At 34.7% G+C, this 144,179-nt stretch overlaps 3 protein-coding genes across 4 annotated transcripts; all 3 read left to right on the top strand.

Moving 5' to 3' along the window:
• The first annotated feature begins 585 nt into the window (after positions 1-585).
• On the top strand, positions 586-26,128 carry LOC149087796 (E3 ubiquitin-protein ligase CCNB1IP1-like). 2 transcript variants are annotated; one of them, XM_089231712.1, is made up of 12 exons: positions 586-872; positions 3,714-3,788; positions 8,451-8,564; positions 9,944-9,959; positions 10,734-10,793; positions 11,790-11,860; positions 13,862-13,936; positions 16,491-16,605; positions 18,498-18,518; positions 19,943-20,152; positions 20,519-20,572; positions 25,948-26,128. In XM_089231712.1, exons 3-12 carry the CDS (start codon positions 8,502-8,504, stop codon positions 26,046-26,048), a joined length of 786 nt encoding a protein of 261 aa, XP_089087838.1. In that variant the 5' UTR covers positions 586-872; positions 3,714-3,788; positions 8,451-8,501; the 3' UTR covers positions 26,049-26,128. The 2 variants fall into 2 exon arrangements, with proteins under 2 accessions (XP_089087838.1, XP_089087839.1); XM_089231713.1 differs by lacking the exon at positions 3,714-3,788.
• A 2,756-nt stretch (positions 26,129-28,884) lies between these two features.
• Positions 28,885-109,552, top strand: LOC149087797 (formin-binding protein 1 homolog). The gene is made up of 15 exons (XM_089231714.1): positions 28,885-29,469; positions 67,152-67,267; positions 67,997-68,047; positions 71,783-71,930; positions 83,382-83,444; positions 83,634-83,738; positions 88,219-88,347; positions 88,811-88,957; positions 89,336-89,551; positions 91,277-91,392; positions 91,887-92,019; positions 94,588-94,736; positions 96,963-97,102; positions 98,067-98,261; positions 100,631-109,552. The coding sequence occupies exons 1-14, from the start codon at positions 29,446-29,448 to the stop codon at positions 98,222-98,224; spliced, it is 1,695 nt and encodes a 564-aa protein (XP_089087840.1). The 5' UTR covers positions 28,885-29,445; the 3' UTR covers positions 98,225-98,261; positions 100,631-109,552.
• Positions 109,553-121,637: 12,085 nt separating this feature from the next.
• LOC149087798 (uncharacterized) lies at positions 121,638-138,539 on the top strand. The gene is made up of 8 exons (XM_089231715.1): positions 121,638-121,886; positions 123,849-124,022; positions 127,639-127,728; positions 128,790-128,853; positions 132,922-133,039; positions 134,897-135,239; positions 136,972-137,114; positions 137,742-138,539. Exons 1-8 carry the CDS (start codon positions 121,793-121,795, stop codon positions 137,901-137,903), a joined length of 1,188 nt encoding a protein of 395 aa, XP_089087841.1. The 5' UTR covers positions 121,638-121,792; the 3' UTR covers positions 137,904-138,539.
• The last annotated feature ends 5,640 nt before the right edge of the window (positions 138,540-144,179 follow it).

Below are 144,179 nucleotides of genomic sequence, written 5' to 3' on the forward strand. Positions count from 1 at the left end.
ATTTCAACCAAATCTCATTTTTGTGACGCCCCTTTTTCCTTGAGGTGCCCGGGTGGGTTCATGCGTTAAGACGGCACTGGATCCCGGGAGAGAAATCCTTCATCAATTTCCGGGAAATATTACGTGATCCAAAAAGACGCGAAAGTATAACAGTTGCCGGATTGGACAGTTTTCGGTAAGTTTTGAGATTCTGAAAATTTTTTTTTGCGTGAGAACAGAAAATTTTTTCACCCCAATCAGTCCTAACCGGGAAACGAAGCATTACTTCAAATTGCAGTGGATTAAAAAGGGAATTATACGAAATAAAACGTTCAACAATACAAATGTGGGAGATTAATGTTCTTACTACAGTTTTAATTATAATATAACTCATATGAGTTTAAAAATAATTTCAATCTTTGGCTTCAATAAAGAATAAAAATCCAAATAGGCGTCATGTAAAAACCGGGATGGTCAGAAAAAGGGAGAAAACCGGGATGTATGGTCATTTTAGCTAAAAGTAAACCTTATATCTCAGTGATTTTTTTTAGGATGTAGTTTTGAAGGAAAATGTTTTAGGGATCTGGCAACTCTGATTCGAAAACCCATTGGTTACAGCCGTCCACCTTTCGATCCGCGGCAGGCATTGAGCAATGAATATGTAGTTTTAACCTCCTTTGCGGCAGACGATTATTGTCGGGAAGTTAGAAGATCAATCCTGAAAACTCACGGCAGGCACAGCCAGCCGACATCAATCTATATCAGCTAGAAGTCGTCTTCGAAGACGTGCAAAAGCCTCTGGAAACATATGAAGAGATGATTTCCATGTTTTGACGTCATGATGGCGACTCCATCTGAAGTTTTTCCCATCTCGTTTCATAACATTCTTTATTGTAAATATTTATGTTGCATTTATTTATATTACTGAACCTCATTGTGCGTGTGTGTGAGAGGAAGTTTAATACGTAAAATGTTAAAATAATTCATTTCTTTAACTGACATATTGAATACAGTCGAATCCGGTTATAACGAACGCCGAGACCGGAAGAATCACTTCGTTATAACGAAATTCCGTTATAAAGGAGTTCCAGGTTACCTAGCATTGTTCCTATGTAAACTTATTTGGTGGATTAGAAATGTGTTCGTTAAAACGAGATTTCCGCTATAACGGTATTCGTTAAAACGAGATTTTCGCTAAAACGGGATTCGACTGTAGTAGTTGTTTTTAGTATCATTTCCCCTTCACCTTTGTTTCCTCATATATATTGAAACTATAGCGTGCCCCCCCCCCCTCCACCAGTAGGCTAAGGCTAACAGGGCTCCAGCCCAAGAGCCTGAGATGTTTCTTGTCATTTTTCTCACTATAAATTCACTATTCTGGGGACCCGTGAAAGATCCCAGCCCAGGACCCTGCTGCAAGATGTGGAGGGCATGAACTACGAGGTAATTATACAAAGTGATTATGAGCTGTTGCTGAGTTGGGAGGCTGGCTATTGTGCAATCCTGTTCAGCTCAAGGAACATATTCTATGGTTAGAAAATGGCTGTGTCGCTGTGCTATTTTGAGAGCCCATTACTTTTGTATTCAAATTAAATGTTAATTAGAATTGAATGATGATGCGTCGTAATGATATTCAAATTAAAGTTACTGCCAGACATATTACATAGATTCCTTAAGAAACTTCGACTTTATTCACATCTAAATAATCATGTTACACAACAATCGTACTAAATCAAATAACATTCCACTAATAACTAAACATTGTTAATTAATATTTGAAGATACTGACACTCACACAAACTTTATATTCAACTAATCACTCACCCAACTTGTTCCATCGAAGCTTGGCCCTTTCCCATCCCGAGAGATAGTTCAAAACTCGTCTACCCCATGATAAAACTTTGCCCTCTCTGCCGAAAGTGTTGTGTGTTTTTACACAAAGTTTATGAAAACTTTTGCCATTGGATGAAAGCAATTGCCCGATTTCTCTAAGGGGTTTTTATTGGTGCAGAGGCACAATATTCTTCTGTTGTAACTGTATTGTGTCAACACAATCAGAGTTGTGATTGTGTTGTGTAATAAGTACTTATTCGGTACTCAAGTGCATCGTGGAAATCCAGGAGAGGGAAAAGAATGCACGAGTTGCTTCCGATGTATGTATTGATGTGTGGTTCGTGGTTTCTCTATGGGAAGGATAGAGAGGGGGAGATTGAGTGTTGGTGCACTCGTGACATCCATCCTCTGTAGCTTTATGGAAGACTACTCGCCTGGACAGTGATAGGTTGGTGGTTCGATTCCCCACAGAGGAATGTGACTTTAGTTTCCGAAATCATCTTCACTTTGTACCTCAGTCATCTGTACGTTGTATAATTAATGGAGAGGTTCATTGTTTCGTTTAGTGAGTCTGATTCCTACAGAATTGGCCCAATCTGCTAATAATTCTTTAGTTGATGTATGTAACATCTAAACATTAGGACGTATCAATTTGTGGAGTCAAATGGATGGTAAAAACATGACAGCAGTTACTGGTGGTCGAATGATCGTAGCGATGAACTCTCATTGCATACGAGTACCTGGGTTTGAACCCCACCAGTGTCACAGTGGGGGGTTAGCTGAAGTTTGTTTTCTGTGCAGGCCCGGCGGGGGGCAAGGATCCTAACTTTCAGGCATGAATCCAGGTCGATTTCCCTGTTGAAAAGTCTTGCCGCAGAGAACAATAAGCCTAAAATAGTACAGATATTCAGTCACTCGTAACACGTCACAATTTAAAATGTAGATAGCAGCAGCACTGAAAATTCAGACACAAACATTGCATACACACTTACTGTTAGGCATTCACTCTTCCAGCACAACTTGGTAGTGAATTGTCTATAGTAATAAGACTGGAGTTGGGCTTGGTTTCAAAGAAAGAAAGCATATACCAGTGTTAAGTTTGAAGATGTGTAATGCTGCATATTCCCATAGTTCCATCTTTCAGGAAGTGCCGTCTTATTGCATGGGCCATCACCTTGGTATGGCCCATTTGTCTCATAGTAATCAGATGCATATTAATTTTTTGTGGATAATTTATGTAAATTGGGGTGAAGATGGATTTAATTACTCTTATAAGCACCAAGTTGACGGGTTGCAATCCTATTGCAACTCGAGATATAACATAGGAAAATAACGGTTTTTTTTCACTGCGCTCGCCTGTTTTTCTTTTCTTTATCATCCTTCCACAGCACAGCAATAATCCAGGAAATCAGAATAGATAGAGAAAACTCCTTATGGCACACACGTGCTTTAATACACACATGTAATAATCCATAATTCACATTATAAATCGGAATAATCCAGACAGAATTTGATGGATACTGCCGAATTTAAAAAAATCACAAAATTGCTAAATTTAAATTCACAAAAAGATAGACTCTGCTGTGTTTGAATTTGCTACGTCTCAGCTCAACAGAAGCAGTTTGACACCGTCAATAATGGAAAAAAAATCTCTGTTGAAATATGACTGTGAGCGGAATATCGACAACCAATAGTGCAAGTTTAAAAATGCAATAGTACAGAAAACGTTTTGTCTAATTGCTAGCGCGCACATATGTGCATGCGAATATGCAAATGAGACACAGTAAAATTGCTACAGCTGTAACCATAAACCTGAACCACATTTGGTTGAATCAGAAAGGAAATGTAATTTTTTTATAATGCCCCTGTTATTAATATTATTTCACTACATACGTTTAAAGCTCTAGCAGACAAAGAAGGCAGTATAATCCAGTTGGAGCAAGCAAGCATAGAAAAAATAAATGAATGTTTCCAAGGTGAGCACATTTGGCGACTTTCTGAAGGATATCTAAAATCCATGCCACCTACGTGTAATGATTGAATGCTTGTACCATTGTGGTCTTTATGTGTTCTAACTATAGCAAGACTTTTTAACAAGATATCGGCTCACATTCATGCCTTGAAGTTGGGAATTGCAGAAAACCAACTTCAGCCGACCACAAACTGCTGCTGGTGTGGTCCTTCTTTCAAGATATATTAACACACAAAGTTCCAGGATTTGTGTTTCTGAGAACCCACATCGTCCCCTTTCACGCCAGAAGCATGAATGTGAAAATTTTTAGATCCATTCAATTAGATCCCTTATTTTGTTATTTAAGTTTTGCCAGAAACACGTGAATGGTTGACCCCTATTGAAAAGCATTTTAGGGAAATGGCTCTCATAGGTAACATGGGTAGAGTAAGCATTCCAAACCCCCATGGTCTTGAAATTTGCACATTCATGGTTCTGGCATGAAGGAGACAACATAAGATTATCAAATCACCTCTACATCCGGAAAAAGTGGACTGGGGAATCTGGTTTCCAGTGAATTATTGGATCAATCATTTTTAACAAAACTTGATACCACTGCATACTGTCATATTTTTAAAGCATTTGTGGTGTAGTTCAATGTTGTGGAACAGGTTTATTTTCAGTAGGATTCAACGACGATCCACATATCTATAGTGTCTATGAAACAAATTGAGAGCTTCCCCCCACAGCATCATATCCAATGGGTTGTGGCCCCAAGGTCTCCAGACCTCAGCAGCCATGATTTCTTTCCCCGGGATTAGCTAAAGGACAAAGTGTATATATTGAAGGACCTGAAGCAACCCCACTTCACATCTCAGAGATATCCAAAAGTATGAGTGTATGCCAGAGTGTAGTAAGCAAACATCACACTCACACATTGCAGGATTTGAAAAACAAAATTTTTGCTGCGATCAGGACAATCATAGAAGGAACACCACTTCATGTCATGGACAATATGAAACATCAAGAGACTGCATATTTTCGTGAAAATGGTACCCATTTTCAATACCTACTGTAATCACAATTAATTACACTTGAACATACACAGCACAATCCAAGGTTAGTTATATACAGGGCTGCCTTAAGAACATCACTGGGCTCTGGGCAAAGTGATTTTTCTGAGACTCCCATACCTGGCTAGAAACACTTGCCTATCAATTCACATGCTTATTCTCGCGAATTTTAACCATAACTAATTTTTATGAGGCCCCCATGCGTTAAGACAGCACTGGTTATATATTAAGTATACAATTACAGTGAAACCTGTATAAAATAGAAGGTCAAAAGACTGTAATTATTTTCCATTTTAGATAGGTTTCCGTTTTATAGAGGTGCACATAAAAATATATGCAGTGATTTATTTCTATCGTTTACGAAACTTGAGTTTTGAGAACATCACCCTAACTGCCTAACTTCCATAAACCATTGAATGTTAAACAGACATGTATATTATTATTTTGAATTTTTTCATGTTTGCTGTTTCAAATAACTACGTATTTGAAATTTCATATTTAATGCGCTAATATTTAAACTTCAATATAAAATGTTCTCCTGCATAGCAATAGAATGAACACTTACTTTTGTCAAAAATTAAAATTTTTTAATACAGTGAAACTCTCTTCGATATAATGATATTCTACAGACCAAGAAAATATTGCTGTAGAGGGCTTATTGTTACATTGAGAAACAAAATTGGGTGGGATGCAGTTTAGACCCCCCCCCCTACAAACTCCATTTTTGTGTTCAAATTTAATACACGTTTCTTGTTGCTGGTGGCCATCTCTACACTGAATGAAAATCTCTGCAGTAGCCAAAACACTGTATCGCTAAATTGTGAACAATAATTCAGTCTTTCTCGTGTACTGTCTCGAAATTATCAAACTTTTTCCAAGAAATAAGAGTGTTTTCTAATAAAAGTCACCATTTCCATCATAAATGAAATGCTAAACAAGCTTTTACTAAATTTTTGATAGTAAATCTGCTTCCTCTCTCAGGCCCGACTCCCAGAACCAGTTCAGATAGATAATAAGCGCATGCATCATTTTTCCAAGAAGTGAAAGAGTTCACCTAACAAAAAAAAGGGGATCAGAATGACTTAACTTTCCTCCTATCCAAAGGACAAAATCATGCACTTGGCCAAAAATTCCTTCAATTTTAGCAGGTTTTGTATCTACGAATAGACTAAATATGCCATCCTTTCCGCGTTAGACAGTGTACGTCTTAAAGAGGTTTCCTAATGAAAATGCATTAATTATTCACTAGACTATATATTTGTTCCGTTTAAGACAGGTTTCCGTCTCTTATACAGTGTTCGTCTTAGACAGGTTTCACTTTATAGTATCTTTCATAATATCCTACATTTCATTTATAATAATGCTGGTTCTACATGAATCACCCTGTAGTATCCAACACGAAGTCGAGGAAAAACACTTTGCCTACCTGATCTAGATGGAATTAAAATTGTAATTAGCAATATGACTGGCACATTTTTATGTGTATTATTTTGGAATACATATCTCGAGGCCTCTCCTCCCACCACATTAAAAAAAGTGAGGGCCTCCCCTTCCTGGGTGGAATCTTTTACAGGCTTCTTTATAGTAAATTTATGCGTGATGAGAAATTTATGATTTATAAAAAACCAAATAAACCTCTATCCTGGTCTAAAGTGTTGTCAGTGTTTCCCATACGGAAGGGGGTGGAGGGCATAATATGTATGTATTATTAATTTAATATGCTCAGCATGTGTCAAAAACCATATTTCAATAATATACAGTCAGGCCCGTAGATGAAGTCCCACGGGAACATGAAAAATACCTGCAATATCCGATATTTGTTATAACTGATACACAATGAAAACTTGAGTGTACTGAATCCACTTGAAGTAGCGTTTCTCAGCCTATGTGGTCCACAGACGAGGCCTATAGTAGAATTTCGTTGGAATATGAACTTTGCCATCATTCAGTTGGCCAGCTCGAGATCATGCTGACAGCACATCCATAGACTATCTTGGAATATTCAGTAGTAATTCATATGCAGACTTTGTTTCTGAAAGAAAATAAATTATATTCTTGTCAAAAAAAGTGTATCCAATATTCATAATTATATCATAAGCCAGGACTTGACAAATCAAAAACATGTTTAGATGCCAGCCCAAGGTTTCCTTACATCCCGGAAGGGACAGAGCCTGGGTCGCCTCTGGTCTGACAGCCCAATGTTTCGTGGGAGCCAAGCATAGTATTTTGCTCAAGAAAAAATGATTTGTCCTCACACTCTAATTTAGAAATTTGCCCCAATTTAGCAACAGTTAGAAAATTTTAGGTGCTAGTACTGATTTTCCAATTGCAATAGTGACCTGACGCCTGGAATTTGTCTGGCCCTGTTGCAAGCAATTTTTTTTTTACATTATTTTGTATTGCAGGTTTGTAGAGATAAACTTAGCTAAACTTAGTTATAACTGATACTTCATAGTATCAGAATTCATTATGAGTGGGCTCAACTTAAATTTGCAGCATTAAATTTAAAAATCAATATATGACACTGGAATTTATTTTCATACCATACTTCCTCATGTAGTTCGCATGTGGAATATTTTGTCACTTTTATTAGAGAACTGAAGTCATAGGTGTACACATCAGGATTTTCTGGGGGGGGGGGGGGGGGGACATTAACACAGTTTTTCCTCTTAAAGAAAAGGGGCAAAGAGTACATTTAAAATATTACTATAATCTTGGCTCAAGGGGGAGCAGGATTAGAACCCCCACTGTCCCCACTTGCTAATGATTGCAATTAATAATTTAACATTAGAACCTGGAAGGGCAGCTCGAGCTTACCTGCTACCCGAGTACAAAGGCTTACTTGCTGCCTCTACAAAAGACTGATGGGAGGCTGACAGGGCTTTAGACTGGGGGACCCTAGAATTAACCTATTTTTTTTAGGACAAAGCCGCACAAAATTGTTTCTCTCTCCCCCCCCCCCCCCCCCCGAGATAAATGTTCATGACCATATGTCCCTTTTTTGAAGAAATTGTCACGTTTTTCAAAGAAAGAGGAAAGAGGTTCTGCTTTTTGGTCCAAAAGTATTTTACCACTCTTGCTTGTACCAGACAGCTCAATCCACAAAATGGCACTGATTGGTTAGCCAAATAATACTTACATTTATTCTGTTAAGATTATGTATAAAGATTTGATTTTTATTAACAAATTCATTTCAAGGGTGTTTCTGGTGCTCCAGAATTATTTTACTTTTATTTCACTGTTCCGGAAAAAATATTTAAGGGTACCAAAATGCACATTTACCCTTTGTGATGAAGAAACATTGTTTCTGGTATTACGATCCTAGGCCTTGTCTATTACCTCAAGTTTTCTGAATAAGTTAGTCTTCAGACGATGGTTCAGAAGCGTGATGTTGATAATTTTTATTATTGGAAATTTTTTTAAAAATTTGTGTCGGACTAAAGCTCAAGCTGTCGTCCCTTCCAAACTGCGGTTTGGGTGCACCCTTGCTGTAGCCGCCTCTGAGTTCGAGCATTACATATTAGATTATAAACTTTTTAATTCTTTTAAAACAGTAGTCAATTATTTTTTAGCATTTTTTCTAAGATGAAATTTATTATATGTCTTATTTTCAGATTCCTGTTATCCTACTGGATTTTTTCTAGTCTTATAATTTATCAGAGGAAATGGAGAATGAGCTTTTGTGCAATTTCAAAAAATGCAGGAGACCTCTGACATCACAAGCTTGGGTATACTATGTTTGATTGATGTAAAGTATCTGGTGCATGCCAAATCTGGCATTTCTATTTGGCTTTTTGGTAATCCTGAACATTATTTTTGGGTTAACTTTAATATAATATAAACTATTAACCTTTTAAGTGTTTTTTTTTTAATTTTCCTGATTCTCATTGTAACTGCAACACTGAAAATAAAATCATGCTAAAAACCCAAGATATTTCAGGGTGACTGAAATAAAGCAGATCAAGTTTGATGAGATATTTCTGGATTGTTGCTGTAAGGATTAATTAAATGACTTTCATGAAATGAAAGCTTTTCAATTTTTTCAATGATTCAAATGTATAAGGGTTATTAAATAAATAACCCTATAATTAAGTATCATATGGTAATATTTTTAGGGTAACCAAAGCTCCAAATGATTGCCAAATAAAATTGCAAAATTTGGCATCAACCCAATATTCTTGTTTTCAATGTTAATTGTATTTTGTTTGCACTTCTTTAAGTGATCTCATTGCAGGGCTTTTACCAGCTCTAATTCTCCAATGGCCCTGGCATCTGGAATTTATCAATCCCTGCATCAGTGATTAATGATAATTTTTCAGTGTTGTGCCTAGTCATTTTGAGTGTTAAATTCTTCAGAGGAATATTTACGTGGTACATGTATGCAGAGGTTTGTCCAACTGAAATCTGGGTCTATTTTCTGGACCCTTCACAAAATTTCAAATCTGAAAAATGTACCCTCTTTATGAAAAACAAATTAATTAAAATATAAACTTGGCATTTCATTTCTTTTAAATTAACTAGATTGTTTTGCTTCCCACAATATCTCTAATTTTTCACAAAATTATGAACTAACATTTTTTGTATTGTTATATTATATACTATATCTCTTTCAGACCCTGTGTGCACAAACATGCAAGTTGATTTTCTAGAGATTCTTTTTTTTAACCTCAGGGAGTTTATCCTTGATTTCAAGGTGTGTGTGAGAAAGAAAGAGAGATCAATTGAAATTGGAGTGAACTCCTTGAGGTTAAAAAAAGAATATCTCTACTTTGAGGAAAAAACAATCCCAGTGTTTGTAAGTACTGGGTCTGAAAGGGGAGGGGTATGTAACATATATGCATTGTGTTTGATGAATGGTATATTCAACCTATTAAAGGAAAAATTAAATCGGAATTTGTATGCAGAACTGAATCATGATTAAAGGAAAATGATTTTACAATTCCCATTTTCTTTCTAATGAGGTTTGACTGTAATATGAAAACAAATTTTCACGTCTATCAAGACAGGAAATACATACCATTGAAATTATAAATTACCTTAAAATCTTTCAAAAAAAGTTATCCTCTTATCAACAGATTGACTTAATTTTTTCCCCTCTTTCGTTTAGATTACATCATGTTCTCATATCCTTTTGCTGTTGTGAGTGGTGGATAAAAATAAATTTAACTTATAAATATTGTTGGTATATTCATTTATTTTCTGTCACACGTTATAAAATCATTGGATTTCTTTCATGTGGAAATGCAAGGAAACGAAAAGGTTTAAAGTGCACTCTATGTTGTTTTTATAAATATACAGTTTAACACTGTTATGCCAAACCAGGTTTCCAGCAAAACTTTAGTAGATATAATGAACATAGTTTTTAGTTCAGCTATATATGCAATGTTCTATAAGGCTCTAGCAGACCTTAAAATATTATGAATGCAATACGATCCATATTTTCTCACTATATTGAATATAGAAAACCTCCGGATATAGCAAAGCAAATGTTCAGTTTTTCATATTTGTTGTAGCAGGTTTGAATGTATTCAATGAGGTTTTCTTATGATGATTGTCCTATAACACATTTTTTTCAGTTGAAAGCCATGAATAAAGATAGTCACATGGAAAATAAATGTCAATAACTGATGCGTAGATTCACTTGAAATCGCTTTTTCTGAACTATTTTTTTTTGTTTTCTTTTCAATTTATCTGATCCAGATCTGTGGAATTGTTTATAAGGAAAACATTTGTTGGAAGCATTCTGGAATGCTCGTTCAGCATTCCTGAAAATATTATTTTAATCAAAATGGAAAAATTTTAAAGTGGTTGCTTGAGTTTACTTTTGTTGCCATTCCCTTCATCCCTGTTTCTTCAAACACAAAAAATTTGACATTATACCTTAATTAATTTTCTAAATATTTTTTGTAATGATGATGGAGCTAGAGAGTTTGAAAAAGCATCTGCTTGTCCAGCATGTAAGTATAATATTTGATGTATTTTTATATCTATTATTCCCAGAGTGTCTAAAAAGAAGAAAAGTGTTTAGAATAGAATCAGCAATGCACAATACTTGAAAAATGCTGTATTTCTCAGAAAATCTCTAAGATGGAAAAAAAAAAACTTTTAAAAATTATATTTATACTCAATAAATACAAATGTGCTGCATTGATATAAATATTGGAAACTTGAATTATGTTTCAAAATGGAAAGAAAAGTATGATATTACAAATTATGTACTTTATCTTGCATCTATTAATAAATTTTTAATGACCATTCTAAAATGAAAGGCACAAAATGTACAAATGCAGTTTATAACAAAGTGTTTTGTAATGAGAGGTTACTGCACAATATCTTTATACATTCAAATTTTAAGTATTCTGTTGCCAGAATAATAGTTTTGTGTGCCATGTGTGATAGCCTATATTGTAAATATCATTTACACAAAATATACAGTATATTGTGTGTTGAATAGTATGGTACACTCAAGCTTAAATATTTTGAAGTGCTTCCAGAAATTAATATCACTTTGAATCATGTAAAGTTCCAGATTACAAAAGATTGAAATTATTTTGAGGTGAAGAAATCCAAGTTGTAGAAGTTTGACTGTAATCATAAACATTTAATAGATATATTAGTAATTTTTTTGCTGTAGAATCTGTTGTTTTGACATGTTACTGAAATATGTGTTTGTATTTTTTAAAATATGAGAATATTAGTGGGTTCTCCTTTAAAATTAATTCATCGCTAATGATAGTGCTTAGAATATTGAAATTTACATTGATCTAAAGTTTGTGTACAATTTTACTCACAAATTTGATTTTTAATGTAATAAAACTTTATTTCAAAATGAAAAATCTTTTCAAATGTTTGTCGTTTTCAGTATTATTTTTATAATATACATTTTTATATTAAATATTTTAAAACTTTTGGTTCTGTAATTTTTTTAAAGTAAAATAAATAATTTGCTTTAGGTGATACTCCTCTTCCTGCTAAATATGATGTTGTTCGAGTTGATCTAAACCCATCAGAACAGTATAAGTCTGTAAGTATGTGTTAGGTATCTAGCTGTTGATTATAGATCTGACATAAAACCAGCATAATCAGGTCCACCTGTGACAAAGTCACACTGTGGATCATGAATATTGGAATCCAGTGTGTATGATAACTGATATGTGATCAAAGTACAACTTCAGTAAAAATTGATTAATTTTTGTGTTTTATAAAGCAGACTTTTCATAAAGTAAAGTATAAAATGTTATTTTTCTTAAATTTTTGAGCCATACATTTGTTGGTTATGATGGACTGAGAAAATTTTTTTTTTTTTTTCTAGCAACAAAATAGTTCAGGAAAATACATGGTGATTCTGTAATTTCCTCGCCACCTTTTACTGGTGAACGGTTGATCCTAGAAACATACTTCCAATTAGGAAAAGAATCCAAATAACTTGTAGACCTCAGATACGTCATTCTTGTTGCGAGGGGTTGTGTAGTTGATAAAATAAAAAAGTTAACTTTTTATACAGGTACTCTGTCCAAAAATACACAATTAGAAAATTGTTGTCTGGTCTCTTCTGAAGCCAACAAAAAAGAAATTCCATTTTTCTTAGTGCATTATTTGTTAAGATATTTGAATTAAAAAATCGGAGAAAAGTTTGGAAAGAACAGCATAAATTAATGGCCACTGTGGTGGTCGAGTGGTCATAGTGACGAACTCGCATCGTGGGGACCCGGGTTCGAGCCCCACCGTCGCCATAGTGGTCGGCTGAAGTTGGTTTTCTGCGGTTCCCAATTTCGAGACGCAAATGCGAGCCGATCTCCCCGTTAAAGTCTCGCCACAGAGAGAAAAAGGACAAATATTCAGTCACTACACATCACTCACTTCACTTCTGAGATATAGATGGCAGCACTAAAAAATCACACACAACACTAAATACGCACTCAGACTGTTAGGTACACACACTTACACTTCCGGCACGACTCACTAGGTAGTAAATTGCCTATGGTGATAGACCTGGGTTGTGCTCGGTTTGAAAAAAAAAAAGCATAAATTAATGGACAATACTTATTTCCCTCATTTATGTCATTCTTTCTGGACTTTCCTTGAATTTTTGATATATTATATCTTAATGATTATTGCACTTAAAAATGTGGATTTTTTTTTTGTTGGCCTCAGGGGAGACAGGGCAACAACTTTCTAATAGGCTTTTTAGGACGGGCTGTCTGTACAAAAAGTTACAAAGTTACCTTTTTATTTTAATAACTATTCAACCCCTTGCAACATAAATGACGTATCTTAGGTCTCCACTTCATTTGGATAATTGTTTTAATTAGAAGTGTGCCTCTAGAATCAATGACGGTTTGTCAGTAAAAGGCGGCAAGGGGAATTATGGAATCGCCATGTACATCCATATTTTTGAAAATGTTTTCGAATATACAGGGATTGTTCAATTAAAACATGGAACTGGCATCGCAATGCAAATAGATGAAAGGGTATCCAAGAAGTAACAAGATATTGCATTGTTTGTATTTTATTTATTTTAGTGAGAAAACAATGTGGTCAGTCTAAGACACATCCATTGAGTAGATGATAACGTATGAGCAACAGTGGGATGTAATAGCTGTATCCAAAGTCACCTGCATTTGTTGCATGTGTGGAAAAGTCATGTTGATTATGCATTTCTCTGCCAATTAATCTCTGTGATTGGAGTGGCTTCGAGTCAATGTCTCGATCAATGCCGAATATTGCTGACACACCTTACAGAAAATAAAAGCCATAAAAAAAATAGAGGGTCGGGAAAACTGTCAAAGGGTGTGTATATGCCCCATGATATTGAATCTTTATGTAACAATGGACACTCTTGACTCATTGTAAGTGAAAAATAATACGTCCTCTGTGATACACACATGTATTATTTTCCTATAATCCTGTTCGAGAGTATAGTAACAATATTTCTCACTTATATGAATGTTAATTTTTTTTTTATACTTGCATGCTTCTATGTGTTTACAAAAATAATAATTTTTTTTTCTCTTTCAAATTCAAGATGGTACTTGCTGGTCAGAAACCTGAGGTGATATTAGATATATGCACACGTGCTATTACCTTTTGGACCTATCAGGTTAGAAATCTAGAATTCATCTGTTTTTATTGTGTTTACATTTGGTTTTTTTTGTATAGTTTCAATTAAATATGTGAACAATTTTGAGGGAGGAAAATGCCATGGAAACATATTGACATGGAAATTTGTTTTCTATCACAAGCAAATTTTTTAAAGTACTGAGGTAGAAGAAATCAGGAATAATGTTGAGTTTGATCATAACATAACACATACCCTAGGCATAACTTTCATATTCATACACATTAATTTAAATTAAATTCAGTAGTATAAACTTACAATTATTTACATATTTATTCGAATTAAATTTGATAGTATAAATTAATAATTATTTTCATGTATTTATGTTACGAGCTCAATCATAACAGTAAATTATATATTTTAACTATACTTATTATCCAGAACTTGATTAGCAGATTTGTTTCTGTTTGTTAATTTATGTTCTCTAATAAGATGAATAATTTTATAGTTTTGAGGTGAAGAATGCAAACTACCCCTCTCCCCATTCTTATTAAATTCAAAATATTAAGCAACTTAAGCTATTCATGTTCATTCAAGTTCATGCTTTTATGTGCTGTTTATCTAATGAAGAAATTGAAATTGAATTATCAAAGGTCTCTTGGTGTTTTCATATCTGAACCCTTTTTCATATTTTTTATTCAATTTGGTGATTGCTTTCCCTGCTGCTTCTAAAAAAATCATAGGTGAAGAAAAGAATTAAAAAATTGACACCAAGCATTCCCCCTCTCCAAAAGCAAGTTTTGAATGTTCTTCACTTCTGATGAAATTAATGAAATCGTAATTGTTAAGGGGTTATTCACCAAACAGTCTTGGTTTAATAACTGCAATTCTAAATCTGTCTTCCCTCAGAAGTAATCTTCCCAATAAAAGAACATTTGCGCTCCAACATTGCATTGAATAAAGAAGTCAATAACCACAGGCCTGTGTGAATGACGAGTACAAAGAGACAAAGATAAGGTAGTTAATTAATCTTTAATTATTAGCCTACTCTAAATAATGACAATATATACGATGTACATTAGAAGCTAGGATTGTGCATTACATAATTCAAAATATATGTCGAGTGATTATTTATCATTCGTTTGTAAAGGCAGAAGAGTGACTTACCCCAATTCCGGTGAAGTTCAATTTCTCTCCACTTATACTCCTTTTGCCCATCTTGGACCTTTCTTGCAGACCTATCTCGTAGTAGCTTCCGAACTCCAACTCTCTAACTCTCATTTTCTCTGTACTCTCTACTCCTTATATCTTTTTGTTCGGATATCCGCCTACCCTTCCTTATATTCAATAATCTTCATTTCATTCACTAATTCCGATTTTCTTTTTTCCTAAAGTTCTTTACCAAACGCCTCTTCACTTTTCATTATTGGATAAAATTTTCCTATGGACTTGCCTTTCATTGGCTACTGTTATCCTTTTGGTTCGGTTGATGTTCCTGTGGGAACTATTCCCGGAAGTATCCTTTCACGTATACCATCTGTTCTGACCCCGGATTTTCTCACGCTTTTACGTGTATACAAAATTCTGACCAGCTGCAAATATTTCTGAAATATAAGCGCGACCGCTGAATTATCGTAAACTTCATAATGCAGATTTTAAGGGCATTTCAAATTATGTTACATATTTAAAAAACATTATTTGTCAGTGTGTTTTAGTTATTTATTAAAATCTTTGAAATTTTTTAAAATAAACAAAAAAATTGCTTTAGTTCCTTTATGTTATTTAACTGAATTTTGCTGATCGAATGATTAAGTTTTTAATAGAGTGTTTAATATCTTTTGAGCAGTTAGAAAACTTCATAAATATTTTCCCTCATTGTTAATTTTTAATATTTTTTATATTTTAACTTGCTTTTTCCCTCATTTTCCAAAAAACATCTTTTTTTAATGAATTAATTAAAATTGTAAATAAATCTTCAATCTCATCAACAAATTGCATTACTGGCTAATTTGTAGTATTTGCAACCGAAGGGAAAGCAAGTCTTTTAATCCCTTACCTGTGCTACTGGAACTGGGTTTAGGCAGTTCAAAAGTTTAATTTTTGTGAGAAGAAAAATTAGCTTTTCTTTTCTGTGAAGGTCAAATTCAGTTTATCTTTTTTTATTGACACAATTCACAAAAAACAGGGAAAAAAGATTTCCACATTTGATGCATTTTTCCAAAATATATGCAGAATTTAAGGAGTTAAAAACAAGATTAGTCTTTATTATGCCACATTTATCAAGTAAAGCACTTCAGTTCCACCTGCTACTTAAATAATGTCTAAAGGCATTTTAAGTGGACTTTATAGACAACTTTCCAGTCTTTGAATCCTGGACTTATAAAATAAAATGAAAACTCACATTTAATGGTTAATTTAAAATTGACCATCAGTTTCTATGAACTGTTTTGAATAAAATAATTGAATTTTTTTCTGAGGTAAATTTAGTGGAATTATTGATTGTAGCTTATCAGCTACATGATGCATAAAAGAGTTAAGAATTTTTTTTGTGTGCTCACGGTTTGTGATAATGGGCTCTTTATCTATCATGTAAAAGGTTCATCAAGAGATTGTTTACCAAGAGTACATGTCAAACAAGTCAAAAGAAAAGCAATGCCAGCTTGAAAAATATTATGAAAATGTTCTACAAAAGCTGAAAAACGAACGTGATCGTATCCTTTGTTTATTATTTGAAGATTTTATCAGTAATTTTGTTGGTTGAAGCTGATAGTAAGATAAATTAGATAGTCATTGAAAAACTGAAGTTGTACACAAAAGGTATGTCTACATGTATAAAATTGATTTTCTGTCTGTCTGTCTGTGTGTGTATATGCATGTTCTCTATACAAATCTACAATTTTAGATCGATCGTCACCAAATTTTGCATATATACCAAATGGGACCCGACTTGAACGATAGGCTACTTTAAAATTTTGTCAGAGCAGGGCAAATGCCCCGAATGGGCAAAAAACGGTTGGGCAACAATGGTTTTTGGGCTCAACAATCACTTTCGGAACGTTTACTTTGGTTACCGTGGTTCCTTAGCAATGCGTTTCAGACGTGTATATGCCTTTACAACGGTTTGTCACTTCTTTAATCCTGTTACCATATGTATAATAGTTTATGCCTTTATAATGGTTTGCTACTTTTTCAATCCTCCCAGTAATGAGGCTTTTTGAATAGACGTCATAATCATCATCAGCATCAGTTTGAGGGTCAAGCAAAGGATGATTCCCATAGAAATCAGTGTTAAAATTGCCGATTTTACTGTAGAAATGTGGAAATTTGGTGGGGTTTTCCGCCCCATCAATAATTTTAAAAATTGTAATGAATTTTCGATTTTTGAAATATTCAGTTTGCTTAGAGATACGAAGCCTAGGATATTAAATATGAAGTAATTAGTCGGACCTACTTTTGAGTTTGATATCCATGTAATAACATTGATTTCAACTTTTTATTTATATCTTCTCAAGCATGAAAATTAATGTCTCCGTATTGTCTTTTGATATTTACTTGCATAAATTCATGTGGGTTAGGATATTTTAAAATTAGTTATGAGCCCGTAAAAAGTGGATCGAAAAAATTCCACAGCTTTAATTAAGTGCATTTTTTGAAAACTAAAACAGGCAGATGGGTAACTTGAAGTTCAGGGGGTGGAGGTTTATCGAAATTCCTAGCGCCCCTTAAAAAAGGAAAATATATATTCATTTCTACGTTTCTGTAAATCTAAATTTGTTTATTTCATGAATCGCTCAGGAAGTCGCCATATTGGTTAAGTTGGACATGGTTTATATGTCCCTCAAGAAAAAGAGAGGGAGATATCACGTGATCCAAAAAAGCCTCATTGAAGAAACCCGGACAGCTAGTACTTATATATATTTAGGTATTTCACTAATAAAATAGTTGTTTCCAATCTCTGATTCATTATTTGCCTATTCTGCACACATATTGATTTTTTTTTTGGATAAAAACTGATATTTCACTCTCAGAGGAATGAAAATCATTTCTTGAGCTTATTCAATGGATTGTCCTGATCTTGAATTGATAATGTTTGAATAACCAGACTATATGGACTGTTTGTGCAAAAAAAATTCAAGAAGTGAACCCTTCTCTAAGTCCTTTCAAATAAAAATAAGAAACCATTCAATTATATATTTTAAAATTTTGTAATCCACATTAAAATTAAATGAAATTATTCAAGAAATTTTCAATCTTGCAAAATACAATTATGGGCCCAGCAAGTAAGATTGAGTTTGGTGAATTTTTCCTGGCCTGCACTATTAACCCTCTCACTGGATGTGATAAATTTCTTTATTTCTGCTGAAAATTCACTATGACTACATGGTTGCAGTTCTTTCTTTTTCTACTATATTATAGATTGGTCGTCCACTGAAAGCTACCATGAGCGAAAACAAGTTGTGGAACAAGTCAAATGTATGTGCAAGACTACAGTAGTAGTCCTGCGTATATGCGCGATTTAATATTGCTTGTTGTACCTTCCAGTGGGTGACCAGCCTTAGTCTTGCTCTTTGCTACTTGTATTTTCTTTAAATTTTTTTTAAAGAAATTCAGCAGAAACTTATCAGTAAGTATTTTCTGGCATTGATTGTTCATTATTTTGTGAGTATACTAATCATCTATAAAAACTATTCCACATAAATGGTACACTTTATTATTAATGACATGTAAAATTGATTGTTTTTTATTTTATTGGGAAAAACAAAGAAAAAAAAACTGGATTGTTGACTCTATCTTCATTTAGTATAATGAAAAAAAATCAAATATTTATGAGTTCAGGATTTGTACATGAATTATCATCTGCAAATGCCCAGTGACTTGCTGCATATGTGCAATGATATACTGGTCTGTTAACAGATTTTACTATACCATGATAAAAATTAGTTGATTAAAATTTCAATACCTAGTTTAGGGTGGCACTAAATAATTTATGCATCTATTTCTGAGCTGCATGTTTCTTGATAATACCCTAACTTACTAAATATAATCCACAGGGTATCCAGAAAAAGTTTTTATGTTCTGCATAAGCAAAAATTTTAATAGAAATTTAATTAACTATTTGATTTTTAATTCATAACCTTACCAGAAATAGGTTTCAGAGCAATAGTTTTACTGATATTCTATTTTATTTTCGCTTATCTCCCCACACACACATACAAAATATTCCTCCAAAAAGAGTTTGAAAAATAAAAGACGTGTATATATACACACACACACACACCCTTGAAAATGTGCAGGCCATAACACAGTGTTGACTGTATACTAAGCATTTCAACTTTAGTGAGTGTTTTTCTCCTGTGTGTGTAGACAGTACACAGGAAATAATTTGATGTTAAAAAATAATACATTAGAGCATCAATTATCCAAAACAATTGGGGACTGGGGGTGTTCGGATAACTGATATTTTGTATAACCAATAATTGATCATTCACACGAAAAAAATTGTACCCAGTATCATAGGAGCAATATGAAACAAAGAAATTGTGATATTAAACACAAAACTATACATTTTGTGTCACACGTCTTACAAATAACACAGAGAACTGACTAGCCTAGTTTGACAAGTTAAAAATCTCCATTAAAGTAGGCCTACAGTTTAGGAAAAGAAGTCTAAAATTTTCTTTTGCTTCAGAGCTTAGACTCATTTTTTGTCGCTAAATATTGCAAAGGTTTTAAAGACAGCAATTGGAAACAGCATCACATTCTTCTTGTTGTTCTAACCACTTTGCAGTATCTCAAGGTAGTGAATTTGCAGATTAGAATGCTTTCGATTAACCATTGTTTTGGTTGATTGGTATTCAGATAATTTTTTGGCAGTCATCAAATATGTTAATGCAGCAAGAAACTCGGTTGTACCTCTGTTGACATGAGGCACCATGAAATTTTATGGATTGCCAGAAGAACTAAATCCTGCAAAACATATTATATTTTAGCAAAACAAGTTTCTTTTTATGTGCAAAATTTTAGCGATAATTTTTTTTTTCTTTTCAGATAAAGAAAAGGAGATAGAAACAGCACAAGCTCGGAATGCTGAACTTGCAGAGAAGTTGACAGATAGAAACAGGCAGTATCAGAAACTGCAATGTCTTTACGAAAATTTGAGAAGGAAGTTCATCTCCCCATCATTTTTCGAACGCCAGCTGACTGCAGAAAAAAAACGTGATCATAAGGGAAACGTTTTTGAAATCACTACAGCATGTGGTAAATGATTTTTGTGTAATGATTAAATGTAATTCAGTGGTATCTTGGCTTATGGGATTAATTCATTCCTCACAGTTAAGTCTTAAAAAAACTTTTTGTATCTGAAAGAAAACTTTCCTATCTAAAATAAAGGATATCTCATTATTTGTTCTGTATATATTCTGTGAATACTTGTGTAAGGAAATGTTTATCATAAATTTTTACATAGTGGTATTTTTGTAATTCTTTAATTTTTTAAATATTTTATAAATAATTTATCCAAACAATGTTGATTGGTTTCTGTAGTTATTAATTTTGAAGTTGCCAGTAGGATTTTTTTAAATGTACATTTTTTCCTAATTATATTTTCCTTTTTTATTTTTGTAGACATTCTTACAAAGCAAAAACCAAATAGAGCTGATGAAACTGATGTGAGGGAAAGTAAGTATTATTTATTATCGTGAGAAAATCGTCTTTCAAGGAAAAGGCTCTTGCAGTTAAGTCACCTTAGATATTTCTAGACATTTTTTTTGGCCATGGTTTTCACATTCAGTATAATCTGTAACTGAAGTCAAATTGGGATTTAAAAAGGTGAATTTTTTTTAGATTCACAGTATGGTACAAGTACAAAACTTGAACAGAAACAGAGTACTCTATTTAATTTCTTTTATATGCACAAGGGCATATGAAAAGGCTTTAATGATGATCTGTAACTTTAGCTTAGCAAGATAATCTCATGAATTTTCCAAGTACAGTAAAACCTCGATAAGTCATCACCTCAAGTTACGGAAAAATTATGATGGCTTAAGCGGAGTGCCGTTAGTTTCAATGTGCAATGTTGTGAAAATCGTGTAAATTTAAAGTAATATGAAATTTATTAAAGTATGAATCAAAATAAAAATATTAATAAAATTTACAGATCGCGAAAGAATAAATAATAGTAATTTTTTACCTTTTTATCTCTTATTACTTAAATTATTGTGGTAAAATTTACTGTACACTTTGATTTGTACTAGTAATTTTTAATTTAGACTAACAGAGCAACTGTTAGTCTAAAGCTATAAGTAGCTTTTCCTTCATAATAGAACTTTATATTGCACATTAATTTTACATAGACATCAAATTTAATTTTGGTGTTTTAATTCTTCATCAGTAGTTCATGGTACAACTAAAAAGTAATCTTGAACACTTTTGACTTGATGGAGGGGCCCTGGGCAGGGAAAAGTAAACAGAAGCCCTCAACTTGGAAAAGAATATCTAATTTTTTTCAACAAAGATATTTTGTTTAAATTTCAATCCCTATATTAGTAGAGCCCATGCTTTCTATGATTATTTATTATCCGTGCCAGTTGCACTTTGACTTGATTAATTTGATTCTTCGATTTACATAATTTTTGATTTCCTTGCACTATGTGGAATCTTTGACGTATCAATAAATTTTGGTTTTGCCAGAGATGCCCTGGGGGGGCGGGGGGGCAAAGTGCTTACGTAGCTTCTTGCGACAGAGCTTGGGTGTCTCGCGGTTTTTCCAGTTTCTCTAATGGAGCCCATGCAGAAATGAGATCTAGCTTGAACAGTCCCCAATGTTCCAAAAACCTTAGTCGGCAAATGAACTTCCCCAGTGTAACTTTCGTTACTTAAACTGTTCCGTTTGGGTATATAGGATTTTATGGTGACTTTTAAGCATGTGGCAATGCTGTTAACAAGCTCTTTTTTTAATGGGAGCCATAAAAATAGTCTGTTCCACTTTCTCAAATTTTTTCATAGTGACGAGTTAACCGAAATTAACGATGAGTAAACGAGGGTTTAATAATATTGTTGTCTAGCCGCTGTGGTGGTCGAGTGGTCATAATGACGGACTCGCATCGCGGGGACCCGGGTTCGAGCCCCACCGTCACCACAGTGGTGGTCGTCTGAAGTTGGTTTTCTGTGGTTCCCAACTTCAAGGCGCAAATGCAAGCCAATCTCCCCATTAAAAAGTCTTGCCACAGAGATCAACAGTCCTACAAACAGTACAAATATACAGTCATTACACTTCACTCACTTAACTTCTGAGATATAGATGGCAGCACTAAAAAATCATACACAACACATACGCACTCAGACTGTTAGGTACACATACTTACACTTCCGGCACAACTCACTAGGTAGTAAATTGCCCATGGCGATAGACCTGAGTTGTGCTCGGCTTCAAAAAAAAAAAATTGTTGTCTGAGAGGTGGAAGGGCCTGAAGAAAAATGACGACTTAACCGGAGTGACGACTCAACGAGGTTTTACTGTATAACTAAGTATATAGGTTTAACCTATTTACTGATTATTCAGTAAAATTTTTATGAGATAGAGTACTCTATTACTAAATTTACCAAACATTTATATTTACATTATATAAACATTTGTTTTTGGTTTTTTTGAATATATATTTTTGTGATTAAGTTGTCTGTGTACTTACAAGTATTGATGGTTCCAAGGTTTATACCCTCATGTTTTTGTTTACTATCTGTCATCAGCTCAGCAACCTTTCTAAATTGCATGGCACTATTTTGTAATTGATTTGAGATGCGAATTGCTCCAGAGTCCATGAAGTTTGCAAAAAGCACTCATTTTTGTCCTTCAAACATGGTTTTAATAATCTTGGATTCAGCTTTCAATTAGATGGATTTTCTGTGATTCCGTTCTTTTGGGTTAAGAAATTTTATTACTAAGTAGACGTTCAATTATTGGGGTATTCATTTCTGCACTCATAATTTTTCACTGTCACAGCAAGGTGAATAAAAAAACAATATACATTTCACTATTTCACATTAATATGCCTAAAAAACTATTACAGTGCCAAAAGACTTTACTAAAAGAATAAGTGACACGGGTATGTGGGACAGCGTTGAAAAATATGAAAGATATATTTGTGAACTTATACCATATCATCACATCAGCATGTGTCTCACCTTACTAAGTAAAATTTTACTCCCATGTAATCATGGTTCTTTTGTATTCTACAAACAGATATTGGTTAGAAAATTATTACTTTGTGCTTAAAATCCATTCGAATAGCTGAAATACAACTTAATTGACAACGTCTATGCATTGTGGGCTAGTACCAAGCGGATATAGGCTTTTTTGTACAAGGGGAGATTACAGAAGGTGTGTATAGTGAAGGGGAGGATTGTCTACCTCCTCCCTATGTTAATAATAAAAAAAAATTTCATCGAGTGGGGGGGGGGGAAGCAATCGCCTCCGTCACCCTATTTGGAACTTTTTGAACATTGCGCCTTGTTTTGAACTGTGTTGTTTGAAGTGTTTGGTTACAAGTTGAACTTTTTTCCCAATGAAACTCTCAAAATCGAAAGAATTTCATCTACAAATTTAAAAGCTTTTCCTTCCTATCTTTTCTTCTCAGTTTGTTTCTTACCATTTTGACTCAAGTTGTGCTAGGCAAAATCTAATGCTGTTACTTGCCCCTTTTTTGAAATTCCAATAATCATGGAAGCATACTTATTTGGTATAATGCAAAGCATTAGATTCCAAGAAGTAGTCTGCACAAATTTTTTTTTTTTTCCAGAAAATTTGTCAAGTTGTCTATGTTTTAAACTCCATTTTGTATCAATAGATTCATAGGTCTATGAGAAGGACAGCAGTTTAATCATTTGTTATGTTGTTGTATTAAAAATTTTCAGTACATTCTGGAATCCATCCTGTACTTTTCCGAGATTCTTTTTTCTTAGTCCTTATCTATTAGTCCTATATGTATAGTCTTTCTATTCAAAGAAATACCTCAATCACCTTGGTGTAATTGGACAGTGGCAGGCAGTTAATTCTATATTACTGGAAATTCACGAAACTAATATGTCGTTGAACGGCGTACTTTATTGGAGAAACTATAAACACTTATCTGTAAACGTGGTAAATCAATGCCACCCATAATCCAGCTAGCCAGCCGATGTAGCTTCGGGAATGACGAAAATCTCCTAATTGCCCAGGAGAATTAAGATGTAGGATACTTATGGAACAGGAATGTGAGCCTAGAATGGGCTAAAACACCAGGGTGTCCGAACATTGGCTGACTTGGACCAGGACTCCATGTGACATTGACTCGTCGTTGTACGGCATATGCGACTGTAACTTGTGACATCCAATGAACGCGGACAGACTGCCACCAACGGAACTTTGATTATCGAGTCCAGACGTGCCATGGACGCTATAATATCAATTTAGATTTCGATTCTTAGATCATGATTTATCATAATTATTCTGTTGATTTATACTCTTGTAATTGGACTTGTTATTCTGTTATACAAATTTATATAGATATATATATAGATATACATATTTAATAAAATTCCGGATGCACCCATCTTTCGGGGATGCTTCGATATCTCCTTGAGATGGGAAGCGGGGTGTGTCTGGTCCTTCAATGTTCAATGTTAATTCTATATGCCCTATTATCAGACTGGTTAGAGAACAAGTAACAAAATCTGTTTATATTTATTGCTGTGCTAAAGCCATGAAAAAGAAAAAGTAAATAGTTTTTCATTTCATTTTTTAAGCAGAAAAATAACTAGTTTTGAAGTAGACAGGCAAAGAAAAGCCCATTCTTAGTTTTCACACAATTATTAATCACATAGTGCGAATCAATATTTTTGTTTCTTTTCATGAGGAAAAAGTACGCTCTTTTCAAAGAGTGAAAAAGCCTGAGCTGAATTTTCCAAATGTTGTAAGCGGGAAATAGTCCCTAAGTAGATAATTTTCTAAGCGAGATCCACTATAAGTTATTTTCAAGAGGGCAGAATGGTTTTGAATCTGCTGAAAACAGGTTCATGAAAAGTGTTCACTCCTACAAAATTGGATGAAATTTGCACAAAATTGTTATGTATGTTACATTTCTAATACGTTTCACGAAATGCATTTATGTACTTTTTGTTATATTTGTGTGTTATAAAAGCCACATACTGTACGTCTGTGTGTGACCGGTCATTTTGTATCCCAAGAAATGAGCAACCTTTGTTATGCATGGCTTTTTTGTGTTTGTTTTAATGTTTTTCTATGCTACTAAAGAATGAACTTCATATAGTTTGAAAATGTGTGTAGCTGTTGTTCTGAAAGTATCACTCTTCCTGTTTTGAGTGTATTTGCATTGTTTCTATTTTTGTTTTTTTCCGTCAACTGGAAGGTAATTTCTTTCTACGCATACTGTATTTTCCTCAAAGAAACAGACTTTCTGAATTTTAAGATTGAGTCAAATTGTGGACAGAAAAGGGAAAGTTTTCAGTCTCCACTGGTAATCAAACCTTTGTACTCTTGCAATTTGGGCAAGACTTCTAACCACTACACCATACAGGCACAACTATGTATTTCTTTTGTATAAGCTGCACAGTGGAATAATATGTGTTGAGTAGAGACAGAGAGAGAGAGAGTAACCTCCATTAACTTGGTGATAGGCCCAGTTGATAACAGTAGAAAGTTATTTTCTAAGCTTACCTCACATCAATTCCTTTGTTTTGGCTGAGAAAATATATATATTTACCTCTCTCTCTCTATATATATATATATACACTGTATTTAGTTTATTTATGTAATTTATTGTTGTTGAATATAAATTTTAATATCATTACTTCACTTATCTTTCTGTACATAGTTATTATTGAACCGACTTAATGACGCGCAGACTTAGGACAATTACATTTGCTGTGATTGTGTTAATCATGTTCATATTAAATTACTTTGACTGTATTTTGAAAATATGTTTAAACAGTGAGATATATATATATATATATATATTTTTTTTTTATCTATTTATAACAAAGAATCATTCTTTTTTTAGCTGACTTTGTTCTAAGGCCTATTGCAACACCTACACCACAACCACATCCTTTTGATTTTCATCCTGTAGCCTCTCCCGTTCGAAGGACAAATTTTATGTGAAAAAAAATTGTGCATCCTATATCAGTGTTTTTGAAAGTATGTACTTCTGATGTAAATTAAAATGCATATGTATATTTGAATGTTCACTGTTGAAGAAATTGTTTTTTTGACTCTGAGGGAAAAACATCATGAGTCTTTATTGTTTTCCCATATATAACTAAGGATTACTTTATAGAACATCTGCAAAGTTGAACTACAAATAACAACAAAAAGGATCTGACAATAGTAACACTCATTTTGGTTTGAACAACCCACGTTTCTCTTATGAGTTGAATAGTATTTCTATTCTGGGTGCAACTAGGTTCAGAAAAAGCAAATAGAATGCTCTTTCATTTCTCAAAAAGGTCACCATTCTCTTAAAGCCATTCTTTTACTTTCTCAAAGGCTTAGTTTGTCCTGGACTAGAGTATGCCATAAGGTTTTTAGAGATCATACATATAGAGACACATAGAATTGGTTGACATGGGTGCAGAGAAGAGCTATGCGTGCTGTTGTTGGCACCCTGGCTTGAGCTATGTTTAAATTGGAGGAATGCAGTTGTCTGAGGGATATGATCGAAGTGTTTAAAATTTTCAGTGAGATGGATAGCATGGATCATGAGTGATTAACACACGGTCAATCAATTGTGGTGTCACTGAGTTTTTTCCCTAAAAGGGTTGATAGCAAATGGAATAGTTTACCTCTAGGGGTCGTGAATTCTAACATGATTGTTACATTTAAAAAGAAGCACAATAACCATAGTTGGATAAATCAGGAAGCTATTCATACTTATACAAGACAACCATAATCTTTTTTTCTATGGGCAGTGTACTATATAGCATTAATTCTTAGTTTTTCTTTCATGATATATGCTTTATATTGGTTTTTTTTGGCTGTATTTGACATATTTTTTATGGGCATCTTTTGTCAGCCACCTCATTGGACAGTTTACTTGTTATGGCCTTTGTGTTTAAAAATATTCTTAGATTTCTACGAGGCCATTATAATCTGTCTTTTTCCCAAAAATCCTTGATTTGATTCAGAAAACAGTATAGGTTGACTAAATAATGCTTTCAAAATTATTTTCAAACATTATATATATATATATATATATATGGTCAATTTTAAAACAAATTTAGAGATTCATAAGAAATTTTATTCATATATTTTAATTGTGAAGAACCTTTTTTTTTAGATTTTTAAAAACTCAAATTCTCTTTATAATAAAATACCCTGGAGATTTTTTTATTTAAATTTGTATATGGACCCCAATGCAAAAAATTCTAATTACACTGAGATTATTGACTTTATCTATTCACAGAGATATCTGTTCCTGCATATCAGTCGAGTGGTTAGGTAACCCTCCTCTGACTGTGCAGGTCTGGGTTCTAATCCTGGTTGGACCTGAATGTTTATTGATACTAACAAATTTTCTGGTGAGATCATACGAATCCCTAGGGAATACTTGAGAATCATGAGAAAAAAAATCTTGCTTTTTGTAAATTTTTTAAGGGTTAAAATAACTAAGTTTTAATATAGAGATAGTTATATGAAGTGGTGAAAATCAATTTGCCATTGATATCTCATTGATTTTCTATCCAAATTTTTACTGTGGAAATATCATTAGGGATAACAGAGAGAGGTGCAATTGTTGCCAATCAAATATTTTCATATTAGGGAGCTGTTTATGCAAACTGTCACATTTCTCTCTCTCTTCTCCAATTATCACAGGGTTCCTACAACTTTTCACTGAAAGATTTCCCTGACCATGAAATAGAAAATTTTTAAATCATCAGATTGATGCAGTATTATCCCTTAAAGTTGCATGTTACTCAATAATACTTATTTAAAAAAACAGCATAAGATTTACATTTGATTGTAACAGCAAGTCCCATCTCTTTTATCCAAAACAATGTTTAAATGATACAACACTGTGCAACACTGATTTTGTTCTCAAAGATATTTCAGTGATTTTAAGAGGATTTTGGGGGTGCTTATTTCAAATCTCATTGGTGTTATCAGATTGGCTCTAGTTTTTGAGATAAGGCCCCGGGCACAAAAGAAAATATTGGGCCTCTTATAAAATAGAAAATAATGTGACGTTTTTTTGAAGCCCTTTAGAAGTCAGGGCCCCGGGCGCCCCTGTAAATTCGCCTCTGACTGTATTTCCCGCATTAACCGGTGCCGTAAAACTAATAATGCCGAGAACAGTGAGGCCGAAATCACAATTTAGCCAATTCAATCGATTTTTTCTATAATCTGTGACTCGAATTTCCCGGCTTGCCGAAAAGCACGGAGGAATGCGGTATTTTTTCTCTCACTGATAACGAATTCAAGCAGCTTCTGAAATTATTTTATGCACAGCCCATATGACCCCACGTATGCTTCTGCCTCAAAGAACACTATAAAAAAGGGGTTCCCCCAAAAAAACATTTTCCCTGGGCTATCGAATTCGTTGTGCATAAATTTCATTCAATACAGTTATTTCTGTATAACACAGCTCATCTATAAGGAAAAACAATTTTTGTCATTATCATTATTTTCATTATTTAGAAAAGTGAAATGTTCGAGAAAAAGAAAGTTCAACTTCAGTATATTTAACAGGGTAAGGAATGTTAGAATTTGAGTTTTCCCGCGAAAAATAGTGTTGCCATCGCCATTGAAAAGATATTTAATTTTCCAGAGGGAAAGAGTTTCCAAAATAAAAACAAACATTTGTACGATAAATATCGTAACTAACAGAAATAATCGTGGAACTTGCGTTTATTTACATGATGATACAGTGAAATAGCGTATTCGAAACGAGCCGCACATGGGCAATGAACTTTGCAGTTTTAGCGCCATCTGGCGGTACGTTGTGTATGTGTGAGTGAAGTTGAAAGAGAGGAAGAAATCGATATTTATCCTACGGCAAACCAACACCACTAGAGAGGTGATGGGTCCGCCTGGCTCATCGTTCCGCTAGCGAGTTATTTCGCTTACTTCATTAATAAAAATCTGGATCCGTTCGATTGTGTTATCCGTCGTGTGCTTGTTTGCCGTACGTTGACATTATTTGCTCTTGCTCTTGATTAATTGCTCCGATCGTCATCTCGTGTAAATTTGTGCCTGTTTCCTTATACACGACGCCGACGATCACTCGGAGCGATTATTGTTGTTATTGTTGGTGCGATGAGAAAAATCTTGTGTCTCTTCAGACGATCTAGGAATAAAAACAAACTCTCAGACGACAACAACAGAAATTCTGCCATCATCGACGGCACGACGCCTGCTCCGTAATATACGACGTTCACTGGTAAATTCATGGTGTATCGGACCCACATGTGTGTGTTTATGTGACAAAAATCACGTCCATTCCAAGGATTTGCGTCCAGATAAATTGTCACGCCGATCGATTCGAAGTAAAACAAATGTGAAGATGAGTTGGGGCTTGGATTTGTGGGTAAGTGACTCAAACCTGAGCGTATTCAATATCTGTACTGTACAGTGTGTACATATCCATATATTACTCTAGCATTCCTAAATTACTATTGCTGTCCACTGGGCCACATATGGGCAGCTGATGAAGGTCACAGCTTCACTGGGCTATAAAGTTATATCTAAATACAATCGGTACCATCTTTTTGATTTAAACATCTAATTTGTGTGTCATCGAAATTGTTCGCCTCATTAATAAACACCTATTTACAGACTGTGGGGCCCCACATACTGTAGTAGTGCCCCCTAGAAAGGCTAGTGTTTCTCAACTTTATTTGGCCCATGCCCCCCACCCATCCTGGACCATATTTTCTTTTCATGGCTCTTCTGTTTTGTCCAGGGTCCTTACCCTTATGCAAGAGCAAGACCCTTTCTAGGAAAAATGTGTAAAATACGGGATGAGATCAAACAACCTGTGCACAAAGTTGCCATGTTGGCAGTGAGTTAGCTAATAAATTGAACCTTCTGACACCACCCAGGGATAGAGTTCAGTGACGTTTATTTTTTTTGTGGGAGGGGGGAAGGAGGCGGTTATGCATGGCTGTCTTAACATTATTGGTCCCTTTGTATAGTGATGTTCAGGGGGCCCCATACTTAGCACAGGAAGTAAGAGCCTGCATATTTACAAACTTACATTTGAAAATCATATCAGATCTTATTGTGTAGGTCCCCCTATGGATATGAGGCCTAAGGGACATGCCTACATCTGTCTGTGGGTTAAGATAGCCCTGGTTTTATGGACAGTGCTGCAGTATTCTGAACATACAGGTACATCTCTTCTCAACATATTATACAGCTCACCATTTCCCATCAGACCAGATGAGTTTTGCAGTATCTATACCTGGCTTGGACAGGACTCTAGCCTTTGGGTGCAGGCAGGGCTGCAACTACAAACAAAAACGTATTCTGTTGCCCTCTCTATCACAAACTATTTTTAATGGTAATATAATAAATCCACACCAGACCCACTTACTTTTCCCCCTTAGCTGGGACCTTACCTTGACTATGGAGTGGAGTGGACAAGGTTAATTGGCAAATATGCCCAGGGAGGCAAATTTTATTAATTGATGGGTCAGGAGAACATCAAATGAGAATAGGTCAGGAACTTTGAATAGCCCACGAATATGCCTCTGATTATGAAATGATCTTGCCAGATTTGTTAGTATTGAACTCTCCAGTTTGTTGTAACCAGTGTGATCTGATTGCATTTCACCAGAACTTGACAAATTGAAAATATATTTAAGCATGAGCCAAATCTTCGGAGCCAAGCATGAACAGCCCTAAATATTATGTTTTCCGATTTTTCTAGGACTCGATAACGCATGTTTTACTGAAATGAAGTCAGGAAATCTTGTGTTGTTGAATGTGTTAGATTTAATGTGTATGTCATATGCAGAGATAGACTTGAAAGTCTGGGGGGGGGGGGGAGAAGCACGATGATGATGTCAATTCATATATACACATATACATTATATCAGACGACTCCACCTTTAACGTTGGGGGGGGGGGGGGGTTAGGCAATGCTCCCTCCACCATGGGCCTGTATATATAAAAAAATTCATGCTTTGGCTTCCATACAGATACTTGGCAAATTCTTGCCCCTTCCTCCATGCCAATCAAAAAATTTATATTTGCACCTAAAATTTACCATGTGTGAAACTAGGGTCTGAGGACAATGCAATGTTTTTGGAGTTCATGTCAGTGTAACTACCAAGGGGACCCTGGAATAAACCCTGGAAATATAGAAAAATGATAGTTTTTCCTCATGAAAAATTTAAAATGCTTCGTTTGTAAAGAATTTGCAGAGCGCCCATTTGTCCTACTTTTTTGGGAAAATGTCTTACTTTTGTCTTTTTTTGCAAAATACTATCAACAAAGTTTGTGTAATTGATTTTAATTGAGGGTGGAGTCATTGATATATTGCGAAATATTACAAGTGTAGATTGCAATTAATGATTTTGCTTCAAAGCAGAAATTGCATCGTTTTCAAGGTTATTTGGGAGAGGGGTGTATGTGTACCATTTGGTTTATTTATTTTTCTTTTACTTAGTTTGAGGGTTCATCAAGCAGAGCAATCATAAAAACTTCTGTCTTGGATAGAAAAAATAATTTTATATTTACTACTTCATTTTCTCCGACAGTAAGTAAAATTCATCATTCAAAATCAAGGTACATATTTTGTGTATAGGTAAACAGTTGCATTACAAAGCAGTTGGATACATAGGTCTATTCTAGGTTTGTAGCATTCAATCGAAGGATCTGGGGAAAATCAGTCCAAAAAATTGCAATTAATATTTTTGTGGCTTCGTATAACTCAGTACCATCTCTTTCAACTATGTAAAACACCAGAGCTAAAAATGTTTTCAGTCCATTTTAATAAAGGAAGAAAAATGCGGCATAAGGGGGAAAGCAACGATTTTAGTCGCAGAACGTGCAGAGTCCAGCACATGCGCAGTAGAAACTGAAGATGGGACGAATATGCGGTATTCGTTCCTTTTGTTGAATATTTGGTTTTGCTGAATATCTATGTCAATAAGCGCAAACTAATTTTAAAAATAATACAATTGGAATTTTTTTGCATAAATTAACAATTTGCTGATTATATTTTATTGTGTTGTGTGTATTCCTTTTGGTGAAAGAGATTATGTTGCGGTGAATTTCTTGGACGAGTAAAACATGAAACTGAAAATAGAATCCTACTGCAATAATTTGGAAATTAGCATAAATTACACAACTTCACTAACGGCAGGTTGTACCTAGACGAGAAAGACATTGAGCTACTGAAAGGGGCAAAGAACATCTAGAGTGGAAAATAAGTTGTAAATTTTATGGCTTAATAATTGAGAGTAAATTTAAATTTTCTTAATTAGATGTAAAATTGTAACAAGTGTTGAAAAAAAAATTGATTCTGTAAGTACAGTGTTACCTTGGCTAATGAATGGCTTGGCTTAAAATTTTTTTTTAGCTAACGAATAAGGATTCAGCTAAGAAACATTACAGATGATATGAATGCATGCACTAACATAAAATAGCCACGTTGTGAGCTGAATTTTTTGCCAATCACCATCAGAATTACTGTCACCAGGGCCCGATTAACTCATGCCCACCTCAGAATATTTTTTCAGGTGTACCTACACTTCTCTTTCTGAAATTCTTTGAACCATTTTATGTAAAACTAAAAATTCAGCCAAAATAGAAAATGCATTAAAAAAAATGTGAGCCTACATTTTCAGAGTATGCGCTCTTTCATTGCAAGACTCTTAGCATCAAGCTTATCTTTTTAATCTGCATGTATCAGACACAAAAATGAGCTGACCAAATCATAGATAGATGGGGAACACTAACTCGATTGGGTTGTGTACATTGCTGGAAAATAAAAAGATCTTCAGCATTCCTCATCTTCCTGTAGATTCTCATTTATACAATTTTGAAAATACTCATTTTAGCCCTCTGTCAGTTTTTCATTTTCATAGTACTCTTCGGTGTTTTAAAAACTTATCTTCAAATTTTGGTAGAAGCTGGAACAAATCAAATGATTTTCCATATTTCGACTAATGAACGTGATTCTGGAAAGAATCATCTTTGTTATCCAAGGTATCACTGTAATATCAAATGCATTATATTATCATAATGCTTTTACAACAACTTGGCGTGGGATGGATGCGAGAGCGATGAGTAGCATGATGATGTATATGTGGAGTATATAAACAACAACGAGAGAGAGATGACCAAAGATAATAACTTTTTTTTTCACTGAATATTTTTCTGCACTAACTACCAATAATTTTTCACCTACTTTTAACTTAATTTATCGCTCCATGGTCAAATATCATAATTATTCAAATTTTATGCAGTGTGTGTTCGGTTTTAGAATCCTGCTCAAACTACATGTTGGTGGACAGTAAAGCGAAGAAAAAAAAATTTACATGCAACCATTTTTTAATTTAATTTTAAAGAATAGTTTGATTTGAGTTTTACGTAACATGTACCATGATATAAAATTAAAATAATGTTTCTAACATTGTAATTAAACCAGATTTGTAAAGAAGAACTTAGTTTTTCATCCGAATAATTTTGTTTTATGGACTGAAACCATTTTTTCCCCAACCCTTTAATTGTCTTTTGTATTTGTAGGGTATGCACAGGCATAAACAATACTTGCAATGCCCAGCAAAGAGCTAGAAATGAAAGTGCTTCCTTTGTCAAAAACGATTACATGGGCATTGAACAGTAAAATGTAAACAAATTCCTTTAAAAAGGATGGACAACGCAGTAAAATCATCTGGTTCACCTCAACTCATTTACTTTGGACCTTGTAATTTACACATTTTGCACTGTGCTTTTGGAAGTTGTCCCGAAAGGAGTGTCATTCTTAAAAAAACTTGCATGTCTTCATAATTAACTGTGCATCAAGGAAGAGAGTTGACAGAATGGACTGTGGAAGACTCCAGAAAGAATGTAATTTATAATGTAAAGAGAGACAGAAAAGAATTATCTGTGGTTGCCAGGGCTGCAACTAGGGGGAGCAGGCAGGTCTCGTGCTCTGGGTGCTAGACTTGGAGGGGGGGCGTAAATTTCATTCTGAAACACCTCCTTCAGCATTACAAGGAGGTGTCAGAATGCGCACTTACCCCGGGTGACCAAGCATCTAGTTGCGGCCCGGGTGGTTGCTAGTACACTGTTTCAGCCAAAAATTGGTTTTGTAACCAAGTCATTTCTGTTATTTTGCTTAGGATTGAGTCAATCTTATAGGATAGCTACTGAAATAGTGCTATAAAAAAAAAATGATAGTGATTTTTTAAAAATTTTTTATTGTTCCATGATTATGTTGTCTAAGGAGTACCCTCCCCCGTCCTACTTTTTGGTCCTGCTTTTCTCAATTTTTTGAGTAGGAGCCTCGAAGTTGGCTGAAGCCTAATTAGTTTGATTTCTCAAGTACTGGGCTACACTGTGTTCTCCAGTATTGGAAAAAATGATTCTGCATTTACCCTCATGTTAAATGCATGGTGATGCTCATTTTCACCTCTTCCAAAGTGTGTGTGTATTGTTTTGGTATACAAACTGTTTTAGAAAGTCTCCACAAAAGAAAAAAAAAATCCATACTTGTTTAGATTTGGAGATTTTGATGCCACAAGCCCGGGTGATGTCAGAGCCCCCGGGTCTTGCTTGGTTTGACGGTGGGGAGTTGCCACCCTCCAGCATCTCAGACCGACTCATCTAATATACACGCATATACATCTGACACAATCATCACTATTCGCCCCCCAGACTATCAAATAATTTCCGCCTATGAACATAATGGAATTTGTGGTATGACAGGCCACTCACTGTGCGGCTGTTTGCACATTTTTATGGACTCACATTGTGAAAAATTGGGTTTGAGATACTTCCTGTCAGCACTGCGAAGGCCTGCTGAAGTTGTTTTTCTGTGGTTCTCCTCCAATGTCATGTCACGAATGTGAGTTGGTCTCCCATACTAAAAGGCTTTCGTCAGAGAGTAATCAAGTCAACAACATTTATAAAATTCATGCTACTTAGAGCAGGGGTTCTTTAGCTTTTTCCACCCGCCGCGTTTCTTTCTTATCAACGCTTATCCGTGGCTCCCCAGAGCAGTTCAACAAAGGGTGTTTTCAAAATCTTTGTCAGGGCCGCCACTCTGCAGCGTCCCTGACAGTGGTGGGCGACGCACAGTTTGAGAACCCGGACTTACGAACAATAATCTGCCGATTTATTTTTTCTGAATTTAGAAGATATAGGCTGCACTTCTCAAACATGTAACATACGTTCACCAAACAATACTTTTTCCAATTCTTCTAAGGTTCTTATGGTGTGCATCAGGACTTGACACATCAAAAAAAAAAAAAAAAAAAATTAGGCGTCAGCCAAACTTTTTATAGCGACTAAGCACTTTTTTTCCTACTTTTCTGGAACTTGCTTACTCTTTTTTATAGTTAGTATTCATGCTGACAAAAATTTCATGTTCTCAAACTTTCATTTAATAATTACTCCCAGAAAATTTTTTCCACTAGTACCGATGTTTCAATTCCCATGGTGACCTGGTGCCTAGGATTTGTCAAGTCCTGGTTTAAATTGTTTGTCTAGAGTTTTGTTTTTGTAGTTCGATGTTTCGTTTATATGTCAAAAAAAATATCATTTTGTGGCGCCTAGTAAAATATATATCTAAGGTTTCAAAATTTATTCAGAAAAGGCTACAGTCTTGAACAGTTTTTTTTTTTGCAGTTTTCTAAAAAGTAGTTTTTGCGACTAATGCCCTTTTTGCATGAAGCGATTCAGATATATACTGTACTTCCATAATATTTATTAACAAAAATGAATGTGAATTTCTTCAACCGTGATCGTGGATTGTGCCAAAGCTTTTCATCGGCATATTTTGAAGTCTCTATTATCATAATATCGAAGATGAAAAATATTTATATTCTTACTGAACACAAAAATATGACCAGCATTCTTGGTTTGAAATCTTTAAACCAGGTCTTGACAAATCGAGAAAAGAGTCTAGGTTCCAACGAAATATTTTAGAAGCCAAGTGTATTTCTTTTGCCCGAGCTGATAATCACGCATAGAAAGTTTTAGACGGCAATATAAAGTTTTTAGTCACCATGGTGACCTAATTCATAGGATTTGTTAAGCCTTGCTTTAAGCACTGTGTAAATTGCAATTTAAGCGGATTATAAATTTTTCTATTAATTTTCTTGTCCGTGTGTTTGCACAAAACATGTAGGAAATGTGTTTTTAATTGAATGAAATTCGGTGCATACACGCCTAGCTAGCTTCTTACCACTCCCTCCACACCATAAAAATTATGAGAATTTTAATTTTTTTAGTATGAAGTGAAACAGAGTATGCTGTAGCTTGAGGTTTTCATCTAATTTGATGCGAGTTCAGCTGTCTAACTTGAACGGGTATCACTTTTTTATTGAGTATGTGAGAGTTTCTATTTTTCACGCGCATCAATTGATCACCGTGAAAGGAAGATATGAATGTGATTGTTATTAGAGAAAATATGGGAAATGGAAGAAATATTTTCTTTTATTCCGTATCGATTCGTGAAATGTTGCTGTTGTATCAATTTTAGGATGTTACCAACTTTTAGTACAGTACTATATACCGTCATGCAGGGGGAACAGTGTTCATTGAAACTGCGGACCAGGTGAAAATGGGAGAATGCATTTGCGGATCGTCAAAACATAAACAGGAGAAATAATTTGCGGACCTTCAAAAAAAATAATAATAAATTGGAGAAATATATAATTTTGGGATCGGCAAAAAATAGATAAGTAGAAAAAAATAATTATTGGACCGGCAAAAAATAAATGGAAGCTTTAATCTGCGGACCCCCGAAAAATAAATACGAGAAATAATTTTCAAATTGGCAAAAACCAAAAAAATAAGCGAAATTTACGGCACAGTAATAAATAAATAAAAAGGAGAAATAATTCGAAGATCGGTTACGGGGTAGAAATAAAAACTAATATAAAAAGATGTAAATAATATTTAAAGAAATCTAAAATTAATTGTGTAGTGGCTGTATGAATCAGGTGAAATGTTCCGTGGGCCGACGGGAAATTCTCACGGACCGGCACCCGGTCCGCGGATCAGCGGTTGAAGAACATTGCCCTAATTCATTTTGTTATATGTATAAGTTTTTATCGTATATGATTTTCATTGAGAACGAATGATCATAAAAATTGGAAAAGCTTCTGACTTCGTTCGAAGAGCCGTAATAATGTTGACTTGAAGAAAATGTTATTTTTCCTGAATTTCGGAAGTTTAATTAAATTTTCTTTAGAAATTTGATTGCATGGTACAAAGTTACGCGCCAAAACATCAGATGAAAAGTATGTTGTCACTTTGGAAATTTTTCTTTTAGTGTTCGTTATGAGAAAGCCCTGAATTTTTTTTTAAGAAAAGGCAATTTCTATCAACTTCAATATTCTTTCCAAATTATTGATGTGCTTCCTAAATCCTATAAGCATGTTTTGCTTTTGTCTCATTTATTGTTAATTTCATGAAAAAAGAACATTTATGAAATTACAAACTGTTTTTTTTACTGTGAGAAGTACCCACAGATTTTTTTTTTTCTCTAGATAATTTCCAACACTTCATAGCGTGAAAATTACTCTGAACGAATCTTATGTTTTTCCCCTAAGTTATGTGATTACATGGTCGTTTTTTTCTCCTACCTTCATCGTTTGTATGACTTATATTCACTGGGTGAGAAAGGCGTTGAAATGCTCACACGTCTTTTCTTTTATGTGTGTGTATTCTTATTATTAGTTTTGTATTTATTTTTTTACCTGCCTAAGATCATGGGAAAATCGAATTCTCACTCATCCATTGATAATTGCACTTTCGCCCCCGACTTGAGACGGTGCTTTGACCAAACTCGGCTTCTACATCATCTTGAGGCGGTTCACGTTCGTTCTTTCTTTTTTTAAACTCCATTTTTTTTGGTAGTTTTCTTTGTGAGTGCGTTCCGGTTGATTTCCTTGCAGAGTAAACAGTGAGTTTACCCATTGTTCCACAGCTGGATGCGCTCGGGTAGCGGCCGTCACATAGTCCATCCATATAGTCCAGTTTTTTTCTAGTGGGCATCCTGATACGAGAAACAAAGAAACCGAAATATGGAAATATGTATGAATGTAAAAATGTGGATTATTCGTTTCGTCTTGCTTTATGTTTTACACGCTGTCATCTAATAATCACTAAATACCATTTGGGCAGAGGTGGACGGATGGGGAAGGGGAGCATAAGAATCTTGCGCAGGGTCGTCTTAAGGGCATCATGGGCCCCCGGGCTAATTGGTTTTTCCGAGGCCCTACTTTGCTAGAAATGCATGCTTACCAATCTTCATGTTTACTCTCAGAAATTTTAACCAGATCTCATTCTCATGATTCCCCGGGCCGGCCCACGACCTACTAAATTACACATCTAGGTGGTCGTAGCCGGGCCCAGGTGAGCCTATCCGTTAAAACGGCATTGGTCTCGTGCCGCCCCCCCCCCCCAAGCCAACTAGTTTTTATTTTTTAATATTAAAAATAATCGAAAGAAAATACTTTTTCATGTGCATTTTAATCAATTTCTGTTGATGTGATTTTTGAAGATTGGTAACTCAAAATTTCTTGTAAACCCCCCCCCCCCCGCCCCTAAAGGTCGATTCTACCGACGTATGCCCCTGCATTTGGAGATTGTATCCAATCTAAGGCTGCGCTCATAGTGGAGCGAAGAGGTAAGAGTTCTAAGAGGTGCGACTATGAAGAAAAACATGCATGCATGGGAGTAGAGAGGTCCTCACATAGTAAAAAGGGCGAAACGGGCCGATCAGCAGATTCAGATGTAAACAACATAAGACGTACACATAAAGGATGCACATATAGGCCTGTGTTTAAGTTAGATATTTTGAGGTTGTGGGGAAATGGAAATTCAATTTTTCCTCCTATTTTGCCCAAAAAGCCCGCCCGGGCTGTATGCGAACAATTATTCCCTTATTGTATGGTCAATTTTATTAATAAAGTACATGGTTTAACATGCACCCAAAATGTATATTTGGACATAATACAGGGTGTTCTGTTAATGGACCGACAAATTCAGAGGGTTGTTAGTAGACATCAAGAGGAACAAAAATTGCAATGGAACATGGTGTCGCAAACAACGGTGAGAGGGTGAAAATCGCGGAAAACGCATGCAGGTTTCGACGTGAGCTGCTACCGTTGCAGTACGGTTTCTTCCATTTGAGGAGTGCGCACATTACGCGGTCTCCCTGCATCTCTCACGCTGTGCTGGGTGGAAGGTCCCATCTTCCGTTGGTAGTCGATCGATTGTGACGAAGACAGTATGGTGCGGACAACGCCTCATCAGATATTGCTGTCGGTACATCCGCTGTGCTAAGAGCCCATTGCCATCTTCTCGACCGTAAATCAGAAGCATATCAGCGTATTCCTCGTTTGTGCAGTCAGCCATCACGATACTCATTGAAACAAACAACTAACTGCTACACATGCTTACTACCGCAATAGCGCTAATTTACGTCGTCCGCAGCGCGTGATCCTACCCCATCGCATGCGTTTCGCGACGCTGCTTACGTTCAGTTATGGTGAACGAACCCCACGAACGCATTCAGCGATCAACTGACATCCACCTTTCGTCTCCTCTGGACTCAGAGCTTGCATTGTTTTTCTTGATTTTCACCCTCTCAACGTGGTTTGCGACACCATGTTCCATTGCAATTTTTGTTCCTCTTGATGCCTACTAACAACCCTCTGAGTTTGTCGGTCCATAAACAGAACACCCTTTATTTACCAGCTTTTATGCATAGCTACCTAAAAATGCGATATCACCATACTATGAATAAAATAATAAATTTTATGTTTGTTTAAAAAAAAAAAACTTAACACAATTTTTCTTTAATTTTATTTATGATCTCTTGGACTAATACAGATATTCGCCAAATACCTTACTCAAATTGAGCCGAACCGAATGTTCGTCAAAAGGGCCGAGTAGACAGAATACCAATTGAATATTCATCCCATCCCTAATTTCGGTATTAGTTCAGTTTCGTCTTGTTTTTCTACCCTTGTTTTCGATTTGATCCTATCGCATAACTATATTGGTTGGCATCCCAATGACATCGTGATGATAGAGAGCAGAGACGTATAATTTTTTTCTTTCCTCAAGGAAGTTTTCGAGGAGATAGATTTCGTATGTTGATGGACAGTCCTCATAAAAGTTGCGAGTTTTTTCATAGAAATTCGTTTGCTTGTTGATATTATTATTGGATACCGATTGTGTTGTTTCAACACGAGTTTTTAAGTGATTTTTTATTCTCAATTCTTTTTTCTTATCTTACGTGTGGTCGACTTCGAATAAGATAGAAATTCGTTCCGCCACCTATTGTTCTCGTTGATTTCCCCTCCTTTGAGGCTTTATCACGTGTTGCATCCTCTTACGTAGTATGTTCAGACCTGCACAATCCTTAGCAACACTGTAGTAGCTTCCTCGTGGGATGGTGGGGTGGGAAGAAAATCTGTTCAGTTGATTTGCTACGCAAAGGACTAATTAAGATCGAGTAATGATGTCTGGCATCATTGCATTCACTCCCCCCCCCCCGTCCCTTTTGTTTGCCTGTGAAAACGCGCGTTTATGCTCGCATAACTGTGGAGAGCGAAATCGCTCTGTTATTTGAGCCATTCGCTGATTACATAGTTTGTTAAAGTCTTTGTTGTTATTGTGTATTATTCATTATTGGTGGAACTAACGGCGTCTTTCTATCTCTTACTCGGTGAAGCGGTCGGGGGGGGGGGGGGTGGAGCAGGAACCGGAAGCTACACTTTGGATTTTTATCGGCCTTGTATTCCTCTTGACCTCTGGCTACCACAATTGCAGAAGAAATTCAACAAACTTCCGCGATGGATGGTTTCAATTTGCGTTTCAATTATCAGCTTGGTGCGTGCTCTCTTTTGGCTAGACATCCGTGTGATGACATGATGATGACATTATCCGTAGAACGGAGATGTGCCCACCGCGGTACCGGAACTAAAAAAAACGTCAACTGCGACACCCAAACAGGTCGGAGCGACCTTATGCTCCAAGCGAATATGAATGATTACTCGAAGAAGGTCGAGCTTTTTTTTTTCTCGCAGCAGTCAATATCTTCGCGGTGGCGTTTACATAACGTTAATGTTTTCTCTAATAATGATTCTCTTATTTCATAATTATTTTCAAGTTCTGATCCTAAAATTTTATTCCATTTATTGGTTCCGATTTTACCTCCCTTGCGGCATGTTGGGATAACATAAAACTGATATTGTTTTGCAGTTTTTGAGATGTGTATGACAAAACATGACAATATCCACACTGGAAGGTGAAAGAAATATACGTGGGCAAGTTGTTTTTTTTTTTTTCAATCTCAGTGTGTGTGTGTGTGTGTGTGTGTGTGCGTGTTTTTTATGAGGAAACAGAATCTGGTTCTTGGATAACGAACTACTTCAGCAGACTGCGTTTATCGTTGTGATTATTTATGCTAAATGCTTATTTCAGACGTCGAAATATCTGACTTTCCCCTCCTTCCCTTCAGCTCTTCGTGAATCAGGCCGCCACCTACTGTTTGGGCCAGGCTTCCTTCCGCAGGTCGATGATACAGGAAATATCGTTCTGATGTGTACGCGTGTACTATTACCCGATGGTTCCAACTGGCGGGGGATGATATTTTTATGAAATTTTACAGGTGTAATAGCTTAAAATACTTTTCTCGTCTTAAGCACTTTCTATGCATTTTTTGTCATCAATATGTACAAGCGGAGCTTGTATGCTCCGCTTCTAAAATTCTGCACCCGCAGTTTCTATCAAACTTTATGCAGCCGTATTGATAGTCTTTACTAGTAAACGTTGTGGCTAAGTAATTCATCCTTTATCAGACCAAAGAGATTTTTCAACTCCGGCGAATCGTGGTGACCTTGTGATGTCTTGTCAAGAAATAGATCTTCGGTATTGGTACTAAATATTCGAACCAGTATAATGCTTTAGCGCCTAACTGAGCTATTTAACATGTATATAGCATATATTACATTAAAATTAAACATCTGCAATGATCAATATTGGTATATTTATATACGTAGGAAAAAGAATAGGAAATAACTGGAAAAATTGTTTGATATACATGGTAGAGCAGTCATTGTTATGTTTTGAATGAAATTGATTACGGCAGGAAGAGGAGCGACCTGGTGGCCGGTTAAACCTTGTTTAAAAAAGGGGGGGGGGGATTGCCGATAAAATTCTTGTTGGAAGGGGGTGCCGTGCTTAGAAAAGTTTGAGAAGTGAAATGCATTGAAGTCTTTTGTTATTAGAAACGAAGTTTTCTTCGGGTGCGATTTATTATGGATAGAATGAAAATGTTGAATTAAACACTTATCATTTACGGGAAGTTTGGATTAATTCTTCAAGGAAAAAAAACTGATACGTACCAAGAAATGTTTCAAAACAAACATTTGTTTTTCAAAGACTATTTGTGAAAAAATTGACTTCGGACAGATTTGCTCTGACTGTCATCGGAAGATGGGTTAACCCTTACCCTACATTTTTTTTCTGAGAAAAAAATATAATAAGTACTTTAATGAATCAACTAGAATAAAATATCGATTATATGCTGCAAAAATGAATCATCAGGGAGAGATGGGATCAGTGGGATAGATGAGTCTCATTGGTGTTTAGTGGGACACATGTCCCGGTGGCATTGTAATAATGATTGAAAATGTCCGTTCGAGAAAAACTGGCCGGGAAGGAAGGTAAGCCGTCCAATAGAGGTAACTGCCGGAGGAGGTTTCATTGTATTTTCATGCTACAATAAAACCCTCCTCTAAAGGCCAAATTTTGTTGGAACTAAGCCATGTTGACCGAGCTCGTCCCATAGACTTAACATTATTGATAACATCCGAACAACGGCCTCCTTGGACATAAGAGTCGAAAAAAAATTATACATATCGCTTGAGAAAAATAATTTTCAAGCCGATTTTCAAGGAAGTCCCCCCCCCCCCCCCCGAACTCTATGGGGGGGGGGAGAATATGCATGCTTTATTTTCTTGAGTATAATTCAGAGGTCTTCAACCTTTCGTCAGTCGGGATCACTGCTTATGCTTATCAAACGAAGAGTACCCTTACGACAACGTTGCCATACGTACACCTGAAATCTGCATCAGTTATAATTCTTGAATGCAATTTCTACAGGGTGTTTAATTGGAGCGTTGATCAAGTGCTCGCAAGCACGAAATCGGACACGAGCATTGAACACTTAGTACTTCAGGGAGCACAATAGTGTTCGCGAGCAACATGTTGAAGATGGCTGGTATAAATGCTAGATGGGGCAGGAACATAGAAGGCAATGGAGAGGGAAAAAGAGCCACTGAAATTATCTTTACATGCATAGACATAAGATTACAGTAGTTATATCTATGTTTAAATGCAACGCGGGTCACTCACGTGATCTGGAACTAGAGATGTGAGGTGATAATAATTGTGAGAATCTTCTCGTATAAAAATTGGAGAATAATCGAGAATATTCATTTTTCTTTTAAATAATTTAATTTTTTTTTACTAATTTTGTTTATAATGTGAAATATAAATCTGTTTTCATTGTCTGAAACAATTACAACAAAACAATCTTTAGTATAATCACCCCCAATGACAACTTTTAGTTCCAGGTCATGATGAGAGGTTTTAAAAGTTTGGTTATAAAGATTTTAGAAAAAATTTAAGATTAAACCTTAAAAAATTATTTTAAAATTAGATAAATTTTCAGAAATAAGTTCATAACACAAGAGAAATTAAACCAAAGTTGATTGATAAAGGAAACTATTCTTATATAATCACCTTCATTCTAAGATACAGAACTGTTGTTTTCGTCAATGCACATACACTTAAAATCTGTATCACTCACATTTCTTTAAAAGTTGTGCAATTCAGCCCTGTTGGTTTAATTTTCTTGCTTTCAAACTTCAATATTGTGGTCTACAAACTTCAATATTTCCATCTTAATGAGAAGAGAGACAGGGGCAGAGAATATTCTCTCAAAGGACTATTACTATTATAAATCACTAGAGAATATTCTTATCGAAAATAATAATTATTCTCAAGTTATTTATTATAATACATGTTATTACATATATTCTTGATAATACTCTCCGGATAGATTTCAGTAACTGAAGAATATTCTCATCGAGGACAATATTCGAGAATATTCTCTGGAAGGACTATATTATTAATAACTTCAGAATAATTTTTATTATTTTCTATAAGAATATTCCCCAGTAATTTATGAAAGTAGTCCTTCCAGAGAATATTCAAGGATATTATATGTAACTATATTATAAATAACAGGAGAATATTCTCATCAAGAACTTATAAGAATATTCTCATCAGGAACTTATAAGAATATTCTCATCAAGAACTTATAAGAATATTCTCATCAAGAACTTATAAGAATATTCTCATCAAGAACTTATAAGAATATTCTCATCAAGAACTTATAAGAATATTCTCATCAAGAACTTATAAGAATATTCTCAAGTTATTTATAATAGTAGTCCTACTAGAGAATATTCTCCTAAAGATTATTCTCGAGAATTTTACATCTCTATCTGGAACAGCTCCCCAGTTCACTCAAGTGATCTGCAAATGTGCTGCGGGTCACTGATATGATCTGAGAATGTGCCGCTAAGTTCATTCTTACAAAATTAGGTTTGAGAACGAGGGTCAGATCAGACTACTCCGAGGGTCACATCACATTTGTTCCGCGCTTCATGGGTTGAGCATGTATGGTCTAGTTCAGCGGTTCCCAAGTACTTTTTTGTAAGCCCTTGTCGATTGATCAATTATTATAATACTACATTGTCAATATAATAATGTTTTATAATATAACCAATTATATAATTATCGTAATCAATTACAGAACGGGCTATCATTTTACATGTTACATGGATCGAAAATTTTAGTTGCTTTTTTTCCCAGAAATAAAACGGTCATTCCCAATAACGGCCACATTTTCAAGGTGCCGTTAGTGGCCGTTGTTGGGAGGTTTAACTGTATATTATAAAACTTCTCCTCATGAGATGTCAATGTTGACCTATATCAAATCGATTTGATCAGAAATTTGCTATAATGAGCTCAATATATGATTTTGGTAATAATTTTCAATCATCGGGGTCTTGTCATGCATTTATTTTTGTTTCTAATTTACTGATATTTATTCCTAACAATCAGCCTGCTATTTTGTATACAATAATCAAACTCAGAATATCCCATAAAAACCTGTTAACTTACACCATAATTAAATTCATGATATATACATTTTCAATCCTCCGAGGTATGTTTAACTCGAAATTTTTCTTTTTGATGTGTTTGTTAATTTTGAAATATATCATTTCACACTTTATACCCTGGAGGATTTTGAAAATTTTTTAAATACATCATCTATTTCCAATCAAAAATCGATCTTATCAAAATTTAAATATTGTACATTTCAACATACGTAGTGTCAGGTCTAATTTCGATTCACTCTTATCTATCTTAGATTTAGGTAGTTTATTTTAGTTATTAACAAAATAGATGTTCTTGTTCTGACAGAAGTATGGGTTTATACTCACTAAGTTGATTTTTACAAAATACCAGATTTCAATTTAATTTCTTGTGATTATAATCAATCTGGAGGTATTTTTGCTTATACTAATAAATCCTGCCCTTTTGTAAATCTTGACTCGCTAACTATGCAGACTGCTGAAATAATTGCCTTATCTCTAACCACATTACAAACTACTTTACTCTGTTTATATAGATTTCACTCTCATTCGGTAAACTGTTTTTTTGATGAATTGAATGCAATTTTAAAATGCATAAAATCTAAAAAAGTTATTTTTATTGGTGACATCGATATTGATATTTTACTTTCTGATTCGAATGATTATTGTTATTATATGGATATGCTTGCTCTCTTGTCATGGATTAACACCACTAATCAACGATGTGACCAGGCCTATTTGTCAATCACGTTTAGATCACATTTTTATTCGCAAATTTAATAGTATTTCTAACATTCAATCATCTATATTTACTACTGATTTAAGTGACCATTATCCTATAATTTGCAAGTTAATATTTTCATCTACTAGATCGATGACTGCTGTTAATACACAAAAGTTGGTGAAACATCGATTATACTGCAATTTCTTCCTACCTTTCTAACCATAATTTTAATTTTTCTACAAATGATCCAGACAAGGCATTTGATGAATTCGTTCTAAAACTCGAAACAATTGCTAGTCTCACTGTTAATACACGAAAAATATATAATTAATGGTTTACTAAAAAGATTTCCATGAATTGATCAAAATAAAACAAAAGTTGTACTCAAAAACTAAAAGATTTCCATTTGATAATTTGATTTCAACTGCCTACAAAAGTACTGGTTCACATGTTAAATCAAAAATTAAAAAATTGCTAAACAAAATTATTATTCTCAACAATTTAATAGATGCAATACCCTAGATAAGAAATGGAAATTTATTAATAAATTATCCGGATCTAATGAAAAACAATCAGGGCTACCATCAGAACCAAATCTATCTCTCTTAGCTGATAAATGTAACTTTCATTTTGTAAATATTTCTGGTTTAAATAGTAACACATCAAATGAATTCACAACACATTTTCACTCTCACAATCCAAACTATTTTTTTTCTCTCCGGCTGATATAAATGAAATCCTTCAATATATTCGAAAATTACCTAATTATGCTTCCTCTGGTATCCTTAAGTCGCCTATTTTAAAAATGCTTCCTGATAGTACGATTCTCACAATGTCAAATCCGATTGATTAATTCATGCATTGCGAACGGTATTTTCCCTGATAGTTTGAAAATTGCATCAGTTATTCCGATTTATAAATCTGGTGATTCCAATGACCTCAACAAGTACAGTCCTATCTCAATTCTCAATTCTGTTTCTAAAATATTTGAAACAATTATAAAATCAAGACTTGCCGCTTTTTTACATAAATCAAACTACTTCTCTTCCAAGCAACATGGATTTCTCCCTAATAAAAACACTGAAAGAGCTCCCTTAGATTTCACTGCTAATGTTTATACTAATATTGATAAATCATACAAAACTGTTGCAATATATTTCTTGATATAAAAAAACTTTCGACATCGTTTCTAACAGAATCTTGATTGAAAAACCCAATTTTTGTGGTATCAGAGGTCTTCCTCTTGAGCTCCTACAATCATACCTTAGCAACAGATACAAATGTGCTCGATGCCGAGATAACCATGGCAATTTAATGAAAATTATCAACGGCGGCTCCCAGGGATCTGTTCTCGGTCCCCCTATTATTTCTTTTTTTATCAATAAAATTTCTAGCAAGATAGTAACTTTCGCTGATGATACAGCCATAATATATACTGCTAAAGACTATCAAACATTGACTAATATAATAAACCAAGACCTATTAAAAGTGCGTCACTGTTTTTTAGCTAACAATTTAACTGTTAATGTTTCAAAAACGAAGTTCATGAATTTTTCTTTACTGAATAACCCTCAATTTAACATTAATCTTATTTTCCATAATCCCAACTGTTCTCTTAATGATTGTAATTGTAATATTCTGGAACAAGTAAACTCGATTAAACACCTTAGCATACATGTAGATTCAAACTTAAAATGGAATTCCCATGTATAAAAACTTCGTAATAAACTTCGCTACTTGTTGTACAGGGTCGTTTATCTCAAATATTATGTAAATTCTTCTTTTCTTTTGGTACTATATTACTCCTTTTTTTTTTCATTCGCAACTATATGGCTTAACTGCTTGGGGTAGTGATTACATCACTAACCTAAGTCCCTTGATTATTCTGCATAAAAAAATTATTAGGTTGATGACAAACAATTACAGTTCACCTTCCTATGACCTTTTTCGTTCCCTGAATATTCTTCCACTGCGCTACCTATATTTATTTAAATTAATGCTTTATACTTATGAAAAACCAGCATACTCTACCTTTGTATACCTTTCGTTCATCTGCAAGAAAAAACAGAACTTATTTTGTCTCTAGTACCAAAAAAACGATTGGTCAAAAACACTTTTCCTACCTCGTTCCCAAGTTCTATAACTCTCCTATTCAACTCCTTAACAACGACACTTCATTTCCAACGTTCAAAAAAAATTTAAATTGTATCTGTTTTCAATCAGTAATATAGATTTTTTTTTAATTTCTTGCATAACTTCCTACTATACCTTTGCCTCCCCCTTTCTCCTTTGCACATTGACACACATAGAGTTAAACACATCCTATTTCTCTATCAATATTAGAATTTTTTCACCACATGCCTGCCTGCCACCATGATTTACTGTTTAAAATTATACATAAATATATACTGTTATCGACTTATAACATTGATGTAAATATTTTTATTTTTGCTTTCTTCTTGCCTGCATTTTTTTTTCTCATTTGAAGTTGTGATAGCCAGTAAGAGAGCAATTTAGCTCCTTGGTTTTTTTTTTTTTTTGTTTGTTTCTTCCGTATTTGTGTGTGTTTTTTACTTTTGAATAATAAAGTGTGTGAAATTGAAAAAAAAATTCCTTGAACTCTATTCGCTTGCCGTTTATGCTCAGTTTATTTATTTTTTGAGATTTGCTAGTTTGCATAAATAATTTGTATTTATCGAATTTGATCCAGGCTCTGATTTTGTGATAGACATTTTCCTATGTCTTATATAGTGCAAAACTCGACAACATGCGTTCATTATTATTCGTTCTTTTTTATTCCTGTCAGTATCGTCGCAGCTGTTGTCGCAGTTTTTATTTCCTCAATATCCACGCGTGTGGATCACCGCTCCCCTTTCCTCGTTTTTCTTCTCCTCGTAGTGTTCTCATGAAGGAATACCTGTACTAAATTGTCATTGTCCCTCTTGATAGGAGGAAATAGATTTGCACTACTTTTAATTAAAGATGAAATTCCTTGGAATATTCGCGTGAAACTACAGTGTACAAAACGAATATGCTGACGCATCTGTGACCCCCATGAAAAGATGATTTGTATTCTCGCACACTATGTACGATGCATATGTCCGCCTGAAGTTTGTTTGCTGTTGCTTATGGGATAATTTGGACAAACTCGGTTTGTAAATTAATACACTGAGCAATATCTCATACGTTATTTTATTCGACCCGTTGAAAAGCGTGACACGCACAGCGTTTTTTTCTTCTTTCGGCTGAGTTTTGGGACACCCCTTAAACTACTACTTAACCGTACATGAATCTACGGAATTTCTAAGGCCCCTTTCACACGGAGCGGGTGCGGAAGCGGGTCCGCATACCCTTTCACACGAGCACTGAAGATGCGGGTGTTTCGCCCGCATCTTTAGGTTGAAATTCGTGCATAAAAACTATTTTTTCGCAATTTTTGTAACTGTTTTTCTCCTTCACCCCTGATTCAGTGCCCATAGGCAGCCTAGAGGTATTCTTTGGAGGTTTAGTCTAGAGCCACATAGAATATGGGAATAAAGATGTCTTAATTCCGATCCTCACAAGTAGTCGATGGGAGAAAATGTCTTCAAATATTTTCAAAGATTTTGAAACAAATCTGTCTTTCCGGAATAATATGGAAGAAAAATTCCAAAAACATCCAATGTTCGAAAAATCCAATCCAAAAACATCCAAAACTAATATGTTCCTAAAAAAAAAATTCAGGAGATATCAAAGAATTTGCAAGTAGAAAAAAAGGGGAGGGGTGGGGACGTTCAAAATGTCTGTGCTTAGAAATATTCACATCACAATTCTGTCTTAGGCCGGGATTACAGTATAAAAGTTTTATAAAAGTTAGTTTATAAAACTTAACTGATCGGCCTATCGGTTGCATTTTTTAAGTTCGCTCGAATGTAACAGATATGTTTATTGGTTACAAGTTTTATAGTGTAATACCAGCCTTAGGCCGGGATTACACTATAAAAGTTTTGTAAAAGCTCTTTGATAAAACGTGAAAAATTCAACCAATATTATCTTATTGGTTGAATTTTTTGAATGCAAAATGTGTGTGCGTGTGTGCACCGGTTGCATTTTCTTGAATGCAACCGATGCGCCTATTGGTTGAATTTTTCAACTTTCATAAAAGTTCTTTTATAAAACTTTATAGTATAATTCCGGCCGGATTACACTATAAAAATTTTATAGCAATTATTTAAAAAAAAGCAACTAATAAATTTATCGGTTGCATTTGCATCGGTTGCATTAGAGCAAATGCAACCGATAAATTTATTAGTTGCTTTTTTTCAAGTTTTATAAAATAACTTTCATAAACCTTTTATAGTGAAATCCCATCCTTAGATTAGTCTCACTTCTGAAATATAAAATTTCATTTTTTAAGTTTATAGACTGAATATTGAGTAAAATAAACTTGTAGGTATCGGGGGAACCACCAAAAATATTCAAGCGCTAGGGTCTTCAAACGTCTTAATCCGGCCCTGAGTGAACACCGTACGTGGATAACGTTGTTTAATAAAAGTATTTTTCTTTTAAGTTTAAAAAAATTAAAAGATTAAAAATTTAAAAAAATAATAAATATTTAAAATAATATTTCAGATATTTATAATTTTTTAAATAATTTTAAAAATTTAAAAAGAAAAAAATTAAAATTTTTAAATTAAATTAAAAAGTTATTAAAGTATTTAGTCAATTAAATGTTCGTAATGAACAGAACGGCTTATCATTTTGGTCCCGTCAGTGGCCGTTGTTGACAGGTTTTATTGTATAAAATTGTGAAATATGGACAAAAGGCAGTTAAAGTTGCTATGTCTCAATCTCAGAAGGAAACGGAGGGATAGACGTATGTAGGTACATTATGTTAATGAGCAGGGACCATCATATGGTGTTTTTAAGGGTATTTATGGCAAATAATTAAAAAAATTCCGTGAAAAATCACCTTCAAAAAGTAGCCAAAGATGCGGACGAATTCGCTCCGCATCCGCATCGTCTGAACAGCCCCGAATAAACCTATTGTCAAAACTTCTATGTGCGGATGCGGAGCCCGCACTTAGGGCCCTTTCACACGGAGCGGATGCGGACGCGGATGCGGATGCGGGTCCGGAAGAAGTTTTAACAATTGGAATATACTGCGCCTTTCAGACGAGCCGAAAAATCTCCGCACCTAGGAAATGTTCATGCGGGTCCGGACGTCGTCCGCATGTGTCAAAACCTAAGTGCGGGCTCCGCATCCGCACATAGAAGTTTTGACAATAGGTTTCTTCGGAGCTAATCAGACGATGCGGATGCGGAGCGAATTCGTCCGCATCTTTGGCTACTTTTTGAAGGTGATTTTGCACGGAATTTTTTTAATTATTTGCCATAAATACCCTTAAAAACACCATATGATGGTCCCTGCTCATTAATATAATGTACCTACATACGTGTATCCCTTCGTTTCCTTCTGAGATTGAGATATAGCAACTTTACTGCCTTTTGTCCATATTTCACAATTTTATATAATAAAACCTGCCAACAACGGCCACTGACGGGACCAAAATTATAAGCCGTTCTGTTCATTACGAATATTTAATTGACTAAATACTTTAATAACTTTTAAATTTAATTTAAAAAAATTTAATTTTTTTCTTTTTAAATTTTTAAAATTATTTAAAAATATCTGAAATATTATTTCAAATATTTGTTATTTTTTTAAATTTTTAATCTTTTAATTTTTTCAAACTTAAAAAAAAATACTTTTATTAAACAACGTTATCCACGTACGGTGTTCACTCAGGAACGGATTAAGTCGTTTGAAGACCCTAGCACTTGAATATTTTTGGTGGTTCCCCCGATACCTACAAGTTTATTTTACTCAATATTCAGGCTATAAACTTAAAAAATGAAATTTTATATTTCAGAAATGACTAATCTAAGGATGGGATTTCACTATAAAAGGTTTATGAAAGTATTTTTATAAAACTTGAAAAAAGCAACTAATAAATTTATCGGTTGCATTTGCTCTAATGCAACCGATAAATTTATTAGTTGCTTTTTTTTAAATAATTGTTATAAAATTTTTATAGTGTAATCCGGCCGGGATTATACTATAAAGTTTTATAAAAGAACTTTTATGAAAGTTGAAAAATTCAACCAATAAGCGCATCGGTTGCATTCAAGAAAATGCAACCGGTGCACACACACACACACATTTTGCATTCAAAAAATTCAACCAATAAGATAATATTGGTTGAATTTTTCACGTTTTATCAAAGAGATTTTACAAAACTTTTATAGTGTAATCCCGGCCTAAGGCTGGTATTACACTATAAAACTTGAAAAATGTAACCAATAAACACATCTGTTACATTCGAGCGAACTTAACTGATCGGCCTATCGGTTGCATTTTTCAAGTTTTATAAACTAACTTTTATAAAACTTTTATACTGTAATCCCGGCCTAAGACAGAATTGTGATGTGAATATTTCTAAGCACAGACATTTTGAACGTTCTCACCCCTCCCCTTTTTTTCTACTTGCAAATTCTTTGATATCTCCTGAATTTTTTTTAGGAACATATTAGTTTTGGATGTTTTTGGATTGGATTTTTCGAACATTGGATGTTTTTGGAATTTTTCTTTCATATTTTTCCGGAAAGACGGATTTTTTTTTCAAAATGCTTTGAAAATATTTGAAGACATTTTCTCCCATCGACTACTTGTGAGGATCGGAATTAAGACATCTTTATTCCCATATTCTATGTGGCTCTAGACTAAACCACCAAAGAATACCTCTAGGCTGCCTATGGGCACTGAATCAGGGGTGAAGGAGAAAAACAGTTACAAAAATTGCGAAAAAATAGTTTTTATGCACGAATTTCAACCTAAAGATGCGGGCGAAACACCCGCATCTTCAGTGCTCGTGTGAAAGGGTATGCGGACCCGCATCCGCATCCGCTCCGTGTGAAAGGGTATGCGGACCCGCATCCGCTCCGTGTGAAAGGGGCCTAAGTGCGGGCTCCGCATCCGCACATAGAAGTTTTGACAATAGGTTTATTCGGAGCTATTCAGACGATGCGGATGCGGAGCGAATTCGTCCGCATCTTTGGGTACTTTTTGAAGGTGATTTTTCACGGATTTTTTTTTAATTATTTGCCATAATGATAAAATGACCATCATAAAACACCATATGATGGTCCCTGCTCATTAATATAATGTACCTACATACGTCTATCCCTTTGTTTCGTTCTGAGATTGAGATATAGCAACTTTAACTGCCTTTTGTCCATACTTTACAATTTTATACAATAAAACCTGCCAACAACGGCCACTGACGGAACAAAAATTATAAGCCGTTCTGTTCATTATGAATATTTAATTGACTACATACTTTAATAACTTTTAAATTTAATTTAAAAATTTTAATTTTTTTCTTTTTAAATTTTTAAAATTATTTAAAAATATCTGAAATATTATTTTAAATATTTGTTATTTTTTTAAATTTTTAATCTGTTAATTTTTTTAAACTTTAAAAAAAATACTTTTATTAAACAACGTTATCAATGTACGGTGTTCACTCAGGGCCGGATTAAGTCGTTTGAAGACCCTAGCACTGGAATATTTTTGGTGGTTCCCCCGATACCTACAAGTTTATTTTACTCGATATTCAGTCTATAAACTTAAAAAATGAAATTTTATATTTCAGAAGTGACTAATCTAAGGATGGGATTTCACTATAAAAGGTTTATGAAAGTTATTTTATAAAACTTGAAAAAAGCAACTAATAAATTTATCGGTTGCATTTGCTCTAATGCAACCGATAAATTTATTAGTTGCTTTTTTTTAAATAATTGTTATAAAATTTTTATAGTGTAATCCGGCCGGGATTATACTATAAAGTTTTATAAAAGAACTTTTATGAAAGTTGAAAAATTCAACCAATAGGCGCATCGGTTGCATTCCAGAAAATGCAACCGGTGCACACACACACACACACACGCACACACATTTTGCATTCAAAAAATTCAACCAATAAGATAATATTGGTTGAATTTTTCACGTTTTATCAAAGAGCTTTTACAAAACTTTTATAGTGTAATCCCGGCCTAAGGCTGGTATTACACTATAAAACTTGAAAAATGTAATCAATAAACACATCTGTTACATTCGAGCGAACTTAACTGATCGGCCTATCGGTTGCATTTTTCAAGTTTTATAAACTAACTTTTATACTGTAATCCCGGCCTAAGACAGAATTGTGACGTGAATATTTCTAAGCACAGACATTTTGAACGTCCCCACCCCTCCCCTTTTTTCCTACTTGCAAATTCTTTGATATCTCCTGAATTTTTTTTTTAGGAACATATTAGTTTTTGATGTTTTTGGATTGGATTTTTCGAACATTGGATGTTTTTGGAATTTTTCTTTCATATTTTTCCGGAAAGACAGATTTGTTTTCAAAATCTTTTGAAAATATTTGAAGACATTTTCTCCCATCGACTACTTGTGAGGATCGGAATGAAGACATCTTTATTCCCATATTCTATGTGGCTCTAGACTAAACCACCAAAGAATACCTCTAGGCTGCATATGGGCACTGAATCAGGGGTGAAGGAGAAAAACAGTTACAAAAATTGCGGAAAAATAGTTTTTATGCACGAATTTCAACCTAAAGATGCGGGCGAAACACCCGCATCTTCAGTGCTCGTGTGAAAGGGTCTGCGGACCCGCTTCCGCATCCGCTCCGTGTGAAAGGGGCCTTAGGTTTTGACACATGCGGACGACGTCCGGACCCGCATGAACATTTCCTAGGTGCGGAGATTTTTCGGCTCGTCTGAAAGGCGCAGTATATTCCAATTGTTAAAACTTCTTCCGGACCCGCATCCGCTCCGTGTGAAAGGGCCCTAACGAATCAGCACATGCCGGAATGTGTGTTCTGAGTTTATGTTGTCGAATTGCGCTTGTTTCGTGATCATGCTGCCATCTGTCTTCTATTTTCTGAAGTAAAGATGGAAATGTTTGAATTTTCATGTTATGTTAGTATCGGTGTTGTAGGTCTGCCTGCTCTCTGCGGAGAGACTTTTTCAAATGGGAGACTGGCTCACATTCTCGCCTCGAAGCTGGGAAACCGCAGAAAACCAGCTTCAGCGGACCAGCACTGTGCCATTAACGGGGTTTGACCTGGATCCTCCGGATGAGATTTCAGCACGATGCCCATACGACTGCACGGTGGCCACCCTTGAAACTGTAGACTACCATAAAATATTCGCAAATTTTTTCTCCCCCCTAAATTTTACAAGAGATTTGAAGACTCTCAATCAGATGCTGTATCATGATCAGCATTTTATCGCTGCATAAGTAACTTCTATGGACCGATCGTTCCCCAGCGTACTGTTACACGACTTCCTTAGCATAATCTAGGCCAGCGTTTCTTAACTTTTTTTTTGCCGTGGCATCCTTTGAACCATATTTTTTTTCTCGTGGCTCCCCCCGTCTTGCCCAGAGTCTTCGACTCTCATCTAAAAGCAAGATCCTTTATACGTATTGAATTGGTTTTTTCAGTGAATTTATACTGAACAAAAATTTTGCAAATAAGATTGGCCTCCAGACCACTGGCCTAGAATTTATTGAGCTCCCCGCTAGTCCGAGTTCTATTCAGGACCGTCTGAACATCATGGGCCCCCTAGGGAAAGTGATGCTATATGGTAGTCCCATACTTAGCCGGAAATAAACAGCCTACATATTTTCAAAATTTATTGTACTATACAAAATATCGTGAGGTGAGGTCACTTATGGACATGAGACCCCGCGCATGACCTCTCATAAGAGTGGGACTGACAGAACTGTAGCCCGGGGCCTGAAATGGTTTTCTATCATCTTTTTGTTTTTTCACTCTATAAATTTAATCTAGAGAGGGAGGGGGAGTACGTGAAATATCTAGTCCGGGGCTTGAGAAAAACCCCATCATAGGGAACTTGCCGCAAAATGTAGGTGGTGAGGTTCGGGTGGGTCCATGCTCTAAGACAGCCCTGGTTTTATGGGTGGTTTTGTTGGATTCTGTAAGTGTATAGTCACTAATATAAAAGCTTTATTTCTTCACACCTTAATTTTCCTTCTCAGCTCTCTTCAGCCCTTCAAACCACCGGTCATGGGCCCCTTTCTCCATTTTCTCCCGTGGCCCCCTTGAAGTATCCCAGTACTACCGGTTGAGAGCCACTGATCTAGGCGGTCGTAACTGTTATTTGGGCGATGTGGCTGTAATACCCTTTGTACTGCTTTAGCTGTACCTATCATCTTCATCCTGTTTCTCACGAGCACCTTGGTGCTCACTGGAACGCCGAAGAGTGCTGGGCGATTGTAGTGCATTTTGTTTTCGCGAATAATCACTTTCCCATGCAAGATATCCGTTAGATATCCCATACAAGTTGCGTTCAAGAATCTTCATTCTGTCCTCCCTCGAATCTCCACGGGCGCGGTAGCCCGGTCGATAAAATACTCGCCTGAAATACCAAAGGATGTGCAGAGGTGTCGCGAGTTCGATACCCGGTTCGTCCTTGTCAGAAAAATTTCCTGACACAGGGGTACAACAAAAAACGGCGACTTGACCACAGCAAAAAATTGCTACCGCAGGGAGTCCTCCATCGAGGGGTTAGCGCACCAATCTCTCGATGAGTATAAAAAAACAAGCCTGCCGTTCGGAATCGGCAATAAATTGTAGGTCCCGGTCTAATTAGCCCTCGTGTGCAGAAAATGACCGTGGTGCGACAAAAATGATCAATGATCGAATATCTACACTGATTTGTTCCACGTTGCTCAGCTACTAGATACTTCATTTCGTTGAATACTTTTTCCCCAGCCGCATTTTCTTATGAATCCTGCCCTTGATAAACAAGAAGACGACTAAAAAATATGTGCGTCGTGTGCTTGAACGCACAAAATAAAAATTACAAAAGAAATGTTCAGGGCTCTGTATGAGGAATCTTATTTTTTTTTACAACTCCCTTTTTTCTTACAACTTGAGATAAATCACTGAAATTCTCATGCTTGAGTGTTTTCGGTTCAAGCCTGGTTTGATGCAACACTTAAATGGTTCGATTTTTCTTTTATTTCTTATTCGGCGTCTGTGTGTTCACGTTTCTCAACTATTCGTGGAATGGACACAATATTGTTGCACAGGCAGAGGGAAAAAAATGACGGATAATCGAGTGTTCGTGGGTGAAACTGATTGTACACGGAACTCTGGAATCCACTCTTCCAGTAAATCTCGATTTGTGTTTGTCGTCATAAATAACTTATTTTTTTACTATTGAGATTCGGCGATCTTGCTCGATCCATCCGAGGATGGACTTGCCTGGGTAATCGCCCAATAATTTTATGTCATTCTGTACGAAACTCTGTATAAGGATAATGATTACATTAAAGGGAATATTAAAATTGTTCCAATGCTATCGTGTTATCAGAAATGAATTTATAAGGGATTTCATTGGATAATCACAGCAAGAGAAATTACAGTAGGACAAGACAAACGTTTTATTCTGTAAACACCGTCGCTTAAAATGTGTGAACACCATTTTTAAAGTACCACTCACGCGAAAAAAAAAAACTTCTGTAGTCGTTCGTCAGTGCCTACTATAAGCATCTTAAGCACTGCTTGACACGAGCATCAGGTTGATGTGGGAAGAGTTTGATTGAAGAACGTGTTATTTTTTATTTCCGTATTCTTTTTCTAACCCGTTACGTGAAAATTGTGTAGTAATTTATTTATTTTAATTGTCATCTAATTTCGTCACATACGGGGCATGGCAACTCGACCGTTCAGATTTAGATCGACCTTTGCACGAAGAAGCCTTTTATCAGGTATCAATATGCCGAACTACGCCACGAGAGCTTTCTAATCCCGAATGGAGTGATAAAGTGATAACAATAGATTACCAAACCGATAATGATAATGAGGTGATGCTCCACGTGCAGAGGACAATGGCGGGTTGTATTTTATGCATAAATGATACTTCTCTTGATTCGGTCTCCCTGCAGTCAATCTGCTGTTTATTTTCTCATCGCTAATTGTGTTTTTGCTCTTATTAGGGGAAGGACGGGGGGGGGGGCTTTCTTGTATCATTTGCACGGAATAGAGAAAAGTAGTGACAAAAAATGTCCTTTTCTATGACAACCTACGTATAAAAAAGTAAAAAGTTTTCTGGAATATATAAAAGTACTTTTACATCCGATTGCAAGCGAACTCTAGTTTTGAAGCTTTTTTTTTGGTCTTTGAGATGAAACATCTTTCCTACTATTTTAGTTTGTTCTTGTGTTAGCTGTGTTATAATTTCGAGGTGTATTGAAACGGTTTTTTGACACTTTTTTTTTTCTAAATACATTTTTACCACAGAAATTTGAAGTGTTCAGCAGATTTACTGAGGCGGCCATCGCGTCGCTCATCTCTGAAAATGGTGAGTCATGAAATGAGACGTTGATGAGCCACTGACGCAATTGAAATGTGAGACACCATTTCGGATGAGGTTTCAGATTTTACCGACAATCTGCAAAGCGGTAAAAAATTCCATCAAAAAAAAAATTAAAGCCATAGAAAATAGTCTGTCGTCTTCTTCTGGTCACATTGAAATGGGATTTTTCTCCCGCGATCTCCAAGGTTGAGATTAAACTCTCTAGTGATATTTTAACACATTCTACTTCCTTTTTTTTTCTGTCCACATTTCTGTAACATCTCAATCTTTTCCGTCAGAGTAGAATTCGGTTCTTCTTGGGTGGGTTTCTCGGGAAAAGTCTAGAGAAACGTGTCTTATTGTCAGCTGGAAGAATGGACACGCTTCTGATACAAAGATTTGTCTTTCCCACCTCTTTTTCCGACAAGCCAAATCTTTCAGGTTCGTGTTGTACAAGTTCATTTTCAAAAACTTAGAGAGATTGTTTTACTCATTTGATACTCTGCTGCTTCTAGATACTTATTAGCTGGGGAAGAATCTGGGTAGCGAATAGAAATTGAAACTTTTGACAAGAAACGTGAACCTTTGATGAGTCATCTCCGGTGTTCAAACAACTCTTCAAAATATCTTACGGATTCCGATCGAAAAACTTTTTTCCACAATTATTTTGATTGAAGGTGTTTGAAGTTTCATACTTTGCGTGCTCGGATTCAAGAAAGCCGTCGACAAAAATATGTACTTCTCCATGCCTTCACATGTCATATAAAAATGATGAATACAAAAACCTTTTGATTTGGATCTGTTATCTTCCTGGTTATTTAATTGTTTTTTTTTTTTTTTGTTCTTCTTAGATCCTGTTCGAATATATCTCAGCTTATAAATTTTCACACATATGGGGCCGTTCAAGACGATATTTTGCTGACAAGGGGGGGGGGGGGTCAAAAATGGCTAAAAATTTGCTTACGTAATACTTGAACGGCCCCTATGCACACAAAGTTACATAAAATAACCAATGAAAATAGCTGCACTCGAGTTTGTGAACTTTTATCGCTTTCATAATAGAATATATTATATAATATTATATTTTTCAGGACAAAATGGTAAGAAATTCAATATTGAGATAATTATCCCGCTGGAATTCCCTGCTGTTATAGACAAGCAAATGGAAAAGTTTCAAGAAAATTATATTAATTTTTGCACAATTTACGTATATATGTTTCACACATTCGAAGATATTTCAGATTTCCACCATACAGCAAATTTGTAGGGAACTATTTACGCTTAACTCATACTCATCCTTATTATTAGAAGATTCCCACTACATCTCGACTTCTACCGTTCATAGATACAGAATAGAGGCACCAAAATTTTCAGTGTGATTCGTACTATTTTTTTGAAAAAAAAATATTGATCGTTCAGAACACAGGACTCTAATCAAAGACACTCTTCATTCATAAAATATGCAACATACGAAATTTTGCTGTATAATATTCGAAGATATCCTCACTTTTGTGACGTGAGGAACAATGTTCCCGTACTACAATTTTTTTTTTCAACCTGAATGGACCTGTTTTTTCTATGCACGGTAAAGCAACTTTTACCAATGTAAGGGATTTGGAGTGTGTGGAGGCATTTCCAGCGTGCGCGAGGAACATTGTTGATGTTCCTCGCTAATGTTCCTTTCCGTGTTTCTTTGCTAAAGATGCTTCCTGAATTTGTGAAACTTCGCTCGGATCTTGTTAAACCTATCTTGGATGACCTTAGTAAGAGTGTCATGTATATTTAGTCATGTCTATGATATATATCAGGACGTTGATCTACCAAATCATGTAGGCCTACCCATAGTGAAATATATAAATTGTGTTCTCTGAAAAGAAGACGGACTCCTTTCTCGGAGAAAGAGTTTGTACACAGTGAGGGTTTTTTCATTTTTCCATCCCGAGAGGAAAGGAAATTCCTAGAGTAATAATGATGACGATACCGAGTGCTGTTCACGTTGGGAGAGTTATCGTTGTGACCTTACTTAAAGAAAGTTCTTTGGCCGAACGAACGTTCTCGTGTGCTTATGCTGGCACAGTTCGGTCTGTAATTGCCAACTGTATACATGGCCCTCCATCAAATGTTACTTTTGTTCCTTTCTTCCTCTGTTTTGGTTCGCTTCCAAACGTGCCCGCTGCTGCCATAAAGGATAGCAACTGTAAAATAATCGCCAACAGAAGAATGAATCCAAACCATTTTCAAAGTGAAAAGATTTATTGCTCCTGTTTTCACAAGGGGATACATGCTACGTGAAGAGTAGGAAAAATATCTGTTTCTTGTGAAGAGGAGTTACTGTATGCTGATGATTCGGTGCTATAGAGCAGTGTTTCTTAACCTTTTTCAGCTCATGGCCCCCTATGGATCACATTTTTTCTCGTGCCCCCCCCCCCCCCCCCCACCCAAGATTGAGATACTTTCTATATTTTTATTATGAATGAAATTTTAATAAATCGGATCAATCTCTGGAATCCTGGCTAGGCACGGACTCAAATGGCGGATTATCATCTCTCCCAGGAGTCAAATTATATGTTAAAAAACGGTCTGCGTAAAATACGGTACGATCCAACGAACATGCATGATAAATCGACCCTCATAACACACCAACCGTTGCTCTGGCTGCCCTAAATACTTAGCTGGAAGTAACAGCTTACATATGAAAATCATGGTATGAGATTCCATATAATGCAGTCCCCATCCCTCCATTATAGACACGAAGACCCCGGGTCATGCCACATAGACCCAAGGGTTAAGATGACCCTATTTCTATGGACGGACCTGAGGAATTCTGAAAGTAGTAATATTTTTCAACCATGTTTCACTTTTAAAGCTTTTTTCTCTTCACAGTTCTCTGACTTCCTTCACCACGTGTCATGGATCACCTTTCTTCTGATTTTCCTCCGTGGCCCCCCTAGAATATCCCAGGACCGCAAGGGGACCATATAGCCCCAGGTTGAGAACCACTGCTATAGAGAAAGTATAGATGTCACCAAATGAGCCTGTGTTCAATTTGCTTTACTTTTCTGTCTCATTTTTGTCATTTAATAGTAGTTTGAAACCAGACAGTTGTGATGCGAAATTTTGTGGTGCAAATGAAGCGAAATAATAATCGCTGGTTGGTGCATGACAAAGTGAAGGAAAAAAAACAGCGATGATTTTATAAAATAACTAAGCTTTTGTAAAAAAAAAAAATGTTCAGCTTTTGGTAGGCGTGGTCATTCAATTGAAACAACGAACGATAGCGTTATTGTGTTCTTGAATTAAATGGCTAGCTACCCACGCGGCAGCTCTATCTTATTACTTTATTATTAATATTAAGGCATTTTAGGAAGAGCAGCGGCCTTTAAACGGAGGCGTCTTGGTCCTTTTTTTTTGGGGGGGCGGGGAATGAATAGCCTTTATTTATTTTATTATTATTTTAACAATGTCCTTCATCTTCCTTCTGAAAGCTACGAAATAGGCGATGTCAAGGTCGATGTGTGTTTTTTTCGCTCTGGCGTGTGGCTGGCTCTCAAATTCATCCTGAGAGTGAGAGAGCGCTTGTGTGGCTGGATGATGCTGAATACACTCAACTGCATAGTCGCTTTCTCTGGCGTAACTATGTGTGTATATGCTTCCACTTGAACTTGGAGGGGAAAAAATGTTATTGCGCTGCTGTTTCAAAGTGGCAGTGGGAACCCCCTCCCCCACCCATCCCATGAAGCAATAATAATAGTAATGAAAAAAATGTTGTCCTACTAAAGTTTAAGTGACAGCTTGCACGTGCTCGGTATGTTTTAAGGATTTCGCTCAAGTCATGCTCTTTTCTCTCTCCACCCTCTTCTCAACGCCAGTAAGGGACAGTTGTAGAAAGAACTTTTGTTGGAGGATTGAAGGAAAAATATTTCTATTCTTTGTTATTGCTAAGTCTTTAGAGTCCGTGACCAAACAGTTTTAAGTTTGATGACAAGAAAAAATGTCCTTCGCCTTGAAATACACTGCCTACTCATCATCATCACGCTGTCTGAAGGCAAAATTAATGAAGAAAACTGGTTTTTGTCGTAAACGAACGGCAGAAGAGTCATTCGATATCAAAAAAAAGTGTGGATTCCGACGAATCTGTGCTGTTGAAATTTCGAAATCTCACAATTTTATTGAACATTTTTCGAGAAGAATGTCGAATTTTCGAGAATGGTGAACTGCATACAATAGTTTTTTCTCAAAGAAAATTTATGCATCGATGACAGTTTCCCTGTGTTTCTCCACTCTCACTGGGTAGTTGTTGGTTTTGACTCGAAAACGAATGGAAAAAAATTAAGGCCATTTGTATTTGCAAGTAATAGGACTCTTGTACGTGTAAACGATTCGTATGATAGCATCATACGAATCGTGCAGTCAACTCCGGCTTTCATCGTTTTCTGCCTCTTTCTTCCTGATATAGCTTTTCTACGTGTTTTTCCAACTAATGAGCATTTCGAATATAGGGAAAAGGTTTCCTGTTGAAAACTGTATTTTGTTAGATAATGTTTCTTTTCTTCACACTCTGTTTATGCAGTTGTAACCATCTGGGCGTGGGTGTAAAAATATAACCATCTGATTTATTAACCCTCATATAGTTTTTTTAACTTAAAAAAACTTTTAACTGTCATGTACGATCTTTTTTTTAAAGCTGTAATGAGCTTCTCTTCACTCAATATAAGATGTTTTAAAATTTTCTAAACACATATCCAAAACCGATATTGGGATATTCATGTAGTAAACGTACTTGTGAAATTGTCCGTCATACTTTTTTGTATCTACAGCAAAATATTTACTATTTCGTAACCCAGATTTTTGCCTTTAGATTCGTTTTTGATGATCTGTGGGTCCGCATAAGTCGCACTTGGCCTATTTTTGACTGACGTTGCGTTTGTTTAAAAACTTTTTCCAAGTAATTTTCATTCAAATTTTTATATGAAATGAAAACTTTTGGAAATTAGGTCTAATGAGTGCCTAAAATTTTTAAAAATTTGTTTGCAAAGAAATTTGATTTTTCAGGACTTTTTAGAAATAAAATTTTCGGATGTTTTTCATCTTGATTATTTTTTTGATCTGGAATTTATTTCCCCCCCCCCCTTGACCATGAAATATTTTTTTTAAATAGTAGAAAAAAGGGTTTTCCCAAATTTTTCGTCACATGGTTCATGAGGTTCCCGAAATTATATTACTAATTATTTAAATTAAATTAATTAATTGGAAATTTAAATTAATTACGAAGAAAACATTCTAAATTAATGTCAAATTTTCTGAAACTTCTCAAATGTGCTATTTAAGTAACCAATCTATATTATATTGGCCTATATAAAATTGATTTTCTGTGTGTGTATTTTCTATGTAAATCTACAATTTTAGATCGATCGTCGCCAAATTTTGCTTATATACCAAATGGGACCCGACTTGAACGATAGGCCACTTTAAAATTTCGTCAGAGCAGGGCAAATGCCCCAAATGGGCAAAAAACTCGGGCAACAATGGTTTTTGGGCCTCAATAATCACTTTCGGAACGTTTACTTTGGTTACCGTGGTTTCCCTAGCAATGCGTTTCAGATGTGTATATGCCTTTACAATGGTTTTTACCACTTTTTTCAATCCTCCTTGTAATGAGAGCTTTTTGACTAGACACCATCATCAGCATCACTTCTAGGGTAAGGCAAAGGATGGTCGCCATAGAAATCAGTGTTAAAATTGCCGATTTTACTGTAGAAATGTGGAAATTTAGTGAGGTTTTCCGCCACATCAATAATTTTTAAAATTGTATTGAATTCTTGATTTTTGAAATATCGGGGTCTCTTACAGATATACGAAGCCCAGAAAATTAAAGTAATTAGCCTACTTTTGAGTTGGATATGCATGCAGTAACATTGATTTCAACTTCTTATTTGTATCCTCTCAATCATGAAAATTAATGTCTCCGTATTGTCTTTTAATTCATTGATTTCTACGTTTCTTTAAATCTAGATTTGTTTCTTTCATGAGTCGCGCAAGAAGTCCTCATATTGGTTACCTTAGACACGGTTTGTATGTCCGTCAAAGAAAGAGGGAGATATCACGTGATCCAAAAAGCCTCATTGAAGAAAAACCCTTTATATATGTATTATAGCTAGTCATCATATATAAAACATAGCGCAATTTGGCCACGGATCGGAAGAGCGGTCGAAAATGGGTTTAAGTGGGATTTCGTTATTTATTTCAAATCCCAGTTGCTTGACATGCATGCTTAGGCTTAATGTGCACGTATTTGGAGCCGTATTCGCCTGAGGTGAAATAAAATTTTCTCGGTGAGTTAGGCGCATAGGAATTCTGAATCTTGATGTTACTTCGAATCAAAAGGTGGAATCAATAATATTTTAATAGGTTGTCGTCCCCCCCCCCCCCCCGAACTTCGTGTTTAGAATTTCCTAGTTCAGGCAGATGCAAAGAATCGTGGTCCAGAGATAGCTTCCGTCTAGGTAGGTTCGTAGTTAATATTCTCGACTTATAAGGGATGGCCTTATTCACCGATTAATGGAGAGATCAGGAGCATTTTCTGTAGCTGATCAAGAACATTTGCCTGTTCCTGGAAATGAAGAGCCATTTTTTTTCTTCCCCACGATCCTCTCCTGTTTTTTTCACAGAATAATACGTATTTATTTATGTTCCAAAGATGAATCTTCTTCCCTGCCATCACCTTCCGTCTAATAATAGCCTTCCATGTCCTTCCGCGTCATCTGTTTGGCAAACGAACTCATAGAGCTCTATGGCTGTCTATATCGCTTGTGCTCATCATTCCCCCCCCCCCCCCCTTCTGATTCGTGAGATGCAACAAGAATGGGAAATTTCAGGCAGGAGGGAAAATAAAAATAAATGGTGCTTTTTCTTGTGTCTGTATTTTCCTGGAGGAAGAAAGCGGGGTTTGATTTTTTTTCGACCGTAGTTTTTGTGGCTACTTCTATGTTCCCGGATGGAGTTTAAAGCATAGCACTGATTCACGTCCATATAGCTCACTTCCATAGTTATGATGGTTTTGGGACACATGTGCAAATCGATTCTTGAAGATTTGCTATTAGCTTTTTATAATAATAAAACAGAGGTAAAGTGATCGAAAATCTGAACTATACTCAGGCCTGTCATTTCAACCTTTTCCGGGGGCGGAGAGCAAAGAAGATATACTCAGTATATATATATAATGTATATTTCGCCTTTTTTGTCCATTTCTATTGTATTTTTTAAGTTTTTGTAAAAGCCAGTGCCCCCGATCCCCCCAAATGACGGGCCTAACTACATCCTACGTGAAGGGAAAAATGATTTGGCAGTTATTTGGTGCTATTGGCGTTATTCTTCCTACCCTCAAAATGATGCTTTCTCACATAAACGGGTCTCTCTGATGAATGTATTCACGTGGGCTTTGTGCAATAAAAATCTCTTGAGTGTATGTACTTTTTGAGTTAGAGTTCGGCCTCAGTCCCACGAGAGTGCGTTAGGGGACCATAATAGAAGATAATTAAAGTTAAAGATAATAAAAGTCTTTGTCAGGATCCGCGGTCGTCTCGAGCCTCGGGGAAGCAATAATTTTTATGGCTTTCAATACAAAAGCAGCGGAACGAGTGTCTTCCTTTGTGAATAACCGAACAAGTACGGATTACTTCACGCCGGCTGTGGTTTTTGCGGTTTATGTTCAACAGAGACTTTTATTATCTTTAGACGTTTATTAACTTTAATTATCTTACCAAGGTTCCCCTAGTCCACTCTCGTGGGACTGATCCTTTCCTTACATCAATGAATAAGATCCCTCTGCTAATCAAGTTCATCGCCTCATGACCCCCACATTTTGGAGAAAGCCCCCCCCCCTCCAAGCCTGACTTCTCACAGACCCTTCTATAGGCATTTATAGCATGAAAAAAACAAAAAATGATGTTAATTATCCCGGGGTTCTTTCTTTCTTTCAATCCGAACGCGACTCCGGTCTACCGCTATGGGCAATTCACTGCGATTGAGTTGTGTTGTGCCGCAATTGTGTATGTGTGTAGGTACCTAGGGCCGCAACTAGATGTTTGGTCAGCCGGGGCAAGAGCGCATTTTGGCGCCCCCATGTAATGCTGAAGGAGCGGTTGATTGGTGAAATCTACGTCCCCTCTGGTTCGGCGCTCGGGGCACCAGACCTGCCTGCACCCCCGTAGTTGCGACCCTGTAGGTACCTAACAGTCTCTGAGTGCGTATATAGTGTTATGTGTGGATTTTCAGTCCTACCTATCTCAGGCCCTGTCAGCCCCATCCTTGCGGGAGCCATGCATCTCCCACTATTATGAATGAAAACACCAAGTTTTGAATTATGAGTGATATATGATGGCTGCTTCAAATTTATGATTTTTCGTGTGTGTGTTACATCACGTTTTTTTTAAAGATTAGAAAATCAGTCTAAAATTTTACACCTTCAAAAGGTAGATGCAAAACATACATATTTTCAACTTTTTTTTTGTCTCTTGTTATTGTTATTGTGGAAGAAAGGAAAAAAAATGTAACTGGCACATAACTGCCTTTTTCTTTAAAAAATTAAACTGATTTCGCAAAATAGCTGAGAGAATTTTACATTGTTTTACAATGAATGTTATTTCTTTTTTATTTATTAATTTTAAATTTTTGTATCTTTTTTAGGATCAATATGATACATTGGCATCTCACACATTGAAAGGTATAGAGTTCTTGGAAAGGTACAGCCAGTTTGTGAAAGACCGATGTGCCATAGAAACTGACTATGCCAATAAACTCAGGTGCGCTAAATAAGCTGATGCTCATATATAAACTATTATGCGTACTTATCCAACATGTCATACCTTCTTTTTTTCATGATCAACGCCTGTTCAAAATTGTATTAATTGAATATAATTCAGGAAACATGATTAAACTTGATGTGAGTGTGCATAGCTTCCCTAATCAGCTTTTGCAAAATAATCCCTAAGTGATTCATAGTATTGTAATTGAGAGACTTCCTCTCATCTACCTTTGATTTTAATTATTTTTTCTTCCAACCTGTATTACAACTGCCCAGTGACAAAGCATCATGACTACAATTAATTTTGCGTAGTTGAAAGCATATAGTAAAACTTTGTAGCAGTTGGCAACTATTCGTTTTATTTGCATTCAGTAAAAATTCAAAATTTTTAATGGATGCACTCTAGAGCCAGAACTAGAAAGGAGTGCGGGGGAGCAACTGCCGAGGCAGCAGTTTTGGGTGGAAACAAAGAACACTGTTAGAAAATTATCAAATTTTAGAATTATGGGGTGGGGGGAAGGCAAACATGCACAAAATCCTAGGAACTGCCTTGATGCACTCCATTGAATGGCTATAAATGTTTTCAAATTCTTAGAAACTAGTGAAAAATTTTGTTCTGGGTCTGTGTTGTTCAAGAAGAATGTGTACTGCTGAAGTTATATATATACGAGATTTAAAATGGCTTTGTTAATTTTTCTCTATTATGACATTATCATTTTTTTTTCAGGAAGCTAACAAAAACGTATAACTTAAAAAAGAAAGAGGAGGATGAAATGCAGTAAGTTGTTTTATTTAATAGTAAAAAAAGTATAGTAAGTTAAATTTGCAGTAAGTTCTTAATGATCATGTAAAAAATATTGCGAAACAAGCATAATTCTGATGACATAAATATGTTGGAACACACATACATTTCCAACACGCTTTCTAGCATGTACCAATTCTTAATTCATTAGAAATTTCCCAGAGGAATGTTTACTAGGTGCATGTATGGCAGGTTCCCAGCAACCTGGAAAGTCAGGGAGAATCAGGGAAAGTCAGAGAATCTGAAAACGGTCAGGGAAAATATGAAATATTTGTCAAAAGTCAGGGAAAATTTGAAGGGGAAAAAATCAGAGGATAAATCTACATTCAAATGGTTTACCTTCACTTTTTTCCATGGAAGATTATTTTTCAGATCCCCAGGGAGAGGAAAAAAAATCCTTATCAGCATTTTCCTCCAGATCCCCTACTAAGAGAAATGTCTTATCAGTTGAAGAGTGGGATTTTACAATGTTGGCCAAGAAACAATCTGCCCTCTGAGTAAATAGATGAAGGGATCTAAAGGACCCTCCTTTTTCCATTGTTGAAAGCAAAGCCAATATACCAGCGCTTAACTTCTTTTCTATTTCTTCTGAAAAAACATTTTATTTTCTTGTTTTTTCTTCCTGCCTGTGGGTAGAGAACCTTTAGGCCCATTTAACACTGAGCGGACGTGGGTCCAGATCCCAGATCCGCATGCCCTTTCACACGAGCACTAAAGTTCTAAAAAATCTTTAGTTTGAAATTTGTGCATAAAAACTTTTTTCCCCCGATTTTTGTAATTATTTTTCTCCTTCACCCCTGATTCAGTGCTCATAGGCAGCCTAGAGCTATTCTTTGGTTTAATCAAGAGCCCCATAGAATAATCTTAATAGTTTAATCTTAACATAAAGATGCCTTTTCAGTTTGATCGTCACAATTAATCAATGGGAGAACATATCTCAAAATATTTTCAAAAGGTTTTGAAAAAAAAATCTAAGATCTGTCTTTTTAGAAAATATTAAAAAAAATTCCAAAAACACATCCAATGATGTTCCAAAAATAAAAATAAAAAATCAGGAGATATCAAAGACTTTGCAAGTAGAAAGAGGGGGAGGGGTGGAGACTTTCAAAATGTCTGTGCTTAGAAATATTCACATCACAATTCTGTGTTAAGCCTGGATTACACTATAAAAATTTTATAATTCTTTTACAAATGCAACCAATAAGCTGATCGGTTGCATTTTCTCGAATGTAACCAATAAATTTATTGGTTGCTTTGTTTCAAGTTTTATAAAATAACTTTCATAAAACTTTTAGAGTGAAATCCCATCCTTAGATTAGTCACATTTTCTTTTTAAGTTTATAGACTCAATATCATGTAACGTATATATATAGGTATTGGGGGTGGGACACACACACACCAAAACTATTCAAATGCTTAGGGCTTTCAAACGTGTTAATCCAGCCCTGAGTGAACGCCGTACATGGATAACGTTGTTTAATAAAAGTATTTAGTTTTAAAAATAAAAAATAAATAAATATTTAAAACAATTTTAAATATTTATATTTTTAAAATAATTTTAAAAATTTAAATAGAAAAAATTGAAAATTTGTAATTAAATTTAAAAGTTATTAAAGTATTCAGTTAATTATATTCGCAATGAATTACAGAACGGCTTATAATTTTGGTCCCGTCAGTGTTCGTTGTTGGCAGGTTTTATTATATAAAATTGTAAAGTATGGACAAAAGGCAGTTAAAGTTACTATATCTCTTTTATCTTAGAAGGAAATGGAGGGATAGACATATATGTGGGTACATCCTATTGATGCACAGGGACCTTCATATGGTGTTTTTATATTTATGTCAAATAATTAAAAAATTCCATGCAAAATCATCTTGAAAAAGTAGCCAAAGATGTGGACTAATTTGATCCGCGTCGTGTGAATAGCTCCAAATAACCTAATGTACGATACTTGTATGTGCGGATGTGGAGCCCGCACGTAGGTTTTGACACATGCGGATGCCATCTGAACCCACATGAACACTTCAAAGGTGCGGGTGCATTCCACATCGTCTGAAATGCTCTGTATATACCAATTGTTAAAACTTCTTACGGACCTGCGTCCACATCTGCTCCGTGTGAAAGGGCCCTTAACCTTTATATATTGAAGAATGATTCGAATTCAGTTATCTCTGTGAAATTTCCAAGGAAACTAGTGTTGTGTACAAGATCATATACACCGTTTGATTTTGTAAGGAGTGGTGGTGGCGGCAAAATATTAGCATCTGTCTGTAATGTGCTTTTCAATGGTGTATTACCGTGAAATGATATACAGTCGCCCCACCCCGTATTCGCGGTTCCCGTATTTGTGGTTTTTTTCCCTTTATTGGATTTTTTCCTCAGCAATCGTCATTTACATGTTTTGTTTACAAAATTTGAGTTGTGCCTGTTTAGGATGGCTCATTTGTCTAGTGCTACTGATGATGCTCCGAAAATACAAAAAAAAAAAAAAATTATATATATTGACTGTGCTTGGCGAAAGTAAGTCAGTTGCTGCTGTGGCTCACCACCAGATGATTTTCATGATATAGATCCCCTCTATATTACGTTCTTCACATGTAGAAAAATTGGTAGAGGAAGTCTTGTCAACATACTCCAACATACTTGATGATATGAAGAAGAAACGGCAAACAGAAATTACAATGTTCTTTCAGAAAACATCACCAACAATCAATCGCTGCACCCTCGTTTATATTTCCTTATAATTTTGCGTTACCCTGCTCTTCTCATGATGTTCAATAAACAAGATAAACAAAAAAATCTATGGTTTCAGTTATTTGCAATTTCCCATATTTTCCCCACCCCCAGAATGTAACCCCCACAAATACAGGGTAGGAGGTCGACTATAATTTAGAGCATAGTTTCCTAATCTTTTTTGGCCCATCACCACCCTTCAGAAATTTTTTTCACCCATCGCCCCCAACGCAATCTAACCCATGGGATCCTATATTATACCTGTAGCTTCTACCGCCCCCTGGAACATTCCATCGCCCCCAAGGGGGCATTAACGCCCACGTTGGGAATCACTGATTTACTGATATTAGATGGTTTAGAATTATATATGCGTGTGACAGTGTACGTGCATTTGGTCAGGGAAAGTCAGGGAAATTATCAAGCGGATTTTGCTGGGAACCCTGTATGGTCAAGTAGTAGTAGTCTGTTCCTAATACAGTAGACCAGTGGCTCTCAAACTTTTGCCACCTATGGCTCCCTCACCCAATTTATTGTTCCTCTGCAGCTCCCCAAAATAGTTTGGTAGATATTTTCAGGGGGAAAAACAGTTCAGAGTGTGAATAGACACACACATCAATATCTCCAGCTTGTTGCAATGCCCCTGATAAAAGGTGGCAATACACACTTGAGAAACACTGCAGTAGATGCTTGATAATCTGGCAATGCATTAATTCCACCCATCCACTAATCTAGCTTTTTTTATTTTTTTTTTTTTAATTTCTCGTTTTAAAAACCAATGGAACAATTTTAGATTATCTGATTCTTCAAAAAATATAAAAGTATCACAATGATTTTGTTAATTAAAAAAATAATAGTAAATTTAAACAATTTTTTTAGAGTATTTCTTTGCATTCAGAATACAAATTAGTAAGATTATTGTTAATCTGATATTTTTCATTTATTTTGTATTTATTCATTTTTTGGTTTTTCTTTTTCAGGTTTTCTTCATGCAAGGCCTTTGTGCAGATGATGAGTGAAGTGAATGGCATTGCTGCTCATCATGAATCTGTTGCTGAAAATCTCAATTCTCAAGTAGTCAAAGAAATACTAATTCTAGTGAAGGAGTTACGAGATCAGCGCAAAATGGTGAGAAACTTATACACATGTTAATTTTCAATATGAAAATGCATGAATAATATTTATTGTTCATGAATATGAAAGTGTGTATACAGATAAATTGAACAGTAGACTCTCAGTAACTCGACACCCCAAAAGTATCTACAAACATGTTGACTTAAGCAATTGTTGGGTTAGCAGGGTTTCACTCTAAATTTTTGTCTGATCATTTTATTGATCAATTATACACATTTGAATAATTCCATCAAATAAAATGCTAATTCACATTCATTTTAATTTGGAGTTGTTTCATAATAGAATCAAAACATATAAAAAGAATTTACTTCATGAAAAATAATCAAGTATGTTTGTTTTTCCAAAGAGAAAACAAATATTTTTGTACACTATTCAGTTTATCCCGTGATTGTTCAGCTTTTTTTCTGAATGCGTAGGAAGCGATGTATCACATTTACAACTTTCAATGCATCATGGCGAGATGGTGCAGATCCTTTTTCACCTGAACTTTCTAACTCTATTTCTTTGAAACATGAAGCACTTGCTTTTTGGTTGATTGATTCTAGAATATCGTTGTCTTGTAAAAGTCATGAAGTTACAAGATCAGAGTCAATGTTCACAAATTCATCCTTGATAGAATCACACATAACGCTATTTATGCTTTCTCCACACGTAATTTGAAAGGAATCTTTGGATAAATTATCGTTTTCCAAAGACTCAGAACAGAAACCAACATGACGAAAGTTCTGAATCATGGCACTTGTGACTGACTTCCACGCAGAATCAATCATTTCAACAGCATCTAAAACAGAAATTTTTGTGTCCATTCCAACATCCACAAATTCACAAATATTATTAATATTATTAACGCGATAAGACAGCTCTGAGAGAGCTGTGTGATGGAGACCCCTAATTTTTGTAGTCCAGAACAGATAATTTATAATTTTATGATCCATTTTATCTAACCTGTTGATTACCTATCTTCAATTTACTAAGTGAAATAGAGCTGTTTGTTCAAAATATGCGTGATAGGAGATCCGGGTTAGGTTTTTGACCTCGGAAGCTAACTCATCATTAAAACAGTCAAAAACAGTCAATGTTGTCAAATAATTTTTTTTAACCTGATAGATATGTTAAATAACAAAAAACTTATTTTATTTAAATTTTCTGATCTTCTTAAAACTTTATTCCATAGTGAAAATTCTTGCGTAACTCTTATCAACATACAAATTTAACTTGTTTATTCTCACCTAAAAATTTCTTTGCTCAGGTTGTATAAATCTAGAGTTTATTTTAAATCAAAGCGGAGCTGGAGGACTTGATACCTAAAGCATTGTTTTGCACATTTAAAATACAGCTTCAACTGGAAAACCATTATAAATAAAATATACCATATCACATTTAAACTTAGTCATTCCTATTTTCGCATTCTGAATAAGCTATAGGAGTTTCTTAAGCATCATATGCAATCAGCACTGCCAAATTAAAAGACATTTTAGTCCTAAAATTCAGCTTGTATTTTGATAGAGCTAGATACATTCTAATGCTATTCACACAATAAGGGTATCAAAACATATCTTAGCCATTCTGTAGAAGTTTGCTGTTTTTAGCTGCATAAAGTAAAATATTGCTCCATCGATATTTGAGATTTCTTGACAACAAAGACAGGAAGAATGCAAGAAAAAGTACTTAACGCTGAAGTGTATGACACTCATTCACTTGTAAATCTAATTGAAATACATCTATTAATAGCAAATAAAATATCTTGAAAATTTTTCTTACTGATAGTCACATGGGGTACAGTCAACACCTTCTACAGCTAAAGCCTCCTCCCAAAATTTGTGACATCATCAACAACAAACCGTCAAAATCTGCCTTCCCTGTAGGATGGTTTTCCAGTAGCACCACAAATGAGCAACATCTACTATAACACCAATACGTTACCTTTACCATTACGTTGACCCACATTGCAAATATATATTTTTCTTGATGTTAGAGAAAAAAGGGTTGAATTAGCAAATAATTGAGCACTCGTGCGAATAGATGAGTTTATACTTATAATTCAACATTATTTTCAAGCATCAAATAGGGCCAGTCTTTTAATAATAACTTGACAATATTTGAAAAAATAACCCTTCCACCTTAAAACTTCGCCAAAGAGCATTAATTGTTCAAAAATGCTTTTATGGTGATTTTATACAAAAAAATATCCATTGAATGACACAAAGAAATCGAGACCAGTTCAGCTGAATAATCCTTTATTTTTCCTTAATATAGACATATGCGAATATGCAATAATTACTATATTTTCAGTTATTTATAAAAAAAAAATTATAAGAAACTTTTCATGTAATGTGTATTTTATTTAAGGGGAGAAACAGCGAATATACTTCGCTTTTCTCCTTATAATTTTCAAATGATAGAATTCTAGAAGTTAAACTGTGGATTGGATATAGATGACTGCATGATTCTCATTCATACACAAATTGCATAACATTCTATGCTAAGATGTGATTCAAGCAATAAAAATCTATTTACAAAAATAGTTACTTTTTTTTTTTTTAATTTCACCAGCTTCTTCTTTGCATAAAATTGTTTTACTATTTATAACTTTTTTTTTTAAAGTGCATTTTTATTTGAAGGTTTTTTGGAAATACGTTAGAAAAAATCCACAGAATTTTTTTTCTCACACTCTGAAACTTACTTCCAAGAAACATTCTTAGTACCTGTCTATATTTTCCAAACCTGGTTTTTAAATCAGTATTTTTATATATTTTCCAGTGCATGCAAAAACCAATTCATCAACACAATATTTTGTAATTTCTAAAGAACCCAAAGTTGTTTATCATAGCGCATTGTGGGTCTATTTCTAAAATGCACCTTCTGTACACATCATTGACGAACATAGATTAATTTTGAGAATTATATTGTGAAGCAACGTGTGATCTATGTTCAAGACGAGCGAAATATAAACCTGATAAAATTTATAGGCTGGGCAAAATTCTATAAAATATTTTTTACTACACACATTGATATACAAAAAATATTCAATCTATCTTGTATATAAATGTGAAAGTATGTCTGTTCTTTATACAAATGTACAGTTTTAGACCGATCGTCACCAAATTTTGCATATATGCCAAACAGGACCGGGATTGAACCATAGGCTACTTTAAAAGTTCTTCAGAGCTGGTCAGATGCCCGAAATTGGCGAAAAACTGTCAGGCAATGGTTCCTGTTTCAGCCCAACAATGGTTCCTGGACCCCCCAACAATCACTTTCGGAATGTTTACTCTGGTTACCGTGGTTCCCTAACAATGCGTTCCAGACATGCACATGTCTTTACAATGGTTTGTCACTTTTCTAATGCTGCCAGTATTATAGTTTATTCCTTTATAATGGTTTGTCACTTTTTCAATCCTCACAGTAAGTAAACCTGGGCATTGCTGGGTATTATGTGACTAGTATTGATTATTTAAAGTTGTTTTATGTGGAGTTGCTAATTTTAATCTCTTCAATAAAACTTATTATCACTTCATTTTCTCATGCTTTACAGAAAGATCATTCAAACAATTAATGTTTTTGGAGAATTACCTTTGCAGATTGAAGTCTTACTTCTGAAAAAAAAAACTATACTTCACTGAAGTATAGTTAATTTGATTTATATAACTACACAATAACTAAAACTTGCTAGTCGAATTTAAAAAAAAAAATCTTTGATCAAACATTTCCATGAACATATATATTCAGAACTTGATGCCAGTTTTCTGTGAAGGACGACTGAAATCATAATCACCATCATTTATGTATAATAACTTTTTACCAAAAAAAGAAGGGAAGGTGTAAATGTACCAATAATAAGACACTTGTTTTGAAGATTTCAAAATAAAATAAAAAATAGATTTAAGGGGAATTTGAAATTTTAGCTGATAATGAGGGATAACAGTTTGAATTATATTGATAAGTAATTGAGGAAATAATATAAGTTTTGAAGCTAACTAATTAGATGCACAATGACCAATTAGTACTTAATTTGTTCCTCTGCAAAATTTATCAGTAATATAAATTCATTTTCATCAGTCTTCAAAGAAGACAGAGCATCATTTAAGAAATCAATTTTAGAGGAATTTTCCTCAAACATTGGATTCATACTTCTAAGTGTGTCTAATATGTTGATTAAGTCATTGAAATTTCTCAACTTGTACGGGAGGGTAAATTTTGAAATTTTATTCAATGCAATACTTTTTATTAGATAAACAGAAAAAAAACTGATTTTAGATAAAAAAGAAACATTAAGATTACTTACAACCACCTAGTGCGAAATCTGTGGATATGGTTGTATCTTGCCATAGAAGTTGACGGATATCCTTTGAAGATGCATGGCATAACATTCTTCTTTCTTCTCTTATTCTTCAATAGAGTAGTCTTGCCACTTTTTTCATCGAAAGCCAAAGATTCTGTTTCCAAACCCTTGGCCAGAAAATGCAGTTCACATACCTAGATATAAACATCATCAGACATGGAAATTGGTAACATCATGAAAATAATTTAGTCTCTTTCCATTACTTGGACAATTTGTTGTTGGATGTAGCTAAACAAGATACCCATTGAGCTTATTAAAAGAGACAAAAGGGGCAAAGAATATCTCAAGAGGAGAAATAAAGAAAATGAGTCATAAATTATATGATTCATTACTAGTTAAGAGTAAATAATGATTTACATTTTTGTGATTACATATAAAATTAGTATTAGGTTTAGAGAAAAAAAATTTTTGAGTAATATTAACATACAATGTATCGTTGTTAAATTTGATTGTCAGTATCGTGGCAATAAAAATCTTGTAATTACCAGTTTTTAATGTTTATCGAATTAAAAAATTACATATTTAAAATTTTAACATATTAAACATTTGAAATTACCAATGATTTTATTTTTAATTAAAAACACAAATTTTATTTACAATTGTGATGAATTTTAAGAAGAAAATTATTTGGCCACAGCATATTAGATTTTTGGTCACAACATTATCCAAATATTTGGTACTCTGTTATTTGGCCAAACCACTATTTATCCCATCTCTATTTTTAATACATTAGTCGAGTGCTGTGAATTTTTTGCTTTTTTTTTTTCTCAAAGAATAAAACAATAATATTTGTTACCAAAATAAGTACTTACTTTACACTTCCTCTTTCGATCTTGACATTTCGGAAAAGAAAATACTGCTGCTTTTGGACCATAAGGATAATTTCCTTTGCAATATGGTATACAGCACTTGGCAGGCATATTTCTAGAAGAGCCAAAGAAAGTGAAATGCAAGATAAAAATGTGTTTAATACAGATATAAAAGTTCCAACAGACAAAATGTCAGAGTTGGCTGAAAAAAGATGCACATTAAGATCAGTATTTTCTTACAAGTATTCACCTCATAGGTTTGAATGGTCAACCTGTAATTCTTTGAATAACATCATTATTGTATACATTGTATTAATCATCATTTTTCTGGGTGGTGAGCACTAAGAATCATGCATCGCATCCATGTTTATATAAAACAATAGTTGATGTTCAAGCATTTGCTTGGAATTGTTCCTTAAATGAGTTAATAATTTTTTGATGCTTTCATAAATACTTAAAGCATGATATAAACTTGTCAGATAAAAATTTCATAATTTCTTTCAGCTGTCAGTTATAGTGGGGTCAGCTATAGTGAGGTTCTACTGTATATTGTTTTTTTTTTACTTATACTATTCACAATAAAACTATGGCTTTACATGGGGGAAATAAGATATACTTTGATCGTCAAAAGAAACTACTAAATTACTAGTTTAAACATTACCTCAATTTGTTAATTTAAAATAAAGACCAGTAAAACGCAACATTTTTCCCCGTCTTTAAAAAATAGTTTGATTATTGTATTCATGTGACCGGTTGAAAAGTATGACTAGTAATTTAAATAATTTATTTAGAAATGCACATTCAAAAGTATTATTATTCCTATGTACCCATATATAAATCAGGGTTATTTAACCCTCTTGAAACTAAGTAACAAAAATGCAAATGGAAGTCACATAATTTTAGAAAGACTTTTTTTCATATGCATTTCATTGTTCTCTTGTTGAGTTTCACCCTTCCATAATTTCAAATCAAATCAAATCAATTTATTCATTTACAACATACAAAGATTTAGATTAGTTTAAACAAAACAAAACATATTTATCATCCAGAGGCTGTGATGCCTGTACGGATGATTGAAAATTTACATAATTAATGAATAAAATATCTAAAAATATACGACATGAACAGAAACATTAAAAAAAAAAAAAAGAGACAGATATACAACATAAAAGAGACAAAATTATCACTGTCAAATAAAAAAATACGTAAAGATAAAAAAAAATCAAGAACGAAAAAACGTACACAACACAAAAAAAGACAAAGTTCTTAATGCATGGCGAGAAATGTAAAATAAAACAAAACATTATAGATAAAAAATATATGAGGGAAAAAATTAAACTCGCACATACATAGACAAACACAAACAAGAACAAAATTTTTTTATTGAAAAAATATGCATAATTAAAGTGGCAAAGCTAAATTGAATAAATTTTATTGCTCCTCCTAAAGGTCAAAATAAGAGTCTACATCGTCTATTGAAATTAATAATTTGAATAATGATTTTTTAAATGCCGCGTGTGTGGGTATATTTTGTATTTCTAGCGGTAGTGAATTATATAATTTCGGAGCTAAATAATAAAAATGTTTACGAAAAATTTCTTTCCTAAAAGTAGGAATACGGTAAATCATATGAGGTCTACGCTCGGAAACATTATCTTTTAAACTGCATAAGCCTTTATTACGGTTTAAGAACAGAATAATACGAAAAATAGCATTATGGCGTAAAGGAAGTAGATTAAGATTTCTAAAAATTGTAGAGGAATGAGGCTTATCCCGATTCAAAGTTTTGAAAACTCTTTTTTGTATTGAAAATAAAGGCAATAAATTAGTTTTATAATCACCACCCCATATAATTACACCATAATTTATAAGTGAATAAAACCAAGCATAGTAAAGGTCTTTTAAGAAATTAGCGGAAACTTTCTTACTTATATAATAAAAATTATATAAAACAAAACGGAGTTTTTTAAGTAGTTCATGAACATGAGATTTCCATTTTAAATTGCTGTCTACATTTAAACCCAAGTATTTAATACTATTTACTTCTTGAATTGCATCGCAATGACAATGAGGTTGAAAATCACAAGCGAGGGTATGAAATTTTAGATTAAGATGTAAATCAGATTTCATAAGATTGAAATTAACGTATTTTGTCTTCTGTAAATTTAATTTTAAATCATTAGCATAGAACCATTTTTGAATTAATATTAGATCGTGGTTAATATGATTCTTAAGTCTGTCAAGATCATCACACGAATACATTAAAACAGAATCATCGGCATAAGTGATCATGGAACCGTCAAATTCTAAATTACAAAGATCATTAATGAAAATCAGAAAAAGTAAAGGACCCAATATAGATCCTTGTGGGACTCCTCTATTTATATGGACATAATTACTGAAATTATCCTGTATTTTGACTCTTTGTTCTCTATTATATAAATATGAAGTGAACCAATTTAAAATATGACCCCGAATACCAGCTGAATTAAGTTTTTGAATGAGAATATAATGGTTCACATTGTCAAAAGCCTTTGAAATATCTAAAAATATTGCAACAGTAAATTTGTTCTTGTCAATGCCATTATAAATAAATTTCGAAAACGCCAAAAGGGCATTTTCAGCACCTCGTCCCTTTAGAAAACCAAATTGGTTTTTAGCAAAAAAATTCACAGAATACAAAAAATTATATATTCTAATTGAAAGAATTTTTTCAATAAGTTTAGAAAAAATCGGTACAATTGAGATAGGCCTATAATTCAGCAGAGAATTTTTATCGCCAGCTTTAAAAACAGGAGTGATAGTAGCTCGTTTCAGTGACTCAGGAAATACAGTAAGTTGAAATGAGGTATTTATGAACTTTGTGATAAATGCGACATTATTTGCAGCAAACTCTTTAATCAAGTAAATATTAATTCCATCGTAATCATACGAATTAGTTTTAGAAAAAGAATTTAAAGTGCTATGTACCTCAAGATCGACTACATCAAAAAAGGCAAAGGAATTTATGGTAGGCGCAAGGTATTTTTTAAAATCATCATTGTTACCAAATAAAGACGTATTGTGGCTTATATGATCAAAGTGGGTGTTGAATTGATTTGCAAGTTCTAGAGTATCAGTAGAATCTGGCAACACAATAGCTTTATTTTGTTTTTCCACAATACTGTTAATAAATTCCCATTTCTTTTTATTAGTATCGCATTTCATAAACTGTTGCTTGTAATATTCATTTTTAACTAATTTAATACGGATTTTAAGCTCATTGGCTGTGCATTGATACGCTGTTCTGTAGATTCTATCAAATGGATATTTCCGCATTTTTTTATACAGTTTTTCTTTTCTACGAACCATACGTAACAATTCGTTTGTCATCCAATTATTATTAAATTTATGCGTTCTCCTAGTGCGATATTTGAAATTATTTTTAATAGAATTCAATGCAAATGCAAAAGTTTTATATTGCGTATCGATATCAACATTATCCCTCCAATTGTATTTATAACTATTTAGAAAATTAGAAAGCATATTTTTGTCTATTACTGTAAAATACCTACAATCAGAAATTTTTGAGCTTGGAACTGTATTATGGCTCAGTTTCATAACTATGGGAAAATGATCAGTTAGATTATTAATAATTATTCCAGAAGAAATAGTGGATGGGTTATTTTGTGATTTAAAAAAAATATGATCGATGCAAGTGGATGTATCTCTCACTCTAGTAGGCTTATTTATCAGACACTTAAAACCATATTGGCTTAGACAGTTCAGGTAATCAAGGACGTCAATACTGTTTGTTAAAATGTCTATATTTAAATCCCCTATAATTATAATATTATCGAAATTAAGGTTGGATAAAACAGATTGGAGCTCATTATTAAATTCAGCTATTGTGAATTGGTGAGAACGATAGATAGATAAGAGTGCAATATTAAATTCCCTACTGAATAATAGGATACATTCAGCCGTATTGAAATGAATATCAATCTGATTAAAAATAAGATTTTTCCGTACAAAGACTGCGATTCCCCCCGACCTGCTATTTTCTCTGCAACAGAAAAAAGAGTTGAAATTATCCAACTTATTATACAAGTTCACTTCATTACTATAAATCCAAATTTCAGAAAAAATTAATAAAGATATTTTGTTCAAACAACCTGAAAATTCTGCTAAAAAATTATCATAGTTAGCTCGCAAACTCTGAATATTTGTATGAAATATATTTAAACTATACTTGGTTGGTAAAGACGTAAAAAATGCACTTATATCATCCAGACCTGTAATAATTTTACAATCATAATCAGGTTCAGTTATTATATCAGTTAAGTAATCGAAGGTAAATCCTTTTCAGAGTTTATTCGTATGACTCTGGATGATTCATTCTTTCGCAAAAAAATTTTGCCGTCACGTACCCAACCAAACTTATAGTCATGCTCAGCTTTAAATTTTCGTACATGGAAAAACAACTTCTTCAGCTCAGGAGTTAAATGTTCATTGAAATATACCGGGATAGTAGAGAATCGGGAATTGATTTGTGACGCACTTACTTTTTTATCTTTCAGTTTCTTCAACACCTGATCACGCACCAGCTTAGACGAGAATTGAACGATAATCGGTTTAGGTTTGTCTTTATTCATACTAGGCACACGGTGAGCGACCATTATACTGTTGATCATTTCACATTCAGCCAAATCTTCGATCTTAGATAAGATCTGGGACAGATTCTCATTTTCTGATTCCGGGACATTAGTAACCTCCATGTTAGTACGCCTTGAATATTGCTTCAACTCAGTGATGTCATATTGCAGTTTCCTCATTTCGGATTTGATCTCTATATTTTCAGTTGCGAGAGTCTCATTCCTTGATTGCAATTCCTCATTTTTGTTCTGTAGCTGAATTATAGAGTCCTTCAGGTCTTTCATGACAGCATTATTGAAATCGATCACTTGCTTAAATTCTTCCAACTTGTTGGTTACGAAGTCCTTGAGATCGGTGTTTTGTTGCACAATCCTCTCCAAGAAATCCGAAATATTCGGGCAATCACTACCGCCAGCAAAAGTATCCCTGGGAGAGGACGTACACGCTACACAAGTCCATTTCCTCTGTTTATCCTGTGACAGTTTACGTGCAGCCTTACCGCTGAATCCGCCACACGTGAAATGGAAACTTCGTTGGCACCCGCTACATTTGAGTGAATCGGAAACCTCAACTGAATCCGAGCACGTGTCACACTTCGGCATGATTAAACGATGTAATTAGATGACAGGAGCTTAAACACTTACATAAATTAAATCATCAACAATTACTTGAACCTATTAATAAAAAAATTAGCCACCAAACTTCGAGAAAATTACTAAAAATTAAGAAAATTTACGGAGCGACAAGTAAACACAACCTACGGGGTACGCTGTTGCCACTCCTTCTGCTTTACATCTCATTTTTAGTTTTCTTGAATGATTCAAGCTAAAATTCATTCATTTAACATAGCACTAATTTCTAGTACATCTATTTACACTTCAAGCCTGTATTTGTGTTGAAAATATATATTTTCATAGCATAGTCTGGAGCACAGTGGGACATTTTTTTGGTTTGCAAAATATTTTTTGGTACAAATACTACTGAGATCAATGCTTTGAGAAAATTAATGTGTAAATATAAGTAATAGAGCAATATTCATGATTTTTTTAGATAGATTGGTTCATAAATTTCAGAGAGAAAAAAAAAATAATAACTTCAAAAGTGGTCCACTGTGCTCCACCTTTCTCTACAGCAGATGGTTTATATCAATACACATATATAAGCAGTTGAAGAAATTTTGGAAGGTCAAGAATCATCTTTACCTGAAGCACATCAAATAGTTTGTTTTTCCTTCAGCTTTTATGTTATGCTCTTTTCAAATTGTGAGAGTAGAAAACAATTTTATAATCATATTAAGTATTTATTTTTTGTATAACATAGTCAGTTTTTAAACATTACATACAGTTAATGTGTATATTTTCAACGGGAATTTTTATATCGAAAAGCAATAGTAGGGCTTTGATGTGACCATTTAAAAACTGTCAAATACCTGTCAACCCTTGCCTAAGAGTGACCCCTTAACGAGGTTTGACTGTACTTTCACTCTTCTTTTCTTAGTGACATTTTCATCGTAAAACTGCTAAACCTACTCTTAACCCGTTACTTCTGTATCTTATCCAAAGCTCAAAAAAGTATTTACATCTTGTTGTTCAAAACAATGTTTAACACTTTTTTTTTTAGCAAATTAACTTTTTCTGTCATTTCTTAATTTGAATATAGCACTTACAAGAAGGAACAAAATTGCAAGCAAATCTTCAGGCATCATTAAATCAGTTGGAAAAAGTGAGTTCTCATATTGCTTTAAGGTTTTTTTTGGAGAACTGATAACATTTTCTTCAAATGTACCTTGTTATGTGAATTGAGATTTTTTTCCAGCAGACGCTGTTTTGTTTGATACTAACATTTTTTTAACCATTACTATAATTTCTTGCAAGTCACTGAAAAGCTCATTTTTTCTTTTGCTCTATTTAGTACAAGAAAAGTTACGAGAAAGCATGTAAAGAGTCAGAGAAAGCCAATGAAAATTACCAAAAAGCTCATGCTGATCTTCATCTTTCTCGGATGGAACTGAATAAAGTAAGTTTTAAGTTGAATGTAATACAATGATACAATTTATAACAAGAAAAATATTGTACATACAGAAATAATAATACTTTTCAAAAAAAGGAAAGAAAAAAAAGGAATGTGTGCAAAAAAAATAAAAGCACTATCCAATGTAAACATATTCAAACAATGAAGTCTCTCTTCATAACTCAAGCGCCATGCGCCAATAATGACACGCATAGCCTTTCTCTGCACCCCTTCAACCAAGTCCATGTCCCTCTGTAGGTATGGTCTCCAAAACCTTACAGCATACTCCAGTCCAGGATGAACCAAGCTTCAGAAAAGTGGAAAAATAACTTTCGGAGAACGCGAAGAGACCTTTTTTTGAAAATGAAACTGAGCATTTTATTCGCTTTTTTGATCACTTTTGAACAATGTTCAGAAAACCTAAGCTGCTTGTCAATGAGAATTCCCAAATCGGTGACCCTATTTGCATCCGTGATAGTGACACCATTCAACTCGTAAGAGAATCGTGGGTTGTTCAAACAAAAATGAGTGACCATGCACTTGTCAATGCTAAACGTCATGTTCCATTCATTTTCCCATTCTGCAATCTTGTTTAAGTTGGTCTGCATCAACTCCCTATCGCTCTGATTCCTGATTACCTACATTAGCTTCACGTCATCTGCGAATTTACTAACAATCCCATCGATACCCTGATCGATTTTATCGATAAAAAGTGAAAAAAGTATGGAGCCAAGGACATTTCCTTGAGGAACTCCACTTGTGATGCCTGTCCAACCAGAGAATTCCCCGTTCACCATAACTCGTTGCGACCTATCTCTTAACCACAATTCTATCCAATTCAGCAAGTTGCCCCCAATTCCAATCTCGTGTAAACACTTCAAGAGTTTACCATGTTGGACCCGATTGAATGCCTTCTAGAAATCAAGGTAAACAATATCTATTTTTGGCCTTAGTCACGTGATCATAAAAGCAACGGAGGTTAGTTACACATGACTTCCCCCTTCCTGAACCCATGCTGATTATCCAACAATACACTATTCTCGTCTACCCACTTCACCAATTCCTTTTTGATAATAATTTCCTAAATTTTCGTGAGGGAGCTCGTCAAACTTACTGGACGATAATTGGACACAGCCTCTCTACTACCCTTTTTAAATATCGGAACAACATCAATCTCTTGATGAATTGGTTTCTCGCATTATTATGTACCATTTCATCATGTTAAATAAAGTTTTCAAAAAAAAAATTCCAATCTCTTGGGACGATACTCTCAGCACTACTACTCCTGCAAAACTGTGCGAATGGCCCCCAACAATTCATTAGTTCATTCTCTGAGGACCCTATGATAGATATCATCTGGTCCTGATGCTTTGCTCCCGAATAAATTTTTTAGAAGATTTAGAACCTCCACATCTTCTACTTGAATATTGTTGAGGATTTTATTACTCCATGCAACACCTGTACATTGAATACCATATTCTATATTAAAAACTGACGCGGAAAAGTCATTGAAAGCACTACACATACCTACATTGCTCTCTGCCCTAGACCTTCCTATTGAAAGGGGGTTAACTGTCCCCTTACATCGATTATTGGTGTATCTAAAAATGATTTTTGATCAGAGCCAATGTTGTCTGCCAACCTAGGCTTCATAACTTCCTTTTTATTATCCCTTATATAACTTTCTTCAATGCCTTTCTTTTATCAGTAAACAATGACAGATCATCTCGTTCACTTTTATACTCTCTGAGTGGACTTTTCTTTTTAAGATAAAAGTTACTATCCATCAACCATAGGGGGTCACGATGTGCAAATACGCTTTTTTGAACAAAGGGAATAACATTGTGCAAAACAGAAGATAGCTTCATACTAAATTCTTCCCATTGACTTACCACACCGACTGATTCCAACTGTCTGACCAGACATGACCCAGGCTTTGTCCCTCCCGGGATATAAGCCTTTTACCCGTGTGGATTGGATCGTGCTGGGGAGGACAAAAACAAGGAACCAGTCTTTTGTTATCAACCTTACCCGAAGAAAACTTACAGAGAAAACTGATGACACGATGATCACTGGAAGAAAACTCGTCCCCCACCGAAACATGTTCAACAAGATCCTTAGAAGTTGTGAGAACTAAATCCAAAATAGCAGTACCCCATTGGCTTCTGATGCATGCTGATAATAAAAAATGATAGAGCACCAACTTAAGAAAGTCCTTTTCATATTGATCTCTAGCTGAAAGATTCTCCCAATCTATATCCAGGTAATTGAAATCTCCTAGTATTACAACCTTCTTATGCCTACATATGTAGGAAATTTCATCATGAAGTTTGGCGATGTAGTTGGTATCCCTAGTTGGTGGATTGTAACAAACCCCAACAATAAGTTTATGACATCTTTTGTTCTCAAGCTCAACCCATATAGTTTCAATATCACTTCTCTTCACGTTACACTCTCTAGCCTTCAAACATGATTTTATGTATATCAACACTCCACCCACTTTCCTTATCAGATTTATTTCTCAAAAAGTATCGTATCCTGAGATATGTAAGAAAGATTAACCTCCATCATTTGCCCAAGATTCTGTAATGGCTATAAGATCCAGGTACTCCACAGCTACCATAGTTTCTAAAAGATCTTTCTTATTACCCAAGCTCCTGGCATTTATTAGCACTCATTTTGATTTGCCCTGTGATTTAGTGTCAATTGAGGAGCCATCCAAGTCAGAGGGGGATAATTCCCTGTCAGCACTGTTGTGATTATCATTAACTAACCCACATTCCCGACTACATGGTCTGGGAGTGAAAACCTGACCAAAACCTATCGTAAACCTCCCAGTCCCCCTCCTATTCAGATGAATTGCATCCCAATGAAGCCACCTATCAGTAAATGCAGGAAGCTCCAAGAACGTGACCACAAGTGAGGAGCAAATGTCCTTCAGGCCTAAATTGAATTGGTGGATCCTACTCCTATACCCCTCCCCACTACCCCTTGGCACTACTGGAATTAGTGCCACATATGAACCCCCCTCCCTAGCAGATAATAGTAAATCCTGGTACTCTGACGGAGACTTGCTAATATTCGCTTGTACCTGATTCGTTCCCACCCACAGGATTACCTACAAGGGCAACTTTTGGCGATGAAAAACATCTTAAACATTGCTAATCTTCCCCACAAGAAGACAACAGTACTCGAAACCCTTAAAATCCCTACATACTCTGTTCCCTAACCATAGAATAGCTGATGATTAAACGCCCTATCACTATCCCCCTCTACCTCATTCACGACCACCCATCCACCCTCTAAACTATTATTGTTCACGGAGATTGCTTCCTCATCGACGGATGGCTCCGTAATAACTGGGCCCTCTAAAACCCTAACTCTCTCTCGTAATGCTTCGACCTTAAGTTCCAACCTTGCCCTATCCAAACACCTCTTACAGTTGAAACTATCAGCTACTATTCCCGTAGATCAGGAAAACCTCCTATCGCAAACCCTGCACAGCACTAATCGAGCTCGAGCATACTAACACTATTGCTAAAAACTTTATAATAACACTTAAAGAATAGGAAAATGAGAAACTTTAACAGGAAATTAAAATAACGTAAATTACATTACAATACAAAATGTACGTAAAAGATTGTATGAAAAAATTAAGTAAAATTAAATGTTCAACACTAAATCACGAGGAAGAAATATGTATGTATATAAAGAATGAAATACACTTCAAAAAAAGTATTAAGATACAAAGTAAAATTTATACTTATTAGTATTAGCTAACTATCTATTCACTAACACTAAATCAATAGGACCCAAAATGAGAAAAACAAAAATTACTGAGAATACCTGGGAAAAAGTTCGCTAACACTAATTCCCAAAAAAAGTAACTTGTATCAATGAAACAGGAAAAACCCAAAAAATGGTGGAAAACAAAGAACCAATTATTCCCTCCTATACGAGCACGTGGGTAGAGAAATTTATTATCGATAAAAAAGCAATGGTCACAAACCTGGCGAAAGTACATTGAAAATGAAATGAGAATGAGAAAAAAAAATTTAAGTTGACCAAAAATATACACACAACGAAAATGAAAAAAGTTAAGAGCAATAAAAAAAAAAACACTTATCTTGCAAATTCAGCTATGGAAGTCCAAAAAATCCAGTGACAAAATCAAACTAAAGAGAATAAACTCACAATCTGGAAAAATAAAGAGAAGACTGCAGTGTTTAATCCAAAAAATGAGCAAATAAAGTGTCTGATAAGAATTTTATTGGGAATTTCATCAGCACTTCTGCGTTTGTTATTACCTTACCCACTCGTATCTATTAAAACAGTGAATTTACTTGGTAAGGATAGGTCAGAGTAAGTATTCCCAATGCAAGTAGATGTGTGACGAAGTATTATTGCATAACTATTTGAAGAATTTTTGTTTTAACCATGTGGTTGCAGTTTGTGAACTCTTTGCTTTTTCTTCTTTGTTTTTCAGGCCAAAGCGAATAGCATTGCAAAGCTTCAATATTGTGAAGAATGTAAGAGTGAGTATTCAAATCAGCTCCAGAAAACAAATGAAGCACAAAGACAACATTACACAGAATTGATGCCTAAAGTTTTTCAGGTCAGCTTTCAAGCATTAGCAACAACAGTTAATACTATTTTACATATGCTCCATGTGATCAGTTTTTTGATATGTGTTGAAAATTTAAAATGAAGAGTTATCCCTTAAATTGAAAATTATAAGTTTGTTAAAAGTTTTAGCAATAAGTGACTATGTCAATAGAAGAAAGAGGTATTAAATATATGTTTTCAAAATATGTTACAACCATTCTCTAATCAAATGTTTGTATGCATAAAAATATACAGGTGCATGTGTTTAAACTGAACTATTTAAATTCAAACTGAACTCACTCTTATGATATAAAAAAAAGTTATTTGTAATGCAAATAAACATAAATATATTTCCTATTGATTCAAGTTACATTTTCCCTGAAAAAATCTAAATTTCTCATTTCAAGTTTAAAAAAAAGTTTTTTATTCATTCAATGTCATAAGTTAATATAATAAATTTTTAATTTTTTTAGCAATTCCAAGATATGGATGAGAGAAGAATCTTATCTATTCAGCTTTTCATGAAGCAGGCCACTGGGGTACAGAGGCAAGCTATTCCTGCTGTGGGCAAATGTCTTGATGAAATGGACATTGCAGCAGACTCTATAGATCCTAAAGATGTTAGTCTGCTTTTGGAATAATTTAATAATGTTATTTGTTGATTTATTTCATTATTATGTAATCATAGTCATACACGAGATAGATACTTCCTTACTGCTAAACAAGCTAAATTAAAAGTATAAAATATTTTTTCCTTGTTTTTTTTATGTCATTATTTATTTTTTTGCTCAAAATGTTGTATTTGTTGTGGTGTGATCAAGAAATGTGGTTACAATAAAGCTTTTGCCTTTCATGTGAACAATTCTAATTTCAGTTTCTGAGAACTTTTGATCTTTTATTCAGGTGACAAAATTTTTAGTTATTATTCATACAATAAACTTATGTTTATTATGTCAGTAATTACTTTATGGTTTTTCTGTCATCATTGCTCATTCTAGGATTCAAATATTGTTGTGAGTAGGTATAGAAGTGGTAATCCTATTCCTGGTGATATACCATTTGAGGAACACAAAGTAACACCTATCAAGGAAGAAGATGGTGGTGATGAATCACCTCCTTTATTCTTGAACAAGTCTGATACTCTCAAAGGAACTGTCTCATTACAAAAGCCAAAAAGACGAGGTGGACTCTTTTCAATATTCAATGCCCACAAAGTGAGCATATTACAATTATGTGAAATATATACTAAAATCGCTCTCTTCTGTTATTTTGTAGCATTAATTCTGAAATTTCATAAAATTTATTCTCTACCTGTTCATCCATCCTCTTATCTTTAACCTGTTTGATATTTGAATAGTTTTTTTATTTTACTGTAAACCTTTGATTTAATAGACCTCAATTGCATGGACTTCAGACAATCAAAGTTTCTAATAGAATCCATACCTTTCGGGCTGTTATGCTGTGTTTGAGGCTTTTCAAAAGCAGATGTTTTATCCACATCTGTAGTGAATATCATCATTGCAGTTGGTTTCTAGCAAGGAGATGAATTGCAATGCATGATAATGTCCACTACTACAGTGGATGAAAAATCTGCTTGTAAAAAGCCTTGAACACAGCATAGCAGCCTGAAAGGTAGGATTTTTATTATAAACTCTGATCGTGAAAGCCTGCCTTCTCTTTTCGATCAAAGTTTCATTGCTTGTTTTTTCTTCCTTCAAATGAAATCTTGAATGTATGTTTTATTAGTATTATGTTCTCAAAATATTGATGACTTATGCTCTAACGTGGCTGTTATCCAGTTTTTCAATGAGACTGTGTGACAATAAAAAAATGTTTCTTAAAGAAATGATGGCTGTATTTAGAAACAAACAATTTAGAAGACACGCGGAAGTCAGCACGTTAAATTTGTACTACAACATTCTAATTGAGTATTAATTGGGTTTCAACATTAGAAAAGGGTGTGAAATATATTAAGGTAGCACAACTACAGTGATACCTTGATACCTTGGTTTTCATTGATAATCCATTTGAAAACAATCGGTGGAAGCAGAGGCAATTATTTCCATGTGAATCAATGTAAATCCAATTAATTTGTTCCAGACACTCAAAAATAATAACAAAAACATATTTTATAGAGAATTAATAGAGTGCTTAATACTAAAAACTGCACCTTCGCCATGCCTAGTAATACTGTGTATGCAGTGCACATCTTCAATTTTTTGAACCAGCCTCTTCTGGCCTTAAAATCACCAAGTGCAGTAGCACTCGTTCCAGGCATTTTCTTAATGAGATCGGCATGTAACAGTCAAGCCTTTTCACATGACAGCCTCCGAAACAGAATCGCCATCTAACTGTTTTTGAATGATCCAAATTAATAATAGCTGTTCTACATCTTTAATCGCTTGTGATCTCTATTTAGTTAGCAAATTCACACCTTTCGCTGCAATCGCCTCCTTTATTGCTTCCTTTTTCGCCACAATGGAACTTATCATGGATGGTGACTTCTCGTACATGTGGCAGATTTCAGCAATTTTAATTCTGCTCTGGTATTTTTCAATGATCTTCGAAGGACACTGCTGGTTATACAAACTTTCTTAGGTTCCATGGATTTGTTTGGCAAGACGCGTGGGATGATGCTCGCACAATGAAAAGCAATGCCGCCCCGAGTAAGAGAATGGAAATTAACAGTACGGTCACTCGGGCACGGCGATGAAATCCAAGGCAACCAAAGTTTTACTGTATTATAAATGTATAAAAATAAAACTTGGAGATACCACATTTTTATGGAAAAAATTAGCTTTCATAAACAAATTAATGTGTAATTTTAGACACCACTGTAATTATTTTTAAAATGAGTGTAAAAATTTTGAACCTAAAAATGACTTTGAAATTTATTATGTATGCATATTTTCTTATTTTGGTATTTATATATTAATTAGCATCATGGTGACCTGAAAGAAGATTACAGTGATCTTCCCCCTCACCAGAGAAAAAAGAAGCTCACACAAAAAGTTGAAAATCTTGGTAATCAGATCAAACAAGCATATGCAACAAGGTAAATTTTAACATTCTTCAAAATTTTCCACGACTGTGTATTGATTTCATATTTCAGCTGCGTTCAGGTCTCTCTTCCAAGCGTTTTTACTTGGGTTGTTTTATATAATGCCTATTTTTGTATTGATAAATGTATGCGTAAAATTTTGGAGTATCTTCCATAATAAGTGTTTTTAGTTCAAAGCAAACTTCCCTGTAAGATATAATGGAAATTCAAATGATTTTTTTTTTTTTTTTTTGGAATTTTAAAACTACTGGTTATATATTTTTAGTCTATGGCTTTATTCTGTTAACCTCAAAATTATGTAAGGTCTGTATCTACGATATTCTTATTTGGGATTGTGTGATTAAATTTAAATTATATTTTTCCAGCATTGAGGGCAGATTTAATGAGTCCTATATAATTCTCCTATTCTTCATCATGTATTTATTAATAACATAATATTTTGATTTTCATATTAATTATATATGATTTAAAAATTTCTTCCTCTTCAGAGAAGGTGCATTAAAATTAAAAGCGTCTTATGAGGATAACCCTTCGTTGGGAAATGCAGAAATAGTTGACCAAGAAATTGCAGAGACAGACATTAAAATAGAAAAATTAGAAGCCCAACTCCAAAAATTCAAGGTAGTTTTCTGTTTCTTAACAATTTAGTATTTCAGTGTGTATGTATATATATATATGCTGTGAAATTCAATTAGTATAGGAGTTTTGACATTTTAAAATTAAAAAAAACTTCATATATTTCATATTATATGAAAAAATTAATATATAGTGTAGACTCCCAACTATCCGGACTAATGTGATAGAAGGGCAGGCCAGATAACAAAAAAGCCAGATAAGTCAGAATTCTACAAATGCTCACTTCCTACTTAGCCCATATTGTCGAAAAAAGACAAACTTAATTCAGCAATATTTGTTTTGTTTATATATACTGCCGATTCTTGATAATTCTCAAATTCCAATAATTCAAATAATACAAAAACTCTCTCTTATTCACATTCTCTGACCTCATAGCACAGGCCAGTATTTCATTAATATTTGTTATGTATTGTACAGTACAATTTGAAAATTTATTACAGAAAAAGGAAGTATGAGAATAAAAATATTATACTGATTTCAAAGAAAAATTTTATAATGTCTGACTTAAAATTGCAGGAAATATAAAATCAAGTACACATTATACAGTATGAATTCATACTTTTGAAATAAAAAAAACATTAATGTAAAACATAGGCTTGATTCTTACAAAAGCTATTAAAACTTATTTTACTATTCATTGATAAATGATTACACAAATGTGAAAAGGTAGGTCTATGAGAGTCAAAACGCAGTTTTTAGTTTTTGAAAAAGTCCTTGAATATATAGATGATTGCTTCTCCGTTTTAGCCCTCTTCCACAACGCAATGTCTCTCCACTTATGCTAGCTTATATTCCTCTCATTTTAATAGGGATAATATTTAACTAGGCTGAATAGTTGAGAGTTCACTGTATTTACATATCCAAAATTAAGAAAATATTATCCAAAATTAAAAAGTCTGAATGGTATTTTTTGTGGAGAAAAAAAAAGAAAATATCCCCAGAAAAGTTAATAATTTACATGAGCAAAACAGTGGCAAGGCATTCCTCAAATCATGCATCTAAATTTGAATTTTTAATAACTATTTAATAAAATAAATAATTTTCATGTCATAACTTAAATATGGAATTTTAATAACCTTCTTTAAACATTGATTAATCATAAAATCCTTGTGAATGTTGCAGTAAAAAACTCTCATTTTATTTACTTTTTTATGAGTGTTTCGACGCAAACTTAATTCAGCAATATTTCAGTCTTGAAAATTGTTTATATATACAGCCAATTCTCAGTAACTAAAATTCCAATAACTCGAATATCTTGTAAAGTCGAAGTTTTCTTCTTATTAAAACCTTTAATATTATTTCAGTGTTAAATTTTCTTTGAGTCAAAGTTTTTGTGAAGGAAATAAGAAAAAACTACATTTTTATCTTCCTACTGAAGAATTAAAGAAAAAGCCTCCTAGTGAGGATTTTGCTCCTTTTCTCTTCTTCTTTAGTTTTTTGATAAACACTGATCAATGACTAGGAAATTGGTCATCTGTGATTGCAAATTATATGTTGCACATCTGGTTTTGTTGAAATCACCATTTTGTTTTTGCCCAGTTGTGAATGAATCCAGCATTCAAATGCCAGTACAAATTTTGATTGTGCGTAGATTTTTTACAAATTTCAAAGTGAAAGTTGAAAGCTTTAGATTTGAAAGAACAAATTATCTATGAAATGGAAAGAAATCCATTTCTCAAGAAAAGTTTGTTATTAAAAAGTAAGGCATCCCTCTAAATACCTTATCAACTGTCTTAAAAAACAAGGACATTATTCAGACAAGGTTCTGTTCAAAAGGGGATGAAATGCAAGGCAATCAAAAAGATACTGAATTTTTTCATTGAAAGTATTTTTCTCTTTATTCATAATTTTAATTTATAGAGATATTGTGTATACATTCATGATATGTACATCCATGTTTTGTTTTTTCAATATTCTCATCAATAATTAGACATTAGAAGAACTCATCCTTGCCAATTTGATCATGTCCAGTAGTTTGACATTTTTTATTCAGATTATATTTATAAATGACTGTGTTATTATAGAAAAAACCTTTACTTCTCCGAAATTGGAATTTTCTATCAGTCGAACTAACTATAAGTGTTTAGCAGCTGCTGCACATTCAAGTTATCAAGATTTCACTGTATTCTTATAAGATAATATCAATTCTTTAGCAAATATGATATGCATATTTTAAAATTTAGAAGTTGTTTTTTTCACACAATTTGTTTGGAAAAGGGAGAGGTACTAGAGACTTATAATTGTAAAATTTAGATAGAGAAAAGTCATCTTATTAAGATGAGTTTCAGTGCTTTTCAGGCTTGACTATCCAAAAATATCCTTTTATTGTTCATTTTTTATAATTTTTACAAGTAGAAGCTTTTCACACACAATTTAACATGTATTGCTAACATTCAGCACTATGTGTAAAATTCCTCCATGACTGAGCTGCCCTTGGAAAGGACGAGAATGGCAGATCAATCACTCATGTCTGAGCTGAGCTCTAGATCAATTGGAAAGGGATTGATAAGAAGTTGTCATATCCATCATTTTTCACTGTTATTTTTTTCACAGGGTTATCTCGATGAGGCTGAAGGGAAGTCCACAACACCAGATGGTGTCCTAAAAAATGGTGATAATATGTCACTAACAAAGAACAGTGTTGATAGTAACATTCTAAATTCTGGGAAAGTGGTTGCACCAGCTGTGCCACTTCCAAGAAAGTTAGTATTATTTATTAATTTCTTTGTTATTGAAGTGCATACTGTATGTATTGGGATCCTCAGAAAAGTGATATGAGTAAATTCTGTCAGTTTTTCGTTTAAAATTTTCATGAGAGTTTATCTTCGTAGAAAAATTTAAGATTGATTAATCATTTGAACTATGTTATTTTCCGAAATTTGATCGTTTCTTTTTAGTAATATTGTTTGATTAAATTTGAAATTGTAATCATTAGTGTGTTTTGTCTTAATGAGGCACTTACTGAGTAAGATTTATGAATAAGAGTGCATATAGAAAAAAAATACATTATATAGAGGTTCCATTGTGTATAGGTTACATTATAAATAATCTCACCTTTAAGGTGGGTTTCTTGTAATGACACAAAGTATTTGGGATTTACTATAACTGTGTGGTGTTTCGTCAGGGTTATTTATCATAACCAGACAACTGTGGTAGTCATTATCAAAGGACATCGGCCACAAATTTAATTTATTAATAAATGTGAAGTTTCTGTAGCTTGTTCAGGATTGTAACTTTTGAACTATTTTGCTTTTTAATGTTATGCAGAACAAGGTATCAAATAAGGCCACTGCATCATTGAAAGGGGTCTATAGGGCAAGATTTTTTTTTTTTTTTGCTGGCCTCTTATATTGATTTTCTCGTAAATTTATGGTGTGAAATTTTTTTTAAGGTATAGATCTTCCTTGTTCTAGCTTATTTGTGATATGACCAATAATTTTATCTAGGTTCTAATATTGGTTCAATTTGTAACAGAAATTATAATAGAAGATGCAAAATGTGAAAATGCATTTTATAGTAAGTGACTGTTGTATATAAGGTTGATTCCTAAGCTCATAGAAGTAGTTCTATCAGCCTCCTGCTATGTGGAGAGCAATGATATATTTTCATTAAATTTTCTTGTTTAGACCCCCAAGTACATTTAAATTAAATGTACTGTACAGTACAATCCCTTTTTCCCTTCTCAATACACTCTCAAACTCACGGTTTTCAAGAGCTAATCTTGAGCGCCACCTACATTTACGGGGGCAGTTGGTTCTGACCATTATAATTTTAAATTAACAGATAGTATAAGAATTTTTTTTTAATTATTATTTTAATATATTTTTTTAATCTTGGGTGGTGGGGTATGGGTCCTCACACCCTCCTCGTATTGCGCAATTGTAATCAGCTAATTACAATTTCTTAAGGCTTTCCAACTTTGAGTTGGCCATTCCCCCCCCCCCCCCGCCCCCTTCCCAATATGAAAAAAAAACTCTGTTGCCACGACGATCCACAGACATACAACATAAATATGTGTACATTAAGTGCCAAGTGTTGGACGCACACAAACACACTGTTAAGTTTCACCAACATAATAATGCTCTGACATAACTCCCATATTCAGGTGTGAAAATGTGTGGCAGTTAAAGGGTGATAGATCAGAGTGTTGCTGACCATCAGGGAGGGAAAAGAAAATCCTTCCACCAGGAAATCGCTTTGCAAGAATTTGTATGAATAAATGTCAGAATCATTTGCTTTAAATCTAATCAAATGATATTAAAAGGACTAAGGTTTCCGAAATGAAAAATCAATCAAAAGTGAATTTATAAATTGGTTTATTTGTAAATATATAAATTTGCCTAACTTAGTTGTATTTGTTTTAGATTTATTACACGTGTCAAATTCCATATATTAAATTCTCAGTGTTAATGGGTTTCTTTGCAAGCTTTCTGTACTAGTAGACAATAAAAGTAAAATAACCTAGTCATATGCTGGTAAATTAACCTTTTCTTTTCAATGAATCTTTGAATTGAACATGTTTTTGAAAATGAATTATTTATTTTATTCACAGGGATACCAGTGAATGATGGGAGGAGGGGGGGGAAGAAATAATACTTGAATTTTTTTCGAGAGGGATCCACTTTCACTCAAAAAGGATCCAGATATTGCAATAACCTTTGTCCCAAATAAATAAGAGTACGGCAGCACTTCTGCGATTCCAGGACAAGTGGAAAGAAACTAAAATTCATTCATATTAATATTCAATTTGTAGTTAGGGCATCCATCAATGATATCTATTGCAGTTGTAGTCATGTGTTACAGATATCTAAATCTTACCCCTAGAAACACAAAAAATTTGATGCTGGCACAGTGACAGGAGCTATGGAAAGTATTTTTGTATGTTTAATTTGTGGTTAATTTTTTATTATTGTTGTTATTGTTTTCAGTTGTGGGACATCAACAAATGGGGGTGTTATACAAAATGCTGATGATCAACCTGATTATGGAAACAGTGGCATGTCAGTGGAATTTGATGGCGAACCTTTGCCTGCCTTGGGAAAAGCTACAGCTTTGTATCCATTTGATGGTTAGTTTTTCTAAATAAGATGTTCAAATTTAAACCTTTTTTTCTCTCTATTCATAATTATATACATATTATTTGCATATTCATTTATAGTTTACTTATTATCAGTTATGTGTGATTGATGTTTTGAAGTGAAACGTTTTTAGCCAAAGGAGTAAATTTCTGCGAGGGAGAGAAAGTTCATCACAAAACATGAAACACATTCTTTTTCCTCAAAACCAGTTCCATAGAATAACTGATTGCGTGATGAAGTTCGGAGAAGCAGATGGGTTGTGGTGGTGGGATGTCAATAGACATGTGAGTATGTAAGAAAATAAAGTTGGGTGAGTGAAGGAGATAGTGGCGGCTATGGATCAAGATATGGAGCAATGAACAGCCTAAAGCTCATGCGGAGCAAGTTATAACCCATTGGCGCTATTGATATATCCAATAAGAATGCAAAATGGCAACTGGTTCTAGTGCAGTCAAAGAGTGTAGGAATCACAATCCAGAGTTCCAAATGATTTAATTCAGAGGTTATGGGTTCGATTCTAGCTCATCACATCTGTTGTAATTCTTTTTGCTCTTTTATCTTTAATTTTGTTTTAATGATCTCTGATTTATTCTTCTTGGCTGTTACTCCGTAATCAGGTTGTCCTCACACAATGAATGTGGTAAGACGAACTAGGCGCTTCGCCCCTGTAGGATGCAACTGCAGGGAGCAGCTACATCTCTCACCACAGTGATTATCTCTATTTTGGTTCACACAAAGGAATCAGATATAATATAACCACTTAATCTTAACTGTAATCTTATGTTACATAATACTTCAGGAGAAATAGAGCAGCTCCGTTTATGTGGTTTTTTCATTTCTTATTACAAAATGTCCACATGGATTGACTATCATTTTCATTGATCTCGTGTTGCATGTATGTATTTATTATTATAATTTTAAATGATTCTTCTTTACCTTTTGTTCCACAATCAGCTCAGAGTGAAGGGTCCATTCCAATGGAAGAAGGAGAAGAATTTGAAGTTGTAGAACTCGATCAGGGAGATGGGTGGACACGTGTGCGACGAGCAAACATGGAGGAAGGATTTGTGCCAACATCATATATAGAATGTTCCTTGTATAATAACTGTTAGTAGTAGTGTTACCTTTAAAGTTTGGATGTATATCAAGGTAATTTTTAAAATTCCAGTACCTGATTTCAGTTAGCTTGCAACATAGTTGCAAGTCAGATTGGTTGTATGATAAGTCTTGTCATTTAATATATAGTCTAAACTTGAAATTTTCTTGTATGAGTCTCACCTTTTCATTTAAAAATTTATTTCATGAAAAGCATGAGATTTCAAAGAATTTCACTGTACTGTATGCAGAAGTATGTTGTTTTTTCATTCTTTGCAAATGTCAAAATGATTTCTCATGGTAATGACAGGTCAGTGAAGATTTTAAAAATAAAGTTAGATAGCACATTGTTCCCAACACATTGAATTTGGGAAGACATCTTCATTTGTCCATCAAGCTATTGTAATTTTTGGAATGGTTTCATTTCCTATTCATGGTGTTTGTCAAAGATTAAACAAAATATTGAGAAATGCTTCTATCCCAAAACCATATTAGCAAAGTTGAACTATAGTTATTTAAGGGCGGTATTCACCGACATGATTCAAACTATAGTCACAATTTTTTGATAACAGATCGACACGGATTGGTTAAATTCAGGTTTTTAGCCAATCTATGTTGATCTCTTATCCAAAAATTGTGACTACAGTCTAAACCATGTCGGTGAATACTGCCCTAAAGAGGCTATAACTTACATGCTGACTGATAACATTCTTCTGAACCTATATCAATGTCACTACTTAACAAATGTTCATCAATACTCAGTCAAAAGATATTCGGAAAAAGGTAATAAAAAAAAAGTTGTGGAATAAACTGTTGTTTTGAATCGGCCTTAAGATTAAGAGAAAAAAATGAATTTCTAAACTGTCTAAGTCACAGCTTTATTATGAAGAAATTATGGTGAATTAAATTGAATAACAAAACTGTTCAATATATTTTTTTTAATCACTTTTATCTACCAGCATTGAAGTGCTTCATTAACTTATAAAGTTTATCCTGTACTTTACGGTTAATAATACTTTAAGGCTTTGTGCACATGGTTATCTTCCATGATTCATCAATGAAAAAAATTTTTTTAGATGCTTTATGATCAGGGGTGCACAACCTCCAGTCTGCAGGTCAGATGCAGCCTGTGAAACAGTTCCATCCAATCCATTGAATGCGTTCCTTAAACTATCAATGCACACAATACTATAAGTACATCAATTTGTGTAGTAGCTACACAGAGGTAGCATCTCTCATCTCTCATATCAGGCTTGCAGACTGAAAACATTGTAGAGTCTGCCCCCATATTTGTAGTGGGGGGGGGGGGGGTTATGTTCCGAGGTGACAGCGAATATGGATATCCACGAATAGCCGAAAACATAGGTTTTTTACGTATCTTATTTATTGAACATCATGAGAAAGGGCAGGGTGACACAGGTAGAAGGGAATGTAGAAGAGGGCACTGCAATTGTTGGCAATGTTTTATGAAAGAACATTGTGATTTCTGTTTGCCGGATCTTCATATCATCAAGTATTTAGACCATTCTCAAATCTCTCCCACTTTAATCAAATGGCTTGTACGTTACATCGAGTTGGTAGCTGTCTTCATGGGGAGAATGACGCAAGTGATTTGATACTTATAAGCACGGGGCTAGGGAGGACCACTGCTATAAATCTTTGCTAACTTTTTCCGACACAACCCTGCCTCTTTTGAGGTAATGGAAGTTGCTTTGCATCACTCCAGTGTTGTGAGCTGTTACATCTATCTATCTATGAAAACACCCTTTGTGCATGCATAAAATTCTGATGAAATAGACATTTCACCAGCCCTTTCCTTTATAGAACAGTAAAATTTTTTCACATTTTCTGTTATAATATTACAATCAATTGGAATACCTTTTTCGTAGCAATCTTGTGCCCACAAAAAAAAAAAAATCATTTTCTGTACGAGAAACACATGGATCCCGTAGGTGATGCAAAGTTTTCGTTGACAAAGGTGCAGCTATAGCCACGGTTGCTCGAATTTCAAATTCCCTTTTCTTGATATATTTTACTGTAGATTAGTTGATTCCGTAATGGTGGGCCACAGCAGCAATTGACTTACTTTCGTCAAGCATAGTCAATATATCCAATGTTTCTTGTAAAGTTTTCACATTTTTTTTGCCTTTTCAAAGCATTATCAGTAGCACGAGAAAAATGAGCCATCCTAAACATGCACAATTCAAACTTTGTAAGCAAAACACGTGAATGACGATTGCTGAGTGTTGCCAAAAAAAAAATTCCAATAAAGGAAAAAAAAACATGAATACGGGGTGGAGGGGGGGACTGTATACTTCTATTTAAGATACTGTTTGATGCTTGCGGTGATAAAATATGTGACTTTATTTACTAAAAATCTTTTGTTGAATTTTCAGATATTTATTTTGAATTCGTGTTTGTAGGGTTTTTGACTGATATCTTGATGCTTGGCATAATTGAAGTCTGGGGAAGAAGCAAATTGTATTGAAAGAAGATGCTATGGAGATGATCTCATCTCATTGTTCAAATTCCAGCAGAAAAAGTTGGTACATGCTTATGTGAAGTTACTGTAGTTTTTTTTTCCTTTCTGCTGTAGTAATTTATTTGTGACTGCATCATAAGCTTGTATCGTTGCCAGCTCTTATAAACTTACTCATAACACTGCATTCATTTTCATCATAATTTTCAAAGCAGAAAAAAACAAAGAAAAATGTGTAAATTTTTTATCGTTTTTTGTATGCTCTATTATTTGTTTTTGTTTGTGTATATTATATGTGAGTGTAATTTATTATCAGTGTGCACAGGTTGTTTTATATTATTTAAAAGACATACTGTGCTTCTTTGATGTTACTTAATATGTAAAAATGGCACAGTTTTATGCTTCTTTTCATTTGTCTTCTGCCAAATGTTATGTTTTAGGATTTTTTTTACATTTCTTTTGTTTTAAATCTGTTATATGGGAATTAGTTTTCAAAACTGTTTTTATTGATCATCCTTTTTTTTCTGTACATATATATTTTAGATACCTCCTGAAAAGACCTGGTATTAAGGTTTCTAGATTTTTTTTTAAATTCCATCAATAACTTTATATGCATTTGTGATTTCGAAATGTGCAATCCTTATTATTTTACTGACTCAAAAAATTCTTAGCGATGTTTTTTATTATCATCATTATATGCTGTTGTAGTCATAACACAAAAAAGAAACATGGCATATTCTGCAAGGAGATGATGAATTCACAAATTTCTAGTGGCATCCACTGGAGGAATTGTATAACAATATCAAAAATTCCCAAATGCATGAGTGTCATCAATCCTTCAATTTTTTATTTTATTTTTTTATGAATGGTGGAATATATATAAGAGTAATTATTCATTGGCTGTAAGGCTATTTAATGACAGACTGGTGTGTTCAGTAGATTTGGGTGAATAGAGGGTTCACATCTTCTCAAGAGTGGTCCACTTATTTTAGTTGGGGAAAAATGTAATAATTTTCTCAAATTCTATCATTTTGCTGGTGGTATTAATAATAATTATAAACAGTGCTTGCAAACAGTGTAGATATTCCTATAGGTAATTCAACATCAGATTCATATTGACTTATGCGAGTACTAAGTACATTTTCATCTGTGTATTCCCATTAGAATAAAAAATATTAATTTTTTGTATGTTTATTTCATCAGATCAGTCAAAAAAGGTTTTTTGTATGAAAAATTTGTGAGGTCGCTGATATTGATTGCCGTGAAAGTCTGTGTTTTTATATAGTTGATTTGTCGCAATATGTGCCAATAGTTTGAAGATGGTTTTTAATTTTACATTCATTTCAAAAATCCAGTTTCTCATAAGATTATAATATTGTTCAGAAATATGGAGTTTCAAAACTTGTCGGGTGGTTTTCAATTGTCTTATATAATGTTGACTTATTTTAACTGAGCATGAGCCTGCTTTGTAATAGGTTTCAATTTTAAAAATGTTTCTATATCTATTAATAAATACATTAGTACTTTCCTATCAAAATTAACACAGATTCAATTTTAGTTTCTGTGTTGGATTTTGGCAGTGTTATATTATTGATAACTGTTGGTTCATAAGATTTGAAATAACTGAGGTTTTAATTATGGGATATTGGAGTTAAACATGTTATCTTTCATATTTATTTCCTATGTTTTGGATTTCTTTTTCATTGAATTAATGATTATGAATAACAGCAATAATAATGAGATAGTTTTTTTTTTCAGAAAACTAGGATACTAAAATTTGGAATACACTTAGGAAAAAAAATTAAAACTTGTTGTCTCAAATAGCCAGCTAAAGCTATATTAAATTATCAATGCATGTTAAGGTCATGCATCTATGATAGATTGCAAGTATTAAAATTGTCTTTCAACTTAAATTCAAATTATGTGAAATGAAAAGGCTCCCAATTTTAAAATTTTCTAATTTTATATAGGTTGGAAGTTTTCGAAAAATTTCCACCGCATGAGTCTACATAATTCATTATTGTTGCAAAATATTACAGATTTTTTTTTATGGTTTGGTAATGATGAGGTGTAATAATATCCATGGAAATAGCCTGCATAAGGCTCTAGTAATTGTTATTGTTCTTATTATTGTGAAGTTTTTAGTCTTGCTGTATATACTTCAAAACTTGAAAGTTCCTTCAGTGAAAGTTATTAGGTCTCTGTTATCTGATTTATTGCATTTTTGGTTAAATTGAATCAGGTCCTGTGATCCATAACTACAGCAGATAAATATACATATATAGATAAGAGCTTGTGAAATCCCAGGCACCAGATCGCCATGGCAACCAAAATATTCACAGTGGCATGTAAATTTTTCTGTGTGATTTTCTACTTGGTGATCACAGTCTGAGGATAATGAAGAATTTTTGGAATTCATGTGAACATATTCACAAACATAGAAAAAGATCATTTTAAGTTCTAGAAAACCCTTAAAAGTATTTGGCTCCCAAGGAATTTGACTGACAACTATTTTTTTCTTGCTTTGTCAAACCCTGATATAGATCTATATTGCAAGAACATTCAAAACGTGTTTGCGTAGATATAGTCATGCTAAATTCTTCATCATGCAAATAGAGTAGGGAAAACTAGTTATACCTTGATTCTATGATTCTTCTTTGCCAGAAAAATGTTAAAAAGGGTTCCTCTTACATTCTTCATCAGGTGCTTATTGTTACTATTAAAAAATTATCAGTTTTCATTAACAGAGGGTTTGGAGTGATCGGCTATAACTGTCGGTTGAATAGTTTTATATAATCAGGGATAAAAAAATCATTTAATTATATTATTGGTGCTAATATTGGATGAAGTTATATTTTACTCTTGTTATTGTTCTGAATTGGTCTTTTTGAAGTAATAAGAGTAGTTAAAATATGCACAAGAGATTAACAAAGATAAATGATAATTGTTTTTTAATTAGTAGTTAAACTTTGAATACATCCAAAGAATGTATACAGAATACATACAAGTTTGGGGAATACATAAAAAATAATAAAGATTTATATTTTGGAAGAAGATGAAATACATGTATTATACATATCATCTTTCATAATGTAAATCTTTTTTTTTACTGTGAAAAGTGGTTGAAAATTCTTAATCACAAAGCATTGTGAATAAGAAATCTAGCACAGAAATAAGAATGCCCTCACAATGCTTTTCTTATTCACAATGCGCACACTTTTAATGTTCACAAGCTTTTTAAAACATAATCAGTTTCAGCGGCCAGTTTTTTCCTGGTATTTTATTTGAGAAAATACCCATTATTTTGAAAAAGCATTCTCCATATTTTGTACAACATGTATATGCTAAGTATGTATTGAAATATTTTATATCTGAAATAGAATTTTTGGTAAATACCAATGTCATTTAGTCACCAAATTTTGTCATAATTTTTACGTAAGATTGTTCTGTAAAAATGTTATGCGGTTGAAATTAGTTTTATCTCTTTTTGTAGAATACTCATTTTTATGGAGTACCATTCACATGCATTTTTTTTTTCACATTCACAGTGAAATTGAGTGTAGTAACACGCCTTGTTTTATTTTATTTTTTTCTGAAATATTTTCACTATATTCTTGGTGTTAAGTTCTACTAGGAATCAGGGCTGATAAATTAAGGAATTTATTTTAGCATGATCCTGTGTGTGTGCAGTTGGAGAGTTTTAGAATTCTTGTTAAGAGAGATACTGGACCGCTTTTTCTCAGCCCAAGATATCAAGGAAACATGTTTTCTGGATAATATGCTGAGGTGACTCAGAAAGAAAAGTCATCTTGTGTTTGCTGGGACTCGGCCCTCTTGCATACCGGCAAACATGCGACCATCTACACCACTGGAGGCACTACCCTGCCTTCTTTATTTCATGCACTGTAGAGTGAGGCGCTGAAGTAGAGGCATTAATAGCCTCTCTTAACTTTGTGTCTTCAGTGGTGTAAATGGTAGCATGCTTGCCCATTATGCAAGAGGGCCTACGTTCATGTCCCGGCGGAGACTAGATGACTTTTCTTAATGAGTTCACCTCAGCATAATATACAGAAAATATGTTTCCTTGATTCTTGTTGTGTTTGGGGGATATTTTATAATATGCTAAGTTTATTGATTAACATATGAAAAATAATGAAATTTCCTGGGTTTGTGGAATGAAGTAGTTTTATTTATAAAATACAGTGGAACCTTGATAACTTGATATCCCATGGGTATTGATAAACATGTTGACTTATGCAGATGCGAAGTTAGCAATGTCCATTTGATCTTGCCCTCACAATTTTTAAATACCAATACATTTTTAATATATCTATGTATAGTTGCACACTCCAATTCAATCATTTATAATTTAACAAAAAAAGCCCAACAAAAAAACGTAATTTTTTAATGAAAATGTTCAGACTAATCTCGTTAGGGGGAGAAAAATCTAGGAATCCAAAAATCTATATATATTACAGATTTTCTGTCTGTGTATGTGTGTGTGTTCTCTATACAAATCTACAATTTTAGATCGATTGTCGTCAAATTTTGCATATATACAAAACAGGGCCTGAATTGAACAATAGGCTACTTTAAAAGTTTGTCTGAGCAGGGCAAATGCTCAAAATGGGCGAAAAAATGTCTGGCAACAGTGGTTCTTGGGCCTCAACAATCACTTTCGGAATGTTTCCTTTGTTACCGTGGTTCCCTAGCAGTGCATTTCTGACGTGCATACGCCTTTACAATAGTTTGTAATTTCTTTAATGCTGTAAAGTATGATGTATAATAGTTCATTCCTTTATAATAGTGTTTGCCACTTTTTCAATCCTCTTAGTGGTTGAAGAAAACCCGGGCAACTCCTGGTATTATAACTAGTAGTTAATATATTTGTGAATGAACAGTGCAATTGTCTGAAATCATTAAAACTTTCATATTTTCACTTAAAATGTTTGATCTAGCTTATTCAACCACCTCTCACTCAAAAAATTCAGATTTCATCCAGACTTATCTAACTTTTGTAGTCTACAGATTGAGTTTACAATTTACAAACAGTGAAAATTGACTTCCCCCCCCCCCCCATAAAGTGTAGGTACTATTTTCAACCAACAAACAACAATAAACAATGATTAGAATAATAAATATCAAGTTACTGGGGTAGTCGAGTTATTGAGGTTGTACTGTATAACTATTAGCCATTAATATGACATTAATAAGGGAAACAGATGCTCTTACAATTTTTAAATTGGTACAATTCAATTTTTGTACCTTGCAAAAATATACTTAAAAAAAATTTTTTTTAGAAATTTCCATGTCAAAAATTTTAGACTTTTTATTGAACATATATTTTTTACAGTTGTTTTTTTAACATTGTCATATAAATGGCTTTGTCGTAATTAAATTTAAGTGTATTTGTGATTCATGGATGTAATCATTCAAACTTGGGTTTTTTCACTAACAGGAAGGAGGCATAGTTTAAAGCCAGTATCAATATTGTAATTTGTATTTTTTTTTTTCTTTGTTGACTGCATTAAGTTCTTGAAAGTTTTAGTACTTACAAGAAATGTGATTTCAGAACATGCAGTTGTACAATTTTTTATTATAAATGTACGTATTGAGAGAGAGTCTACACACAGGAAAAATGTAGGTAGTGAAGCCTGAGAGTGATGTGAAAGTATGAGCATGATTGTATTAATCCCCTCCCCCCAACCTAGTCTTTGTGATTTATTTGTGCATGCGTGTGTAATCGAATTTGCTCTTATTAACCATTTATTGTGATAGTACGTAATGGCGATGTAAATGTCATTGCGTATGAATTAGGGGGAGAAAAGTGATTGTATATTATATTTAGGATGAACTTTTTTTTTTCATTCCTCATATCCAAATTGAACATATGTGGCTTTTGTTGCACCTCGAACTGATAGTTTCTCTCTGTAATAAGGACTTCGATAAGTCTGAAGAGTGTGTGTGTGTGAATTTAAGAACTACCAAATAATATTCCTCGTATATTTATGGAGCATGAAAAATCATGTTGTACAAATACTTATTTTATAGTTTTCTTATAGAATGTTTGAATATAAGGTAAATATACTTATATAGTGTAATGTTTGTAATGGTATTATTCACGATTGAAGTGAAGAATGTGCCTATATATTTAATTTAGGGGATGAAAATTTCTCCCATTCGAGTTACTTAAGGTTACATCCGTTAAAATTATAAATTTGAGGTGTCTTCATAAGAGAATAAATTACAGAGTTCATGAGTGATGTCATATTTCTGCAGATTCTGCTTTTAGAAAAAAAATTCATATGAATATTTATCTGTGTCAGTAATTTCCAGAGCATTACAATTTCAGAGTTTTGATCAATCACTCGAAAATTCCAATTCATGCTGATGGGAAAAAATATTCCTGCCATATTTTAAATGTAGTTAATGAGTTCACATGTGGAGAAATTTTGCTTTAACAAAAGAGGTTTGTTATTTTCATTTTCCATGGAAAACCTTTTCAAAATACAAATTTGGTTATCTTCTTAACATTTTATTAATCTATATATGAACAGGCTGTGAAAAAAGTTACAAATTCGATTTTTTTTTTAAAAATCATTATAATTTTTCTCCAACCCAATTGATTATATAACCTTATACTGGTGAAAATTGAAGAAACGTAGACATGGTCTTGATTGGCATCGTATGACTGGATTTCCATATAATTATATCATAATTAGTAAATTAATTAGCATGGACATTTCTCATTTAAGTTAGGCTTACGACTTTCTGTAACTATTGTTGTCTCTATCATTAAGATGGAATTAATTTTTACGCTCCTGATATATCTCAATCCTCATCCAACTACTATCTTCAAGTGACCTTGATTGTTTCATTTAATTCATTGAACCCAAATATAATTGGGGTCTAATTCTCTAAGAAAAAATTGTATATTTAGTTAGTCTGTACTAAAGTGTTTCAAATTAGGGCATTTTTTATCATTAATTATTAGTATGTTTTTATTTCCCCATGTCGAACTTGTGTATCATATGTACAGGTAGCAGTTTCATTAGCGCTGTAAGATATTCATCACTAAGGTATTATTTTGTGGAGGTATTTAAATATTTTACGAAAGATATAACAAATATGATCTACGTTAATATAAAATATATTTATGAGAGATGAGTGTTCTGTGTCTTTTGAATAACTGTCAGTCAATCCTAATTCGATTCAAAAAAAGTCTGGCTTCATGAGAAGATTCATATTTTTCGCCGTCAATGTAAAGATGTATATTTATTTATAGTTTGGGCTTGTTTTAGGGAATTTAACAGAAATTAATCAGACTTAGTTAACGAAATTATGAGTTTTTTTTTTAATGGTGGCTACTATTATTTCCTTAAATATATACACAGATTACAGACATGGTTCTGAGTTTAACATGTCTTTGATGTGATCACAAATATCTCATGAAGGATGTTGTCAGTGATGCTGAAGCCATCTAATGGTACGAAGGGAGTGCAGGTCTACTGCCTGAAGAATATATACAAGTGTTCTGAAGTGAATGTCCCATCTCAAGGTGTTTTTTTAATCTTAGATTGAAGCAGGGCTGGAACTATTAAGAAGGTTGGCAATCACCCTTGATGGCAATCTTGAGGAGGCAGCAAATTTTAGGAAGGGGAACAAAAAGTATTATTATAGAACCATTGACTTCTTTGGTGAAGGAGGAGGGTGGTAGCAAAATTATGTTTGGATGGCTCCTAATACTGAATTTGCAAGGAGAGCAAGGGTAAGGGGATAATAGATCCCAGTCAAAAGTTTGTGCTGCATGCATTAAAATATTCTTCAGCATCCTTCATTGAAAGCTCTTAGCTATTGATCTGCTGTTTTGTTAGGTTATGTCTGGTGCCTCGCTAGTCAGTTTTGGGCGTTTGGTGGTCAAAACGAACTCCAGCACATTAATTTTTTTATCAAACTATGCTGTTTCCATTCAAAATAAAAATCTAAACAGATTCATTAACAGTAATGAATGGAAGTGATATAACCTTGAACCTACCCCTTCCGAATCTCTGTTATGATCATTATACATGCGCATGAAGCAGTAAGAGAGAAGCTTTGTGTTCTTTTTGATCAGTGTCATCTTAACACATGGGTGTCAGGTGCATAGCAGAGACTCATGATTATGAGATCTACTTCTATGGTTTTTCATGGCAAATATTTAAACTGGTAAAATTTCAGCCAGATAGAGGGCCTCTGAACATCACTTGCCCTGGGGCTCCATGATGTTTTTGAACAGCTTTGGTACTGAAGCAGGGTAGGTTTGTAACTAACTTGAGATTTCAAACAACGTTGTTTGGTTCAATTGCACAGAATTTCTACAGCAGTGTTGCCATGATTAAAAAGAAAAAAAAACTCATATCAAATAGAAATGTATGGTACTTAATTTCTTTCTGAAATTACTTAAGTAGTTATTAGAGTTATGGTTGTTAAATTGATTAAGTAACAGAGATTAAGAACTGACAGATACAGCTGCTGAATTTTGTTTTCTAATTTATTTATTATGTTAAACCGAGTGATTGATTTTTTTATGTGCGTGTGTGTACATATGTCACTGTATTTAATGCGCCAAAAAAAGTGCTGCTCCAGGTGGTTATTATGTGCCATGATGTGAAACCTTAACAAATTAAATCGTTGTACGCACTGTTCAAAAGAAATGTGTAAATATATATAGTACATTTAGATGCTGTAAGTTTTTAGTATATATATATATATATATGTAGGCCGTATTTCTCACCTCCTTCCCAGATTTTTTTTTAAATTCTGTTGTGCTGTTATTTTTCCCCTTTCCATTGTCTGTTCTTGAATATAATTAAAAACAATGACTGGAAAAACAATTTATTTGTTTTGTGTTACGATCATTATTATTATATCGCCTACTTCTCATTTATCTCTTACAACTTGAAGAAGATGGATGCGTATGTCACCATGGGTGTTTTGGGATACTTTTTTTTTGCGCCTTCTCAAGGTAATTTTTTTTTAGTTTTTGATACAGGCTTTCATTGATAAACATTTGTGGTTGTGGATCAAGGAAAGAAACTTTCCGGAATTCCAGTGGCAAGATGGTTGCAGAAAGAAAAATCAACTGTCTCCGTCAGGAATCGAACCACAGTCTTCTTGCAATCCAAGTAATAAGCGTTACACAAAGGGAGACATACTTTAGAGTGTGACACCTATATCTCCTGTCACCTGCGTTCTTCCAATTTAAACATATTCCAAAAATTGGGTCTCTCTTCATAGCTCAAACCCCATGTGCCAACAAGAGCATGCGTAGCTCTTCTCTGCACCCTTTAACAAAATCCATGTCCCTCTGTATACTCCAATCCACAACAAACTAAGCCCCCAAAAAAGTGGAAGGATCACTTTAGGAAAACGTGAAGAGAACTTTTTTTTTTTTTTAAGAATGAAACCAAGCATTATATTTACTTTTTTTACTATTACTGAACAATGTTCAGAAAACCTAAGCTGCTCATCAGTGACAATTCCCAAATCAGTGATCCTAGTTGCATCGAGAATAGTTTTACTAATCAACTCGTAAGTGAGCTGTGGGTTGTTTGAACCAAAATAAGCAACCATGCTAAAAGCCATGCTGCAATAATATTCAAGTTCATCTGAAGCATCTCCTTATGACTTGGATTCCTGACTACCCACATTATCTGCGAATTTGCTAACAATCCCATCGATAACCTGATCGAGTTCATAGATAAAAAGTGATAAAGTATGGGACCAAGAACACTACTCCACTTGTCACATCAATCCAATCAGAAAACTTCCCAATCAACATATGCTGTAACCTATTTCGCTACCATGATTCTATGTAGTTCAACAAGTTGCTCTTATATAATCTCGTATAAAAATGCTTCAAGAGTTTACCATGTTGGACCCGATCGAATGCCTTCTGGAAATCAAGGTAAACAACATCTACATTTTTGCCTTAAAGAAGCAACTAGGTGTACTTCTATTTTGGATTCAAGTCTCACCAGTTCCGAGTATCTTGTTAAACACATTTTGAGGAGGAACAAGTTTTCTTCTAATGATCATCGTGCCATTAGTTTTACCCATAATTTTTTGGGTATAGCTATTATGCATGCAACAAAAATATATTTTAATCTGGAATGCAAGAATTTGTTACTATTGTGAATACAGTAATTACAGTTAGAGTAACCATTGGGAACAGTTGGAAGAGCAAATTGAAGAGCTATAATGTTAAGAAATAATTTTTTGTAGTATTACTTTTAGTTAATTTTAAAAACAGTCGGAACTAGCCCAAGAAGGTAATTCATATTGCACTGGGGGGGGGGGGGGCATGTGTAGAGTAGGAAAAAAGGTTAAGAACCTTTGTCCTGGAGTCATCCTTCCACTTTGCAGAGACAGTTTGACCTGGCCTAGCGTATGCTGTAAGGTTTGGAGAAAGACATAAAATCTCAGAAAGACATAAAATTCGTCGTGTGGGTATGCAAGGCTTGAGCGATGATGATAATTGAATATGTTTTCTTTTGAATAACATAGGCATTGTGGAAATACGATCCAAGTATGTATTTACCAGGGCTCCCACTCGTCCTACTTTTCGGTAAAATGTCCCACTTTTGTCCTACTTTCTCGGTTTTGTCCTACTTTCTAGTTTTTGTCTTACTTTCTAGTTTTTGTCCTACTTTTCCTACTTTTTTACCAAATCCTATCGACAAAATTTGTGTAATTGATTTTAATTGAGCAAGAAATCATTGATATATTGCCAAATATTACAAATGTTGGAGAATGCAATTAATGATTCTGCCAAAGCAGAAATTGTATCATTTTTTAGGTTATTTGTGGGGGGGGGGGGTGTATGTGGATCATATACAAATGCAACGCCACAACAGGCAAAATGCCCAACGAGGTGGCTGATAAAAAGATGCCCATAAAAATATGGATGTCATATGTTTCAAAAATACAGCAACCCAATTAAAAATGCAATTAACACAAATTATAAACAATATATACACATGATAAAATATTATACAATGCCCATAAAGAATACTTATGGTTGTCTTATTCTAAGAATGGATAGCTTCTCGATTTACCCCAACATGTTTATCGTATTTCTTTTTAAACATATCAATTGTGCTACAATTTACTACCTCCAGGGGTAAGCTATTCCATTTATTAACAACCCTATTAAAGAAAAATTCCCTGCGACACCATAACCTTGCATTGTCCCTCACCAATCGATACTGGTGTCCCCTTGTAAAAGCAGTTGATTGGCGGTGTACTAAAAGTTCATGGTCCATCCTATCCATCCCATTGAAAATTTTGAACACTTCGATCATATCTCCTCGACACCTGCGTTCATCCAATGTAAACATATTCAAAAAATGAAGTCTCTCTTCATAACTCAAGCCCTGTGTGCCAATAAGGACACGCGTAGCTCTTCTCTGCACCCCTTCAACCAAGTCTATGTCCCTCTGTAGGTATGGTCTCCAAAACCTTACAGCATACTCCAGTCCAGGACGAACTAAGCCTCGAAAAAGCGGAAGAATGACTTCAGGAGAACGCGAAGACACCTTTTTGAAAATGAGACCAAGCATTCTATTCGTTTTTTTTTGACAACCGCTGAACAATGTTCAGAAAACTTAAGTCGCTTGTCAATGAGAATTCCCAAATCGGTGACTCTAGTTGCATCCGGGATAGTGACACCATTCAACTCGTAAGAGAACCGTGGGTTGTTTGAACCAAAATGAGTGACCATGCACTTGTCAATGGCCAAGGACACTTCCCTGAGGAACTCCACTTGTGACGTCTGTCCAACCAGAGAATTCCCCGTTCACCATAACTCGTTGCGACCTATCTCTTAACCACGATTCTATCCAATTCAGCAAGTTGCCCCATATTCCAATCTCGTGTAAACGCTTCAAGAGTTTGCCATGTTGGACCCGATCGAATGCCTTCTGGAAATCAAGGTAAACAACGTCGACAGTTTTGCTCTTACCCAAAGCCTTAGTCACGTAATCATTGAAGCAAAGGAGGTTAGTTACACATGACTTCCCCTTCCTGAACCCATGCTGATTATCCGACAATACATTATTCTCGTCTATCCACTTCACAAACTGCCTTTTGATGATAATTTCAAAAATTTTCGAGAGGGAGCTCGTCAAACTCACTGGATGATAATTAGACACCACTTCTCTACTACCCTTCTTAAATATCGGAACAACGTTAGCCAGTTTCCAATCTCTCGGGACGATACCCTCAGCAACACTACTCCTGTATATCTGTGCGACTGGCCCCAACAATTGATTAGCACCTTCCTTGAGAACCCTGGGATAGATATCATCTGGTCCTGGTGCTTTGCTTGCACATACATTTCTTAGAAGATTTAGGACCTCCACGTCTTCTACTTGAATATCGTTGAGGGTTTTATTACCCCATGCAACACCCGTATATCAAATATCATTATCTCTATTAAAAACCGTCCGAAAACGTCACTGAAAGCACTACACATGCCTATATTGCTCTCTACCCTAGAGCCTCCTATCGAGAGGGGGCCACTTGTCCCCTTACATCCATTATTGACGTATCGAAAAAATGATTTTGGGTCAGAGCCAATGTTATCTGCCAACCTAGATTCAACTTCCTTTTTACTATCCTTTATCGCTTTCTTCAACAGCCTTCTTTTATCAGTAAACAATGATAGGTCACCACGTCCACTTGTATACTCTCTGAATGCTCTTTTCTTTTCAAGATAAAGGTTCCGCACGCTATCCGTGAACCATAGAGGGTGTGATGTACAAACCCGCTTTTTTTGAAGAAAGGGTATGACGTCGTGCAAAACAGAGGACAGCTTCGTACTAAATTATTCCCATTGACTTACCACCCCTACTGATTCCAACCGGTCTTTGAAAACTTCCGCTAACCTTTTTCTCAAAACATCGAAGTTAGTTCTCCGAAAACAAGGAACCAGTCTTTTATTATCAACCTTACCCGAGGAAAAGTTACAGTGAAATCTGACGATACAATGATCACTGGAAGAAAACTCTTCCCCCACCGAAACATGTTCAACTAGATCCTCAGAACTAGTAAGAACTAGATCCAAAATAGCAGTACCCCTAGTGGCTTCTGATACATGCTGATACAAAAAATTTTCGAGCACCAACTTAAGAAAGTCTCTTTCATACTGATTTCCAGATGAAAGGTTCTCCCAATCAATACCTGGGTAATTGAAATCCCCTAGTATGAGAACCCTCTTTCGCTTACACATGTAGGAAATTTCATCATGCATTTTGGCAATGTAGTTTTGATCCCTATTCTGTGGATTGTAACAAACCCCAACAATAAGCTTATGACGTCTTTTGCTCTCAAGTTCAACCCATACGGTTTCAATATCACTTCTCTGCACGTTACACTCTCTAGCCTTCAAACAGGATTTCACGTATATCAACACTCCACCCCCTTTCCTATCAGATCTATTTCTCAAAAAAGTATCGTATCCTGAGATGTGTAAGAAAGATTCATCCCCATCGTTTGCCCATGATTCTGTAATGGCTATAAGATCCAAGCCCTCCACAACTATCATAGTTTCTAAAAAATCTTTCTTATTACCCAAGCTCCTGGCATTTATTAACACACATTTTAATTTGCCCGGTGGTTTGTTGTCAATCGAGAAGCCATCCAAGTCAGAGGTGGGTAATTCCCCGTCAGTACTGTTGTGATTATCATTAACTAACCCGCATTCCCGACTACGTGGTCTGGGAGTAAAAAACCTGACCTAAGACTATCGTAAACCTCCCAGACCCCTCTCTTATTTAGATGGATCCCATCCGAACGAAGCCACCTATCGGTAAATGCGGGAAGCTCCAAGAACGTGACCCCAAGTGAGGAGCAAATGTCCTTCAGGCCCATATTGAATTGGTGGATCCTACTCCTATATCCGCTACTACCACTATCACCACCTCCCTAGCGGATAATAGTAAATCCCGGTATTCTGACAGAGACTCACTAATATTCGCTCCTACCTGATTTGTTCCCACCCACAGAATCACCCGCAAGGGCAACTTTCGGCGATGAAAAACGTCTCGAACGTTGCCAATCTTCCCCCCAGGAAGACAACAGCGCTCGAAACCCCGAAAATCCCTACACACTCGGTTCCCTAGTTTCCTAACCATAGAATCGCCGATGATTAAACCACTATCCCCCTCTACCTCATCCACGACCACCCATTCGCCCTCTAAAATGTCGTTGTTCGTGGAGATTGCTTCTTCATCAACAGGTGGCTCGACGACCAGAGGCTCCGTTATAACCGGGCCCTCTAGCACCCTAACTTTTTCCCGTAAAGCTTCGACCTCGAGTTCCAGCCTTTTCCTATCCAAGCACCCTTTACAATTGAAACTATCAGCTACTATACCCCTAGACCAGGGAAACCTCCCGTCGCAAGCTCTACACAACACTAGTCGAGGTCGAGGCATACTAACACTATTGCTAAAGCTAGATAATAATAATAATACTCAAAAATAGGAAAATGAGAAACGTTAACTGGAAATTAAAATAATGTAAAATACATTACTATGCAAAATATACGTAAGAGATTATACGAAAAAATTAAGAATAAAATAAATATGTACATAAAGAATACAACACCACCCTCTAAAAAAAAGTATTAAGCTACGAAGTACAATTTATACTTATTAGAATTAGCTAACTATCTCAAAACACTAATTGGTTGATTAATTTTTCATTTGCTTAGTTTGAGGGTTCAACAAGTATAGTAGTCATTGAAAACTTCTGTCTGGATGGAAAAATAATTTTGTATGTATTACTTCATGGTCTTGGACAGTAACTAACATTCGTCATTAAAAATTACAGTGCAAATAGGTGAAACAACAGTTTGCGTTTCAAAGCAGTTGGGTACATAGGCCTATTCTAGGTTTGGTGATTCTGATGATACCCAATAGCATTCATTGTCTTCTGTATTTTTAAGGCATGAAGAGGCATAAACAATATTTACAATGCTCAGCAAAGAGCTAGAAATGGAAGTGCTGCATTTGTCAAAAATGATTACACTGGCATTGAACAGTAAAATGTGAACAAATCCCTTTAAAAAATGATGGACAATGCAGTAAAACAGGTTCACCTTGCCTTATTTACATTGGATCTTGTAATCTACACATTTTGCACTGTGCTTTTGAAAGTGGTCTTGAAGGAGCGTCATTCTTAAAAAACGTACATTTTCAAAATATGATGTGCCTTGTTGAAGAGAGTTGACAAGCTCTGCACTTTGGAAGACTCCAAAAAAAGAATGTAATATATATGAGGAGAGACAGCAAAGAATTATCTGTGGTTGCTAGTACACTGTTTTGGCCAAAAATTGGTTTTGTAACCAAGTCATTTATCATTTTGCTTTGGCTTTAGTCAATCTTACAGGAAACTGAAATAGTGCTATGAAAAAAAAAGTTAATTCAAAATTATTTTTTTTTTTTTGCAAAAAAAATTTTTTTTCAGGGATTTTTTTCTATTATGCTATATATGATTATGTTGTCTAAGGGGGTTACCCTCCCCCATCCTACTTTTTAGTCCTGCGTTTTTCTACGTTTTCTCATTTTTTGAGTGGGAGCCCTGATTTACGTTTTGCAATGGGATCAATATGATGGACCATGGAATATTTTTAAGCAATCATTCAACTGCTTAAACTCGGGGACAGTAAATGCATAGTAGTACTGGGCGATGTATCGATTTATTATAAATCGCCGATCTAAGGGCCACGTCGACATCCTGATTTCACGATTTTGAACACGGCGATGTTCGTATCGTTAACTCCGATGTCTAACATCGTGATGTCGATTTAGCAAACGCGCTCTTGCGTTGTTTAATATCGGTGGAATCCGATCTAACCATCGAGCTTATATTACTGGAGGTCAGCGGTCATGACGTCAGCGGTCTCCGCCTCTGCAACGCTGAGACAACAGCATCTATTGCAGAAAGCCTCCGCGCGAAGCTGGTGACGTCACTGAAGTCCATTTCGGGGCTAACGAGAAAGAGTTAACTCTTTAAAAACTCTTTCTCGTTAGTCCCGAGTCCATTTCAGTTAGTGTCTTGGATATACTGCAAAAAAGGTAAAGATATCTGATGCTCCGGTCTGCTATAACCAGTGGCTACAGGCGAAAAGGACTTCGTCAGTGACATCAAAGCATCGCGCGGAGGCCTACTGTAGATGGTGTTGGCTAAGACGCCTTATTAAGAAGTGTATTAAGGAGTTCTAGTGTGCTGAGAACGGTGTCTCAAACATCATTCTGCGGAAGATCACGTGACGTGTTTAAGGTTTCATCTCACTCAGTACTGTAACTAGCCATTCCTGTGACAGGAATAGCAGCTGCTACTGGGGCTGCAAATTCTTGCACAGCTGTGCAAGAATTTGCATTTAGGCCCAGAATGGCGTTCCCACCCTCTAAGTGGGCCCTGTGTGAGTGCACCTGCCTAGTTACGGCATTTATCCCCATAGGTGTACGCAGAATTTTCTCAGGGGGTTCCAATTTTTTTTTTCTTCTCAAGGGGGTTTACGTTTTTTCCCGCAAAATAACACTATAATCTCGGCTTGAGGAGGGCAATCAACAGGAGTTCAAAGGGAAACGAGGAAGGAAGGAGCTATTTATTTTTGAATTGCAATTATTATTTCAGAATTAATGAAAAGAAATAATTCCGGAACTAATTAATGTGATATTTCCAGAAGTAATGAAAGAAAATCATTCTAAAATTTAATAAAAGAGATTAAAGGAGTTTTCATCAATTGCGGACTTATTAAATGCATTAATTCCGAATTTTTATCAGTTCCATAATTTTTTTCCGTTAATTCTAAATTTTTACCAAAATTTCGGAATTATTTCTTTCATTAATTCTAATTTTTTTCCCCCAAGCCGACCAAAAATTACAGAAAATTTAATATTTCGGTAAAAAAACTATAGCGTTTTTTGTGTTCAATAGTTTGTTATTTTAACAAATTTCTGTTAATTTAAATGCTTTTTGAAGGGTAGTAATTAGAAATTTCTCGGGAAGTTGGGAACCACAGGAAACCAACTTCAGCCGACCACCGCGGCGACGGCGGGGTTCGACCCAGGTCCTTGCGATATGAGTCCGTCACTATAACCACCCGACCACCACAGTGGCCAAAGGTCGATCCTGCGTACCTCCCCCTCTATTAGGGCTCGCCAAAAATCTAGGAGGGAGGGGATTCTGGCCTTAAGGAATTCTAATTGATTCCCATGATGGGGGGGGGGGGGAATGTTCATATATTTCGTTTTAATCCAGCTGAAATAAAAATTCTTCGTCAAGCATGAAGAGAACGCAAAGTAATGTCTGCCATGCTCTTGTTATTCAACTCATCATGGGGGTGCTTAAAAAAAAGAGGGAACCAGATATTAGTAAAATGAGCAGTCTAATTAATCTTAGCTGTGTGGAAACAATGAATGCCGATTCCCTCCTCCCCTATAACAGAGGCGCCGGAATGAAGAAAAAAACTTTGAGAATTGAAAGCTTTCAGTTGTCACTCATATACGGGACTCAAGCCCTTGAGTAGGGTTTCTGCGTGGTGAGCAACGTTAAAACGCCGATTGGTCAAAAAAACCTGAATTTCAGGTTTGTAACTAATCAGCATGTTCATGCTGCATGCGCAGCAGAAAACCTGCTCCTAGGTAGGAAAACCCGGCTTTATGCAGTAGGGGCAGTGGTGCTTTGCATTTTATGCACAGTAATTATTGGGGGGGGGGGTGGAAGGACCTCTCAAACATCCTCAGCCCCAGGTTCCGGTCCTACCTCCCATAAAATATATAAAATCGTGCCTCTTGAAAGATCTGAAACTGTCTCCGGGTCACTTAAGTAATCTGGAAATGTGCCGTGGGCTACTTGAGTGATCTGGAACTGTGCCGTGGGCTACTTGAGTGATCTGGAACTGTGCGGTGGGTCATTCAAGTGATATGTAAATATGCCGCAAGTCACTTAAGAGATCTCTTAATATGCCACTTAGTTTATTCTTCCAAAATTAGTTTTGAGGTCACGGACCACATGGATTGAGCATGTATGCTGTAAAACTTCTCGGTATCAATTGCGTAGGGCGATGACTCTAAACTTAACGCCGAATTTTCATTATCTTCAAATCGAATGCATTTAACGCGTCATAAAAAAAAAAATGGAGCAATATGCGCTTCGAACTGCGAGATAGCGCTGTTCACTTTGGAGAGCGAGCGAGATAACGTCTTCGTGTGATACACAGATTTCCATCCTCCCTCCTTTTTTGAAATTCGACATATAGTAAACAGTGCAATTCCCTCATCTGCTCTCCTTGTCCTTGGGTAAGTTTTGAAGCATTTTTAAAGAGAAAAAAATCATATTGGTTGGCTCGGTATGAGAACTTTACTTTCGAAAACCATTTCTTTTTTTCACGGGCGGAGATACAGGGGGGGGGGCGTGGGGGGCATTGCCCCCCAGCGTCAAAGGTGAAGTTGACTGATCTAATGTACATATGCATATATGAATTGACATCATCATCATCATCGTGCCCCCTCCCCCCAGAAATAATGACCGTGCCCCTCCAGACTTCCAAGTCTATATCTCCGCCTATGTTTTTTTTCAATTTTAACAAATTTATGTGACGCAGTTATGAGCTCAATGGTTTTGGCAGCTTATCCAAGTGCGTTCGTTCCTCGGTCAGCGTGATATTTTGCATCCTTTGAAGGCGACACCCATAGCTTGTGAAAATGCATTAGGAGTTTTGTACTTTCCTTGTATTTGCTTTCTTCTTTAGTGATTTTTCTGAGTATTATTATATATGCAAAGTTTACCTACTCTTTCTTCCATAGAAAAGAGTGTCTGAGCTTCAATTGATTTGATTCTGGAATTTCCACCGATTCTCGGAAGTATATCTCTCATTAGTACTGTGAATTTCAATCACGCACACAATTCTAGAATTATTTCTCTCATTAATTATCGATTTTTATCAATTTTGGAATTTTTGCTCTCGTTGATTCCGAATTTTCACAAACTCTGGGATTTCTTTTCTCATTGATTCCAAATTTCCTGGGATTTCTTCTCTCATTAATAGCGAATTTCCATCAATTCTGAGATTTCTTCTCTCATTAATAGCGAATTTCCATCAATTCTGAGATTTCTTCTCTCATTAATAGCGAATTTCCATCAATTCTGAGATTTCTTCTCTCATTAATAGCGAATTTTCATCAATTCTGTGGAATTTCTTTTCTTATTAATTCTGAATTTTCATATGTAAATAGATATTTTTCATCACTCGCGTATATTCTGTGATAATACAAGAATCTCTAGGGGTGCAAGATTCCCCTCCCCACAAAATATATAAAATCGGGTCTGAGGAGCCTCGAAATTATTCTCGCACCAGGCCCCGCGTCTGATAAGGGAAGCGCTGCACACCCTTCCCCGGCTCTGAAACCACTGCCGCAAAATATCGTACTGGTCACACGTAAATGTATAACGAGCATGGCCCCCAGTTCTTTGAGAAGTGCCCCTAGGGTGCGATCTTTTGCAGGCCCGTTTATGATTACTTTATATAGTGAAAAAACAAACATTATGAGAATCATTCCGGACTCCAGGGCTGAAGCCCTGTCAGCCTTACCCTTGGGGGGGGGGGGCATGACAACGAAGCATTGAAACAATTAATTTCATAAATTGATGCGTTTTCAAACATTACAATTCAATCTTTTGAACGAAGTTTTCATACAAAAAGCATGGGCGGAGATACGGGTGTCAGAGGTGGAGTTGACTGATCTAATAAATAAATGTATATGTGAATTGACATAATCATAATCCTGCCCCCCCCCCCCCAGACTTCCAAGTCTATCTCCGCCTATGACAAAATTTGTGTGTCTTTTCGGGGCCCTGGGACAAACTTTTCCTTGGGGCCTTCCATGAAAGAGTAATTGTTATGCAAAATAAATGTAAATTTTTTTGGGGCCCTATTCGGCTCGGTGCCGCGGTGCAGTGCCCAGGTTGCCCCAGCCTAATTACGGCCCTGAATCTGATAAAAATACAATAAGATTTGAAATTAGCGCTTTAATTCCTCTTCAATGATCTGAGCCTTGTAGTGTCATCTACTCCGAATAATAAGAAATGTAAACTATATAACGACTTGAATTTTTTCTAACTCTCACTAGATGCCAGTAGCAGTACTGTATTTTGGTTTTGGTCTTACGGTAGGGCCGTCATAAGAGCATCATGGACCCCCGGGCCAAGTGGTTTTTCCGAGGCCCTACCTTGTGAATTATAGAAAATTTCAACCGGATCTCATTTTTGTGAGGCCCCTCTTCCCCTGAGGCCCCCGGGCCGTGCCCAGGTGGGCCCATGCGTTAAGACGGCACTGTCTTACGGTAGTAATTTTTTAAATTTTGGTGACATCAAATAGAGCAATGATGATAAACAATAATTTATACGAGATAAAATATTCAACTTCCTCCATTTGAAAGACTGGATTAATATTAATATTTTTATTGAATTTATAGCATGGTGATTTTGCTCAATGTGTTTCCTAATTGCACGGTGACGAAAACACTGAAGGAATCAAACTAAAAAATTATTCCGCTATATCACTCACACAAAAATCACGCTGATTCATTTAAAATCACAGAAAAACATATAATTTATAATTACAAATAATAAAATGATGGAACGGCTGAGGAAATGCATCCTGTTTCTTAATGAAGATGTATCCACGGTGACGAATACCTTCAGACAATAAAAATTTGAACAAATCAATTTTTATTGTTACTGTATACAAATAAAAACAATTAAAATGTCTTTTTGAGCACAAAGATGAAGTTAATATTAATAGACATGAAAGAAAGAGCACATATTATAAATTTAAAAAAAACCATTTTTTTTCCCCTGCTTTTAAAAAACAGTATAAAGACAAACTTTGCAGTCGTTGCAGTATAATTCGCGGGGGCGGCGGTCCATCAACAATCCAAGGGAGGAAAAAAAAATGACACTTTAATGTAAGATCTATAGATGGTTATATGGGGAAAGGGTTGGGCTGAAAATTAATTAATCGATTGATTAATTAATTAATTGAATTCGTGGCATCACCATGGGTAAGAATGCTCTGAAGAAATCGTTACAGTTCTTCGACGTCTTAACAACGACCACTGGGAAACCATCCTCAATGGTGATGGTTAACGAAGGTATTATTATTATTATAATAACAATCATTGTCATTCGCTTTTCCAATCGATGATTATGCTTTTTTTTTCTTCTAATTTCCATTATTATTGTCATCATGGTTTCCCTTTAGGAGCTGGGACTGTTGGAAGGGGGCAGGGTATTTAGGTCCATATCTTGGATGGTGTATCTACAGGGGGAGGGGTGAGTTTAGCGGCTATAGCCCAGGGTGTGGGAAATTTGAGGAATAAATGGTCGAGAAAGTTAGTAGGATGGGAGAAAGGGCTACAAAATTTGTCGCCCAGCACAAATCGTCTCTGCCTAGAGAGCGAGAGACTAGGTCATGCCTAGAGAGACTAGACTCGCCCAAATGAGCGAGTGACCCAGGACAATTCGCAAGCATGTCAGTGAACGAAAGAGCGTGCAAGCATGTTAGTGACCAAAAGGGAACAGCTTTGGTATAAGGGACAGGTTGGCGATTTTCGTCGCCAAATATGTCGGACGACCCCAACAAATGTCGCCAAGGCAGTTAGACACATTACGGGCGCCGAAGAAAAAAAATCTCCAGCATAGAAAATAATGAAAACAATATGAAAAATATCATGAAACACAAGAGAAATGAAAACAAATAAGATCTGGATTATAAATATGATTTCTGGGTTAGTAAATATGATATGAGGCTGTGGGACGCTATTGACGCTCAAGCAAGCATAAACATGCTAAAACCAACAACCATAATTATAATAAAAAAAATAATTATAAAATTAAAACCCGGACTCTCTTTCCAGGAATCCAGGTTCTTTTAAATAAAATAAATAAAAAGGATACAGGGGCATCCTGTATGTAGAAAAGAATAAATATTGGAAAATATTAAAGGTACAACCTGAGGGAAGAGATATCTAATTATTAATCCAACCCACACACGACATTATATATACGGAAGGAAGAGAAAATGAACGGAACCGTAGTTGTTCCAAATGAACTAATCTCCAATGATTTTTCAAATCATTCAAAATGCCGCGGCTATAAGGTGATGCCATTTGGAAGAAAAAGAGAGAGAGAATGAAGACACATTTGAAACTGGCAGTTGGAAGTTTTAAAAGATGCACTAGAAACAATAGAAAACAACCACCAGCGCTATCTCGCTGTATTTTTTTAAACGAAGAACATTCTAGAACAACAACAACCCAGCAGGCAACTGGAACGCAGAACACCGCAGTGCACCGGCGCTGGCAACGTATCGTCGGAAAAAAGTCGGCAAGTTGGTGTGCCCCTTATACCGAAGCTGTTACTGAAGTGACCAAAAGTGATTGAGAGCATGCGTAAATGTGTAAGTGACCAAAACTATGACGTAGAGAGGGGTGCCAGTATGGGAATGACCAAAAGCATGGCGTAGAGAGGCTGCAAATATGGGAATGACCAAACGAGTGACCTAGAGCAGTGTTTTTCAACCGCTGGACCACTACCCATTACCGGGCCCTGGCTCGGTCAAACCCGGCTGTGAGTGATTCATAATTATATTTTTCCCCATAAGTGGTGTTTATGACTGAACCTTCCACTCAAAAAAAATTCTACCGGGCTGCGGGCATCCAAAGGTTGAGAACACCTGACCTAGAGGGTGTGCAAGTATGTGAAAGACCAAAAGAGTGACTAAGAGGGTGTAAAAGCATGTGAATGACCAAAAGCATAACCTAAAGAGGGTGCAAGCATGTGAATGACCAAAAGCATAACCTAAAGAGGGTGCAAGCATGTGAATGGCCAAAAGTGGGACCACAAGTATGGCCACTATGGCCATAGTTTCAAGCATGTAAAGGATCGAAAGAGTGACATAAATGAATGTGCAAGCAGGAGAACAACCAAAAGAGTGACGTAGAAAATGTGCAAGCATGGGAATGATCAAAAGAGACCTAGGAAGTGATTTTTGATCATAATATTTCAATGTGAATATCTAATTAATGTTAAACTCAATTTCGATTGTTTTCTAGGCCAAAAGAACAATGGGCTTCAACAAGTTTTTGTCCAACAGAGTGTCACTATTTTAGCCTTCAAAGACAAATCGCTGAGTAACAACAGCACTTCTCCACCAGACATCTTAAAGCCTCGTTTATTCTTAGGATTTTTGAGTGAAGACATTCCTTTATTTGTTGGTGCTATTATCGGTGAGATCACCTGCAGGAAATCTATATTTACTTTTCTAACATATTGTTTTCAATTTTTGTCAATTTGTACAATAGGGCTTGACATGAAAAAAATAAAAAAAATAGGATCCATCCAAATTTCTTAGGAGACAAGAATGATTTCAATCTCAAGAAAAAACGGTCCTAAATATACATATTTTTTCTGGCACTTTATATCATTTTCCTATATTAAAAGACAAACTGTCATGAAGTGAGAAAATGTTTTCCGTCATGACTCCAATTTAACAATCACATACAGAAAATTTTAAGTGCCATGGCAACTTCAGATTTGTCAAATCCTGACTTTGTGTGATTTCAATAACATTAAAGATGGAATTACATATTTACCAAATTGTGGGCCATTTGTTGTGAGACGTGAAAGAGATTGCACAATGATGTGAAACAGTGAGGGAATCCCAATTTTCTATGTTTTCAAACCTGTCGCTGTGGTGGCTGAGTTGTCATACTGACAGACTGGCATCGCGAGGACCTGTGTTCGAACCCCACCGTCGTTGCAGTGGTGGTCGGCTGAAGCTGGTTTTCTGTGGTTCCCAACTTTGAATCGTGAATGTGAGCCAATCTCCCCCCATTGTAAAGTCTCGCGACAGAGAGTAACAGGCCTACAATGGTAGAAATATTTAATCATTGCACTTCACTTCTGAAATATATATGGATGGCAACACCGAAAAATTAGACAACACTATATATGCACTCAGACTGTTAGGTAAACACTTGCACAACTCACTCAGTAGTAAATCACCCATGGCGGTAAATTAGAGTTGTGCTTGGTTTGAAAGAGAAAGAAGGCTTTTAAACCTCTGGATAATATATATATATCTATATATATAAAATTGATTTTCTGTGTGTGTGTGTGTATGTTCTCTATACAAATCTACGATTTTAGATCGATCGTCGCCAAATTTTGCATATATACCAAATGGGACCCGACTTGAACGATAGGCTACTTTAAAATTTCGTCAGACCAGGGCAAATGCCCCAAATGGGCAAAAATCCGTAGGGCAACAATGGTTTTTGGGCCTCAACAATCACTTTCCGAACGTTTACTTTGGTTACCGTGGTTCCCTAGCAATGCGTTTAAGACGTGTATATGCCTTTACAATGGTTTGCCGTTTCTTTAATGCTGTACGTATATGTATAATATTTATGCCTTTATAATGGTTTGCCACTTTATTCAATCCTCCCAGTAATGAGAGCTTTTTGAATAGACACCATCATCAGCATCACTTTGAGGGTAAGGCAAAGGATGATGCCCCACAGAAATCAGTGTTAAAATTGCCGATTTTACTGTAGAAATGCTGAAATTTTGTGGAGTTTTCTGTCACATACATAATTTTAAAAATTGTGTTGAATTCTAGATTTCTGAAATATTGAGTTTGATTAGAGATATACGAAGCCCAGGAGATCAAATATGAAGTAATTAGCCGGACCTACTTTTGAGTTGGACATTCATGCAATAACATTGATTTCAACTTTTTATTTATATCTTCTCAAGCGAAAATTAATGTCTCCGTAGTGTCTTTTGATATTCAACTGCATAAATTCATAGTTTAGGATGTTTTGAAATTAATTATGGGCCCGTAAAGTACATCGAAGAAATTCCACAGCTTCAATTAAGCATTTTTGAAAGCTGAAACAGGCAGATGGAGAACTTAAAGTTCGGGGGGGGGGGGGATCGAAATACCTAGCACCCCTTAAAAAAGAAAAAAATATATATTCGTTTCTATGTTCCTTTAAATCTAGATTTGTTAACTTAGACACGGTTTGCATGTCCCTCAAAGAAAGAGGGAGATATCACGTGATCCAAAAAAGCCTCATTGAAGAAAACCCGGGCAACGTCGGGTATTATAGCTAGTATATATGTATGTATGTATGTAATAAAAACTCATATTGAATACTCAAGGTTCTATTGTGCAGTCAAACCCTGTTACAATGAGTTTGAAAAAACCAAAATTTTCGTTTGTTATATCTTGAGATTCGTTATAAGTCAATTTCACTATGGCAAGGTTTAATTGCAGAGCTCAGCAAATTTAAAAACAATTTAGACACCAGACAAATTTCCTAGGAGACGAGCATAGATATTTTTCCAGGAAAAAGTCCTTAATTTTTTTTTTTCACTTTTCTGGGACATAATGACCTTTTTTATGTTGGAAGACATCATCATCATGAAATCAGAAATCAGACTGATTTAACAATCAAATACAGTGAAATTTTGGTTAACAAGCATAATTTGTTTCACGAACGTGCTCATTATTCGAATCACTCGTGTATCGAATCAAACTTCTCCATAGGACACAATACATAAACTCAGATGATTCGTTCTACGTATAATTCATACACATAAAAATAGCTGATGAAAATGTTATTTAATTGACAATTATTTGCCTTTATCTGCTGTCTCGCCACATTCTTTTTCTTTTTTGTGTGACTTTAAAAAAGAACCGATCCAATGACATGCATTTCCTCCTTTTAGGGTTTTCACAGAAATTGCATTGTCCTTGGACAGATTTTATCTACAAAGTATTGGACCGCTTCCCACATTCGACGCATCTCTCTAATCTCATTTGAATTGAGAAAAAAATTACTCCTTTTTTCTTTCTTCCTTCCTCAGGCAAGATCCTGCCCATAAGCTCTTGTTGTTGCACACAATGGAGATCCTTCAATTGGTCTGTGGTCAACTCTTTTGGTCTCCTCACTCAACTTCAGTCCCAGGGTTCCCCCCCTAAAGACACAATCTCTTTGACAACTGGTGGCTATTGCTCATGAGCTAAACACTGAAAATCATGTTTCATAATGCAATAAGCCCAGTTTTCTTCAAGCAGAATTGAGGGTTGGTAACATCCATTCCGGGCTTTGTTGATGATCTTGAGGCTGTGCAAAATGGTTTTTCCTGAAACTGTTGGTGGGTAGTTCAGTTCATATTACACACAATCCCATAGAATGTGCATTGGCATAAGCCAAGAACCATCGTTTCAGTGGAGTTCACATGTAACTCAGTAAACAAAACATAAAAATTTTGCTTGTAATATGAATCATCGCTTGTTAATCAAGTCAAAATTTCTGCTCATTAACCGAAGTTCCACTGTATAAAAAATTGTATGCACTAATGCTGATTTTATAGCCACCATGGTGACTTTCTTTCAAACCGAACACAACTCAGGTCCATCACCATCTATGGGTGATTTACTACTTAGTGAGTTGTGCCATAAGTGTAACTGTGTGTACCTAACAGTCTGAGTGTGTATGTAGTGTTGTGTTTGATTTTTCAGTGCTGCCATCTATATTTCAGAAGTGAGTGATGTGTTATGATTGTACTGTACTATACAACATTTGTACTGTTTGTAGGTCTGTTGCTCTCTGTGGCAAGACTTTTTAAAGGGGAGATCACCTAGCATTTGCACCTTGAAGTTAAGAACCACAGAAAACCAACTTCAGCCGACCGCCACTGTGGCGACACCATGGTGATTGGCACCTGGGGATTTTTTCAAGCCCTGTTCTACAGTAAATGCATCTTTTCGACTCATAAACATAGACTATACAATTTTCATGCAGTTATTGAATGCATATTAATTTGTTGTAGGTGCGTCTCTCATAGTTGCACTGTTTCTGCTGGCATTACTTTTCTGGAAATGCTGCTGTAGGATGCAGCTCTTGAAGTCGAAAAAATATTGTGAGTAAACAAATCTTTGCCTTGAAAGATTTTGTATTTTTCATCCCAACTCAAAATCAATGTTGTATCGCATTCCATTCTAATTGTCTTCTTGAGAAAAACCAGAGTATATGCAAATAAAATGGGTCAGTGCTTTAATAGACTCGTGTTTTTGGAAATTAATAAGTTCAGTAATCGCTGGTAATTGCAGTGAGTTGTGGTTGATTTGCTTATGAAAATTGTTTCAGTGAGTGATACACAAGTAGAAAATTATTTTTGAGGAGGAAGTAATTGAAACATGGCACCAAACATCTACATCGAATGAAATGAATAGCATTACATTTTTGGAGCGCTTAGTACTAGCTATGAAAAAACAATATTCACACACACAATCACCTCAATGAATGTTGATAGTTGTTCTAAATCCAAGTAATCCTGTTTTGAATCGTGCGCATCAATGGTTTTTCTTTAACCAAGTAGACAAAAACTTATTTTTGATGTTGATTCAAAGAAAATATTTTTCATGTAATAGCCTAGCGTATAAGTGTATAACATATATATATATATTTCATTTCTCTGTTGATTGCTATGAAGAGTCTGTTAAAGTAGACACCTATTGGCTAAAAATTGTTGGTCAATTTATATCAGTTAAAAAAAGTTGATTGTTCGATATATCAATAATAATAAATTACCAGTAGGTTGTTTTCTACCGATGAGTCCTACAGTAACGTGTTTAGTTATAAATTGCAGGAGGCTCTTGATAATCTGGCCACTTGTTGATAGTCCAGTCTATTCATTAATCTGGTGTTTTTAAGTGGGTTTTTTCGAGTGTAGAAGAGGAAAACATGTCACTGCATGTCGGTGTGCAGAAGTTTATATTATTTAAATTAGCATTTTCAATTTACTCTAATCCGGCATACCCTGGTCTGATATGTGCTGGTGTTTAGAGAGTCTACTGTATTTGAAACTGCTTAATAGAAATTTGAGCATTTTCAAGCCATATCTGATATTATCTTTTCTTTATCTCGTTACAGTTTCTTTAAGTTGCATTGTAATTCTGTGTTTATATATATATCTTAAAGGGCTACATTCCAAGGAAAGAGCACGAGCAAGAACGAAGCACTTATTTCCTTCTGTTGTACAAAGGTATTTAAAATGTTTATTTTCTCATACACACCTGGTATTTACTTAATGGTTTCATGAAAGCATTTCATATTTATAGCTTCAGCAGTTTCGACTCGACACAATTTCTCTATATAACCTTTGAACCCCCTCATGGCTTCCTTAAGGGCGGAATTTTAAAAAAACTTATATGAAGTCTTCACATGATAAAAGCATTGACCACACACACACACACAAATTTCATATCTATAGTTTCAGCAGTTTCTTCTCTGCATGATTTCTTTATATAACCTTTGAATCCACTTATGACTTCCTCAGGGGTTGAATTTCAAAAAACCTTTTCTTAGTGAGTCGTCACATCATAAAATGGAACTACTGATTAAGTTTTATATTTATAGCTTCAGCAGTTTTGGCTCGGCGATGATGAATCAGTTAGTCAGAACATGTTATTTTATGTACTGTTGAATCCCATTATAACGAACGCCAAGAGACTAGAGAAATCACTTCGTTATAATGAAATTTCACTATAAAGGAATTGGATTGTTCCTATGTAAACTTATTTGGGGGATTAGAAAAGTGTTCATTATGCAAAAAAATTTTCGCTATAACAGTGTTCGACTATATAGTTATTTTATATATAGGTATATAGATAAGAACTGGACATTGTCTTGGGGCAATCAACGCTTGAATATTTACAGGAAATGCCAGCAAGTTAGTTGAAATGCATTGCTTTTTTGTGCCAAGGAATGATAAGGCACAAGAATGGTGTAACTTTGGATGTGGTCACATGACCTCATGGCTCATCGGCTGAACAAACACTATTCCTTGTTTGCATCATTCTTGTAGTACATTTTAGAACTATGCTGACAGGAAAAAGATAAGCGTGTTTTTCAGTTATCAGTGACCACCTTCCCCAACTTTAGCCTGGATAATCAAGGTTATCAGTAGTGTGGCTAGCACTCGATTTGTGTAATTTTTTATTAGATTTCTTTTACATGGATAATATATATATGTATATGCACTGGATAGTCATTTTGAACAGGTAAAATGCATAAATACTTCTCTTTTTTTAATTTTGTCATTTTAAATAATTTTTTTTTACTTTCGGCAGTTTAACCATGTTTTTGGTTATGCATGTTCACCATGGTTGGGTTTTTGATATCAAAAACCTAAATGAATGCTTTTGGATAATATTTTGAGGACAATAAGTTGATAAGGGGCCGTTCAAGTATTACGTCATCATCGATGGGGGAGAAGGGGTATCCGATATTTGCTGACTTTTGATGACAAGGGCGGAGGTGGGGGTTTGGATAATGCTTAAGTCATCAACCACCCTTTATGAAAACACGAGTTAGGATTCAGAGGGGCAGAGCTGATGACAAAATTTTGCTGACAGGTGGGGGGGGGGGGGGGATGTGTCAGCATTTTGCTGACTTTTGCTGACAGGGGGGGGGTCAAAAATGGCTAAAAATTTGCTTACGTAATACTTGAACGGCCCCTAACACGATGAGAAACTTTTTTGTAATGTTTGTTTCTGATTTATTTTTTAAACACTAATTTATTACAATAATCAAAACAAAATATTAATCATAATATGGTCCATTTTATCTATTGATTACCCGTGTTCAATTTACTAAGCGAAATAGAGCTGTTTATTCAAAATATGTGGTGATAGGAGATTACAGGGTTAGGTTCTTGAACTTACTCAGTATTAAAACAGTCAAAACTTATTGTCAAAATGTTATAATTCTTACATTTGTACTTACACTCATGTCCATAAATTGAGGATAATGCCAGCTCCGGCAAATAAAGGTTCAGAAACAAAACAAACGTTACTTATTCATAAAGCCCATTTATTAAACAAAAGATAAAGAACAAAAACGATGGTGTATGTATGATACCATTCATAAAAACTATGCCTTGCTGATTTTTGCTCCCTGGAGCAATTGTAAGAAATATCTCCTTTACAAAAACTTACTATTACATGGTTGGTATGATGGTTAATACATTGTATGTCTCCCATGCGATGAAATACAGTCCGTACAACGCCTAGGCATGCTGAGTATCAAATTATCGATCTGATCTTGGGGAAGATCACTCCACTCAGCAAGCAATGCTCTCCGAAGTTCCGGTACACATGTAGGAGGTGGTTGACGGGCTGCAACTCGTCGGCCAAGCATGTCCCACACATGCTCTATCGGATTCAAGTCAGGTGAGAATGCTGGCCATTCCATACGGGTTATATCCTCAGATTCAAGGCATTCATTTACGATGTTTGCTCGGTGAGGACATGCGTTGTCATCCATAAAAACAAATTCTGCGCCCATGGCACCCCTAAACAAACGTACATGTTGTTCCAGAATGATGTCCCGATAAATTTGGGCTTTCATGGTTCCGGTTTGAACATGCAGATCTGTTCTGGAACCCAGTATAATTCCACCCCAAACGAGCAATGCTGCACCACCGTAACGGTGTCGTTCAATGATGTTGTCTTGGTAGTAACGGTACCTGGCGTTCTCCATATGAAAGTCAGACGTGAATCAGACTGCAAGCTAAACCTGGACTCGTCGGAAAACATCACACAAGCCCACTGTGACGATGTCCACATTGCATGTTTTCTACTTCAGGCTAATCGCTGCCGACAGTGAGTTGCTGTGAGGGGAACACATCTGACAGGCCTGCGAGCATATAGACCAATATCTCCTGAACGTCTGTACACCGTTTGCCTTGAAACTGTGGTACCCGTGGCTGCAGATAGCTAACGAGACAGGTCGGATGTTGTGCTCCGGCTGCTTCTTTTGGCAGTTACTGCCAAATACCGGTCTTCATTCGGCGTTGTAACTCGGGGGCGACCTGCACTGTAATGTCTACTGACAATTTCCGTTATCTTGGAATCGTTTCCAAAGCCTAGAGATGACACTTTGGGCAGTTCCAAGTTCCTCGGATACTTCCATCTGAGTACGCCCACGTTCCAGGCGGCCGATAATTCTACCACGTAAAAAATCATCCGCATGCGTCCTCTGTGTCATAACTATTCGCTTATGGCACTGAGCGCCTTACAGAACTCTTGTGAACAATTTTACTTCTTTGCCACCATTCCTTATACACCCCCCTCTTACACTCTCGTCATTGTGACTTACTATCTGCATCATCTGGTGGCTTCCTGAAATTTGCATATCATTCTTGCAGATGTGTGTGATAATTCTACAGGTGAAATTTTTACTTTAGATTTGGATTTCTGTGTGATTCTGAATTATTCTCAATTTATGGACATGAGGGTAGAATAAGTTATAGGAGCTCTTTCTAAGCATATGCAATCAGCTCTGCTAAACTAAAGGACATTTTAATCCTACAATTTAATATTTTTATTTGCTAGCTGTATTCTAATGTTATGTGCAATGAGGGTATCATTTTAAGTATCAGTGATTATATATATAATTTAATAATAACAAAAATTAACATTGCGTATATGGCGTAAAAGAAGTTTTTTAAACACCTATCTGTTATGAAAAGAATACAGCTGATGCTTTATATCAATACACATACATAAGCAATTGGAGAAATTTTTGAAGATTGAGAATTTCATCTTTAATTGAATATCAAATATAGTTCCATAGTTTTTCCTTCATCATTTATGCTATGCTCTATTCAAATTGTATATTTTGCATGAAAAAAATATGCATATATTGTCCAAAGTAATTCCGTAGAGAACAGAAAATTAGTTTAAAATCATATTAAGTATTTATTCTTTGTATAACATAGTGACTTTATACATTACATGCATTGAATGTGTATTTTCAATGGGAATGTTTATATTGGAAAGCAATATTTAAGGTTTTTGACATGACTGCCATGTGTCAAAAACCTGCCAACCCTGGTGTTCACTTTCCCCAACATTAGCTCAGATAATCAAGGTTCTATTGTAATGGATTCATTTGGATGGGTCATTTTGAATTTTTCCCTGAGAGACATCTGCCTAAACATTTATTTCAAGATTTAGATATTCTATGGGTCTTTGAATCCAAAGTTCTTGCACATGTTCTTATCTTCATCTTTCTTTGTGAAACTTATTATTATTATTATTATTTTCAGTAATTCTGTTGTGTTTTTGGGCTTGAAGCAATCACATTTACACGAGTTTCGCAAAATGGAGAAATCACTGGAGGATTCGCCACTTCCAAAGCGCGAGATGTTCTTCGAAAACCAAGATGTATGTTGTTTTCTTTGAATTGTTCCCTTCTTTTCATCTTGTGCAGTTGTCCTGAAATTTCTTGAAAGGAAATTTATTATTTTTTTTCTGTATGCCTTTAATTTAGCAATAATTTTGACTTAATTTCCAAATTGAAAATTTTTTTTCTGCTTCACAATGAATTTCGCACACCAACTACTACTGAAACTTATATACACTTTGTAAACCATTCCTATGAAAAATTTCTAATGAATTAGTACATGTGACTGAAAGTGTTGAGTGTGGTTCTAACATTTCTGTGATGTCAGAGTTATGAGTGTTTGGTGTTCAAGAATCATATGCTAACTGCACGAAATAACATCGAGAAAAAAATCTGAAACAACACCATAATAGTACATTTCATACTCATATATTGTAGTATTCATGCAAGATGATTAAGTGACCGAAAAAAATAGTGCTAATAATATACCTAGGAAAGTAACTTTCTGGATATCATTGCCAAGGTGTACTCTGGAAGAAATGTCACCCGTTCTCTGCTTGGAAGACCAAGCGCAGACGATTTGACTTTTTTTTCCGAGTTCACCTTGGCAATAATATCCAGAAAGTCTCTTTCCTCGATCAGTTACTTAAATTACTTACGAGAGAGATCTCAAATAAAAAAGCAAACTGCTCCACTGAATGACAATTTTCTCTCTGTCTGAAAAGCACGAGAGAGCTATATGAGCGCGATGAAAATCCCCTCTCATTGGTTGAGTATGATCGCCTGACAACCAACAACATTTCTCATTGGTTCAAACAGGCACGTGTGGCGTGATGTCTTTTGTCAGAGAAAGTGATGATTGATATAACTGCATCATAGTAAGTTTTACGTATATGCTATAGTAAAATGAGTACATTGTAAGAGTCCTAAGCATGGGAAAGAAAACCCAGAGGATGTTATCTTCTGATTTATATATGCATGAAGTTGGATTTTTTTGAATGACTGCGTTAAAGGAAATTGCGATCATGACATATACTGACAGGAAACAACATATACTTCAACTGACATATACTTCTTGTAATAAAAACTTGTATCTTATCTCTTTTCTTATATAAAAAAAACTTTATGTGGGTAACATATGAGATGTGATGGTGAGAGACCCATGGCATGACAGGTAAGGTGAGTAGTGAAGTGATATACATTACATGGCATAAGGGACAATTCTATGTTGTGGTGTTGCAGGGAATTTTTCTCTAATAAGGGTTATTAATAAATGGAATATCTTCCCCGGGGGGGGTAGTAATTTCGGATACATTTGACATGTTTGAAAAGAAATATGATGAACATGTTGGGGTAGAGAGGAGCTATCCATACTTAGAATAAAACAACCATAAATATTTTACCATGTACCTATAGTTTTTATTTTTTTTTTTAATTGGATGGCTGTATTTTTGAAATATATACATACATATTTTTTATAGGCATCTTTTTCTCAGCCACCTCATTTAGAATTTTTCCTGTTGTGGCCTTGTATTTGTAGTACTTCTTCAAAGTTTTGAGACTTTTAAACAAATTTAAATTAAATTTTGACAAATTTATATTGGAATGAAATCTCTCTCCCTCTCTCTCTTTTGTAAACCTGAAAAAATTAGTAGCATGTAGCAAAATTAGTAACATTTTGGTGTTATTTTTCCTGAAGAATATATTCTTGTGAAAGTTGGAGGATATAAAAATGATTTGAATTTTAAGAAATAATGCACATTAACTATATTTCAAGCAGATATATCTTTCTCCACAACTGGATTCTACATTGTTTTTAAAATCTAATCTGACACATGATTACATTTTATTTCATTGCAAATTAAATGAGCAAGGTTTTTTTCTCCTTTTTTAAAAAGGCAATCAGTGATTCTAGAGATATATCTGAGGAGACCCTACCAGCAGTGTCTATGCAGCCATGGAATGTCAGCTGTTCTCCGATGATAACGTCCCAATATACAGTTCCAGTAATAACTTCAAGTCTTCCATCATCCACCATTCCTGTTGTTATACCATGCACAGCTTCCAACGAAACTACACCTTTCAGGTGCAAGATCACTGCACCAGAACTGCCTGACATCAACGAGAAAGAAGCTGCTATATTCTCCACACAGGCTGCTGCTAACATTCCAACCATAGTAACCTGTTCTGACAAATCCTTGATGTCCAGCCCAGCCTTTTTTCACCGTACTTATCATTCGGGTAAATATTTCAAAATATTCATGATAAAACTTAATTTTTGAATGATTACAATTTTTTGTTTGTTTCATTTCAATCACCATATTACACTAATTTGTGAAGTTTGACAATCGAGTTTCTTTCATCTAGATACTAAGTTATGGTTTTCATTGTGAAACACTATTACCAATTTTCCATTTGGAAAAAAATGTCTCATCTTTTTTAACTTTCGCCACCACAAGTTAATAAACCATTCAATTATTATATCAGACGGTGTTCAGGGTTTCATGAGTCTGAAATCTGCTCAAGTGACTTCAGCATCTTTCCTGACACAGGGGTACAACTTTTATTCTGAGAGAGAAATGGTGCCAAGATGGCAGCTCATTACTATGCCATACAGTATACATACCGAGCAGTTAGCACACCAATCTTTATAAGTGACATGAAAAAAATTCAATTTAAAATTAACATTATAACTGCTGGTCTGTGTCTATAATTAGTTCCCGTGGGCATAAAATATGACTTTAGTCAACAAAAATGATTGAAGAATTGGAGCTTCTCTCGAACTTTATTCCCTGCATTATCTGGCATTCCATAAAAATTCTTGGAACCAGAAGACACCAGCTTTTTGAAGGTTGGAGTCTGATCTGTTCTTTGCTTGCAGAAAGAAGCGATGCTTAATAGAGATCATAGAATAAAATCAAAAAACTGATATGAATTTATATACATCACTGAATAAATAAAATAAATAATCATAATGAAATAGAAGTTTTTACTATTTCTTTTTTTTTAACGTGGTCCCTGTGTAATCCCAAGAGATCCGTAGGATCTGTCCAGCGAATTTGTTAGTGGTAGTAGACATTCATGACCAAACCAGGATTTTTGCCCAGGAAATTTATAACGTTAATGAAGATTGATCATTTGCTTATTGCTGTAATTCAATTGTCAACCTAATATTAAATACAAATACTGTATTTTGCATGTTTTTCTGCATGTTCAGAGATTTAAAAAATATGTCGCTTTTTGTATCACAATATCATATTTTGCAGTGTAATTCTGGAATTTCTTGCTCTGCCTATTTCAATTTTACAAACATGGTCATGGAATACAATTTATGTCTCCATTTAACTTATCTAATCTACATAAACAAATATGCTCAGCATCCTACATTTTTTTAAGTAAAAATCTAGATTTGTAGTAGTAAAAGCAAAGCATAAAACTAAAGCTATCTGAACATAGTTTGTAAAACAAAACAAAAATGATTCTAAAATGCAGAAAAAAGACAAGGCTCTAATGAGCCAAATCAATCGGTTCTTAGAGTGCAGATATTTAAGAATAACCTGGAATTTGTGACTTGAATTTCCTGGCATGCCAGCTAACGAGGGGGGGGGGGGGAAGAGAAAAAGAAAGAAACATGGTAGATATATTTCTTTTTTAAGTATTTGTATAAGCTTCAATTAAAATTTGCTAGTTGTTCGTTTATATGTGCACCCGAGTAGCGTAGTGGTAAGATGATCGTCTACCACGTGAAGGTTGATGTCACGTCCCGGATTCGAACCTGAGGGAGGATATAGATAAGATATTTTTCCTAATGAATTCGAGGTGACCACCGATAGACAGTGCCTTCATTTACAACCCATCTCATTAATGGTAGTAAATTGCGATATACCGATATGGCCAGAGTTGGTGTTTGGTGAAGTAGTAGTTGTTTGTTTTTGATGATTTTTCATCAGTTTCCTTCTGTTTAATTTTTTAGGAAATTTTGACCAGCAAAGTCTGTACAGCTGTACTTCTCATATTGGTTCTGAAGTTGATTTGAAAACTTGTAGCTTCACCTGGAGCAGCTATAATTTGAGACCCTCGTCTACTGGCGATTGCTATTATGATTTGTTCCAAAGGGTATGTATTTCTTAAAAAATGTATGTGTCTTAGATATAAAAAATATGTGTTGGGCACAGTAAGATAAAAGGGTAGTAGGCCTATATAGTTATAAGAATGAAGCATCTATGAAAATGAGTGACTTCAAATGAGTCTAGGTGAAAATTGCAGTAAGGGGGGATAAGTATTTTGGGTAATTTATTATTTTTCCTGTATATTTTTGCTTTGATTTATCATCTCCAATTATTTCATGTATTTATTGAAAACTATAAATTTTTGTATAAAAAACTAATTTTGATTATAAAATCACTATCATAAATTGTATGGAGAAAATTCTCATATTACTGTTGTAATTGTTTCAAGAACAAAACATCACTCACATTGGCCTCACAATCAAAATAACTTTAGCAATGCTGTGATGAATGGTTCTGAAAGTTTTATGTGTTTTTAATTTGACAATTCTTCTGAGCATCTATCAAATTGGAAAGGTTTTAATGTGGATCCTCTGTGCTCCAATATTTTTAATTCCTCTGAAATTCTCTGAGTAACATTTCTCATTCTGAACAATATATCTTTCGAATTTCATTCAAATTATTATTTTTTTCTAGCTAATTGTTATTATTTTTGAATAATTTATATCTTTTTTAGGCAAGCTTATGTAAGAAACGGAAGAATCGAATGCGCAGTGATATTGCAGCTGCTATAGCCTTGAGCAGAAGTCGTAGCTCTCAGCTGAATAAAGAGAAAGACACAGATTCACTTGTGGAGAATGAAGTGGAAATAGTATTGAATGAAAGAACAACTCTTTGAGTGATTTGGAGGTCTTGCGGAGCTTTAAAAACGGGAAAATAAAGAGGAGGAAATTATTCACTTGTAAACCAGCATGTTATTGATTTCATTATCTGATTTCCTTCCCTTGTCTAGTCAATGGTTGATATTTTTTCTGTGGGTTTTCTTATCATTTTTATACTTTAAGAAAAAAAAAAAGATGGGAAAACTTATTCTGATTGTGAAAAAGTATTTGTGTCAGATATTCTTGAATGTTCACCAAAATTATACGATGAAAAAATGGTACTTCAAACTGAGTTTTTCTTTACTTTTCAATAACAATTATCTGTGCTTTGCTATGCTCTATATTTCTAAATTGTTTTCTTGAGATTTAAATGGTATCAGAATTCCAGTGATTGGTCAGGTAATTCATACATGTAACCTAGAGGATAATTTTATACAGTGGTCAGTTTTACACCAGTACCATGCAAAAAAAAGTTGAAGTAACTGTCTTTTTAAAACCAAAGATTTTATAAGAGAGATATCAGTATGGCCAGTTGCAGTTTATTGTATATGTTTACCTATAAATTCTTACTTCGAAGAGAGTCAAGAACGTTCAAAACTTTTACAGAGATGCTATCATTGCTTTGAAATCATTAAAATTTTTCAGAATTGCTTAAAGTTTGCTTTAAATTATTTCTGTAACTAACAAGTTTTTTCTACTTCAACACATATTTGTGGGAATTGGATTCTTTATTTGACTGGAGGTGAATGTTATTAATGTAAATAAGGAAGCCTTTGTGTTCTTGGCATGATTAGATTATTTCTTCATTCGTGTCTAAATGAGTGTTACTTAATATTTGTTGACTTTCACATAAATATGTATTTTAACTGTGAAACATCATTCATGTGTTAAATTTAAATTCATTTTATCTAGACAAATTCGCAAATGAAAAATTTTGAATGATCAGAATTTGTCTCCTCACTTGAGTTTATGTGCTAAACTGTAACCTTGTTCTAACTGTAAAATAAACTTTCTTTAATGAGAGAGCCATCTAAAAACTGAATGTATTTCTTAGAATCTCTGTGCTGTAATGAGGAAAAATATTTGCAACCGTAACGTGAATGCTATACACTCTTTTCATACACGTGTGTAATGGTTTTATTTAAACTGACATTTTCTGGTATTTGATAAATAATAACTTATTTTAATTCTTGAAATGGGATCCAGCAATATTGGGGAAAGTAGTTGATGATGATAGTGCTTTTAAGATTTTTTGGCAGCTCTTTGAACTTATATATTTTTCCACAGTAAAAACAGATGTGACATCTGTGTAAGCACTGCATGCTCAAAAACTGTTTTCAAAAACATAAATTATTCATTCTCCAGCACTTATTCAAAAAGATAAAACAATAAGGGAAGATCTATGACAGTGCTCTTAACATTTTTACTAAGTCAAACTCCCTCCCCCACCTCCCAGTCAGAGGTGCATATGTTAAAGTGTATAATTCAGTTATTTCATGAAAAACTGATAAAATATCAGTTAGAGTATAATAAACTAATAATTCCATACTTTAACTAGTTATTCTATCAATTAACTAATGATAATTTTTGTGTAAAATAAACAGTTTAACTACACCAGACAATTTGGACAATTTACTTACACTAGACAATTTGTAACACATTAGATGGTCTATCAAAAAAGTTCACCCGTCCCCCGCCAGCACTGTCTGGAAAAGTTCATTAATTGAGTGGGGGTGGAAGGTAAATGTTTTTCTTTATAGACTTCAATGGGGTGTATATTGTTATTCTATGACATAACTAGTTAAACCATAAAATTCAAGTGATTTTTACGCTTCAACTGACTTGATCAGTTATTCCAAGAAATTACTAGGTATTCTATAAAATAATGGATTTCTAATTTAACAATGATTCATACAAGAAGAAAACATTGGGGGGGGGGGGAGGAATGCCTTTATATAGGGTTGTGTACTTTTTTCATAGGGTACAGGATTTGAGGACATATGTAGGAATAGGATACAATGGATTGAGCACGAGTTTTGGTAAGGTTTTTGCCATGACCCAGGCTCAAGTACCCATGTCCCCTGTGATATTTAATTCAAATTCTCTCCCCCCCCCCCCCCAATAAAATGACTAGTAGCAAGAAATATTTGCATCCCTCATCTTGTACTTCCTTTGCAATGCTTTTTCACATCTACATGGATGCTGCCTAAGAACTGTTGATCTAGATATCATGATCTATCTTCTATTATGCACATATAGTTATATATGAACCCTGACTCTCCCAAGAGTTTTATCAATTAAATGATGTGCTGATGCAAAAAAAAAAAATTCATGATATTTATTCATGCATCTGATTATGGCATGAGCTTATTGAGGCATCTGTTGCATACATTTTGGAGTCCCTTGTTTTTATAGGCTGGTTTTCACTTTTTCCATTTGAATTACAGATTACTGGTCCATCTATGATATTGTTGCACTGTTATTGATTTTTAATGTGCTTTTAGCTTTTTTCACCGTAATCTATATATTCTTTTGAAAACCTTTTTCTTTCGGGTTTCACAAACTTGAGTTTCAGAATTTTTGAATTCCTCATTGTCAGCAATGTAAAATGTTACAATTTAAGTTTTTAAAGTTAGCAGATTTGTTCTTTTATTGTTTTGCTTGTTACGTACTAATCTTGGTTTTGATTTATATAATATTTATTGATTACTGGTTTAATAGAGAATGTTAAACTAGTAGCCTTGTATGAAAAATGCTGTTTGATTTTTGTTTACGTTTTTTTCCCCGCTAATCTTGAAATAACTCCATATAATTTTCTTCACAATGAATCTCATATGAGATCTTGCTGGGGTTTTTTTTGAAGAATTTTCACAACTCTACATTATTACTTGATCAGAAATTTTGTGTTATCGTAAAATTGTTCATTCATTTTGTGTAATAATGCTGGCATTAATCATCTTTCACTCTTTCCATGAGCATTTATGCTCATTATAAGCGTGTTCACCATGTAAAACAAAATGCTTTTTCGGTTATTTTTGCTTGCGATAATCTTATTAAGCATTTTATACATGCATTCAGAAGTGTCACATTGATATTTATGACTGTTTTGTTATTTCATAGAATTTACATTGTTAAGTAATTTTAATTTACAGTTTATGCCAAAAAATGTCATTCAGTTTTTGTGCAGTAATGTAATTATTTTTTTTAATGTTCATGTATAATATTTTATGAATATAGTATATGTATGAGTATTATGTAGGGCAAATAAAATATGGATCTCATTTTAAAATATTCAAACTGCTCCCCCGTCCCACAGAAAATCACGAAAACTTTTCAACACATAAAAATCATTCAATTTACAAAATGTTGATGGCAGTCCAAATAACTTTCTCTCCCGGTGTGGTGACATTTGTTAATAGTTTATCTATAAAATGGCATTGACTATGTTGTGATCTGCAATCTATTTGTGACCGTTGTTCCTCCATATATATACGTAGTCCCCAGTTCAGTAAAAAAAATTATTATTGGTATAGGCGGAAGTGGATTTGTGTGATTGCAATCAACAGTTTGATTCTCTCCATGATACATCATAGATTGCTTGATTCAAAATGATTTTAGTAGATACATTGTGGGGAACAATCTGTGAGGAGTGTGAGTGACATTTAAGAAAGTTTTGCAAAATTAACACATCTGACTTGTATCAAGAATATCAAGAAATGTACAAAGAATTATAATCAGTCTTGCATTTACACCTTCCCAACTTCACCTGAACTGGCATTGAGCATTTGTACTCAGCCGTTATGGCCCATCCCAAGTGAAGCATTGTTATATGAGGTTAGCATATGGTGGTGCTATTTATTAACTCTTTCCACAGCATGGTAGAAATCACTGAATACTTTTTTAAAATGTCATATATTTTTTTAATGATTTAGTCTTTCTTCTGATTTTCCACAGGTGCAAACTAAGGGTTATAAGGAAGTTCCATTGAGAAATAAACTTTTGTGATTATGGTGATAAGAAATAATTGACATTTTTTTGCTATTTATAGCCCAGGATAAATTTATTCTGAAAATGGTTTAAAAACACAGTACAAAAAGGGATTAATATTGCAGAATATATCATGCAGTCACCATCTTAACAATGCTATACTAATGTATGCTAATACAGGTGAGACAGATATTAAAATGTACCTGAAGATAAAAGAAATAATGACGTGTTTTTATTACATTATGATAATTCTTTGTCAACAGCAAATGCCTGAATGATTTTAATGAACTGATTAGTTTTTAAAAAATTTAATTTGTAACATGATTGTTCCCCCTCCCCAATGCTCCTGTACATATGTGTATATATATTAAATGGGATGAAACAGTAATGATATAACATGTATTACAAAATTTTTAACAATATTTCATGAAATGAGCTTTCACCTGATTGATTAATTATCTAGCACATGTATTAAATACATGAAAAATGTGAAAAATTTTTGAATCTATTGCTTTTGCAAAAGATTTGTTGTTTATGTCGAGTGGTGATATTTCTATGAGTGTATTTCAATAGTTGAAACAATGCCTATCCCAGTGAAACATAAAAAAATACATACTGTGTGGTATTTTAGATCTCTCTATATGCGTGTGTATGTGTGTGTGCAATGTGTGCGTTTCCAGAGTGTGATTGTGATCAGATTGTATTTTTGCACTTTTTTATTGTACCCAGTTTTTACCATTTCGCAACAGCGCGTACTTTTATTTGTAGGTGTGATGCTTACGTTAAATATGGCACCGAATTGTAATGTATAGTGTATTGCACATTTTCTTGTACATCATGATATATCCTTGTTTACATTATTCTTCATGTAAAAATGAGTGATTTTTTAAAATGTAGAAATTTTGCTGATCTCTACATGATTGTAAGTTCAATTTATAGTGTCAAATGTGGATTACAAAAAAAAGCCATGTTTTAATTTTGTTTATGCTTAAATAAGAATATCCGTTTCCAGTACATCTGTTTCAACTTGAATCAAGAACTCAACTTGATGTCTGTGCCGTTATTATATTGATCTCATGAAACCATGTTATAGATGTTTTTCCCAGATAAACAAAATGGAGCCTTTAATATGTAAATGTCGGGATGTATTCACATAATCGTGATGCTTCATTCATGTGTTTTTGTTGGTGGAAAATGTTTCATCACATTGAAAGATGTTTTTTTATATAAAATTGTGTATACTGATACAAAATATGGAAGGTTTTTTTCATACATATTTGTTTTTAAGGTTATATTACTTTTGAAAACATTGAAAATTAATCTCAAAGATTTGTACAGTCTTGATCGAAAAATGTGCATTTCTTAATTGTCAAGAATGTTGAAAAAAAACCTTGGATAATAGTGATACCTTGGCTATAACGAAGATAATTCATTCTGGAATCATGCTCGTTAGTTGAAGTGGGATTTCCAAGAAATTTTTATGTAAAACTGTTCATTCCACAAAATATTCCAGATATGGTCGAAAATTTAAAGGTAAGTTTTTAAAACATCAAAGAATGATAATAAAAAAAACCAACCGACAGCTAAAATGAAAAGCTTCAAAATTGGAAAAATGAGAATTTACAGGAAAATGAGGTATTTTGAAGATCTTTTTATTTTACACTAGGTGCACCAATACCTTTAGTAGATTAAAGCTGATGTTAAAAGAACCCAGTCAAGTTTATAGGTGTCCCCATTCTTTTGTTGTTTTGGTCAGCTCATTTTTGTTTCTTGTACATGCAGATAAGCTTCTATAATGTTCAGACTGTTCAGTTTGATACTAAGAATCTTGCACTGAAAGATTGCATGCTCTGAAAACAGTTTCCTTTTTTTTAAATGTATTCTTTATTATCTGAATTTTTCATTCTACATGAAATTGTTTTGAAAACTTTTTTTCAGAAACAGATGTGCAGATACCCCTGGAAAACAATTCCGAGGTGGATACGGGTTAATCAGCAGGCTCGAGTGACAGTAATTCTTTCTGATAGATAACTGGCTCTAAAATTCAGCTAATGACATTGCTGTCTGATGTTATCGCCTGCGTCTATATCCACAAAATGTTTGTTATTCAAATTTCTATTTATTAGCTCAGGCAAAAAAATCTTCATTAGTCAAAAAATTTGTAAGCCAAGGTATCACTGTGGTTTTCTTATCACAAATGAAATTTCTCTAATCATAGTTGAAAAACAGAGATCTTAGTCAGGGTGAGTATAGGGAGTATTTTTTAAGAGTAATCAGATGTAAACATAGTAACATTCTTCCGAATA

Source organism: Pholcus phalangioides, unplaced genomic scaffold (assembly GCF_987345545.1).
Source record: "Pholcus phalangioides strain wild (caught in Gottingen) unplaced genomic scaffold, Ppha-v1.0 ptg000004l_1, whole genome shotgun sequence".
Classification (NCBI taxonomy): Eukaryota; Metazoa; Arthropoda; class Arachnida; order Araneae; family Pholcidae; genus Pholcus; species Pholcus phalangioides.

Excerpts from the sequence above, each read along its gene's own strand:
- LOC149087796 (XM_089231712.1), top strand. The coding sequence starts at position 8,502 with ATGGAGAATGAGCTTTTGTGCAATTTCAAAAAATGCAGGAGACCTCTG. Across the intron at positions 10,794-11,789 it reads AGCATCTGCTTGTCCAGCAT|GTGATACTCCTCTTCCTGCT; the intron begins GTAAGTATAATA and ends AATTTGCTTTAG. Across the intron at positions 20,153-20,518 it reads TGAAATCACTACAGCATGTG|ACATTCTTACAAAGCAAAAA; the intron begins GTAAATGATTTT and ends TTATTTTTGTAG.
- LOC149087797 (XM_089231714.1), top strand. The coding sequence starts at position 29,446 with ATGAGTTGGGGCTTGGATTTGTGG. Across the intron at positions 29,470-67,151 it reads GTTGGGGCTTGGATTTGTGG|GATCAATATGATACATTGGC; the intron begins GTAAGTGACTCA and ends TATCTTTTTTAG. Across the intron at positions 92,020-94,587 it reads CCCAACTCCAAAAATTCAAG|GGTTATCTCGATGAGGCTGA; the intron begins GTAGTTTTCTGT and ends TTTTTTTCACAG.
- LOC149087798 (XM_089231715.1), top strand. The coding sequence starts at position 121,793 with ATGGGTAAGAATGCTCTGAAGAAATCGTTACAGTTCTTCGACGTCTTA. Across the intron at positions 121,887-123,848 it reads AATGGTGATGGTTAACGAAG|GCCAAAAGAACAATGGGCTT; the intron begins GTATTATTATTA and ends ATTGTTTTCTAG. Across the intron at positions 124,023-127,638 it reads ATTTGTTGGTGCTATTATCG|GTGCGTCTCTCATAGTTGCA; the intron begins GTGAGATCACCT and ends AATTTGTTGTAG.